The following is a 121,896-nucleotide window of genomic DNA, read 5'->3' as shown; positions in this document are numbered from 1 at the left end:
TTGTTGCTCGGCATCGCCTCTATACACCTCGTGCAGCAACCACGACGACGCGTCGCTGCTGACGTCGGCGTCGGCGTCGACGCATTGTTGGGGTTCCTCACACCGGCAATTGCCTTCGGTTTTTCACTTGTCGTTTCGTTTTTGTACGGCTACGATTCCGGGTCGTGCTCCTTTAACCATGCCCAATTTGTACACTGACAGAAAAAATGCTGTGCAACTTTAATATTTCCACCTTGATTTAAACATTTAGCTTTAAATACACTTTAAATCAAAAACAAATATGAATATCTTCAATTAAAATAGATTTTATATTTTATTCAAGTATTATAATATTAAAAAAAAAAAACATGACTTTATTTAACTCATTTTGCATTTGAATATATTCAAATAAAATATATTTTATATTTTATTCAAATATTATAATATTAAAAAAAAAAAACATGACTTTATTAAACTCATTTTGCATTTGTCTTAAAGTGTAAGAAAAAATTGTAAATATAATTTGCTTTATTTATTTTGCTTATTTTATTTTTATCATGTTTTTTTTCTTACTTTTTACTTGTTTTTTAATTTACTTTTTATTTTAACTTTGTTTGTTACTGTTTTTTATTTTGTTATTTACTTTTTTTATTTGTCAATTGATTTTTAATTTATTTTTTAATTGCTTTTTAAATTTTGTTTTTTTGTTTTAATGAATTAAAAAACTTTTTTTTCAATTTAATTTTATTCATGACTCTTCTTCTTAAAGAATTAAAAAAACTTTTGACACAATTTAATTTTTTCACGACTCTTCTCCTTAGCATGGTACAGAGTGGGGTTCGAACCCAGGCCTTCGAGCTTCGAGTCCTATCTGTGCAGCAGGTCGGACACTCTAACCATTAAGCCACCGTACTAAAACTAAATATTTTCCTATTTTTGTCTAATAAAAATGTAACAACCCGCTTCAATTCTAATTGGTTTTCAGTTAAATTAAAGTTGATTATATTTAATATTAATACGTTTTTATTCAAATGGAATACGAGTTTTTTAACTTTTTCGCATATTTAAAATAAGTAAGAATTAAATTTAAAAAAAATATGTTTTTTTTTAATTTGAACTATTTTCTTTTTGGTAAACTTTGACATTTAAGTAGGCTTTTAGTTAATTTAAAGTTGATTATATTTAATTTTAATACGTTTTTATTCAATCGGAATACGAGTTTTTTAACTTTTTCGCATATTTAAAATAAGTATATAAAAATAAGTAAATTTAAAAGAAATATGGTATTTTTAATTTGAACTGTTTTCTTTGGTTGTACTATATTTATATAAACTTTGACATTTAAATAGGTTTTTAATTGAATTGAAGTTTATTATATTTAATTTTAATACGTTTTCCAGTGAAATCTAACATAATAAAATCAAATACGGTTATAGTTGTTTTTACTCTCTGTTTTTTCTATCAGTGTACTTACACACACCTCCTCTCCTCCCCTTTCTACAGTGCTCTTCGCCAAAAAAGGCAACGAAGCGTCGGCAGCGTCGAGTGCATGCCACAGTAACAACAGCAACAACAGCAACAGCAACAGCAACAACAACAGCAGCAACAACAACAACAGCAACAACAACAACAGCAACCCGGAGTCTCGCTGTCAGTCAAAGCAACGCGTCGTCGCTTGTCGTTTGCCTCGGCCCCCACTCCCCACACCCCACCTCCCACTACCCCCTACATGCTGCCCATCCCGCTGCTTACACTGAGCGAAATTTTCAAGTAATTCATACTTGAAACGACAAGTTTGAATTGAAATGGTACCTCATATTTTCAAATATTTTTTAAGAACTTACAAAAAGAGCGAAAAACAAGTGGAAAAGGCTATAGTCGAGATCCGAACCATAGCATACCCGTTACTTATTTCAATACACATAAAAGTACTTGAATTAAAACTACTGCATACTTTTAGGTGCTTGTATGGAAATAATTACTTTATTTATTATTTGGTTAGCTATTACTGCCGTTCTACTTGTCCGATCTTGCTGGGATTAAGTTATATTATAGATAATATTAATAAATAAATAAATTTTAATCTTATATTATATCCTTTTTTCTCTCAGTGCATATGCATGATACCCGCAGTTCCGTTGCGTCACCGACGCTGTTGTTGCTGCTGTTTTTGTTGTTGCTGTTGTTGTTGCTGTTGTTGTTGTTGTTGCTGCCCACCTCACTTGAAGTGGAGCAGCAGCAGCTGTAGGTTGAAGGAAAATTTACAGGCGGTGCAGACTGGGCAATTCATCCAATTTAGCTGAAGAAAATTCCATGTTTGAATTAGGTACTCAATAAATATTTTCATAAAGTTAAAAAATATCTAAGAAATCAGAAATAAAAAATATTTGGCAGATAAGAGTTAGGAATGAGGAAAATTAGGAATTATTAGAAATTATTACAAATTAGGAAAAACAAATTTTGAAGACAAAAATTATGAAAAGTAAAAGTCTAAATTATTTTATAATTGAAGAACAAAAAATGGGAAATCAAAATTAGGAAACTTTTTTGCTAAAAAATAAGAAATTTCGAATAATAAAAAAGTGGGAAAATTAGGAATGACCAAGATAAGGAATATTGTTATAAGAAAATACAAATTATGGAAAAAATAATTATGAAGTGAAAAATAAGGAAAAGACAAAATCAAAAATATATTTTATTATTTTTGAAGCTATGCATTTTCTGGCACCAGATGAGCAAAATTGCCCACTGTGCGGGTGGGTGAAGGGCTGCAGTGTTGAGGTAGTTGCTGTTGTTGTTGTTGTTGTTGCTGTTGCTGTTGTTGTTGCTGCTACTCTTGATGTTGCCACTTCTGCTGCTGCTGCTATGTAATGATAAATTTATGGCTCCGTGTTTTTTTTGTTTTATGGGAGTTGAGGGGGGTCATGTGGGCAGGTCGGGGGTGGTCGGGGGAGAAGGTCGGGGGGATCGTGCTCTCCTGGCGCTAACGGCGGTGGTTGTTGATTGTTGATTGTTGTTTTTTGGAATTTTCGCATTTCACATTCACATTCACATTGTTTTGTATGCGTTTTTTTTTGTTTTGTGTTTTTTTTTTTTTTTGGTTACCGCTCCAAACTGGCACGAGTCAACTTTTATTGCACAACAACAACTACAGCACACAGACACACACACACAGACATAAATATATGTATGTGTATATACACATGTGTGTACTTACATTGATTTCGCTTTGTTTAATTTTATTTTTTTGTGCAGCTTTGTAGCCTGTCTTTTAGCATTATGACAATGATGATTATTATTATTATTATTATTGGTATTGCAATATGAACAGAGAGCAAAAAAAAAACAAAGCAAAACTAGTATAATTTTTATATTTATGCGAATTTAGGCTCGGGTTTTGCCTTGAGCTTAACTCTAAGTCAGCTACACACACACACACACTCAATCACACACATACACACACACATTTATACATACTCGAATAGTTGAAGCAACTTTTCATATGCTTGTTTAAGAAGTTTTTGTAGAGTTTTGAAGAATCTGTGGCTTATTGATTAACTTAGGAATGATGGAAGCATAAAGAAGGAGCAGGACAAAAAGTAGCAGCAGATGTAGTAGTAATAGTAGTAGATGAAGTAGTAGTAGTAGTAGTAGTAGTAGTAGTAGTAGTAGTAGATGTCGTAGTGTTAATACTAGTAGTAGCATTTTTTATAGCTATTTAATATAGAATAAAAAATTGCACCAATGTTGTACGTAGTACAAACAATAATATTATCGAATTATAGTACACTGAAAAAAAAATCAAGTTCTAAAATCAAAAGCATTCATTTTAAAAATTGTTCTCTTTAAATAGGAACATTTTAAGACCATAGTACTAATACTAAGAATATTCAGGGGTGTCACAGAAAACGAAGCCAACCAAAAATCTCTCAAATCTCCATACATTATTGGGAGATTTTCGGTTGGTTTACTATTTTCTTAAAATAAGAACTTGGTCTTATTAAGATGTGTTCTTGTAAATGTGTGTTTTTTTAATTTAAGAATTTTATGCTCTCGACGCATTTTTTAGACCAAACATTTTAGTTCTGAGACCAAAATCTTGATTTAAGAACATTTTTTTTTATCAGTGTAGTAGTAGCTCAATTAAATAGAAACAGGTAAAGTATTTGTAGTAGTAAAAGTTTAAGATTGTAGCATTAGATTAAAGCAGGAAATCAAACTGAAACAAATTAAGGTTCCGGTTTCGGTTCCGATACGTACCAAAACAACTATTTCCTGAAAAAGTTATATTTTAGCTGTGTCCTTTCATAGCATAGAACCCAAGAATTAGAATGAAATAATTTTTTTTCCAAAATAAAATAAATTTAAATGCAGAATGAATTTGGAGGCCAAATCATAAACAAAATGACATTCCGTTTCAAAATCGGATGAGTTTTGGCAAAGTTATGACAGTTGAAAGTTGGTCCGACCTTTGACCTAGCCACTTTACAAGTCCAAATTTTTCTAGAATTTGGCATGATTTTTAACCAGAAAATGAAAGGTCTCAGAATCAAGTTTAAAGTGTTGTTTTATACTAAATATGATATAAATAGTTCATTAAAAGTGAAATTATGAGATTTAAAATTTTCAATTTTCAAAATTTCAAAGGGGGGACCCTTAGCATCGAACCCAAGATTTAGAGGGAAATCAAATTTTTTCCAAAATTTAATAAATTTAAATGTAGAATGAATTTAGAGGCCAAATCATGCTCAAAATGACATTCTGTTTCAAAATCGGATGAGTTTTAACAAAGTTGTGACAGTGTGAAGTTGGTCCGGCTTTGGATCTAACAAGTGTGATGTTTTACAAGAAAATAAAATGTCTAATGCTAATTACGATTTCAGGAGTTGATGAATAGTGAAAATTTGAGATTTAAAATTTTAAAATTTCAAAATATCAAAGGGGGGCCTTAGCATTGAAATCGAAACCGAAATTCAGATGGGAAAATATTTTTTGAGCGACGCCAAAAAGTATGCTATGAAATATCATATTTTTTTAAATTTTTTATTCTTTAACAGGCTTTTAGCTTCATTTAGTGACAACTAAATGTGATATTACATTTAATATAATAATAAATATCATTTTGCAGAAATGAGGATGTTAACTAAAACGATAAAACCCATTTTAAATGGTACTCAAAGAAATCTAGCACCAATCTAAATTCGATACACTAAAAGAAGAACACTTGTTTGCTAATACTCTGTCTCTTTCTCTCTCTCTCTTTCTCTCTCTGTCTCTCTCTCTCTCTCTCACTCTTTAATGAGCTTAAGTTTAAAGGGAAGATATAAAAAACAGGGAACTTAACTAAAGCTGTACAATGTTAATGTTAGTTTGAAGAGTTTTAACAGTTTCTTAAATGTTTCCATATTTCAGGTCGCAACCTTTTGCATTCTCTGCTTTTGACTTTCCTTCTCTTCTCAGTTCTCCAGCTAAGTTCCACTAAACATTTAATCAAAATACTTGAAGCAATGCAAAGAAGTCAAACTGAATAAAAGTCAACGCAAGTTGATAAACTTGTTTCAATTTCGATGATGAGGGGTTAAAGTTAGGGAAACATTCAATCAATAGTTCAAGTTGAATAACATAGTTGAATAATGCGTGTATATATAGTAGTTGGCTTATTAGCTAAACAGTTCCAAATGCCTGTATTTAGAGTTGGTTAAGGGACATAACTATTTGATAAGAAAGGGAGAAAAGGAGACAGCGAGACGCAGAAAGAAGCAGACAAAAGGCACAAGGATTAATGACTAACACATAAAGGAAGTCAAACCAAGGCGTACCGGGTTACGTATATTCCAAATTTGGAGCACATTAATCAATCCAATTAATATGAAAAAGGTCAGCAATCGAGCGAAAAAGAGAGAGAGAGAGAAAGGACTCAGGACTTAGAACACTTCAGACATCAGTTCCGAACTATGTAATTTTGAAAACGCTATAACTATGAGCCTGAAGTCTCCCCATATGATTTACGAGTTGATTTTAACCCCGCAGACATCAGATAATAATTTATTGATACCAAACATTCCATATTGTGTCTGTTTGTCCAGAGCTTTTGCTGACAAATTCTATAGATTTAAATGGTTAATTTCTAAACTCACTGCATTCCCATACTTCTTCTATAACTAGCGATGTGTGCGTGCCGTGACACGATAAAGCTGATTTTAAAAGCTTGCTAAAAGCTCAACTTAAGTCAAAGCTTAAGTATTGACATTTTCTAAAATTTTATTGGTATGGTCCGGTGGCTCATCTGAGGTTCGAACCCTGCCATATAAAAAAAAAAAAATATTGAATTTTCCTGCACTACACAATTATTTAATATTAAATATTTCAACAAGCATTAAAGCCCTTCGAAATATTTTTTTGAATTTTTTCTCAACTTTTTCTGAAATCAATTGAAATTTTAGTTGATTTTTAATATTAAAGCTTAGTAAAAGTTAAGGATTCAGCAACTAATTTTAGTACCACTAAATAGTTATCTTTATTTTTTCCTAACACTATAATTTCACTTGCATATTTCCTATATATATATTTACTATATTTAAACCACTACAAAAATAACAATAAAAGCTTATCTTTTATTTTTATAAGTTAAGATTTTTCATAGTATTTTTTTGATTTTATATATAAAGAAAAAACGTAGCGAATAACTTAGAAAATTTAATAATTATATGGTTTCAGAATCTCAAAATATTTATATTAACTTTTTGCTAACACCTAAATTTAGATTGCATACTTTCTACCCATTTATTTTTAATTTTCAAGAAAATATTTTCACACCTTCTTATATTTCACTTTCCATAAATTCAATTTAGCTTGATTTGAAATCACTACAAACTTATTTTAATATTTAAAATTTTTTAAAATGGAAAAACGAAACGAAATAATTGACAAAATTAAATAAATAGAAAACCAAAATTCAAGCTGGATCTTCAACAAAATCTTTAAACCAAAAATGCTACTAAATTTTAGAGCTTTTCAGCTTGGAATAGGGCTTATAATTCGCAACCAGTTTAAGCAAGAATTTCAACATAATTCACATACTTGAAATAAACACATCTCTAGCAGGCACATGTAGAGAAAGAAAGAGACAGCAAAGGGGAGCATGAGACAAAGAGAAAGAGATAGAATCGGTGACCTACAAAACTCTGTTAATCGTTTCCCAAAGGGCTGGGGAACAAAAAGGAAAATTAATTTCTAGCTGGATTCGGGTTGATTGACAGTTTGAGTTTTTGTTTTGCTTTCCCGGTAAAGTTCGGTGCCGTTATTCTTCCATCGTAGCTACCTTATATGTTATGTATATATATATATATATATATATAGAAAGGACTATACTTAATTGAAGGCTTCAACACGCAAACCCAAAAACAAAATAGACACATACATAGAGTTTTAGAATGGATTTTTTTGTTGTATTTCTTTCATTTTGTTTGTATTACTTTACAGTTGATTTTAATTGAACAATATTCAAGAATTTGATTTGTACATTCATAATTAATACACAACATTTAATTAGTTTAAAAATTCACTAAAAGTATAAACTTTGCATAGAATATCTAATAAACAAAAACAGATGAAAAAAAAAAATATATATATATCTATATAGATTACAGGACTCACAGACGTACATATACATATATATATATATGTTTGTGTCTTAATATATATATATGTATAAAGGATCAAATACGATAAATGCTATAAAAGAGCCTGCTCCGCATTTTAAGGATATTTTGAGGAAATTTGTTAAATTTTTGGAAATGAACCAGGCACGAATTATGCTTGGTTTTCATATAGTTCTGTTTGAGGAAGAGGAAGAGGAGCAGGAGGCGTAGGATATGGAGGAGGAAGAGGAAGAGGAAGAGGAGTAGGAGCATACAAATACCAATTCCCACATGTTGTCTTCACACGGAATGGTTATAAAATTCGAATATTCATAGGTTCTTTTGCTTTGCTATACTTTTCTTGTCGTTTTCTTTGTTTTTTTTTCATTTGTTCTTAAGTAGTTGTTGTTGTAGTTCCTTTTGTCATAGTTGTTGCTTTTGCCTGGTTGGCACGCACTTAAATAATTACATACATACTTATGTACTTATGCATACGATTACATACATAATTGGTAGGTACAACAATTTGAAATGTCAACGAATCGAGAAAAAAATTTAGTTTTTTAGTCAATACATGCTTGTATGTATGCATCTATGTATGTGAGGAAATGTATCTGAGTATCTGTTGTTGTTGTTTTTTTTTTTTAGACATCAACAACCATTTTCTTATGTATATCCGTATTGCCCACAACGGAACAGAACTCATCAAATGAGATTTTGCCATCCTCATCCTTATCGGCAAAACAGATGGTCTTATCGACAATCTGTTGCAATTGTGTATCCTTCAGATTGTTGCCGACCATCATTTTGAGCACCTGAAATAGTTCTCCATTCGATATATAGCCATCATTATCCATGTCATAGATGCGAAAGGCGAAACGCAGTTTCGATAACTTATCGCCACGCACACTGAACTGTGAGACACCCTGTATGAATTCCTTGAAATCGACTTCGCCATTGCCATCCGCATCGAATATATCGATAACACGCTGCACCAACGGATTCTGCTGCAATTCCGGCAGCGACATAAACTCATCTATGCTCAATGCTCCGGAATTGTCCAGATCCAGTTTGCGGAAACGTTTGCCCAATCGACGGATCTCATCGGCATCGAAATTGGAGCACATGTCCATCGGCAGCGATGTTTCATTTCCCATTTTGAGTCCTTCAAATTAATTCCTTGTCCTTTTTGGAAATACTCTAGATGTGTTGTTTCTAAAATAAAAAACATTTTAATTGTAATTTACTTGTAAGTTATTCTGCTAGATGAACAAATTGCAATTACTTACTCAATTAAAGTTGCTCTTCAATTGTTTTCAGTGTATTGGTTGTTCTTAGGCGCACATTCTGCAAGCAAACACATTTTTCTTTATATTAACAGCTTACAATTTTGAATTTTATTTTTAAAATAATATGTCGTTTCTTAATTATTAAATTATTTTTGAAATTTTTATTTTGGTAACAATTTTTTTAATATATTTTTTTAATACTTTTGTCAGCAAATTAGAAAATTCGCATATTTTAAATGAAATTATGTAGTTAATGCTTGTAGTGTTGGGAAACCAATTAAACAAATAAATAAATAAGTAAAATCTACTAATATATTTTTTATCACAATAGTTACTTTTATTTTTGTGTGTTTTATCGATTGAGTTTCGAATTAGTTTAAGATTATAGCTAATTTTTTTTTAGACAAAATATATATATTTTTTAAATTTTATATTTTTTTTGCTTATCTTATTACAATAAGTTGATTTTTTGAACAAAATCAAAAATAAAATAGCTTTTCTTTGGCCTAACTATTTTTAAAAATAAATAAAATATATACAGCTATATTTGCTGTCACCACAGTTACTTGACTAACTGTTATACCTAAAACGAAGCAACACTTTATTTTTGTATGCTCTATCGATTCTTTATAATCCTATTTTAAATTATAATTAATTTCTTTGAAAGAGAAATACCTATTTTTAATTCCTGTTGTTTCATTTTTTATAACAAATTAAAGCTAAACAAATAAAATAGCTCCACTTGTGCTTAAACATTTTGAAAATTAAATAAAATAAACGATTTTTTTATCACAACATTTACTTGAATAACTGTATACCTAAAAAGAAGCAACACTTTATTTTGATATGTCTTATCGATTCTTTAAAGTTTTGTTTTCGAATTTTATTTCAAAGCATAATTAATTTGCTTGTCGACGGACTGCAGACGACCTTTAATAAATATAACAAAATCAACACTTTATTTTGTATGCGTCTTATCGATTTTTCAATATCCTATGTCTGTGCACAACATAGCATTTAAATGTTGTGTGTGCTTATTTAAATCATTCATGTTTAACTTAATTTGCATTTTTGTTTCGAGTGTGTGTATGTGTGTGTGTGTTTGTGAGTATTATTAATTTAATCCGTACCTTTAACGTACAATATATAAACAAAACTATAATACGTATACGCAGTGTGAATTTGACGCGCTCTCTGCACGTTCAAGTCTCTGTTGGCTCTCAAACAAACACGCTGAGCTGGCGACCAGCTCACAAATACCAACAAATACCAACTCCAGCGAATTCAATGGAGACGCTCTTCAAGTGTGCCAAATATGCCAAGTATGCAGCCCAAGCAACCCCGTTGGTTTGATTGTATGCGTTGTTTATGATATTATTGGGAGCATAATCACACAGTGCTAAACACAAACACACGCACACACAAATACAGCGAAAAAAGAAATAGTACTCGATAGTCGATACTCACCAAAGTGAAGCAAACGATGTGGCAGCCTTGGCTGCCAAAAAACGTATGGCAGCCTTGGCTCCCCTATTCCGCTCAAATTGCAAAATGTTTTTTTTCGGCCATTTCTCTAAGTTTTAAAGCTTGAAATGTTAGTTTCAATTCTTGTTTGAACTTTGTCTTATTTCGGATTTTTGTCAAAACACTTTCTTGACTTACTGAATGTGTACTACATTTTTTTTAATGGATAAACCAATTAATAAATTACCATTTAAAATAATGTGTTTCTTTAGACAAATTCACAGACATTGTGCGGCTCTCTTTTAGATGATAGCCGTTTAAAAATATTTAGAAAATAAGCAGATAAGTAAGTAACAATAGGCGATGATGCTGGCTTAAAATGTACCCTGATTATGTTGTTTATTTTAGAATCAGAGTCGTATCGAATCGTTCGGATAAAGTTCAAATGAACGAATCACTGAAATAAACGAACGAAATAAATCCCGCACTTTCACTTGATTTGAATCCCAATTATTAGGGGTATTCCTGAAACAGATTCAGAGTAGATTTGTATGTTAGTTTAATTAAGCAAATCTTAAACGACATCTTGTGCACTGATTGGATTTTGATTTAATTAATTAAAAAAAAGGTGCGAAAACACAAAATCACATATTGCTTAAGCGTTGAATTTTACACTAGGAACCACAAGAAAACAACAAACGTTATTGATTTTGTTTTGTTTTTTTATTGAATTTAATAGAATTATTAACTGGTATATATGTAGATAGCAACAAGTAACACGAATTGCACTTTCTTTGATCAACGCTATACCAAAAACAATTTTCTAACGATTCACAACAATATATGTTCAAAATTTTTACAATTCTCTTTAACAATATCGTTATCTGTACACATCAATGCAAGAGAAAAATGCATGTGTATTGAAGATCGATAGACGCACACAATATACTTTCTCTCTTTTTTTTCTTTTACACTGGGTCATGGTGAAATTATTAAGAAAGTGACTTATTCAACTCTACCTCGCTTTTTTATTTATTTAACCCCACTCTTTGCAGCCTCATTGAAAAAATAAGCAATCAAAAAAGAGGCTGTCATTAATGAGTATTTCAACTTGTTAATAATTTCACGATGACTAGTCTCTCTCTTTCCCTCTCTTCAAGACACATACTCTCTCGTCTGCATATGATTGGCCTGATTGCGGTTATGTCTCTCTGTCTCTGTCTTATTTTTCCGATAGGGCTGCAAAATAATCTCCAATGTATAACGCGAACAATTGGAGAAGAATTTTGCTGGCCATACTATTACAAATTGTGTGTGTAGACTTTGTTAACCGCTTTTTGTATATTTTATAATAATATAATATGTATATATATAATATATATAATTGTATATGTTGTTATAGATAATTGTTGTTTTAAGATATTACAAATACTTTACATTATTTAATTAGTGCGAGTAACATTACAATAAAATCGAAAAACAAGCACAATATGCTCAAAATATGAAATATTTTCTTATTTTTTTGCTTTTTTGTTTTTTTTTTTTGGTATTGTTTAGGTATTTTGGGTATGCTTAAATATGTATATGTAAATATGTATGTAGGTATGTATGTTGTTTATGTATATATACTATATCGTTGAAGACATTTGATTTAGGGATGGCAACAATTTAACAAATTAAATCAATATATCGGCGATAACGATAACGATAACAATAATAAGAACTCTTCGGATCAAACCAAAGCTGACCGCATTCCATATTGTGGCACATAAATGTTAATATATTGACCATATTTTTGTATTTGTTGTTGTTGTAGTTGTTATGCTTTCAATCATTACGTTCTTTGGTTGAGAAATTGGGGACAATTCTTTTCACTCATCGTAGTCGGCGATCATGAGGCCCCGTTTAGTGAAATTAATCGATGAGACCGTTGAAAGATTTGGTGCCGTATCGATGTTATCGAAGAGGTCACTAGTAGCTGAGCTGTTCAGGGAATTGAGCGTTACATTGAATGATCCGCCAGCGGTATTAAAACGCTCCTGCAGCTCCTGTTGTTGCTTCAGATTATCCAGCTCATCACGCAATGCCTGATTGCTCAAACGCAGACTCTCCGCCTCCCGCAGACAGTCACGCAGGCTGGAATATCCAACATAACAAAAACGTTTCAAATTAAAAATAAAGATTTTTTAGAAAACTCAATATTTACAACTCGATCTATTGTTTTCCGATATATCGACAGCTCGATCCTTTTTTTTTTTTGGTGATTTTTAATTTTGATATTAAACTTTGGATTTACATCACTAAATGAGATCAATATCTAAATTTAAAATCAAAATTAGTTTGAAAACCGTTGATTACACTTTAAAATTATAATATACTAATAAAAAACAATATATAATTGTTTGATTCCCATTACAAAAATCTAAATAATTTTTAAATTTTAAAAATCGAAAATATAAATTATTTTTCCAAGTTTAATTTAATTATTTTAAAGCTATTTTTAGTTTAAAAAAAACTTTCGATTCTTAAATGAAGAGTATGCAAGACAAAAACATGGAATTTTGCACAAATTAGAAAAGGACCTAACGCTTATCTCTTTATGAATAACTCAAAAATTGTGTTTGACGTCTTAAAGTTGATAAATTATATATATTTGGCTTCTTAATAAAATTGAGTATCTAAATTTGGAATCCCTATACGAATTTCGAAAAATCTTACTCAGAATACGAAAAATTAAAAAAAAAAGCATTTAATTAGGAAACCAAAATTAGAAATACTGATTGGAAGACAAAAATTGGGAAAACAAAAAATGGTTAGACAATAATAAGGAAAAGCCAAAATCAAAAATATTTTGTTAAGTATGTCAAACAAATATTACTCAGCATAAGAAAATTCGGAAAAAAAGGAAACATTTTATAAGGAAATCTGTTATTAGAAGTTTAAAATTAGGAAGATAAAAAATCTGAAAACAAAAATTTGGAAGACAAAAATTGAAAAAAAATTCGGAAAACAGATATTGGGGAAAAAATTAGGAAAAACTAAAATTTTATTAAAAATCGAGCGGTTTTTATTATTTTCTTTTTGTTGCTTGCCTACAAAAGTTTGGGAATTCGTATGAGGTACCCTGTAATTTCGTAAAGAGAGAGATGCCAAGTCTGGATTGTTGACATGCTTGACTTACTTGTCGATCTCATTCTGCATGCTCTTGATGTAGTCACAGGCCTTGATCAGTATTTGGGATTTGGAGTCGTTGGGAGGAGTGCGTCCATTCTGTTGATTGCTCTTCATGTTTGTTGCAGTCGTTGTAGTCGATGTTGTTGTTGTCTTGTTGCTGCTGCTGCTGCTGTCTACAGGATCGGGATCGGGATTGGGATTGGGATTGGGATCGGAATTGGTCGTAGGCTTGTAGCGATTACCTTCAGTGGGCAGCATTTCCTTGAGCTTGAAGATCCAACAGTTGATCTTGTCGCGACGACGTCGTTCCACTTCGTTGTGTGTCGCACGTCGTTTATCATCGCGCTTTTTGTAAGCATCCAATTTGATATTGTAGTGTGAAACAGGAGCAGAAATAGGAGCAGAAATAGGAGCAGAAATGGGAGCAGAAACGGGAGCAACTGGAAGGGTGTTGCTGTTGCTGCTGCTCACCGAATCCTTGCCAGCAATTATAAGATTATGTGTGCTTGCATTAGTATTTAAATACAATACATTTCTGGATGGACAAATGGAATCCGGCTCCAATTTAATGGCAGCCACTGATTGTGTTGTTGTTGTTGTTGTTGTGTGAGGCTGCAGCAATTGTTCACTAATTGTCGTTGTTGTTGTTGGGTTGTCCTTAACTAAATAGATTTCACAACCGGTTGGCAGCTGCAGATTTGTGGGCAACAGCGCCTGATGCAGTGCATCCAAGTCTGGCTCCTGTTTAATGCTCTCAATGGCATAAAACTCTTGAGATTCATTCGAGTTGTCATCATCCGCACAGATGGTTAAATAGATTTGAGCACCGCTATTTATGTCCAGGCTGCTGGTTAAAAACAAACCGTTTGTGGTGCTGCCAATGCTGCCAATGCTACCAAGGCTTCCATTACCGTTTCCGTTTCCATTACCGTTGCCGTTGCCGTTGACATACCCGTTTCCGTTTCCATATGCACCGCTGTCTCTGTCTCTGTCTGTCGCTATCGCTGCCGCCGCTGCCGCAGTCGCTGTCGCCAGCTCCAGACGTGGCCGTTTCTTCACATTCATTGCAGCTGCCTTGTTTTTGTTTTTGCATTTGCTGTCATATCAACACACACGACGATATATACAAAATTTTTTAATGGGTGTCTCCTTACCAAAAAAAAATACGTTGTTGTTCACGTAACTTTGTTACGCTTTTTTTGGAGAGGCGGCGCTGCTGCCGCTATTAACTACCGCTATGGCTTAACGTTTCTAAACAGCTCGTTGGCAATTTCAATTGCATTTGCTTGCCATTTGCCATTTAAAGGCTGCAAAGATTTTAACACATTTGTTGTTCAACCCACAATAAAAACAACAACAACAATAATAATTGGTGTATTTGCAGTGATATGTGACTGTTCGCTTTTTGGCGTCTGGCATCCTTATCTACAGAACTCAGCTGGCAACCCCGCCCGCAAGCTAGTGACTCAAGGAATTATCGCATTTAGAAGATAACGTCTCAATGCCGTACTGCGCAGCTACGTCATAATAATTCATATTCGCCGACATCACTACTTAAATTTAACAACTCATTTATAGAGCAATGACTTCAACTAAATGTAGTATTAATGCAAAAATTAGTTATTATCTTTTCTTATTGCCGTCTTGCACAAAGCATAAACAATTAATTTTAACGTCACGAACAACAGTCGAAATTCAAAAATTGATCAAAAGCTGTGCGACCTACCACCACAGTTGCTCCATTTGTACCAAAACAGGTACATTACTTATTTGTTGGTACATTGCCATCGATTATTTTTTCTGAATATGGTACGTTTTATGTAGGCAAAACGAATTCATTTTGTTTATTTTTTTAATAAAGATTATTTATTGAAATTGTAACTATGCTTTTTACATATAGAGAGTATTGCAGGGCAATATTAATATAAATTAGATAGATAAGTTACCGATTGCTTTGTTTTAAAGCACTAACTAGATATTTTTAATATCATAAGCTTTTATAGTTGGTACCATTTCTTAGCGTAAAATTTTACCTAAAATCTGGTACAAAATAATTTCATCAAGTGGCAACCATGTCTATACACTATCACTCATCGATATATATCGATAAGCGCTGATTTTGCAATTGCAATGCAACGCTACAGTAAAGCATAAACAAAAACACCGCAAAGTGTTTTGCGGCAATTTCTTAACGTTTAGAATAATAATATAAGTGATTATTATGTCAATGGCCATTTCATCGGCTCGTGAATCACTTTCACTTGCCTTAAGCAATCGCTTTCTGCCCAATTTGGAGTATTTGCTGCAAGGCTCCATTTTGGATTCAGCTGTGGAGCATTTGATGCACAGGTGAGTGTGAGTGCGAGTGAGAGAGAGAATGTAAACAGACTAGAGTTTGAAATGAATTTAAAAATTACAGATTAAAAGGTTTATGTGATAATGTGGATACCTCACCGGAGCCATTTCATGACCTGGAGGTATGCATGAGTTTGCGTCAAGCGAATTCCAATCAGCCGCTGCTGCTGCGCGTCCGCCGTGCACTTGGCCGGGATGCTCCGTTCCAGATGCGGTATCTGGGACAGCCGGAGGTGGATATACGGCGACCCACACTGGTGCGCAGTTGCATGGACTGTGCCTGCACCAATGGCATACTTGATTTTCTCTCCGAAATGGGTTTCCGCTTGGAATTCGAGTACATAGCCAAGGGTAAGGTTTACACTCAAGAATTATGACCATTAAACTCACTTAAATACCTTCCTTTACAGGCTACATGTTTCGCAAGGGCCGCATGAAGATAACTGTCTCGAAGCTCATCAAAATTGTGCCCGGCAAGCAACAGGATATGGCCAATGAGCCCATCTCCCAGAGCTACATTGTGGAGCTCTCTGTGGTGGCGCCAACGGGACAGGAGAATGTCGGCGAGGAGATGCGTGTGTTTGCCGAGCAACTCAAACCTCTGGTTCAGCTCGAGAAGATCGACTACAAACGTCTCGGCAACTTGCCATAATCCTGTCAAACTCTACTAGCAATTTAAATATAGCACTTTAATTAGATAAAAACCATGAAATTCATATTTGTTTTCTTCCTTAAAATCATAAAAATATGTTTGTAACGTACTTATTTTTTCCCTTACTTTCATGTCGTAATTACATTATTCTTTACTTGGGTTTACTAATTTTTATTTCCATATTAAATGCTTCCTAGTCGTGTATTTAAAATCTTGTATCTTCAAATTTTTGTATTCTTAGTATTATCTTTCGACTTTCGTTCAAAATTATGAACATTTTTTTGATATTGACCTTTCCTCATTTTTGTCTTTCCAATTGTGTTTTTTTAATTTGTATATCCTTATAACGTCATTCCTAATTTTTGGCTCTCCTAATTTATGTCTTCTACATCATTTTTTTTTTTATTTTTATTTTATAATTACAATATTCCTAGCTTGGATTCTCTAATTTTTATTTCCATATTAAATGCTTCCTAGTCATGATTTTAAAATCTTTTATCTTCAAATTTTTATATTCTTAGTATTATTTTTCGACATTCGTTCAAAAAGTTCAAAATTATTAAAATATTTTTGATTTTGACTTTTTCTCATTTTTGTCTTTTCAACTGTGTTTTTCTTATTTTTATCTTATAACGTCATTCCTAATTTTGGGGTTTCCTAATTTTTGTCTTCTACAATATTTTATTATTATTTTACAATATTCCTAACTTGGATTCTCTAATTTTTATTTCCACTTTAAATGCTTCCTAGTTCGATTCTCAAATATTTTGTTTTAAATAACTCTTCATCATCATAATTTTTAAATAATATTATTCATATTTCTGGTTTGATAATTTTTTAAATTAGATATTGATTGCTTTTCCTAATGCTAAATTTTGGTATAATTTTTTCGATATTCGTATAGAGAATCATTTAAAAAAGGACTTTAATATATCGGATACATATTATTTTTAGCTAGTAAGGTAGGTCGTTGATACACTTATAGTCCAATTCAAGAGGAATCTCTAATTTCTAATTTCCAACCTAATTTATATTGAGAAAAAGATTAAATTTAAAATATCGGACTTTCCGGTTATTCTTACATATTGTGGGTGGAATATATTCATTTTGTATACATCTATTAATTAAATTCAAGGCATAATTTTGGTAGAATATTAACAGTTTAATTTGAGTTCTTAAGCGCCTAGAGAATGACAAATACAAATATAACGAAATTTAACAATTGACAAATTTGACGGAAATGCAAACGAAGTTATTTACAGAATTTAGTTGAAGAGCAAACAAAGCTGTAGCTGAATCCCAATGCCAATTCTAATCCTTGAAAGCCTCGTTGAGTGCCTGCAGATTGCGATCGCTGACATGTCCCTGTAAATCGCTGCGACCCATTAGAGAGATGACCATCTTCAGGGTGCTCCAAATGGACTCGGACATCTGGTTCTGACCCATCGCTTGGGCACTGGGCAACTCTCGAGCGGCATTCGTGTGAGCCTGCATGGTGAGAGCGGTGAGCAGATGCTCCGCTCCCTCCTTGTACGCCTTCAAGTTCATGCAGCAGACTCCAACATTATAGCGCACCCGTATGAATCCCGGCTGGAGCTGCAGAGCCTGTTGATAGGCCTCCACAGCCTCCACGGAGCGCGAGCCGTTGGCCAAACTGGCGCCCAGACGATTCCAGAGCTTGGCATTCTGTGGATCCACCTGGACAGCGCTGCGATAGCAATCCACAGCCTTGTCATACTCGCCGGATAGATTATAGAGCACGCCGAGTGCCTCCTGAAGATCAGAATCCACCTGAGCCGGTTGCAGGCGCACTGCCTCCAGATAAACCTGCTGCAATTCACGCAGCTTATTGGCACCTATTAGGGAGGAGGCCATGGAGGAGGAGGAGGTGGCTCCCTCGGATTGCAGCTGCGGATAGGCGGACAACAGATGCTTGTACTGTGGATGCACCTCCAGCCAGTTGGACAACATCTTTACCGCATTGCTCTGCAGACTCTCGTTGGTATAACAAACGGCCAAAGCCATCAACACCTGACGATTCTCCGGCTGCAGATCCAGCGCACGCTTGAGTGCGGCAATTCCCTGTGGATCCATTTCATTCTCCGCCTGGGAGATGCCCAGCAATTGCCAGATCTCTGCACGTTCCGGCTCCTTTTTGGCAGCCACCTCAAAGCAGAGCACCGCACTGGGTATATCACCTTTGGATAGATATTCCTTGCCCTTCTCAAAGGCATTGTCCAGCTCCGACATGGGATTCTGTTCGGCAAACTCATACTCCTTGTAGGCATCCAGATTCTCATTGTATTCCGAGAGCCAGGGATGCTCATTCTCCTCGGCCAGCTTCTGCCATTCATCCTGCAAACGCTGCCAGAACTTTTCATTGAAATTCGTGGCGGTTTGTTCGCTGTGCTCCTTCTCCCGCTGATAGTCGCTGATCCAATCCTCCACCGATGTCCTGGCGTTGACTAACTGAGGCAGTTCATCGGTTCTAATCGTTTCCATTTGCTCGTCAAAGAAGTCATCCTGCTGCTGCTGCTGCTGTGCTGGAGCAGCTGTTATGGCCATATAGGGACTCCTCATCATCATGGGTGGCATAAAATTCTGACTGCTAATCAAAGGTTCATCAAAGAACTCCTGTGCATGTTGCATTTGTTGTTGTTGCGGCTGCAGATGCAACATTTTGTTGGGCAACTGTTGCTGCACAAAGTCCCTGCTCCACTGACCCGCCAGCTGCTCCTGTTGTCCCCGTTGTGGTGCTGTTCCATTGATGTTGATGTCCCGCATCTCTTGGAGCAGCGTGTTCATTTGAAAGGATTGCGGTGGCGCTGCCACATGACCCAGATAATCGGCAACCAGCTGCTCATCTGGCCTCAGACTTCGCTCGAATTGCGCCTGTGCAAATCCCTCGTCCTTGTGGGCCACATCTCGGCTGAACTGGCCGCCAAGTTGCATCAGAGGATTCACGGCGCCGCAGTCGCCTTCGACCAGTGGACGCAACGACATCTTGCTACGTAACTGTTACGTTAGTTGCTCACTTGGTTACTTGGTTACTCTTATTGAAGCAGGCAGCAGATTGTGTACGAAGGTCTGAGATAAAGATACGAAATACAAAAGTCCAAATGTCCACAATAGAGTTGTATCCGAATCGTTTGGCAGCACTGTTTTGCACCAAAGGCTGCCACCCTGTTAAATTCACCGAACTGGCAATATGGACCACATTAGGTGAAATGACAATATTGGTTACTTTTTCTTTTTTTTGGCAATTTCTTAATTTTGTAAATTTTTGATGCGGTTTTTGTTGAAATTTTCTGCATTCTTAAATATTGTTTTTTAGAATTAAATTTGTAACTTCTATCCCCTTGTCGCATGCTCAGCGCACATGTTTGTCGTGTGTGGGCGGCTTTTATCGAGTCGCGGCGTCGATAGCTCCGATGACAGCCGTTCGATTTGTTTGTAAATTTGATATCGTTTTTGTTTTGTTTTGGTCTACAACGGACGACATTCGGCATTGAGTCGGATTCGGCATTTTATTGATTACATATGGCAAAGTGGCGCTTGGCACGCGACGCCGGCCCCCAAACCAAGGACAAAAACGACCCCCATATGGAGAAGCTACATTAGACGTGTTCGTTTTCATTGTAATTGTTTATTTTTGTTGTTGTGTATAGAGCAGCAATTCAAGAGCAAAATTGTGTTTGTTTTAAGCAATATTCCGGCCATTCACTTAGTGTCGTGCATTTGTGGAAGGCGTTTCATGTTTCGCGAGTGACTGCAACTGAATGAACCAAAAAAGCATTAGGACCTAAACAGTATCAATAATTGTAATAATTAGAATAAGCAGCAATATGACAACCACAACAACAGCCACAACAACAACAAATGGCGGCCGCTGTGAAACCGATCACATTTCTGCCCTTGAACTGCAATCGAATCGACGCATGCTGTATTTCAGTGATGGCTGCATGGAGGAGCTCTCATCCGATAGCGACAGCGATGCTGAGACGGACGTGCCCGATAAGGGCTATGATGAACAATTGCAGGTATGTCAAATTCCGTATGCCGTATTCCTCATGCCCGTATGCCAAGCATAATTACAATTCAACGCAGTGTTGCCAATTTAGCTACTTTATAGCTATTGCTATTTGTCGAAAATCTAGCTATTAAAAATATATTTATCTAGCTGTGTTTTGCTATTCATTCTTTTTTAGCTATTGCTTTTAGTAGAAAATTTGGCTTTTTAAAATATATATTTAGCTGTGTTTGCTTTTTATATTTTTTTTATAGCTATTAGTTGTAATTCTGGCTATTAATAATTAATATTAATATTTATATATAAACACAAAAACATATTATTTATGATTCGAGTGTTTTTCTTTACATAAAAAAACTTTTAAACACCTCAAAAAAATCTTTATTTTGGTACAATGGATGCATATAATACCTTTATTAATCACGAAAAATTCATAATATTCAAAATTTTATAAACATAAAATTTGTTGTGCACAAAAAGTTGGTTATTTTGAATTGCAAATTCAGATATTTATTTTCAATAATGCTTATCCGCCAGAAATAGCTATTGTTTGTTTTCACCCTTAAGTAATTGGCAACACTGAATTGAAATAAACATTGATAATATATCGAGCAACGATTTGTGACTCATTTGGCAGCGCGAAATGGCGTTGGGGCCACGCCTACGCTACAAGGCCAGCAAGGTGGGCAACAATATATTGGCTGGCATTGACTATGTGGGTGGCGGACTCGCCTCATTCCTTGGCATTACCAACTCCAAATATGCCAGCGAACTAAAGTATCATAAGCGAGCCAAAGAACAGGCCGAAGCTGAAGCCGAGGCAGCAACCGACGAGGACCTTGACAATTGGCAACCCCACAACAATAATCGCAACGATACGATTGTCGATTGTGCGCCCAGTCGACAATAATTCGAAATTCGATATTGAATTCCAAATGGAAGCCACGAGAAGAAAAACGTATGACAAATTGCCAGTTAAAAATGCTCATCAGGTGAAAATGTAACGCATTTTTGGAAACTTTTACACACATTGTACATAAAACGAAATGTATTTTCAAATCTGAATTTTTCGACACTTTATTCGCTAGAAAATAAGTTACAAAATACAAATGACATATAAACAAACTGTAATACATTGTTTAATTACATTAAAAAAATATATATATATTTGACAAAAAAAAAGGGGGAAGAACAGCACTACGAATAGTTTGTATATAAGAGTGGAGTGAATTTGAATTTTTTTGTTTCATTTGCGAAAACGTATCGGCGATCCACTTTGTGATTTTAGCCCAAAAGATAAGAGTTTAAAAAATTTTGTTATTATTTTTCATAGTAAGTCCTTAATTTGCAATGTTCAAAACGATATTAACTGTTAAGATCGGTTAAAAACATCAAGTTTGCATATTTTTTAAGAATACCACAATTGGTAAAAATCCGTTAAATATAAATGTGTGCAAAAAAAATAAGGCACGTGATTAATTTTGTGAAACGAAAATGAAAATACAAAAAAATTTCAAATTCACTCCACTCTATTGTATATAGAACTCAATAAATTTCTTATATTCTCTTAACTACAAAAATATATAAGATATTTTATATATATATAGTATATTAAGTACTTGGAAGTTCTGATAGGTTCTTAAGCTAATGGCACATTGAATACAATTACAATTGCGTTCCAAGTTAAGTACACTTTGCGGTTTACATTTACATATTTAGTATATTCAATTTTTGATTGTTTATCGTAAAAAAAAAAAAAAGAAACACATGAATCATAGTATCACAGTATTTGTTGCTGCGTAAACAAAGCAAAATACAAAAATTATTACATTTATGCTACGATAAAATACAAATTGTATGCGGGGCAAGAATTGTTTAGTGGACTGTACTTTGGTTACAACGGCAGCAGAGCTAAAAATTAATATTTATATTTGATAAAAATACACACACACACACACAAATGCAATGAAATAATTGAACATAAAATATATAAAAGATATTTAACGTTTTTTTTTGTTAACTTATTTCATGGCAATACAATACAATACAACATTAAGTACACACACACACGCACACACACACACGCACACACACACATATATATATATATATATAAGTTTAAACTTGAAACTAATACAGTTAAGGAAATACATGAAGGGGATTCCTAAAAGTCAGCGCTAGTTTATCGTTTGCCTTGTGCTTTTTAGCATTATCTACAGCAAAGTAAGTGAATCAAATCATTTTATAGTAAATTCCATATATACACAGTATATATAGCAATGATTTGTACAGCTTAACAACTGCAATTCTACAACTCGGTTAGTTATACACAATAAGTTGGTTCACTTTAAGGATAGTCTGTTATTTATATTTGTAAATGTCTGTTATATGAACTTTATATTTATAATTTTCAAAAAAAACCTTGTCTCTTCAAAGTTCTGTGACATTTTTAACAGTTTAGCGATTGATCTTTAGTAGTGTTAAACAGTTCTCTACAGTTTTTAAATACTTATAGTTGAAGCAGCAATAGTCGAAAAAATATTGCTTACTTCAGCTTTAACTAATGCCAATGAAAAATTCTCTCAGGACGAGGACAATTAATCGAATCGAATAATTTGCCTTTATAAGAACCTGTGTACAAATAAAATTTTAGCTTTTTTCCTCACTTTTTGCCCGACAAACTTCCTAAAAGTGCCCAAACATTTGTGTATAACTATAGAACTGTATAGAAAGCTTTAGTTAGGCTGATCTGTGCGCTGATCGAGGCAGGAACATTTGTGTTAAATAACCGCAGCTTGACAATATTGTGCGGCTTCAGACTTGAAGAGCTGTGTGGATCAGATCAGGTCGGATCAGATCAGAACAGACCACATCAATTCGCAACCAACGAAAAAAGTAACTAGAAAGAGAAAATAATTTTTAAAACCATGGAACACACAAAATGGACATGGACGATGGGCTAAAAAGTTCGTATCGTTTCTAATACAGGGTGTCACTAACATTTCTTTTTTTCTATTTTAAGATATATTTTTTAAATTCCGTATAGGTTATATGAGCTCAGTAGTTACCCAAAAGATGTTGAAACCGACGTAAACAAAAAAAAAGAGCAATAAACAATTTGAATGACCATAAAAATAAATGTGCAAGAGGTAGTTGATACTTTAAAGATTAAAAAAAACACTTTTTGAATACATCTGAGTATTTGAAGAAGATATTACCGAAAAAGTGGCATTTTTTGAGGTTTCAAATACATCTATATATATTTAAAACTCTTTGTTCTGACACACTGACTAACTGCTCAATGTGGAGAGCAAACCGTAAGACCTAGAGAGCTGAAATTTGGACACAACGTAGCTGAGATGATTTAATCGTGCCATAAGGAGGCGTTTTTGGAAATTCAACCTGCATTTGCACTAAAAAAGGGGTGTTTCTGCAAAACGATAGGAACTTTTTAGTGCAGCTGTTGAAGTTGAATATATAGTGTACCTGTAGAGCTCAGAGAAGCGTCTCATTGCCATAGCGCTGCAGTTGCGGATAATGGGAGTAGTTGGCATGATGGGCATGATGCTTCTGCGGTGCATAGTAGACGCGATGCGAGGAGTGACCAAGTGGATGTGGATGCTGTTGTGGATGTGCAAGTTGTGGAAGCTGTGAATGTTGTTGTCCATTGCGTCCCAGCGTATAGTTGGACATTTGATTGAGGGATATGGATCCAGCGCCTGGGGGCGACTTATACTTGTAGGGACTGCCAATTAGCGGCGGTGCACTGATCATGGACTGATGTGAGGGACGCACCGAGTGATAGGACACCACAGTGCTGCTGCAGGCAATGTGTGAGCCACGTGAACTGCTCTGGGCATCGAGTGGATGCTGATGTGGATGCTGGTGCAGCTGATTACGCTCCACATTCGCTGTCTGCTTGAGCGGACGCGTTGACAACTGCCGCTTGTACATGCTGGATATGCTCGGTCCCAGCACCCAAGCGAAACAACAAATGCCCAACATCAACTCCATGAAATCGCGCATTAAATACGGCCAAAGCGGCGTATTCGCATCCCGTGCACTCAACCACACATCAATGTTGGCAAACTCATAGATCACAGCCAACAACAGCAAAGCACAAGAGGAGCCATATAGAAATAGGAATATTCCAATTCCCGAACTGCTGTGTCCACTCAGCTGCAGCTGCTGTTGCAGACTCAAAGCATTGCTGTTCCTCAGGATCTCCTTGTTGCGACAGTGCACCAAGTAGCCGGATATCAGATTCATCGACCCAAAGATCCAATAGCAAAAGATGGGCGTGGCAACCAGCACCTGGAGCGCCTTATCCGATTGATTGCCCACAAAGCAAGCACCTGCAAAAAGCACACAATAATTATAATTATCAAATCGGTTTAGTTTTGATCAAGTTATGAGATTTTGAAGTTGGTCTGACTTTGGATCTAGCATCTTTACAATTCAAATTTAATTTGAATGCAGAATCAATTTAAAGGTCAAATCAAGTTCAAAATGACATTCCGTTTCCAAATCGGTTTAATTTTGATCAAGTTATGAGACTTTAAAGTTGGTCAGACTTTGGATATAGCAACTTTACAAGTTCAAATTTTTGTACAATTTCACATGATTTTTTACAAAAAAATGAAAGCTTACAAAATTAAATTTAAAGTGTTGTTTTATACTAATAATGGTATAAGGAGTTGATATAAAGTGAAAACTTGAGATTTAAAATTTTCAATTTTCAAAATTTCAAAGGGGGGACCCTTAGCATCGAACCCAAGATTTAGAGGGATATAATTTTTTTTTCAAAATTAAATAAATTTAAATGCAGAATGAATTTAGAGGCCAAATTATGATCAAAATGACATTCCGTTTGAAAATTGGTTTAGTTTTGATCAAGTTATGACACTTTGAAGTTGGTCCGACCTTTGACCTAGCAACTTTACAAGTCCCAATTTTTGTACAATTTCACATGATTTTTTACAAAAATATGAAGTGTCTCAGAATCAGTTTTAAAGTGTGGTTTTATACTAATTACAATATAAGGAGTTGATTAAAAGTGAAAATATGAGATTTAAAATTTTCAATTTTCAAAATTTCAAAGGGGGGACCCTTTGCATCGAATCCAAGATCTAGAGCAAAATTATTTTTTTTACAAAATCAATTAAATTTAAATGCAGAATGAATTAAGAGGCCGAATCATGATCAAAATGACATTCCGTTTCCAAATCGGTGCAGTTTTGACAAAGTTATAGAAGTTTAAAGTTTAGATTTACAAATAAGGATACTCTGAGTATTACAATTCAAGATTCAAACAGGGAATAATCCCATTTTGCAACATACCCAACAACTCATCCGCATCGACCAGACGCATTGCAATTACCGCTGCCGTTTGGAAAGCCGGTAATCCCCAGGCCACAAAGCAAACAAAATTATTTCGCGCCAGATCCTGCTGGGCGGTATTCCCATTGACTGCTCCTTCTCTGGTTCCTCCTCCTGCTCCATGTCGCTTGGCGGGCAGTACAATGTGTCCTTTGGTGTCCGGACTATTGCGACGTATATCCCGATGCCAGCCCAGGCATAAAATGGCCCACCTGGATAAACACACAAATTTAAGTCTAATAAAGGCAGCTATATGTATAAAACCAAGTTAAATGCATATTCTATCAGTTTGGTTAAAATATCTCAAAAAACAAAAACTTGTTCATACTAAAATTTAATTTTCGACTGAGCGTCTCTATGGCAGCCTTATGATATATTGGTCCGATCCAAAAATAAAAACAAACTTGACCTGCGTACGGTATTCAGGAACCTACATCCCAACTTTGAAGTCTCTAGCTCTTATAGTCTCTGAGATCGACGCGTTCAAGCAGATAGGCGGACGGACAGACGGACGGACAGACGTACATAGCTCAATCGACTCGGCTGTTGAAGCTGATCAAGAATTTAAATACTTTGGGGGGTGTGCCACGCCCCCTACTGCCTGTTACATACATTCTGCCAAGCACATTATACCCTTTTTTGCCCATTTCTAATGGGTACAGGGTATGAAAATCGATTAATCCTAATAAATCGACCTCTTTTTGCGAATTGATCGTAAGCGATAAGAATACATTTTTTTTAGGTGTTTATTAGTTAAGGATTTTAGAACGAAATTTCCCAATTTCCCAAAAAGTGATCCTTACAATCCTTTCGCAAAAAGGGGTCGATATATAGTTTAGGAGAGTTCTACTGCCTGTCACATACATGCCAAACAAACCAATATACCCTTTTTTAGAATTTCTGAAATTTTTAATGATAACAGGGTATAGACAGGGTATATAGACTCGATCATTTTGCAAAAAGGCCTCGATATATACTTAAGGTGTCTTCTTCTGCCTGCCACATACATGCCAAGCGAACCAATACACACTTTTTTAAGATTTTTGCCCAACACAGGGTATAGACAGGATATATAGACTCGATCATTTGGCATAAAAATGTTTAGGAGTTTCCTTTTGCCAGTTTTATGCATACCAACCAAAGCAGTATACCCTTTTTTTTGGAATTTCAGACATTTTTAAAGGTTACAGGGTATATGCAGGGTATATAGACTCGATCATTTCGTAAAAAAAGGTTGTTATATACTTTAGGAGTCTTCTTCTGCCTGCCACATATATGACAATATACCTTTTCTACAATTTCAGACATTTTAAATGGTTACAGGGTATAGACAGGGTATATAGACTCAATCATTTCGCAAAAAAATGTTTAGTAGTTTCCTTTTGCCAGTTTTATGCATGCCAACCAAATCAGTATACCCTTTTTTCTAATTCCAGACATTTTAAATGGTTACAGGGTATAGACAGGGTATATTGACTCACCAGGCGCAGGCGGCCATGCCGAAATAGTAACGCAGAAGGAAGACACTCGCACAGGCGGCATTGGAGAGTCCGTCGACGGCGAGGAGGGATTCATTGGGTGCCTGGGGATCGGTGCCACAAGCGGTGCCAGATCGTCCGACTATGAAGCGCACTGTCCAACCCAAGGTGACCATGTTGTGGCACCACAACAAAGGTGATAGGAGACGCGACCACTTGGCGCCCGCATTGCCACGCCCACCACGACGCCCACGGCCAGGGTTGTCGCCGCCAAGCAGCAGGAGACACAGCGTTGCCACACAGGCCAAGCCCAAAGCAGCATAGGCCCAGGTGGAGACCCAAATCTCCGACAAATGCTTCTCGCCGGGCGTAAACAAAATATCCGCCTCACATAACGGAGCACAACGTCCGGAACGTTGGAGTTTCACATACAAATGGGATTTGGCCAGACCGGAGCAGTCGAGTGGCAACACTGGTGAGCCGGGCAGCAGCTTGGGACCATACACTTCCTGCTCCTGTACGGGCAAATGCAATTCTCCGGGTCCCTCCATGCACATGGTCTCCTGATTATTTTCACGGGGAAAACGCTCACAGTCCAGTGCTGGCGGCCACGGAAACCCAAAGCCCTGCAACACCGGATGACAGCGTATGCGTACGGACTCACACAGACTACGGCACGGTCCAATGGTGTGAATGGGCGCCTTGGGTGTGCACATTGGCACATAGGCGGCGCACAGGAATAACTTCAGCTGTGAACTGCAATTGTATTCGATGAGTGGCACAAATGTTTGCAGTGTATATTCCACATCCGTTTGCAGCTCATGACCCACCAGATTGGGCATTGAAGTCTCATTATAGCCAATTCCACGGCACATATCAATTCTTATCAGCTCGCATTGATTGTTGCTGACGCCACGCGCCGTGGGAGGGCGCCACATTAGCAACATTAACAATGTTGCCAGCAACATCCTTTTTGTGTGTTTGTGTATTTCTTTTTAAATTGTTATTGTTACCGCTGCAGTTGCAGTGTTGCCACTGCTTTGCATAGTGCGTGTGTGTGTTTGCTCCACTGTTGCCCACTTAGCTTTTTTATAGCTACTTCAGGCTATTTTTCGAATTCGTTTGCTAGAAAAATTTCAAAATTGGTATTAGCTGATAATCCGGTTATTTTAAATATATTACCAGCTATTAATATTTTCAGAGAACACAAATTATGATTAATTTCGTTTCTCTTAATTAAAAAAATCAATTTGCGATGATTAAAAAATAGATAATAATTAAAATCAAAGATAATGATGATAACAACTATTTTTTTTTTTAAATAAAACATAATAGTTACGTTCTCTGAATTATCTTGGTAAAATTGTGCAAAAGTGCGCACAAAAACAAATTTAGAAGCTTTCCAGCCAGAAATCTTGACAACACTGTTGTGCTCCCAACTCCCCTCTTCCTGAACGGAACGGGTTTCGCTCGCTCGCTTGCACTCGCACTCACAGTTGTTGCGCTATTGTGCGCATCTCTTTCTTACACGCCCGCCTGTCTGTCTCTGCTCTGTCAACTCGTTAACTACCTTTGGCGTCGTTCTTGTTATCGTGCTGCCGCTGCCGCCGTCGCCGTCACTGTTGCCCTCTGCTGCTGCTGCTTCTTCTGCTTCTGCTTGTTGCTTCTATTGCTGCAAACTAGTTTTGTGTTCTTGTTCTTGCACAATTGCTATGCAGATTATCTTAGTTCAATTTCAATTTTATATGCCCATTTAACACTTTATGTTTAATTTGTTTACAGCTGCACTGGTTTTGTTTATCGTTTTGCTAGCACTTTTTTAATACATTTTCCGTCAATCTGCTCAGTTCTTATTATTTATTGGCTTGTGTTGTGTTTGTTTATTCAACCTTTGCCTCTGTGCTGCCAACTTGTTTTAATACCATGTTGCAACAAAAAACGAGTTGGCAGGCTTGATGCACGCATTAGAGACCATTTTCATATTGTGATCAATATATGATAAAAGTATGAAACTTCTTTTCTTCCTTTATTTTAAATTTTTTGACAAATTGATAGGAACTTTCCTGAAACACATTAAGATTTGGTTTTGATTTAATTCAAGCAAATCTAAATCAGTTTCTGGAACGACCCTTTTTGCACACTGATTTGATTTTGATTTCGAGATTTTGTAAAAAGGCGCGAAAATTCAAATTGACAAAAGCTGGAAAACTGTTCTTTTTATTTTTTTTAGACATTTTAATAATAGTTGACTTGCTGAAAAGTATAACTAATTATTTAACTATCAATTCAATCAAATTTTTTTTTGTCAAATTACTTTCTTGACCCTATTATGAATCACATCTTTTAAATGGATCAACCTAGTTATAAATGATAAATACTTTATTTGTAATACATATTTATTAATAATATTGATGGCAAATGTGATAAGCAAAAGACAAAATAAAAAAGTTTAGGATTTTTGTAATCTTAAAATTAAGAGATATCCAATAATATTACTTATGTATGCATGTATTTAAAATACTACATCAATTATATTCGTGTCAGCCTCATCCGAATTAAGTAGCGTCAATTTATTGACTTTGGTGCCAAACATAAATAGTTGAATAGGAAGCGGTCGATGATCTTGATTGTCTTGTAGATTCAAAACAATATCGTGAAGAAGCTGTTCGGTGAGTGTCCAGCAGTATTCAAGATTTAACACTCTTAGTTTGGGACAGGCAAGGATCAGTTGGAGTACACCATTGTCCGTAATTTTCCGATTATCTTTGATATTGATTTCTGTCAAATATTGCAAGTTATGTAGCGACTCTAAGCCGTGATCGGTGATCACATTACCGGCTGGCAAACTCAGTGTACGCAATGCGCTCAGCTTTCCAATCTCTGGAAGGATATCGTCATTTATACCACATCCAGTATATGAAAGTATATCTAAATGTTCCAACTGCTGGGACCTAAACTTCACCAGCCATGTCATTAGGATTGGAGGTATTACTTTCATTATTAGTTTCTTCAGGTTTGGTATCCTTGCAATGTGATGATAATCACCAACCTCGTTATTGTCGCAGCCAATGGAGAGAGTCTCCAAAGATTCACAGCAATTGTCGATAATAAGCTGTTCGAACAATGGGGATTTGAGAATAAAGTCTGGTATGTGTAAGTTTTTAAGTTGCGGTAGCTTGCGAAATATTGAATTCAACATTTCCGGGTCCGACATTGATTCATAGTTTCTCAGAGTCAATGACTCAATAGAACTTGGTAAATAAATCAAACCCTTTGCAGTTAACATACCATTAAAGGAAAGATCCAGTTCCTTAAGCTCATTTAAATGTTCGATCGCTTGCAGATCGTCATTTCTGAGGTAGCATCTAATTAATTTCAGATTTTGAATACTATTTAGATTAGCAAATATTTTCAACATGTTGTACGAGGTAAATCTGGTGTCCCAGATTGTCATTGACTCTAAATTAATTAAATACTTTTTAATTAAGTTGCACACAATGTCACAGTGCTGCTCTGGTATTCTTCCTTCGATTTGCTTTACATTACGTCCGGAAAGTTTAAAAAAATCACGCAATTCCCTTGCATTCATTTCATAAAACATTTCAAATTCGATAGATTTGTCCAGCGTGGGCGACATTTCCTCATAAATTTGTCGATGACGAAAACTGGTGCGGGCAAATCGAACGCGATTAGATATCGATAATTGTTCGAATTGATGAGCAAGGCCTTCATCATTCGGTTCCGTAGTGGCAGCATCTTCAGTGGGATCCACATTTTCCGAATTATCCGGTATTTTCTCGAAATCTGGTTGATACCAACTATAACTTGGCTGAACTGTTATACGGCATCTCTTTATATGATGGAACTTCTTCTTCAATGCATTGGCAGCATGAAGAGGATTCTCAAAGACAACGTAGCCAGTTCGTGCTCCATTCGCAAAGTCATCATCGTTAGTTCTTATAATTTTATTTTCACTCGAAAACAGATGCAATTGCTTAACACATCCATATTTCTCGAAATACTTTTGAAGCTCCTGCTGCTCCAGCTCCTCTCCGGAAATCACTAGAAACAGATTCTTCACCAACACATGATCCTCCGTGTAGAACACTTTCTCTTGATTATGATAATATTTTACTTCAAACGCCATTGCACGATTCTCCTAAGGTTGAAAAGCTTTTTAATTTGAAAAACTTTAAACTGCGATTATAGCAATTTAAATAACAAATAAATAAGTAATGGACAAAAGGTGATGGTGCTAGTTCAAAGCTTACGCTTATTATGTGGTTAATTTCAGAATATTGTGCGTTTTATGCGTTATATAAACACGACCAATAATCAAAGAAAGTAATGTTTCACTTATGATTCTTTTGTTCGTCATAGTTTGAAGTATTAATAAATACGATCGTCACAAAGATATTATTCATATAGTTTAAGTGAAAGGCACGTTATGCTTATCGAACTGTTATCGATTGCTCACACTGTCATGAGCCAACGCATTTGAATGAGACCGGCAGTTTTGGCTATTTTGGTTTTTAATAGCTATTTCTGGCCGTTTCCCACTTAAAAGTTGGCAACACTCGCTAATTTTATTTTCTAGGATTCAAGGCTGCCACACATCTAAGAAAAAGAATCACAATCTGTAACGGCGAGCAATTCCATTTATTTTTAGTTATTCAGTTATAATTTGGCAAAAAATTAAAAATTTAATGATTATTTTTAATTTGAAATAAGATGAAATAAAGGTGAATTCCTTTTACGAAAGGCACAGGGGAAAAAGCTCTATTATTTAATTTTATTTCAACCAGTTAAAAAAACTCGACAAAATTCTAATAAAATTCTGCCAAAGCAAAATCTAGCTTTAAAGCTCTAGCAGTTTCATAGTTTGATAAATTTCGATAGTTGATCACAATATGGACAACCAGTTTTTGTGGCGGCAGGACAATTAAAACAAGTTGGCAGCACTGAAACTACATTTGTAAATCAGCGGTGTCGTCTCGGTCTCCGTCTCGGCCGGTAGTTTCTGCATTTAAAGTTGTTTTTATAACAGAAAGTGCAGTCGGCAAGATGAGCGGACTTTTAAATGAAATACAACGCATTATTTGCGATCTGGCTTCCGATAAGCCAACCGTTCGCAATAAGGCAGTGGAGCTGCTGGACCAAAAGCTGAACACTTCCCGCGATGCCTTGCATGCAATATTGGGCGGGAATCAGGAACTTAACTGGACTCAACTATTTCACGCCATTAATGGAGCAATTCTCAAGGTCAGTCAACTGATTGTAATAGAATAAAAATATAGTACTTAAATGTTATTTAACAGCATACAAATAACTTGCAAGAAGCGCGCGAGAAAAGCTACAAAACTCTGTCTGATAAATGTTATTTATACGGCAATGTTTTACATAAAATAATTGAACATAATTTGGAGGGTATGTATGATTTACATTTAATAGTTGTGTATATGTTTAATGATTAATAATTCGTTTGCTTGCAGTCGGCAAGGGCAGAGGTGGACACATTCTGGCCAAGTCAACGATCTTCGATGTCTTTGAAAATGGAGTTAAACAACGAACTCTTGTCAAACACTTTGGCGATCATTTCCTCAATCTGCTGGACAGAGGCATCTACCTATCACCCATCTATGTCTGTGATCTTAAAGTCAGCGAATATAGTCGTAAGTTACTGCTGTAATAAGCCTAACAAGATTAAAGGGTTATTTGATACCCTGTATTCAATATTCGACTGATTGTTCCTACGACGGCTATATGATATAGTAGTCTGATTTGAACCCAGTTTAGTTAGGATGTTCAAGACAGTGCCAAATGCACAATCTGCGAGTTTTGTTGAAATATCTCAAGAGACTACAAAGTTTTTCATACAAAAGGATCATTTTTATTGATCATTCCTATGGCAGCTATATGATATAGTAAACCAATTTGAAGCAAACTTGGTCAGAATGTATAAGACAATAACAGACACAAAATCTGTAAAATTCGTTGAAATATCTCAAGAGACTACAAAGTTTCTTATACATAAGGATCATTTTTACCGATCATTCCTATGGCAGTTATATGATATAGTAAACCGTTTTGAAGCAAACTTGGTCAAAATTTATAAGACAATAATAAACACAAAATTTGTAAGTTTTGTTAAGATATCTCAAAAAACAGCAAAGTTTTTCATACAAAAGGTATATATTCTACCGATCATTTCTATGACAGCTATAAAAAATAATGATCCGATCCTGTCGATTTTGACATAGGTGCTGTCTGCTGCCAAAAGACGCAGCTGTACCAAGTTTCATCAAGATCGCTTCAAAACTGAACGACTGATCGACATGGCTATATTGAGTTAATTTCTCGTCTTGATCAAGAGTTTATATTTTAAAAGGGCTCAACCACGCCTCTTTTAAGACATTATCTTTTTCTGACTAATGTATAATAACTATGTATTTATTGCCTGTTTATTTTTCAGGTATTTTATCCTATCTGTTTGAGTTGAACATTGAAAACGATGAATTCCTGCGCTCCAAGATATTCAAATGCATCACAAAAACTGTGCAACTGGCACAACAGCGAGTGCAACTCCATGCGGATCTGGCGGATTATTTACCCACTCTGAGCAGCTACACTCAGGATGAAAGAAATTCGGAGAGGCGCATTGAAATTGTGCGACTTTATCATTTATTTTTAGTCGAGGCGAGTTTGTACTTTCCATCAATTTGTATAAACTATTAAGGTTATTTATTATATATTCACAGCTGTCGGTCAACTATCATCATAAGCTTTGCATTCACATGCAGGAGATTTTACCCAAACTCTGTGATTTCCACAATGATGACACATTCCGCGACGACACCAAGAACATATTGTTTGAGTGTGTTATATTATCGCTGCATGCCTTGTATCCCAAACTGAATAGCCAAGACTTTAACACATTCCAAGTGCCCATCCACCAGAGTTGGCCCCAAACAATGCAGAAATTGAAAACCATTATTGACATGGAGATCAGAAAGAATTCCGTTGGACGCAGCAAGTTGACACAACTTATAGGTGATAAATTCTCCGAGAAATTTCTCAAAATGTCTGCGTTAATAATGTACATTGTAAGAGAACTAAACACCGAAGTTTAACTATATGATTCCTTATACGAATGTCGAAAAATATTACACAGAATACCAAAATTCGCAAGGAAAAATTAAAAATCCCAAACAAGGAAACCAAAATTATTAATACTTTAAAGAAACTAAAAACGAGGAAAACAAAAATTAGGAAAAAAAAAAAACGGAAAACAAAAATTTGAAGAAAGAAAATTGAATGAGAGCTAATAATGAAATATTTTATTAAAAATCGCGAGAAACAAAAACTGCAAAATCAAAGCTACTTTTCTTAGTTGAATTTCATAATTTAGTTTTCCAATTTTTTTCAAAATTTTTACTCTGAATATTTGTTGAGATGAAATTTCCAATTTTTATTTCTATTTTTTTTTTACCTTTTTTGGGTTCCAAAAATTTTATCTCTGTTTTTTCTTCTATTTTGTAATTTTTTCAAAAAAAATTCGGAATTCGTATGAGGTATCTTACTATATGATTTTGATAATAATAAACATGTTTTTTGCAGGTTTTCTGGCACATGGATACGGTAAATCCCTCAGACGCTGAGAATGCGCCAAACAAACGTCTTCGACTTGACCAAATGGACAGCATAATCCAATTGATTGATAAGAAGGAAACTAGCTTTAATGATATCTGGTTTGCGATATTCGCCGAGCTGCTGCAGTTGAGTAATTCCATTATAGATACGTCCAACTATCAGCAGACATTGCAAACTACGCTGGATGTACTGCTGATCTATGGCAATGGCAAGAACTTGAGAAATGTGCGTTTGTGCCTCATGAGTATACTTGACAAGGAACAGGAGCTGCTGCAAAAGCAAGCTATACCAATTGATTTTTTATATGGCCACTGGTCACAAATTGCCACACATTTGATATCAGATACACGTCCAAATGCTGATGTTGTGCTGGAAAAACAAATCATATTGCAATCGCTGATCAGACACAACAAATTAACACCTAACAATTGTGCCACATTATTGCAGAGCATTCAAACCAATGAAATGTTGAGGCGTAATGAATGTATTACAACAATACGTGATATATTCATATACGCCGAACGTTGTGGCTTGAATAAAGCCTCGGCTGAACTGGAGCCCATTATAAACTGGGCTTATGGCAGTGAGAGGAGCAGTGCCACTCAAATTATATATAATATCGCTGCCATTGATGTCAAACTGATGGCAGATACTTTTGCCATTGGCATTATTAATTTCCTTGATGAACAGCAATTGCAGCAGCTGTTTAACAACTCGTCAGAATGTCAAAAGACCTGTCAGTCTAATCTTCAACTGCTCAACTACAAGTACAACAAACAATTGGTCTGTTTGGCTGCGGAATTTCAAGGGAAACTGCTGCGAATTAATCGTATCAATGCTGAAACGGAGCTGGAGACCAAAAACTGTTTATTTCAAAATAACTATGAGCTTCTAATGCGTCTGCTGAATCTGCCGACCAGCAATGAGCATACGACAACAGCCATAATCCGTAATCTCAAGTGTCTATACAAGTTTATCTGCACTATGGAGCGATTACTGTACTACAAAGTCTTCAATGCCGAGAATCTGGTGCAGTGTCCACTTATAAAGCGCATTGGTTTATTTCTCAGTCACATTGAAGTGAGTTTTGTAATGCATTTTGATAAATTCTTTATCTCAATACTTCTACAACAGTTTCAGTATAAAGCAAATCAGCCGGAGAGCATGAATGATAATGATTTACGTGATATTCTGGAGCAACAGATTGCCGTGATCGATGTGTTCAATTCAAATGAGATACTGCTACAATATTTGGAAAAACAGCCCATCGAAATGCTGCTGGAATTTATTGGCGCGCTGCTAAAGCACAATTGTAGTAAGAATACGTTAAACAAATGGGCGACTACAGTCGAGCACGCTCTATTAATTTGGTCAAGATATCTCAAAAAACAGAAAACTTTTTCATACTAAAACTTGATTGTCGACTGATCATCTCTATGGCAGCTATATGATATAGTGGTCCGATTTGAACCAATTCTGGTCAGGATGCATAACACCAACTTACATGCATATTCTATTAATTTGGTTAAGATGTCTCAAAAAACAAAAAACTTTTTCATACTAAAACTTGATTGTCGACTGATCATCTCTATGGCAGCTATATGACATAGTGGTCTGATTTAAACCAAATCTGGTCAGGATATATAACACCAACTTAAATGCATATTCTATTAATTTGTTTAAGATATCTCAAAAAATAGAAAACTTTTTCATACTAACATTTGATTTTCTACTGATCATCTCTATGGCAGCTATATGATATAGTGGCCCGATTTGAACCAGATTTGGTCGGGATGTATATTAGCAGCCCAGATATATATTTTGTCAGATTGGTTGAGATATCTCAACAAACCAAAAATTTCTTCCTACTAAAGCTTCATTTTCGATGTATCGTTCCTATGGCAGCTATATGTTATGGAGGTCCGATCCAAAAATAAAAAATAACTTGATATGCGTACGGTATCCAGGAACCTACATACCAAATTTGAATTCTATAGCTCTTATAGTCTCTGAGATTGACGTGTTGAAACAGACGGACAGACAGATAGGTCTAGATCGACTCGGCTGTTGATCTTGAGCAAGAATATATGTACTTAATGAATATGTATATATATATATATATATTACATATACATATACATACATTCTGCCAAACACATAATACACTTCTTTGCCCATTTTTATAAAAACCGGAATGACACTGGCTTAAATTAATGTAATACTTAAACTAAATTTGTCAATACTCCATTTCAGTTGCTTTAAGGTTTTAAACATATTTTTAAGCACAAGTTTAGTTAGTTTTCAATAAGTTCTGTTTGCATTTAAGGACTAACATTTACTTGTAAGAATTTATAATAATTTAATCAACTTTTTCCACTTACAGGCGCTCGAACTGATCCTATAGAAAGTGCAGATCGTGCTGTTATGATTAAATACTCGCTGCATATACTCGGCAGACTGTGTGCCAATAGTTCCTATAGCACCGATGCCTTTCGTCATATATCCTCGAATGTGAAGCAAGCTCGTCATCAATCCGCTGAAGTTCTAATGGTCACAAAGGTGATTTTATACACACATAATAATAATCAAATAGCAAGCAAAAACTAATGCAGTTTTTCTCAATATTTGTTTCATAGATGCTGTGCAGCTGCAAAAGCTTAACATCTGAGTCTATAGAATGGCTGGTGGATAAACTGAAGAGTCTTTTTCAGCATTTTTATACCAATGTGGATGTCATTAGTGAATTGGTTGAGCATCTTCCTAGTAAGCAGTGTTATGCCCTTGCAGAGGGTACTAAGAATGTAGACTTTGTTGTTTCTGGTGATATGTAAAGCAATCGCATAGATTATGTACATTCTGCAAGGGTATTAAATAACCTGAATATCTTGTTTAGTTGTAAATTCTGTTGTAAAATGTCTTCTTCTACTTTTAGCTATTTTTTATTTTGTTTACCATATGGAAGATCTGCTGGATGATATGATGATGGCCATGATCTCGCTGCTAAAACTAGCCCTAAAAAAGTCGTATCCAACGCAACTGGCGATCAAGATTGTCAACTGTGTGGCTGACATAGCGCAACGTTGTCCCAATATTTTTGAATTGGAAAACTTTGCCATCATTTGCATGTCGGTTGCCAAATTTCTGAGCATGCCAACATTGGAGGTGCGTTTGGCAACAATCTCTACACTCAGTTTGCTGCTAAATACGAGTTATTGTATGCCGGATCAGGAGGAGAATGCAGTTAACAAGTCGGAGCGACATTTGGAGTTTTGCAGGCAGCTTTACGACAGCATCGAATGGAATAAGTTCCTGGCAAGTCGATGCTTTTGTTGTATAGCAAACTTCTTCTCATTTATTTAACACTTGCAGTTCATTGTTGGAGATCTGGAACAGAATAGCAATGCGGTGGCCATTCAGACATTGGTTGCTTTCTTTGCTTTCAGCTCGTTTCATCAGGAAATCGTGCTGGAGCATCTGTTGATCTATATAGCCAAGCATAAACTAACTGAGAGTGGGTTAAAACAATTAAAACATATACACGTACAAAATTGTTCAAGACTTTTTCCTTGCAGCTGATTTTTGTGCCTTTTCAACCATTGTGCCTAATTATAAGCTGACAATGCGACAGCTAATGAAACCCTATGCGGATACACTGTTAAACAAATTCAAGTCACTTCAGGGCTCCATAATTAAGTAAGTTGCACTGCAATTAAATTTTGATAAAAATATTAAACCGGGAATGGTAAATATGGATTATTTTGTCTTTATAATTGAAAAAATCAGGGACCGTAATCATTATAAGTTTTATTTTAAAAATTTCTCTTTAATGATTAATGATTATATAATGATTTTTACGATTTTCTTCAACAATAATAAACTATTGTTGAGTTTTATTTTGAGCGAAAAAAAATAAGAATCATTTTAAATCATAATTTTTTGAGTTCTATTTTTTTGATCAAAAATAATCATTATTGTTGAAGAAAATCGTAAAAATCAGAATTTTAAAAGTCATACGATAAATGCAGAGATTGTACAAAACTACAGGTTTTGGTGTAATTAGTTTTTTTCTACGTCAATTAGAAGTGAGTAATTTTTTTTATATAAAAAAAATAAAATAATCATTATTTACGGTCCCTGAAAAAAATCATTCACTTCTAGTAACTTTAAAAAAGCGTAAAATATGCCAAAATTTTTCTTAGAGGATAATTTAATTTCTCCATCTTAAAATATACGATATTTATTATTTTACTCAATATATAATGATTATTTTTGAGCAAAATAAAAATCAAACTCAAGAAATAATCATTATTTTTGGGGAATAAAATAAAACTCCAGAAATAATAAAAAAAATTGTTATTTTGACTAGGAATATATATCCATTTTGTCCATATTCCTTATAAAAAGTCAAAATAACTTGAGTTTAACGTTTGATCAAAAGAAATAAAACTCAAGAAATAATCATTATTTTTGAAAAAAATATAACTCACAAAATAATAAAAAAAAAAAATAATACTCAAGAAATAATAAAAAAAAAATTATTTTGACTAGGAATATATATACATTTTGTCGATATTCCTTATAAAAAGTCAAAATAACTTGAGTTTAACTTTTGAACAAAAAAAATAAAACTTAAGTAATAATTATTAATTATTTATTTAATTATTTCAACTAGAATGATTATTTCTTGAGATTTAAGTAATTCTTATAATGATAACAGCACCTGGAATAAAAAATAATAAACACTTTAATCTTTTGTTTTTTAGTTTTCCCTTTTACTTGTGCTACAATTCGAAGGATGCGTTTCTCAAGGATCATGCCAAGAGCATTATGGCCTATACTTACATATACAACAAACCAGAGGATATTAGACGCTATAGCAAATATATACAAAATGAGGTAAAAAAACAGTTTTCCTTGCTTCTGCCAAACTTTAAGATTTTGCGACTTTGCTTTTCAAGGAATACGTCAACATTATTAAGGCCTATTTAATGATATCATTAAGTCATTGCGATGAATCTCAAAGTGCCGAGTTCCAGCAACATCATGAGAATCTCCAACAGAATCTATCCGAATTTCAAGTGAAGCCCTTGGATGTGCCACTCAATGCCATGACACTTTATTATACAATCCGACTGCTGCTGGATGAGAATGAATTGGCCAGGTTATTTGGCTCCACAGTGCATTGTAATAGAACCGCAGCTTGGTTTAATGTTGGCAAGGAATCGCTCTTCTCTGCGATGTCTCTACATTTGGTGAGCATTCTAAAGCCTGAGTAACTTCAATCATCCATAACTTTATTAAAACTAAACCGATTTTTAAACGGAATGTCATTTTGATCATGATTCGGCCTCTTTATATATTCTGCATTTAAATTTGATTAATTTTGTAAAAAAAATTATTTTCCTCTAAATCTTGGTTTCGATGCCAAGGGTCCCCCCTTTGAATTTCCAAAAATTGAAAATTTTAAATCTCAAGTTTTCACTTTTAATCAACTTCTTATACCATTATTAGTATAAAACAACACTTTAAATTTAATTCTGAGACCTTTCATTTTCTTGTCAAAAATCATGTGAAATTGTACAAAAATTTGGACTTGTTAAGTGGCTAGATCCAAAGTCGGACCAACTTCAAGTTTGCATAACTTTGTCAAAAATGAACCGATTTGGAAACGGAATGTCATTTTGATCATGATTCGGCCTCTTAATTAATTCTGCATTCAAATTTAATTGATTTTGTAAAAAAAATAATTTCCCTCTAAATCTTGGTTTCGATGCTAAGGGTCCCCCCTTTGAAATTTAAAAAATTTTAAATTTTAAATCTCAAGTTTTCACTTTTAATCAACTCCTTATATCATTATTAGTATAAAACAACACTTCAAATTTATTTCTGAGACCTTTCATTTTTTGGTAAAAAATCATGTGAAATTGTACACAAATTTTGACTTGTTAAGTGGCTAGATCCAAAGTCGGACCAACTTCAAATTTGCATAACTTTGTCAAAATTGAACCGATTTGCAAACGGAATGTCATTTTGATCATGATTTGGCCTCTTAATTTATTCTGCATTCAAATTTAATTGATTTTGTAAAAAAAAATAATTTCCCTCTAGATCTTGGATTTGATGCTAAGAGTCCCCCCTTTGAAATTTTAAAAATTGAAAATTGAAAATTTTAAATCTCAAGTTTTTACTTTTAATCAACTCCTTATATCATAATTAGTATTGGTTCCTATATCTTATACGGAATCATGTAATCATCAGTTTATAATGTTAATTCCATTTATAGAGCGGCAGTCGTTGGTCGCGGGATAAGCGTATTCAGAGCATGTCGGTGCTGATGTTCGAGCAGCCACAGATCCTGATTGATCTGCTGACCACGCTGAAGACTGATTGCTATGAGGCGGTGCTTTCCAGTCATTTGTTGCACTGCTTTTTCCTTTACTGCACTGTGGCGGATGCGATGCTCGATGCTGTCAAGGAATTGGAGTCGACAGGCAGCCATAATAAGAATGCCACTTTACTGGAAGTTAGTTGTCCTTACTTTGTGCGGGATATTTGGTTCTTTGTCTGTCGTTTTCTGCTGCACAGTGAGTTATTATATATATTTATATATAGCTTATATTAATTCAATTTTTAATTGCTTTCAGCTAAATGTGCACAATTGCAGCGAGCAGGATTGAAATTTCTTGGAATTATGCATTCTAAAGAAAGTTTTGCATTGCACGATAGTTCAACACGTTTGGATGAGATAGCCAAGCTATTAATGTCCTTAACCCAGCACATGGAGACCAAGCAATTGAGACAACTGGCTTCAACAGCATTGAAAACATTTATTGAAGTCCACAGGCAACAACTCAATATGCAAATCCTGCTGGAGGAGAACTGCGAGTGCGAATATCTACAGTCGCTGCAACAGTTAATTGACGCCGATCTGCCAAGAGTTGGTGGCCTAGGAGTCGTTGACTACATAAGGGCATTCCTGAAACCCAATCGACTAGACGGTCGTCTACACGGACTGCAGGAATATGTGAGTATTTCCCAGAAATAAGAGATCTATTATTTTATTTATTGTAATTATACACGACTAAAAACAATCGTCACCAAGTCAAGTTAAAAAAAAAAATATATATATATAGAATATACAATATAAAATAATAATATAAAATATACTTCAACTTTATTAATTAAAAAACATTTAAATTAATATTTAATAAAAAATAACTAAGACTGAGTATACAAAACTAATCAGGGACCATAACTGTATTACGTTTTAATATACAAACTGCAATTTTACAATTAATTAAAAAATTGTATTTAAAAGATACGAAATTAAAAAAATCTACTTAAAAGTTACGAAATTATACTTAATTTTTATTCTAAAATAAATAAGTCATTTTCTATTTTTATTTTGAAATAGTTATTACATTAGATTTAGATTTCATTTATTTTTTATCCTAGTCAAATTAATAATTTAAATAAAAAAAAGTTTATAAATAAATAACAAAAAATTTTAAATAAAAAAAATTAAATTTTATTTTTAATGTTGTATTTTGCCATTAGATAAATTGTTAATAGAAAAATTCTACAAATTCAGCTAAGAAATGGTCCTCATTTATTTTCCATTTTTTTTTAGATCGCTGATACAAAAAATAATATTCCTTTTAAATAAATAAAAAACATTATGATTTAATTTGTATTTTGCCTTTTTGTACATAAAAATAAAATATAAGAACTGGAGATGATTTATACTATATATAACTCTTAAATGAAGAATCTTAGAATTTAATCAATAAAATATTTCTCATTTATTTCCCATTTCTTAAGATTGCCGAGCACAAAATGGAGCTGCAACAAGAGGATCAGCTGCTCTTTCAGCTCATCAATCGGCTGATTCGCATGGTGCGGGATTCACCGAAGCAGGAGAGCAGCATGGATGCCCTCAAGTGTCTAGCCGAGATTGGACCACTGAAAATGCAAAACAATTCGTATTACTTTCAGACCGATTTTGATGCCTTTGATCAGGTGACAAGACAGAAAATAAAATCATTAAACTTATTAAAATATTTAATTAAATTTATTCCGTTTCCTACAGTCCAATGATGAGCCAATGGATCAATTTATTCGCGTCATTATGGAAACACTGGACAAGCAATTGTTCCACTTCAATACCAGCACTCAGAAGGCGCTCATCCAGGTGGCTGGACACGTGGTTAACAGCAACAGTGGCGCCAGATTACACGGTTTGTATTTAATCCTTTCCTATTTCTCACAGATTCCATGGAAAAATGTCTAAAAATAATACTAAGAATAGCAGGATTTGCAAATAAAATTTAGGAAAACAAAACTAATAACCATTGAATATGAAAATAATAATTTGGAAACCAAAATTAAGCATAAATATAGGGAATAGGGAATTTTAGAAATTAGGACTACAAAATTGAAGGACAATAATTATGAAAAGCTTAAATCCTTTATATGTCTTTAAAAACGCGCGATTCTTAACAAAATATTTTGAATTTTGGTTTTTAAATTATTTTTTAACATCTATCTTTTATTAAACTCTTTGTCCTGACTGACTGACTCACAAAACTCAAAACCATAAGGCGTGGAAAGTTGAAATTTCTACACAACATAGCTGAGACAAATTCAACGTAAGATAAAATAGCGTGATGAGAAATTCAAATGGGAAGTGTGTCAAACTTGGGCTCAAATTCGAATGCGTTATTTAAATGGGAAGTGTGTCAAACTTGGGGTCCGAATTTCTATTGAATCTATTTCAGAATTAATCTAATTGCTACTAAAGTTTAATAAATTTGTTAAGATTCAGAAATACTTTTGAAAAGGAACCAGCAAAAAAAAAATACAGCTATAATTAAGGAGGAAATCGTATGAAATATTTGATTTTACAAATTTTTTAAACAAGCAGGTTTATGAATTCAATAAAATCAAATTGCTACTGAATTTTAATAATTTGTTTAAGTTTACAATTTGAGTAGAGTTGTAAGATTTCTGAGGCGTGTACATGAATCTATTTGAAATCTTGGTTCTTTCAAATATATTTATCTTTATTAAATTTACCAATTTTTGTACTCAGAATATTTTTTATAATTAAAATTCCTTAATTAAATTTCATTTATTGATTGATTATTATTATTGATCAATTGATTTGAATTTGGCGTACTGTTTCTCACAAATTTCCGTTTTCTCTTGCAGTTATGTATCCGAATTTGCGCATTTTTTACCAGAAGCGCAACAAATCGAGTTTTCTAAACTCCTTTCAAGGCATTCCTGCCCTGGATTGGGTGACCATGCTGAAGTCTTGCGAGCATTTGGACTACGAGCAATGGATGTGTGCCTTTATGTGTCGAGTGTTCCAGGCCTGTGGCTGGCAAGGATTCGATGCATTTGCCGCGAATTCATTTGAATTTGCCTTTGCCTGCCTGCAGCCATTTATAAAACTGCTGCTGGCCAACAAGGAATTGCATTTGGAAAGTTTGTGCTCCATGCTCGATCATTTCTTTGCCAGATTCTGTGAGTTACATCTGGGAATTTATCAGGAGAAGCGTGCCATTAAACGATTTCTGTATATGTGTGAATGCATTCGTCTCACTAACAACTGGTATGTCTCTCTCTCTCTCTCTGTCTTTCTAATTAATGATTGCTTTCTCTGTTAAACCAACATTCCCTATTATATTCTTGTCACAGGATTATTCCCATTAATCTCAGCAATGCAATCATGGCCAGCAATCATTGTCAGGCATATTTTCTCAGCATTATGTATTTGGAACTGTGGGCCTGCGAGATGAGGAATACCCCAAATGCTGACATTCTCGACGACGACAATTTTCAAAAGTCGGCGAAAAAGGTAAGAAAAATCTGCATTGAAATTAATATATTATTTTGAAGCATTGCAAATTAGAATTCTAATCAAGAACTGTGAATGAAAATTATCTTGTTTATTTTGAGTCTGTAAAATAACAGAGTTGCTAGAAAACAAAAAAGTGCATATATTTAAAATAGCCGGATCTTTAACGAAACAATTTTCAAATTTATCCAGCAGTTGAGCTTTGAAAATAGACAGAAGTAGCTTTTATATAGCTAAGTTGGCAACACTGTGTGAGCAATCGCCTGTGTGAGCAATCGATAACAATTCGATAAGCTTGCCCAACACTGCTTCAAACTGTGACTAACAAAACAAAATATCGCTGCAATAATTCATTCTTCAATTTTATGTCGTGTTTAAAATTAGTTGAATTTAATGAAAGCTATTTTTTTTTAAACTTGTTCTAAGAAGAAGAGAGCAGAATAGAAGATAAAATAAAATAAATGTGTTTGTTTACATATTTTTGTGAATTTAATTTCATTTAAGGATAACATTTAAAGTTTCTTGCATTTTTAGTTTTAATGATTAATTACTATGTATTGTTTATAAACAGTGAATTTTGCAAGCAAAATATTATTAAAAAGTCGATTAAAAAGTATTTTCTACGCTGTCTTTTGTCATTTTGTATTTTCGCGCTTTAATTTTAAGTTCACGAAATTAGAATCTAATCTAAATATGTTTCGAATCAACCTGAACCAAATGAACTACAATCAGGAATTTAGTTCGACTATTTTGACTTTTTATTTATATAAAATAAAATTTAATAAAATATGTAGTTATCTTTATTTTTGAAGACTAAATAAAACTCAAGGAATAATAATCATTATCTTATGATTTTTTTTCATTTGCTCAATAATAATGATTATTTATCGAGTTCAAGTTGGGTTAACTCAAAAATACTGATAATATCGTAAGAAAATCAATAAATATTAAAAATAATCATTAAAAAGTATTATTTATATTAAAACTTATAATGATGACAGTCGCTAATTATTATTGCAAAACTTAAAATTAATTCTTACTTTTCACATAAATATAAAAAAAAAACTATATAATCGATTTTATGTAAATGGAAATGTTAAAATAATAAATTGATTTTTTTTATTTTTGAAGAAAAGAGAAATCTTACTCACATATTATTATTATCTACAACTGTATTATTTGATTGTATTATAGTGTCTCTGATTATAGTTTTTATTTGACCTGCTTTTATTTTACATAAAAAAGTTTGTTAGTTGTTATTTGAAAAATGATAATAATGCAGTAATTCATTTGCTTCTCTTTAGGCCTATGAGTCCATTGGCTGTCTGGATGCCATGTCCGGCTTTTTGAATCCCCTACGTTCCCGCGTCGATTATCTAAGTTTGAATAACAATCTATTTGGCTGTTGGCTGGAATCGGATAATCTGGATGTGCCCAACAGTGAGCTGTGTATTAGCATTATGAAGAGCAATGGAATGTTGTCGTTGGCCAATCTCCAGCAGCGTCGCCGACCACAGGATGAGGTCGACTACGAGATACTCTGGCGTCTGGGACAATGGGATGAGCTGGGAGCGGAGACTCAACACAAGCCGAATACATCCAAGAATATGGAACAGGAGTTTAATAAGCAACACTATTTGGCACTGAAGAGCATTACGAATCGGGAGGAAGAGAACACAGTGTCGGCTATTAAAAATGCCTATCATTGTGTAATGGCTGTCCTGAGGGACATCAGTGTCGAGTGTCTACAGTCTGTCTACAAATATATGACCTGGTTGTGCACTCTACAGCAGGCTGAAGACTTTTCTCAGGTCTGTGCTGCAATCAGAAAATGATATTGCACTTATTTTATGATTTCAAAAGATATTACTCAGCTTACGAATATTTTTGAATGAAAATTGGGGAAAAAAAAACCTAGAAAGCATTTAATTTGGAAATAAATATATGGAAACCATATTTAGGATTTCTGTTATTAGAAAATTAAAAGTAGAAAAAAAATATAAGAAAAATAAAAATTAAAATAAAATTAAAAAAGAATGTTAGTAGGAAATTAAAATAACATTCAGCAATAATATAACATTTATTTTATGATGTCAAAAAATATTACTCAGATTATGAATATTTGCAAATGAAAATTGGGCAAAAAAATAAACCTAGAAAGCATTTTATTTGGAATTAAATATAAGGAAAGCATTTTTAGGAATTATGTTATTAGAAAATTAAAAGTTGGAAAAAAATATAAAAAAAAATTAGAAAATCTAAAAAAATTGTTATTAGGAAATAAAAACAAGGAAACCCAAAATTAGGAAAAATGAAAATCAATCACTTAATAACATTATTCCTAATTTTAAATTTTTCTACAAACATTAATGATAATTTTGGACCTTTAAATATTTGAAAAGACAAAAAACTGTTATCCGGAAATAAAAATAGGAACAACCAATATTAGAAAAAATTAAAATCAATCCCCAAATAACATAATTCCTAATTTTCCGTTTATTTGAATTTCCCTATTATGTTTTCCCAGTTTTTATTTCCTACAAACATTAATCCTCATTTTGTCGCTTTCTTTTATGAGTCTTCCCAATTTTGTTTTCCAAATTTTTGTATTCTAAACATTTGCCTTATTAAAGATTTAATTTTTTCTTCCTTTTCTTGATTTCCTAAAATTTTTTGATTCCTTGAAATTGGTTTAAGTTGCCATATTTTATAATATTCACTCTAATCCATTGCAGATTCAATTCAGCGCACAGTTGTCAACGACACAATTGAATGAGATATGCAACAAGTGGCAAACGGAATTGAATCTCACCTATGGCAATTTCAACTGCAAGGAGCACATACTCTCCCATCAGATAGCACTCTTTAAAATGGCCGGAACTCGGGCCAATCGCCGTATTCAGCAGTATTACAAGCAGAGTCCCGTGGACATGTATCTGCTCAAGTGCATCGGCGTCTGCAAGGATGCCGGCAAGTTGAATATGGCCACCAAATATGTGGCAACGCTGCGTGCTCTGCCCAACATCAAGGAGTCCACAAAGGTAACTCTTTTAATATCCCACCACACTTAAAAGCAGGCACCCCAAAAAAGTGTTATGAGTTTAAAAAAAAAAAACCGAATCTTTAAAAATAAACTTAATTAAAAGGTTATATTCTGATATAAGTACATACATTTCGGAATGCAAACAGGATAAACTTTTTCGCTCAATTTTTACTATACAAATTATTTTACACACTTATTTTTTAATTTAAAAATAATTTATAAATAAGCAATCATTTTAAATTTTTATTATATTTAGATTATATTGAATTAAAAAAACATTTTTATTTATTTTTTTTTAACGATATAAACCGACTGAAATAATTAACCCTTAACTGAAACCTTTACCGAAATCAAATTATATTTAAACAGCAACCGAAAAATCTAAGTCATTCAAACCGAAATAATCGTTTAGTAACCGATTCATTTGAAACGGTTAGTTTTGGTGCAACAAAGATTAAATGCAACTAAGATTTTAAGGATTTTAAATTTTAGCATTGATTTTTTTCAATAGAACTGTTTTGTAAGCCATATTTGATGTGTATATATTAACGTTTTTTAAAATTTTCTCAACTATTTTTTTTTACGATTATGATTTTTGAATTAAAACTTTTTTTTATTTAAATCAAAAATAATAATTATTAAAAAAAAGTTTTTAATAAAAATAAACATCAACAGCCGAGTCGATTGAGCCATGTCCGTCTGTCTGTCCGTCTGTCCGTCCGTCCATTTGTTTGAACGCGTCGATCTCAAAAACGATATGAGCTAGAGACTTCAAACTTGGTATGTAGGTTTCTGGATACCATAGGCAGATCAAGTTTGTTTTTATTTTTAATCGGACCACTATATCATATAGCTGTCATAGAAAGGATACATCGAAAATGAAGTTTTAGTATGAAAAAGTTTTTTGTTTGTTGAGATATCAGAACCAGGGACCGTAATCATTATAAGTTATATAATAAAAATTACTTAGTAATGATTATATTTTAATTTTTAACAATTTTGTTTAGTGATAATAATTATTTTTGAGTAATTTTATAAAACTTAATCCGTAATCATTATTTTTGATAAGAAAAAAAATAAAACTCAAAAATAATGATTAATTATGATTTTTACTTTTTTCTTCACTGATAATAATTATTTTTGAGTAATTTTATAAAACTTAGACCGTAATTATTATTTTTGATCAAAAAAAAATAAAACTCAAGAATAATGATTATTTATGATTTTTATTCTTTTCGCTCAAAATAAAACTCAAAATTTAATTAAAGCATTTACTATTGTACATGTATATATTTAAAGTAATTGAAAATACGTCATTACAAATAACAGCACCCTATCGACAACAGCAATTGCAATTGCAATACCTGTTATGTGTTAATAACAAGTAAAAGATAAGGAGAGCTACTCATAGTCGCAACGAATTACGAAGAGATCCGTAGTTCGACTGCTTGACTACGCTCATGCGTTTGTTTAATCTATTTTAAGAAGTGCTTATTGTATGCTGCAATCGTTTATGCATTGACACATATTTTTTGGTGATCATTCTTAATCGCTTATCAGGATGGGTCGCAAGCGTAATTGTGTTCTGCGCAATTATTTTACATTCCAAGTGGAAAGTAATGTTTCGGAGTGTAAAATATGCAAAGTGACATTCACTGGCAACTATTTGAATGAAGAATAAGAATATAAGAATAAAAATCATTTGAAATATATAATAAATAAATTATTTAATTTTTTTTAAAAAAATTTTAGAAAAAAAAAAATTATGCTAGGAGGTAGCTTTATATTCCATTTATAATAATAAAAAATAATATTGGCAAAATATTTAACCCAGAGGCCGTAAGTTTCTGTTGAGTTTTATTTTGAGCGAAAAAAATAAAAATCATAAATAATCATTATTTTTTAGTTTTATTTTTTTTTGATCAAAAATAATGATTACGGTTTAAGTTTTATAAAATTACTCAAAAATAATTATTATCAGTGAAGAAAAAAGTAAAAATCATAAATAATCATTATTTTTGAGTTTTATTTTTTTTTTGATCAAAAATAATGATTACGGTTTAAGTTTTATAAAATTACTCAAAAATAATAATTATCATTGAAGAAAAACGTAAAAATCATAAATTTAAAAATCATGACGGAAACGCAGAGATTAAGAAAAAATAAAGATTTTGGTGTAAACCATTTTTTTCTAGGTTCACTAGAAGTGTGTGATTTTTTTAGTTAAAAAAATAAAAATAATCATTATTTGCGGTCCCTGATCAGAACCAAACTGATAGAATATGCTTCTGGGCTAGTATTATACATCCTGATCAAATTTTGTTAAAATCGGTGTACTATATCATATAGCTGCCATAGGAACAATCGGTTGAAAATCAACTTTCATTACAGAGTACCTGGTTTTCTTTTATAGATATCAGCTTTGCTGGAGGATGCGGATGTGCATGTGAAGACTGGGAATTACCAGATAGCGAAGGCGACACTGCAGCACGTGGTGAGCAACAGTGAGTTCCAATATTGTCTACAGCGAGTGCCGGCACTGCGGATGCAGGGTGAATTCCTGCTCAATTCCAATGCCCAGAGTTTGCCCTACATCCTGAGTCACAATTTCAACAAGTCCATCAAGCTCTTGGATCAATTTGAGCTGCATAAATCGACGTTAATGGCAAAATATCCCGATATTTTCAACTGGTCGCAATTCGGCACATTCGTGAATGATAATCGAAAGGCAGCACATGCGGCTATGGCCAAATATGCGGATCGGGAGTATCAGCAGTTGCACAACTATCGCAATTCGCAGGAATACAAAATGATATCGGATATAATACAACAGAATCGAGAGCTAGCCGATACGGTTTCCCAACGCGAACGAACCGATCGTGATCGTCGTGTGGGCGCCATTCATTTGAATCGTTTTGCGAAGCACGACGAAGCCGAACTCCTCAAGATCGAGGATAATCTCACGGAGCATTTGTGCACAGCCGTCGAGCATTATATTGCCTACTGTCAACTGGATGCTGGCTGCTCCAGTGCCGAGATCTATCGCATTATAGCGCTCTGGTTCACCAACGATCAGAACGCCAAAATGCTGCTTAAAATCAATGATTTAATTAAGAATGTGCCGAGTTACAAGTTCATTTGTGCGCTCAATCAAATGGTTGGTCGTTTGAACTCCAAGAATGCCGATTTCCATCGCGTGCTCGTCGAGGTCCTGGTGCGCTGTGGCCAGGATCATCCGCAGCAGACCTTCTATAAGCTATATCCCTTGGTCTATGCCTTCATGGATGGCAGCAACAGCAATACACAACGTGCCGATATTGCCAAAAGGATTATTGCCCAGATTTGTGAGGCGAATCCAGCGATTGTCGATTGCAATCGACAGTTTAACGCCATGTTTCCAGGTAAACTAACTCATTATAAGTTTTCTTTGCTAAACTCGAGAAATAATCATTATTTTCGATTTTTGTTATTTTGCTTATGTATACTTTTGAGCAAAATAATAAAACCCAAGAAATAATCATTATTAAATATAAAACGCAAAAAATAATGAATATTTCTTGAGCTTCTATGAGCAAAATAATAAAACTCAAGAAATAATCATTATAAAATATAAAACGCAAAAAATAATGAATATTTCTTGAGCTTCATTTTTTTTTTTTTTTTGATCAAAGATAAAATTTAAGTTGTAATTTTGAAAAACATTCATATATATTTCTAGCTTAATTTTTTACTCAAAAAATAAAACTCACGCAATAATCAAAAAAAATTTATAAAACTAAAGATATAATTATTATTTTCGATTTTTATTATTTTGATTATGAATACTTTTGAGCAAAATAATAAAACTCAAGAAATAATCCTTATAAAATATAAAACGCAAAAAATAATGAATATTTCTTGAGCTTCATTTTTTTTTTTTGATCAAAAATAAAACTTAAGTAATTTTGTAATTTTGTAATTTTGAAAAACATTCATATATATTTCTAGTCTAAATAATTTTGTTTTCAAAAATAAAACTCACGCAAAAATCAAAAAAAAAAAAAGCTAAAGATATAATCATTATTTTTAAACAAAAATATAAAACTCACAATATAATGATTATTTTTTAAGCTCCATTTTATTGATAAAAAAATAAAACTCAAGTTGTTATTTCAATTTTTTTTTTAGGTAATATGGACAAAATTTATATATATTCCTAGTCAAAATAACAACTTGAGTTTTATTTTTGATCAAAAATAATAGAGCTCCCGAAATAATCAAGAAAATAAAAATTCAGAAATAATCATTATTTGATGAGTTTTATTTTTTTTTTTTGCTCAAAATTATTGATTATTTTATAAGTAAAATAATAAAAATCATATATTTGGAGATCATAGAGAAATTGAATTTTTGGTATATTTCGCGCTATTTTAAAGTTACTAAAAGTGAATGATTTTTTCAATTTAAAAAAAAACATAATCATGATTTACCGTCCCTGATTATAATTGCCATTTTTTATTAAATATAAATCTTATATGTATTTCTTACTACTTTTTCTTATAGCGCTCATTGATTTCGCCAATACGTATCTCGTAATTGAACCAAATGGCCGACCAACCGCCAAAGAAGTTCCCGAAAAACTTAGGAAATTAAACAGCCTCAAACTGGACACTATACACTGTCCCACATTGTCGCTGTCGGTGCAGCCCAGCAAGCAATATAATATAATAAGTATGTTCCGAATTTTCAACTCAATTTTTAAAATTCAAAAACTCAATTACTTTCTATTTTTTTTTATAATATACTTTCTTCTTGACATACTTTCGCATTTTTTAAAACTTCGAACTTTAGTCCATTTCTTTTGTCCATACTTTTGGTCTCTGTCTATTTCTTTCCACTTTTTTTCAAAAACTTCAAACTATCCTAACTTTGTCAAAACTCAATTGATTTCCTTCTGTAATTTCAATTTCATCATTATTTGGCCTCTATTTATATTCAATATTTTTTCCATTACCGCTATTCTTAATACTTTCGGTGACTCTCCATTATTCTCTTACTTACACATTTTCACAAACTTCAAACTGTCATACCTCTGTCAAAACTCAACCGATTTCCTTCCGTAATATTAATTTCATCATTATTTGGCCTCTATTTTGATTCTCCATTAAAATTGAAAAAAAAATTAATTTTTTGCCTCTTCCATATTTTCCATATTTTTGATCACTGTCCATTTTTAACTTACGTGTTACGTGTAACTTCAAACTGTCATAACTTTGTCAAAACTCAACCAATTCCCCTGCGAAATGTCAATTTTATTATCTTTTGGCCTCTATTGTCAATCTGCTTTAAAATTTGAAATTATCATTTTTTTCATAACTGTCAATTTTTTAAAAATTTTCGATCAGTGTAAATTTTTTCCATATTTTCGTTTGGCACATTTTAAAACTGTCATAACTTTGTCAAAACTGTATCAAATTTGGAAAATTAAAATTTTTTTTATCACTCCCTTTTTCTATACTTTCGATCTCAGTTCATTTTTACCATACCTCCCATTAACAAGTTTTCACAAACTTCAAACTGCCATAACTTTATCAGATCTCAAGCGATTTCCTTGCGAAATGTCAATTCTTTTATTTTTTGGCTTCTATTTTGATTCTGCATTAAAATATGAACTCTTTACCTTCCTTTTGAAACATTTCAAAACTTCAAACGGTCATAACTTTATCACACCTCAAGCGATTTCCTTGCGTAATATCAATTTCGTCATTAATTGACTTGTACTTTGATTCTGCATTCAAATTTCAATATGTTTTTTCACACTTTTTAAAAAAGTGTTTTAGGAAAAATCGATATATGCAACTCGATGTATTGTTTGCTGATTGATCGACAGGTCGATTCTTTTTTTTTTCGATTTCTACTATTTCTCTCGCTCATTCGTATTCCCTAACTTCTCACAGGCATGGTGAAATGGAAGAATGAGTTCACTTTGTGCGGTGGCCTCAATGCACCCATCAAGATGTCCTGTCTCTGCTCGGACGGCGTGGTGCGTGCCCAGCTCATCAAGGGCAAGGACGATCTGCGTCAGGATGCGGTGATGCAGCAGGTGTTTGGCATTGTCAACGAGCTGCTCAAAAGCGACTCGGAGTTTATCGAGCGGAAGCTGCACCTGCGCACCTACCAGGTGACACCGCTTTCCATGCGGAGTGGCATTCTGGAATGGTGCAGCAACACTATACCGGTCGGTGTCTATCTGGTGGGTGACAACTCTAGCGGTGCGCACATGAAATATCAGCCCAACGGTTGGACCAACAAGAAATGCCGCGATATGTCAATGGTAATTCAGAGATTTCATAGCAAAATGGGCTTTTATTTTAAAAAAAACTTGTCCACAAAATGTGGATATATAATATATAGTGTACATAATCCATACGGGACTCTGCTAGGGTTTCAAACAGCGACTGTAATCATTATAAGTTTTCTAACAAAATTCTAAAAATAATCACTAGTTTTGATTTTTATTATTTTACAAAAAAATAAAACTCATAAAATAATAGTTATTTTCTGATTTTTAAATTTTTAAATTTTTTTAACCAAAAATACTCAAAAGTCAAGTTGTTATTTTGACATTTATAAGGCAGATGGACAAAATTAATATATATTTTCCTAGTCAAAATAAGAACTTGAACTCAAGGAATAATTAAAAAAAGGAAAACTCAAGAAATAATCATTATTTTATGACTTTTTTTTGCTTAAAAATACTGATTTGATCTTGAGTTTTATTTTTTTTTTTTGCTCAAAAATAATCATTATTTTATGAGTAAAAAAAAAAGTCCTAATTAAAAAAAAAAATAAAGTTCAAATCTAAACAAAAATGCTTTGATATCAAAAAAATCTATTTTTTAACAAGATAAATATTAAAACTTAAAATCAAAATTAGTTTTTTAAATACTATAAATACAAATTAAAATCTTAATTGAATTCAATGCTTTATTGAACCAAAACTCAACATTATACATAAATCGGTTACCAAGCGAGCGGTTATATCATTTCAATGGTTTCGGTTTATTTATTATGGTTAATAATTTCAATCGGTTAATATAGTTTAAGGGTTAAAGTTTTCATTACGTTTTAAATCCGTAAATTTGATTGTTTAATTTCAGGCCGCTTTGCGTAAAAGCGACTCGGTTCGCAAGGCAGTCTATGATAAGATTTGTGAGAATGTGAAGCCGGTATTCCATTATTTCCTGCTGGAAAAGTTTCCCATACCGGGTGTCTGGTTCGAGCGTCGTTTGGCGTACATCAACAGCGTGGCGACCACGTCAATGGTCGGATATGTTCTGGGACTGGGAGATCGGCACACCCAGAACATTTTAATTGATCAGCAGACAGCGGAAGTGATTCACATTGACTTTGGTAACTAGTTTAAATAGTTCATAATTAATACTCTTTGTCCTGATACACTGACTGTACATTGTCGGAACCGAACCGTCAGACCTAGAAGGCTGAAATTTGCACACAACATAACTGAGACGATTTGATGGTGTAATTAGTATATACAATTAATATTTATTTATATTTTCTTTTTGTGCAGGAATTGCCTTTGAGCAGGGCAAGATTCAGGCCACAAAGGAGACGGTGCCTTTTCGCTTATCACGCGATTTTGTTGCACCCATGGGATTCTGTGGCACCAACGGTGTTTTCACCAAATCCTGCGAGGCTATCATGCATATTTTGAGACGTTATAAGCCGGTCTTCACCACCATACTGGAGGTCTTGCTCTACGATCCTCTCTTTATTTGGGGCGTACTCGCAAAGGACCAATCTCAGGAGTCGTCCAGTAAGCTGATGACACTAAACATATAAGTATCTTTAAATATCTAAATATATATGTTTTAGAGGAATCAAAGAATCTACTGGCACAACGAGCCCTTCTGCTGGTGCAGCACAAACTGGAGGGCAGGGAACCTGGTGTCTTGGACAATACCAGTGTGGAGACGCAGGTGCAACGTTTAATCAACGAAGCAACGTTGCCGAGCAACTTGGCCTTGTTATATCCCGGCTGGGATCCATATCTATGATGCAGTTACTTGTCAGACAAACAAAACATCACTGTTATACCCAGTTGTTTTCTATACAAATAATAATAAAATGTTTTACAGTGTACTTCAACTTGATTTGCAAAATGTAACATATCTTTTTTTAATTGTAAATTTATTTTTATTTAATTAAGTAGCTAGAAAGAAAAATTCATAGCAATGCAAAAATGTATTTAGCAGTTGAACTTTGAAAATTGACAGAAGTAGCTATTAAATAGCTAAATTGGCAACACGGCAAGCTTGCCCAACACTGCTTCAAACTGTGACTCACAAAACAAAATATCGGTGCAATAATTCTTTTTTCAATTTTATGTCGTGTATAATTAGACGCATAAAACAGACAGGATTTGGCAATAAGCAGCATAATAAGGGTATGTTTTGGGCCCGAATTTACGCCTGATCTTAACTTATTTACTTAATAATAAAATTGCTTTAATCTTGCAATGGGACGTAATTAGTTTATCAACGAAAGATAACTGTACAATGTCGTCTGAAGAAATATATTACTTTAAAGAGGATTTGGCCTACACGGAGGATCATGTATTGATGAAGAAGCTGTTTCTATCGGATATTTTTAAATTTGGCTATCTTTAACGGTCAAATATTGGCCAGTGCTCTGCTGATGCTAAAAAAAAATTGGCTACTTTTCTTTAGCTATTTTGCATCGCAATTGCAGCTATTTTTCAGATATTTTCCAGCCAAACACAATAATAATAATAATTGAAAATGTAATTGTATGGCAGCACTGGTGGTAATTGAAAATTCAATTGGATGGCAACACTGGCGAGACAAGCACAAATAAATAATATTAACATTGGAAGTGAAAGTTAATATTTAAGCAGTTATCCCATGCAGCGTTAAAGCAACAACAATAACAACTGTGGAGATTTACAAAACATGAATATGGACACGAAACTGCGGGAGCAGCCATCTGCAGATGGAGCAACAACAACAAATGCGAAAGCGGACGAGGCAATGAAAATCAACACAACAACATCAACAACAACGACAACGATGTCAACAATGTCAACAATGTCAACAACAACAAAAGGAAGCGATTCGAATGAATCGCCAGATGAATGGATTCGTTTGTCACAATGGGTGCATTGTTTATGTGTTGTAACGTTCGACTTGAATCTGGGCCAGGCACTGGAGTATGTTTATCCGCCGGAATTGATGCCCAGCGAACAGGAGGTGAGCAACATTTGCTATATGGCATTTCCGGACTCCAATTCCGGTTGCATGGGCGACACCAAGTTCCATATGCGTTTGCGTGCCATCCCAGCAACAAACACAACAACAACAACGAATCCTGCCTCCTTGGATTACTATAATGGACTGTGTGCACCTGCAATGCGTTCGGATAGCAGTCACTATTGGGGATTTGTTTATTTCCGACAGAAACGTGATGCGAATTTGCCGCGCGGTTATTTTCAAAAGAGTTTAATCATCATCACACGTCTGCCGTTCTTCAACCTGTACTACGATGTGCTGGGCCAGCTGGCACCCAAGTATTTCGAGCTGGGTGATCAGGTGTTGCGTCAGGCCTGCGAGCAGATCAATACCAGGTGGCCCAATCTGATGGTGGGACAGACGCTGCAGTTGCCGCTGCTCGACTGCAACTATCAGATCTGCATACCCAAAGCCACAAGCAGCAGTCGCAAGCTGCACGGCGTCACAGCCGGACAGCAGCTGGCGGAGATTACGGGGGCTAGTTGTGGCGGGGATTCACCCACAGCCGTCAAGGTGCTGGCCTCGGTGCATGAGGTGGAGCTGTTTCGCAGTCTCAGCTTTGTCATGGATCATCTGTATACGCTGTGGGAGCTGGTCATCACGGCGGAACCGATTGTTGTCGTTGGCACCTCTCCGGCCGATTGCTCCCACATGGTGCAGGCTCTGGTCGCTGTCATCGCTCCACTGGAATACTGCGCCGAGTCGCGTCCCTATTTCACCATACACGACAGCGAGTTCAAGGAGTTCACCCAGGAGAATCCCAATCGCAGTATTCCCGCCGTCATCCTGGGCGTCACGAATCCCTTCTTCGTCAAGCTGCTCAAGGATTGGCCGCACATGCTGCGTCTGGTGGATAATCAGGTGAGATCCCTTTACCAACTATTGCCAGAAATTTAACATTAAATAAAAATTTTTTTAATAATAACAAATAAATAAATAATAATAATAATAATTGAAATTGTTAACCATAAATTAAACCCATAAACCGATGTAACCGGTTGGTAACATTCATTGTATTCATTTTTAACGGTTAGTTTCGGTTTAATCAAGCATCAAATTCAATTAAGATTTATGACTTCGGCAGCGTCTTGTACACTGTGTGAAAAAGTAAAGTTGGTTTTGATGCGTTTTGATTTTTACCACATAATAAGCGTTCAACTTGCAAATAAAATTAATAAGAACTTCTTTTAGTGTATAATTGTTTTGGTTTGTCAAAACCAACAACAACCACACAGATTTTTTGTCACGACGCACAGAGTCATAAATGTGTTCATTTCGCTTTAATTTATGACTTCAGAAGTTGTGTTTGTTGTAGATGTTGTTGTAGTGCTCACGATTGCAAATTCCTTGCCCACCGCTGATTTAAATGTATAATCACATTTTTCAAGCTAGTTTTGATTTTACATTTGAATATTGTTTTTTTTTTTAAATAACTCTAAACTTTTCGATCTCAAAGATTTTTTTCTTTCTAAATTTCTACATTTTTTTGATTTTAAAATATAAGTTAAAGTAAAATTTTGTCATATAATAAAGTTTATCCTGTTTTCGGTATAATAGGATATATCAAACATTATCTTACAGTTTCAATACTTATAAACCTAAACCACCCGAAAGAAAGCAAATTTAAATTAAAAAAATAAAAAAGCATAAAAATATATTGAATAATTCAAACCTATAAAATGTTTAAAATCGAAACACAAATAGAACTTTTAAAATTATCCTCTAAACTCTTCGAAAAATGTAGTATATTTAATAAACAAGATTATAATTATATATTAAATATAGTAAATATTTATGAAAATATATTTAATATTTACGTGAGCTTTACCCTCGAATTTAACGCACATGCAGGTCAAATTTTCCAAAACGCCGTCTTATCTCACGATACAATTGTCATTAAATTAAATTTAAAAGAAAGCATAAAAATATATTGAATATTTCAAACCAATAAAATGTTTAAAGTCCAAACACAAAATAAACTTTTGAAATTATCCTTTAAACTCTTCGAAAAATGTAGTATATTTAATAAATAAGATTATATTTATATATTTAATATAGTAAATATTTTTAAAAACATATTTAATATTTATGTGAGATTTACCCTTGAATTTAACGCACTTGCAGGTCGAATTTACCAAAACGCCGTCTTATTTCACGATGCATTTGTCATATCTGTGTTGTGCTAAAATTTCAAACTTGTAGCTTAAGCGGCTTGGCCTGTACAATGTATTTATAGTTAATTAATATGAAATATAATGATGACTGAGTGTTATAATTATTAATTAATTTGTGTATATCTTACACTTGCAGAAAAACATGCAGCAACAGCAGCAGGAATTGCTGCAGCTGCAGAAGAGTTCGCGGAATGGCAACGTGGTGAAGTTGCAACAACCGATTTCCAACAATCACAACATTCTGAATGGCAGTCTGACGGCAGCGGGCGACAGTTCGACGGCGGGACTGCACACCAAGTACAAGCCGTATCTGAAGAAGGACAAGACGCTAATTAAAAAGGTGCTGCTGGGCATGAAAACGAAACGACCGGAACATGTGCAGACCGCTCTAATCCGGCGCTATTTGCTGGAATTGACGCAGAGTTTTATGATACCGCTGGAGCGTTATATGGCATCGTTAATGCCGCTCCAAAAGGATATAAGTCCATTCAAATCGGCGCCCAATGCCAGCTCGTTCAAGCTGGATGATTTTTTGGCCACACTGGAGACGGCGGGACCACAGCTAACATCACCGCTCAAGGGTGACTGGAAGGGTCTCTACAGACGCTTCATTAAATCCCCGAATTTCCGGGGCTGGTACGAATCCCGGCATCGCGAACTGCAATTAACACTGCAGGATTTGCAATTGCAGGCGCTATCGCAGGCGAATCTGGAGCATTGGGCCCACGATAAGCAGGAGGTGGAAATAATTGATATGATACTCAAGTTGAAACAAAAACTGAATCTCTACAGTGATAAGACAGAGCTGGAGGGGATTACGAGCAGCACACAGCGTCAGATACGGGCACAGATTGAGTGCATGAAGGGATTGCTGCCATCCGATCTCAAGAATGTTGTGAATCTTTGATCGTTTGTGCACTTTATTAGCTAAATTTACCTCCCTACCCCTTAACCCCCTTAACAATCCCATTCCCCCCACCCCCCTCCATGTTCAGTTATATATTTTATAGTTCAAAAAATTGTATATGATATTTAATGTTTGATTGCCAGGCAGTTAACCAAGTCACAAATAGAAGAGAAACTTATAAGGAATAGAAACTCCGCAAATTCTAATTAGATGTTTATCCAAAATACATGTTGTTTCTTTTTCCTTATTACTTATTACATATTTTAGCATGTAAGCCTTAATAGATTTGTGTACAAAATAAACCATATCCACAATGTTTTCCAAAATTCAACAAAAATGTATATACATTAAGTACAATTTTAGTCACATTATCATGTTCAAAAATTGTCCGGTCTTTGTGTGTCCATTTCACAAGGCTATACAAATTTATATATTCCTATTGTAATATACAAAACATATAAAAAAAAAACAAGATAATTGATGTTAATGTCGAATGTTTTATGTGAATTTCTCAAGTAAACGTAAATTAAATTAATTACATTTGTTTTATTTACACGCACTGTCAAGGAAAAAAATTGGAGTTAAAATTGTACCCTTTTTTTTAATTCAAATAGTTCAGTCATGAGTTTACCCAATTATTACGATGAAAGCTTGAGATTTAAAATTTTGAATTTTCGAAAATTCAAGATCTAGAGAGAAATAATTTTTTTAACAAAGTTCATTATATTTAAATGCAGAATGAATTTAGAGACCAAATCATGATCAAAATGACATTTCGCTTGAAAATCGGTTAATTTTTAATAAAGTTATGAGAGATCAAAGCTTTAGAAAAAATGTCAAAGAGTAAGTATGGAAAATTTAATCATCTTTCATTCAATCATTCATGCTTAGGGTCGAAAAAATTTAAAATTTTTTTTGATAAAAAAAATTTAAATGCAGAATCAATTTAGAAGCCAAATTATGAGAAAAATGACATTCCTCTTGAAAATCGGTTCAGTTTTCATAAAGTTATGGATGATTGAAGTTAGTCCGACTTTGGATCTAACAACTTTACAAGTCAAAATTTTTGTACAATTTCATATGATTTTTGACAAGAAAGTGAAAGGTCTCAGAATTAAATTTAACGTGTTGTTTTATACTTATTATGATATAAGGAGTTGATTAAAAGTGAAAACTTGGGATTTAAAATTATTGATTTTTAAAATTCCAAAGGGGGGACCCTTAGCATCAAATCCATGATCCAGAGGGAAATAATTTTTGTAAAAAAATTAAATAATTTTAAATGCAGAATAAATTAAGAGGCCAAATCATAATTAAAATGACATTCCGCTTGAAAATCGGTTTAGTTTTAATCAAGTTATGACAGTTGGAAGTTGGTCAACTTTTTGAGCTGGCAAATTTCATAATTGTAGCGGTGAAAACGTTTCGGTATTCGGTTCTTGACTAAGAATTCATTTCAATTACGGTTTCAGTTTTGACATTAAAAAATTAAACGGTTAGTTTCGGTTAACGGTTCCGTTGTTATTCCCCGGCTTTAGTTATGCTTATAGAGAAAAAAGAACCCATTAAACTGTGCATAATCAATTAATTTAGAGATTAGAGACAGCAGTGGAGTTGCAAATTATTTTTATTATTTATTATAAATATGAAGTAAACAAAAAAATGAAATGGAACTTAATGCATAAACATGGTAATAGTTTTGTACGTAAGTTGCGATGGGCAATAATAATACGAGTATGATGGAAATGTGGAAATGTTGAGATAAGATGCGAATGCGATTACAGTTAGGATTAGATAAGAAAGACAATGTCATCGGCGAGCATTATCTGATTGTCCTCGGTCATGCGATGCATGGCGGCATCAATTTCTCCGGCGGCAAATGGCTCCGGATTGTTCGCATTGATTTCCGCCGTGATGCGATGCAGGGGCAGACTTTGTTCCCGTGCCTCGCGGAACAGACGTTGCAGGCCATTCTTAAAGACGCCCAGACGATCCTCTGTGATGGTGGCAGCTGTTGTTGTGATGGCTTCCGAGCTGGTTTGACTCTCGGAGGCAGTTATGGCGCTGGCCGGCAAGGAACGACGCGTCTCACGGCGTGTCAGATCGCCCGCATCCGGTTGTGGTGTCTCAATCTCCTCATCACTGTCCAGGCCAGCATTGGTAGACGGTTCGATGCGTGTACGCTTGCTGCGACGTGATGGTGAAGCCGGAGTCTCAGCATTTTGATGATCCTCCTCCTCCTCATCCGAGGAGGCGCCCTGGCGACGCCGCTTGCTGCCGCGCTCCTTTTCCAGCACCTTCTTGAAGTAGGCAAACTGCACCAGCTCAATGGCCGCATGGGCATCCTCCATGGCCACCGTCTTGGACATGCGAGCACGTGCGTGTGCGGTCGACAGACGTATAAGTGTCTCCAGCGTACGGGCCGTAATCGGTTGAGTCCTTGCCACATCCGATTCGACAGCCTCCTGGGAACGCAGACGGGAATACTCATTGGCAATGGCCTCGCAAGCCTGCTCCGTCAGCTTGGGCTTCATGCACTTGGCAATGTGTATGTATTTACGCATAAATTCCACGGACAGAATCTTCTCATGACGCTTGCGGGATTTGCCATGCAACAGCGCATCATATTTCTCATACAATTCGGTGTCCTTTTTCTGCATTTAAGAGTAAAATATTAATTGTCTGATTTGGATTTTATTGGTGGATTCATTTACCTGCTCCGTGTTGGACACAAAGGCCAGTGAATCCGCATAGGAGCTGCCCATGGTGAGTGGTTCACCGTCGGCCTCCTTGGGATTGCGATAGCGATGCATTCGGACCACATGATCCGATATCATCTGATCCACATCGCTGTCAATCACATCCAACATCACGAACAGCAAATCGAAACGCGACAAAAGCGAATCCTGCAGTCCAATATTCTCCATGGGTGTCTTGTATTGATCATACTGAAAGGATTAAGCAAGAAAATAAAGTTTATTACAGGCAGGATTAAGATTCGATTAAAACTTGATTGGATTAAGCAAGAAAATAAAGTTTATTATAAGCAGGATTAAGATTTGATTAAAGCTTGATTGGATTAAGCATGAAAATAAAGTTTATTATAGGCAGGATTAAGATTTAATTAAAATATACTTGGATTAAGCAAGAAAATAAAATTTATTACAGGCAGGATAAAGATTCGATTAAAAATTGATTGGATTAAGCAAGAAAATAAAGTTTATTACAGGCAGGATTAAGATTTAATTAAAATTTAATTGGATTACGAAAGAAAATAAAGTTTATTATAGGCAGGATTAAGATTAAATTAAAATTGTATTGGATTAAGCATGAAAATAAAGTTTATTAGAGGCAGAATTAAGATTTGATGCTCTTGTAAAGTGTATTCAATATTTAACTGATTGTTCCTATGACAACTTTATGAAATAGCAAACCGATTTAAGTCAAATTTTATTGAAATATTTAAGACGAGTCCAAATGCCAAATTTTGTGAGTTTTGTTAAGATCTCTCAGGAAACAAGAAAGTTTTTCATAGAAAATATTGATTTTTGAAAAATCTTTTATATGAAAGCTATATGATATAGGGATCCGATTTGAACCAAATTTGGTGAGAATGTAAAAGACAGTAACAAACTTAAAATATGTGAGTTTTTTTTGAAATATTGTAAAAAATAAAAAAGTTGTTCTTACTAAACGACCATTTTCAAAAAATCGTTTATATGGCAGCTATATGATATAGTGATCCAAATTAAATTAAACTTGGTGAGAATGTATAAAACAATACCAAATAGACAATCTTTGGTTTTTGTTGAGATATTGTAAAAACAAGAGACAGATTTTTATACTAATGGATATATGATATGATATAGTGATCCGATTTAAGCAAAATTTGGTAAGAATGTATAGGACACTACTAAACACAAAATCTGTGAGTTTTGTAGAAATATCTGAAAAACTACAATCTTTTTTAAAGTAAATATGTATTTTCAAAAGATCGTTTATATGGCAGCTATATGATTTAGTGGACTGATTTAAACTAAACTTGGTCAGAATGTATAAGACAGTGCCAAACACAAAATCTGTGAGTTTTGTTGAGATATCTCAAAAGACAACAAAGTTTTTCATGCTAAAGGATCATTTTGTTTCGATCGCTCCTATGGAAGCTATAAGAAATAATGCTCCGATCTTATTGATTTCGATATATGTGCTGCCTGCAGCCAAAAGACGAAGCTGTGTCAAATTTCATCAGGATTGCTTCAAAACTGAGAGATTAATTGCAATAGGAAAAGACGGACTTTTTAACACTTTTCCCGATCTGGCGGATATATACATAATGGATTGCTGGTTGAACTTACACGTCCGTAGACGGGATTGGCGGCTGCCAGTACGGAGCAGCGGGCATTGAGGGAGGCATGGATGCCCGCCTTGGAGATGGTGACTCGTCCCTGTTCCATGACCTCGTGGATCGCTGTGCGATCAATGTCGCTCATCTTGTCGAACTCATCGATGCAGACGACGCCACGATCCGCCAAGACCATGGCACCCGCCTCCAACCGCCTCTCACCCGTATCCTGATCCGTCGTAACCGCAGCCGTAAGACCCACTCCGCTGGAACCCCTTCCCGTAGTGGGTATGGCTCTGGGCGCCGTATTGAGCACATAGCGCAGCAGCTGGGACTTGGCCACCGAGGGATCACCGATGAGCAGGACATTGATATCGCCACGGAGTCGAGTGCCATTCGGCAGAAGCTTCTCCACGCCTCCCAGGAGCAGACAGAGAATCGCCTGCTTCACATAGGTATGACCATGTATAGATGGAGCCAGACTCTTGCTTAGCAGCTCAAAGATGTCATTGTTCTTGGCGAGCTTCTTGCACAACATAATGTCCTCCCTGGAGATATCCAGATTGCTCTCCTTGCTCAGCAGCGAGATGTTGTTGGCCAGCAAGACGGTGCGAAAGGTGCCGGATGTGTAGCCACCATGTCGATTGGGCAGACAGCGATAGTTGCCCACAATCTGGACACGATCTCCCGGCTTGCAGCGATCCACCAGATCATCATCGCATATGATGTCCACGGCACGTGGCAATTGTCCGGCTGGCGCCTTTTCCGGCATCTCCTGTATGGTTAAACGCTGATGATCCTTGTAAACAGACAGCCCGAATTCCGTTTCCAGCAGATTGCCATCATCATCCTTGGTGGGGTACACAGCACTCGATGGCACCGCCTCAAACGAGGTGAGATCGGTGTATTTACGCTCCAGCACCTTCTTAGTAGCCGGACAATAATGCACACTCCGCACCACCTTGGGATGTATGAGTGATACCTTGGTCACAATGCCCTCCACACACACCAGATTGCCCAGATAGATGGAGGTGAGGGAGCGCGGCGTCACATGACGATTGCCAAAGCAACCCTCGAATCCCACAAAGAAATCCTCATGCTGTTTGGCATAGCTGGGCTCCACTGTGGACACGTACTCCTTGAGGGCACGTCCAAATGCCAGCTGCTCATCGGAGGCATTACTTAAGAGTCCCAAGGCGCGTTGTTGATTCTTTCGCTTCAGATCGTTGATGTTGACAATTAAACGCTTGCTCTGCTCCGCTATCATGTCCTTCACATGACCCGCATAGATGCCCTGGTCCTCCTCGTCGTCCAGAAAGTCCACATACTCGCGTTGTATATCCTTTATGTACTGCTCTGCGTCGTGTGCCATTTTCAAACAATAATTCAACAATGAAACAGAAAACAACAAGCTAACAATTTGCACGCCGCTAGCAATTGCAATTTTTGGCGGGAAATGACAATCGACAGGGCTGCAACGATAATAAACAAAACAAAATCGGTTTATCAATGCTGCCATACAGTGCTGCCATACACTTATGCCACATTTGGCGTTTTTAGTTGGCGCCAATGGCACTTTTTATTAGAATTGGCTCTTTTTTGGTTAAAACAAACGTTTCTTGAAAAGTATTAAAAATTTAATTTAGATCTAAATATTTTCGCTACCAACAATAAAAATAAATTGTAACATTATTCTGAAATTCCAACACATGTACATTCTTAAAATCGCAGGAAAAAATATGTAAGCTTTGGACAAGATAATATGTTTTTATGTTAATTTAAAAGATGTGCTTTTTAATATTACTTTAATTTAAAAATTTTGTATTTAACAAATTTATTTTAAATTTTTTGTAATTTTTTCGAGATCCGTGTATTCTGTTTTTCTTAATGACTTATGGCAGCACTGTCATCGATAACAATTCGATACACGTGCCCACCGCTGGTTTAGAACATACCTGATTCTAAAATAAACAATAAAAGGAGGTGATGATTCTCTTATTGCTTAAAGTACACATACTAACTTACTAATTATTTAAATTCATTTAATCGCAGCTTAGATTACGACCAAAGAGAACCGTACAATGACTGCGCCGGCGTCTGGAGTAAAATATTACTTCAAAGAGCAATTGGCCTACACGGAGGATCATGTGTTGGTGAAGAATCTCTTTCTAACCAATATCAAAGAGAGCCTGAATAAGCAACAGCTCCAAGATCATTTCGAGATGTTTGGATGCATTGAAAAATTACATCTGTTTTCCATCAATAATAGGACTCGAAATGGCTACGTTATTTTTAAGAATCCTCGTCATGCTGCCGAAGCATTGGAGAGAAAGTTTCAATATGTCAAGAGATGCCGTATAACAGTTCAACCATGTTATACTTGGCATCAACCAGATGCCGAGAAATTGCCGGATAAACCGGATAATGTGAATTCCAATGAGAAAAATTCTGACATTATGAAACTGAACGATTATTGCCTAGAGCATATATTCCGAGAATTATCTGATCAATCTGATCGCATTCAATTTGCTCGTACCTGTTATCGTTTCCGATACATTTATGAGGAAATGTCGCCGATGTTGGACAAATCTATCGATTTTGAAATATTTGAAGAAATGACTGCATGGAAAGTGCGTGATTTTTTTAAACTTTCCGGACGTAATGTAATGCAAATCGAAGGAAATATACCAGAACAGCACTGCGACATTGTGTGCAAATATCTTGGAAAGCATTGCACTAATTTACAGTCACTGATGATCATTGGTAACATTATATCAAGTTTGAAAATGTTTGCCAATCTAAATAGTCTTCAAAATCTGAGATTATTTCGCTGCAATCTAAGAAATGACGATCTGCAAGCGATCGAACATTTAAATCAGCTTAAGAAACTGGATCTTTCAGGAAATCGAATGATGACTGTAAAGAGTTTGAATTATTTACCACAGTCTATTGAGTCGCTGACTCTAGATGAATGCGAAATGAGACGACACCCGGAATTGTTGCTTAAAATATTTGGAAAGCTACCGCAGCTTAAGGAATTGTACATAGAAAGCTTTGTTCTCGAATCTCCGTGCTTTGAGCGGCTTATCAACGAAAAGTACTGTGAATCTTTGGAGACTCTCTCCATTACCTGCACCGACTACGAGATTGATGATTATTATCACATTGCAAGGCTACCAAGCCTGAGGAAACTTAAGTTGTTTATGCCTGATTTTGAAAATGAAATTCCTCCAATGCTTATGAAATGGCTGGTGAAGCATAAGTCCAAGCAGTTGGAACATTTTCAAATAGACGCATTGTATGGAAACAATATTAATGCCGAGATCCTTTTTGAGATTGGAAAGCTGAGCGCACTGCGAACTTTGATTTTGCCACTCAACAATACGATCACCGATAGTGGATTGGAGGCATTATTTAACTTGCAAGATTTAACAGAAATCGATATCAACCAATATTCAAAAATCACGGATAATGGTGTACTTCGACTGATCCTTGCCTGTCCCAAACTGCAGGTGTTAAATTTGAAGAATTGTTTGCAACTCACCAATAAGTTTATTCATGATATTATTTTTCATCTACAAGATAATCAAAATAATCGTCCGCTTCCTATTAAACTGTCTATGGTCGGCACCAAAGTCAATAAATTAATACTATTAAATGCGGATGTGGCTGACAGGAATATAATTAATGTAGTGTACTAATATTATCGGGAAACTCTAAATTTTGAGATTAAAACAATCATAATCCATTTTGAATTTATTTGCCAAATTTGCAAACCACATGTTTAATATATATATATATATATATATATATATATATATATATGAATGAATATATGAATTATATACTTTTACGATAAGTTATTACTTTCTTTATTCAGTATTAAAAAATAATAGCCGTACAGTAAGTCCAGAAAGTGTCTTGACAAAATAAGAATTCAGTTACTGTTTTTTTTATTTAATTCTTAAAATATTTTTTTTTAATGAAAATTGTTTTTCTTTTCTTTAAGTTGTTTAAAGAACAAGAATAAGAAATAAAATAAAAATCCATTTAAAAAAATACAAATATTTTTGCAAGATTATGTGTGACCGGTCTCTTCGATAACATATTAATAAGTTAAAGGGTTATTTAGACTGGTAACGTAACAAAACGACCGCGGAATCAGAAACTCTATTTTTTAAAAAACAGCGAAGGTCTTACGATAACATGGCAATGTTACTGCAACTCTTCGCGATGACGTATTGGACGAATGTAAATAATATTTATTTATATTTAATAACTTTATGATAAACAGTTCAAAAGTGTCGCTGTCACACTGAAATATTCAGATATTTTGTTACTTGTGTCAAGTAACAGTGACGTAAATATCGCACAGAACGAGTGCATAATATCGATATATTTTATAGTTTCTATCGCTACTGCACAGATACGCAAAGTTCATCTTTAGTTGTCATTTGCGTTTATTTTCATTAAAATATAACAATTCAACTTGTATTTTTTGTTGTAAAATATTCAATTAAATTTGTTTTTGAAGTATGGACAGTGGAGCTGATGTAAGTGAGCATAGAAATTGTTTGCCCAACGATACACAATTTTGATGAATTCTTTGCAGAAAAATGCTCCAGCTGGTGATGGACAACAAGACGACAACATCGTGAACGAGCAACCAATCGAAATAAGCTCAGATTCCAGCAATGGCGCCAGGAGTGTGGGGGAGGATGAGGAGGAGGTGTTTGAGAGCGGCAGTGAACGAGATTTGGATTCGGACAGTGATATTAGTATTATTAATTCAGTGAGCGATAGCAGTGAATCACATAATGATGAAAGGCTGGAGGATGAATTTCAAACCATATTGTCGATGCCATTCAAGGAATACAAATTGTACATGCAACTCTGCCACACAGCATTGTAAGTTGTTAAGAATTCTTTATAAATAATAGAGGCACTCCTGCAACAGATTCAGATTTGATTTTAGCAATTCTAAGATGTTTACACTCAGAAACTATAGTTCTAAAGTCTAAATGTATTTTGTTATTATTAGCAAAATTACTCTGTACTAAAAGTTGATTTTCGACTGAGCGTTTCTATGGCAGCTATATGATATAGTGGACCGATTTGAACTTAATTTGGTCAGATGCATATTTAGCCGGATTGGTTGAGATAACTCAAAAACACCAAGAAGTTTTTCGTACTAAAACTTAGTTTTCGACCGATCGTTTCTATGACAGCTATATGATATAGTGGTCCGATCCAAAAATAAAAAAAAACTTGATCTGCGCACGGTATTCAGGAATCTACATACCAAGTTTAAAGTCGCTAGCTCTTATAGTCTCTGAGATTAACGTCCGTCTGGACATGGCTATATCAACTTGACCGTTGTTGCTGATCAAGAATATATATATTTTGGCTATTTTGAATGGGCACAGGGTATAAAATGCGGGAAATTGGTTTTAAAAATATGGTTTCTTTTGTGAAAACGTCTTTATATTGACTGAAGATAACAAATTTGGGCTACCATTTTCTGTATGTATAATCGATGCACTCTAATGAACATATATCTAAAATATGCAATTGCAGCAAATTAAATGTGTTTGAGAAAATCGATGTGGCGATCAGTGAATTTGAAAAGTATGCCACAATACCATCGCATATTTGGCTGCGCTACCTGAAGACGCTCCAAGTGGTGACACAGACGCCTCAGGAGCACGAAGTGTTCCAAAGCAAATGCCGCTTGGCGCTGAGCAGCTACTATGGTAAGTATTAAAGTAGGTGAATCAGAGCAAATATTCAATCTTTACTCTCATTACCCACCCTATCAGATGATCAACTTGCTGAGTTCATTGTCAAGAGCTTGGAGCAGCAACCACTTGTGGATCATGGCGAGATGTGGGCCAAGTTGTTGGCTGATTATGGCTTGGAACGTGTCGATTTCATTGAAAAATCAAGGGCTCTACTCCGTGGAATTACGGATAAAGCTCAGGCGGAGCAGATGGAGCAAATGTTGAGTTCCCAGTGCGTCAATTGGAATTGCAATGAGGAGCAATTGCAGGAAATGCAACAATTAATCAATGAATTCAAGCAGAAACTAAAGAACAGCACAGAGAATACATCATATCTGCAGGAAATGTTTATTCTAAGAATCGATACCTTAACACTGGACAGGAATATAAAGATCACACTGGCCAAAATCATCTATGAACGTTGCCTGACCAAATATCCCTCAGACAGTGGCCTCTGGCTGGATTATCTAGCCTATATGCAAAAGCCACTGCAGTCCCCAAATACTGATGGTGATAATGCATCCAAGAATGGCCAATACATGCAAGTCCATGATGGCTATCTGAAGAGCCGGCCATTGGAGCTCATCAAACGGGCATTGCAGTCCAAGCCAAGTGTTCAACTGAACCACAAGTATCTGCAGTTGATGGAACTGCAGCAGCTCAGCCTGGAGCAGATCGATGACGAGCTGAGGAGTCACTTTAATCGCATTGAACGATACATGGAAATGACTGTGGAGCTGCAACTGGATTATCTGGCTTATCGGGTGCGTCACACCAACGTCGAGGATGAACAGCAGGTGAGTTGGCTGGTTTATTAAGTAGGTTCGATTTATATACACCTATTTATATACACCTCTATGGCATCCGCTCTGGTAACTCATACAAATTCCGCGAATTTTTTGTAGGAATTACATAAACAAAGAAGAAGAAACCATATAATTTGCCAAGTCCACAGTCTGACCAACTTCAAGCTTGCATAACTTTGTCAAAACTGGACCGATTTTTAAAAGAAATATCATTTTGATCATGATTCGTCCTCTAAATCCATTCTGCATTTAAATTTATTTCATTTTATAAAAAAAATAATTTTGCTCTAGATCTTGAATTCGATGCTAAGGGTCCCCCCTTTGGAATTTTAAAAACACAAAATTTAAAATGACAAGTTTTCACTTTTAATCAACTCCTTATACCATTATTAGTATAAAACAACACTTCAAAACTGATTTTGAGACACTTGATTTTTTTGTAAAAAATCATGTCAAATTTTATAAAAATTTTGACTTGTAAAGTTGCTAGATCCAAAGTCGGACCAACTTCAATTAACCATAACTTTATCAAAAAAGAACCGATTTTCAAGCGGAATGCCATTTTGATCATGATTTGGCCTCTAAATTGATTCTGCATTTAAATTTATTTAATTTTGGAAAAATAATTATTTCCCACTAAATCTTGGGTTGGATGCTAAGGGTCCCCCCTTTGGAATTTTTAAAATCAAAAACTTTAAATCTCAAGTTTTCACTTTTAATCAACTCTTCATATCATAATTAGTATAAAACAACACTTTGAATTTAATTCTTAAACTTTTCATTAAAATGTTTGTCTTGCAAATCTTTTTGCCAAGTTTTTATTACCTAATAACATTATTTCCAGTTTTGGATTTCTAATTTTTATTTCCAAATTGTGGTATTAGTGTAAGGTTTTCACATTTGTTTAAAGAATCATTAAATTTAACACTTAAAACACATAATATTTGTAATAAATTAACACATATATACCTTGAAACTTTACTGAATTTTCCTCTTTTAAAGGTTGATGCACTACGCGCTGCATTCCGACGTGTGTGGGATCGATTGTCCGAGCAGTACGGCGATTTGGCGGACACGGGATACGAAGTGCTGCAGCTGTGGGCGCTGGTCGAGTATGCCCAACTGAAGAGTCCCAGTAATGGCGCCGACATCTGGTCCGAAATATTCAGTATGTGCAAGAGAGAGAGTTGAAATTTGAGAATATTTAAATAATGCTTGATCATTTAGGTTATCCGGGCAGCAGCGATAAGAGTCATCTGTGGCTGGCCTATGCCCAGATGGAGGGTGAATACAATGCTGGACTTAAAATACGCACTGTTCTGCAGCAGGCATTAATGTCGCTGCCGGCAAATGCTGAGGGAATAAGCCATCTATATCGTCGCTATGAACGCTGTTTTGGCAACTGCGATACAATTGCCGATTGCCAGGCATATTGCCAGCAAATCCAGGAGAGCAACTTAATGCCAGGAGGACGTCCGCAACGTGGAACAACGTATGCGCAAGGCAGGCGACAACAGACGCAGTTCCAGGATAAACCAGGTCGCAAGCATTTACCAACTGGCCCCGCAAAGAATCCATTTCGACCGGTGAAAAAGGAATTACCAGCTGCCAAAAAGCCAATACCGCCAGCCAAGAAAAATGTACAAAAAAAGAAACCAGCTGCCGATGAATCCAAAGCACCCAATTTCAAATACGCCCGTGAGTTGTTCAAAAAAAAAAAAAAACAATCGAATATTAATTGTCAGCTAACCTTGTATTCAATTCATTTAATTTTCAGCACATTTGGAAGCTAATAAAATATTTATTAAGAATCTGTATGCTCAGTGCAGCAAGGAGGATTTAACGCAGGCATTCCAAGCATTTGGCACCATCAAGGATATCCGTTTGGTCTACAGACAGTGAGTAAACATGTCCATTGAATCCACAAATTTATTTAACATCATTCACTGAATTTTTAATAGTTCGACTTAGCTCAAATTATCAATTTATTATTTATTGTCCCTTATTATTTTACATTCATTAAAGCTATATATAATATAAAATTATACAGAGTTTAAAAATTTCTTTACAACTTAAATATATTGTACGTATTTATTTTCTTTTTATAATGTTGCCCAAGTTTATTTACAAAATTTTGTTTTTCAATAAAAAATGTGGGAAGAAAAAAAAGTCCTTGATTTAATTAAGAAAAAGTTTTATAATATTATAAAAATTGCAATATAATGATCATTTTTAATTTTCATTGATTTATTTTAATTTAAATTCATTTTTACATTATTATTGAGCAAAAACATAAGGCTCATAAAATAATTATTATTCTTAAGTTTTATTTGTTCTTCATAATAATATCTATATTAATAATGATAAAAAACAATTAAAAATTGTTTTGATCTTTTTATGCATTTTAATGATACAAAAATTGACAATATAATTTTTGACCATGAAAAGTAAAAATTACAATTAAAGTTAAAGTTTTAAGCAATAATATTCATTATATTTGAGCAAAAAATGAAACTCAAGGCATAAACAATATTTAATGAGTTTTTTTTTTGTTTAAATATAATGATTTTTGTTAAAGTTTTAAAGTAGAACTCATAATTATCTGATATTTCAAAAATGAATTAATGAAAATAGTAAATTTGTAAAGCATGGTAATAAGTATAAAGATTAATTTTAACTCTCTTTAATTGCAGTAATCAAAAATTCAAAGGCATTGCATACATTGAATTTGAGCAGCCGGATCAGGCATTAAAGGCGGTCGCTGGTGGCGATGGACTGGACATAGGTGGACAGGCGGTGAGGTTCAAGCTCTTCTTCTTTCTTTGGTCTCTCATAACTTCATGAAAAATTAACCGATTTTCAAGCGGAATGTCATTTTGATCATGTTTTTTCCTCTAAATTGATTCTGCATTTAAATTTTTATCACCTAAAAAATTTAATATTTTGTCGACCCAAAGCCATCTATCATCCAATTTTGCATACTTACCCCTTGACATTTTTTCAAAAACTTTGATCTCTCATAACTTCATTAAAAATTAACCGATTTTCAAGCAGAATGTCATTTTGATCTTGATTTGGCCTCTAAATTGATTCTGCATTTAAATTTTTATCATCTAAAAAATTTGATATTTTTTCGACCCTAAGCATAACATAACATCCAATATTGATTACTTACCCCTTGACATTTTTCGAAAATTTCGATCTCTCATAACTTTATCAAAAATTAACCAATTTTCAAGCGGAATGTCATTTTGATCATGATTTGACCTCTAAATTGATTCTACACTTAAATTTTTTTTGATATTTTTTGCGATCCTAAGCCATCTACCATCCAATTTTCCTCACAGCAAATATTAAACCTTTTTATTTTGCAGATTGTGGTTGCCATTTCGAATCCGCCGGTTAAAGGCGCCGCTGGCTCAGCATCCACAGCAGCCGCGGGAACGGGAGCAGGAGCCGGATCAGGATCAGGATCCGGATCAGGATTAATGGCTAGAAAAGCGGAAAAGCGTCGCTTTCCCACATCGCTGATACCCACAAAGCTGGTCATGCTGGATATGAAGAGACGCAGGAAGCTTGAATTGGATGAGGATGCGACGGATGCCAATGGCAAATCCACTGATGCCAATGGCAATGCTAATGCTAATGAGACAGCCAATGAAGCCGCAGCAACAACTGCACCCAAATCAAATGATGACTTTCGCAAGCTCTTTAATATCTAAGTTAAACATAGGAAATTAACGTTGTTGAATGCATGAAATTTGCTACTTAATCTAACTAAATGATAGGCTAGACTTAAAGTTAATACACACACACACCTTCATATATAATATACACTTACACAACTTAGAGCAGGACAACAACACATGCTTATAAACCAATTTTAAAACCCACAAATGTTAAATGAAAAACCCCCTGTTTATATGTAGATATACTTACATATATACGTGTATGCATGTATTTATATATTATTATATATATTGTCTACATACTGTATTCATTTTAAGACAGATTGCGAATTTTAATCATGTGTTGTTTGGCAACTTTGTGACCTATCTGAATAAAGTGTAGTTCTTTTTTTTTATGTAAACAACAGCAGTTATTATTATATCAACTACAGTTGCTCAAATAATTGTTTTGACCAACAAAAAAACAGTTCACACATTTTATTTTGTAGAAAAAAAAACACACTTTTTAAAATAGTTGGTTCTACAAACAGTTTAAAAAAAAATTAGACTATTTTTATTCCCTGTGGTCATAAAAAATGACAAAAAAAAAAGGGTATAATGTGTTAGGCAGAATGTACCATTTGTAACAGGCAGAAGAAGGCGTGACAGACCACATAAAGTATATATATTCTTGAACAGGATCAACAGCAGAGTGAATATAGCCATGTCCGTCTGTTTAAACACGTCAATCTCAGAGACTATAAGAGCTAGAGACTTGAAATTTGGTATGTAGGTTCCTGAATACCGTACGCAGATCAAGTTTGTTTTTATTTTTGGATCGGAACAATATATCATATATCTGCCATAGAAACGATAAGTCGAATATGAAGTTTTTGTGTGAAAACCTTCTTTGTATTTTGAGATATCCTAACCAATTTGACACAATGTGCTTCTGGGTTGGTCTTATACATCCTTATTAAGTTTGGATAAAATCGGTTAACTATATCACATAGCTACCATAGGAACGTTGGGTCGAAAATTAAGTTGTAGTATGAAAAATGTTATTGTTTTTTGAGATAACTAATCCATTCTCACAGAATATGCTTTTAAATTGGTTTTATACGTCCTGATCGGACCACTATATTATATAGCTGCCATAGGAACGATCGGGCGAAAATGAACTTTTAGTATGAAAAACTTCTTCTTATACATCTGGGCTGGTAATATACATTCTGACCAAATTTGGCTTAAATCTGATCACTACATTATAAAGTTGCCATAGAGACGAAATTCAAATTGTACTATATAGTACCTGAATACAGCGTGCTCGAATGTACCTGAAATTTTCTAAGCTATGTTGTGCTCAAATATCATCCTCCTCGGCCGTTATTGTTGGGTTGTTGCCCTTAACGTTTGGGCTCCACGAATACCAGTCAGTCAGTCAGTCAGTCAGGACAAACAGTTTTATATATATAGATATCAAAAATAAAATTAAAAGGAAATTTGAATTGTAGTATTAATCCAAAGAATAAACGACTTTGATTTAAAATTTGTGGATTCTAGAGAATAGATTCCACTGTAAATACCCAACAATTCCCCCAGAGAAATATGTATACATTTAGCATGTTTACAGATCAATAGTGGATTTATATGCAGTGTAAAGTGTATATAGACATATAGTTGATAGAGATAGAGACTACGTTTTGAATTTGACACTCTTGGTGACTGTGGCCTTAATGCCGGACACTTCGCCGCCGTAACGCTTGACCTCCTTCCGGACGGATCTGACAGCACCTTTGCGTCGGATTAACGCCTTGCGATATTTGCCACGATGCTTGACACGCGGATTACGCAGCTCCTTTTTGCGATGCGGCGTTAATCCCTTGTTCTTGGCCATTTGGTAGGTGATGCCGCGTCTGGCGAGCTCCTCAGCGTCCTCCTCTCCCTCCTCCTGCTGCTCCGGTTCCTCTTGCAGCTGCTCCTCATCTGTCTGGTCATCTTCGTCTTGATTCAGCTCCGTCACATTCTCCTGCTCTTTGTATTGGTTTAATATCTGCAGCTTGGCCTTCCTTTGTGCCACATCTAGTACAGTGAATGCATCGCCATCCTGTATGCGCTCCAATAGCGCCTCCAGTTGCGGTCGTATGAACTCCACATAACGTTGAGCCAGCTGATCCCTGAGCTGCTTCAACTGCACTAAACGCTTCACCACCGGATGATATTTGACTTGCTGGCGTTTAACCTTCAGCAGCAGATAGAAGGACACATTGGCGCAGTAGGTGAGCAGCACATTCTGATAGACCGCGGCAAATTGCAGTGCCGGCACCAATGGAACCTCATGATTCCGCACATAGTTTAAAACTGGACCCGTTAATTGTTGCACTTCGCTCAAATGCCGCTGGAATTCCTGTGTAAGACCCATAAACTCTGGAGAGTCCTTCTGCAGCAGCTGCAGCCGCTCACGCTTGCCCAGACCCGCCAAATCCGTCGTGACCTTAATGCTTTCCGTCTTTAACTTTGCAACTTTGCCGGAATACGCTGGCAGCTGTTGTTCCATGTCATCTAGCAGAAAGTCCGCCTCATTGAGCTGCTTGGCCAAGCGTAATTGTATCTTTTTGGCCTCCTCCTCCTCCGCCTTGGCCATATCCTCCTCCTGGGCATTATAGCTGCTGTAATCGGGATCCACAAAGTCCGTATTGTAATAGGTTTTCTTGTTGCTGCCCCAGTTCATGGTATCCGGCAGATCGCCGTCATCATCCTCGGCACCTTCGATGTCGCTGTCGCGCATCAATTCCGCCACTTCATCCTCCTGATCCTCATCATCATCGCTGTCGCTAAATAACAAAACTTCTTGCTTGCCTTTTTGTTGCTTTTCCGCGCGCTGTTTACGTTGCTTACGTAAGTCCTCCAAAATTTCGCGCTCCTCCTCATCGTACTCCTGCTCGGAGTCGGTGGGCTCATATTCATCCACTTCGCTATCCATTTTATTTTGATTTAACTATTTTAACTATTTATTAATTGCCACAGAAGCGCAACACGTGCAGTAAACAAATCTGCGCCTTAGAGATGGACAATATAAACGTAGCGGTCACTGATTCATTGCAAACTGTGTCTAAGCGATATTTCGATATCGATAATGTTGATAATAAATATTGTTTTATTTAAAAAGTGTAATTATATTAGTTTTTTCTTAAATAATACAGCATTTTAATTTAAATTCTAAACAAGTGAACAAGTGAACAAGTGTTTAGAGATGGCCAATATAAACGTAGCGGTCACTGAGTCATTGCAAACTGTGACTGAGCGATATTCCCATAATATTTATTGCTATTTTATGCTACTTTACTCACAAAGTCTAGTCATATTCATTTCTTGTTATACAATACAGCATTTATTTGTTTAATAAATCCGTACGTAAAACTAAATCAAACTGAAATAGGCTGTAAGCCTTTTGTTCCAGCTTCTGGCAGCGCCATGCATTTACAGTTATTTTTCAACTGGTTGAGTTTACGCGCGCACACATTTTTTGAATAATATACTTTCGCAAATTCAATCATAGAGCACACATATAGAATATGATCATATAAGTATAAACAAATATACAACTTGATTTCCTTTCGACTTTCAATTTATTTTACAAATCAATATATATTGTATTTCATAACAAATGTATTGCAAATGGATAATTTATAGCCCATTATCAAATATATATATATATAGATATTGTCCACATATACCTAATTATATATATTTTTTTACTAAGGGACACATTTGACAGTACGACGATGCATTTGATGCATTTGGTCGTTGATTAATCGTGCATCCAATTCAGGACAAAGACGTGAAAATAGGAAACCTTAGAATCATCTTCATATTCAGTTGAAGTCAAACATAATTGTTTCGATCTCACCCAAAATATAGAAAACAAAGGAATGGATATTCATACAAAAAAACTAGTTTTATTGCCCATTTTACCGAATGCCCGACATCATATTGTAATCAGATCCATCCTATACCGAATTTTTTTTATTTCCCTGTGGAAAAAAAGGATAACTTTTGAAATAATAATAAATAAAAAAAATAAATATTATAGTTTAATTTTTATATAAAAATTAAACCATAGCAAAAAATAATTGAATCATAAAATTTATAATTTTTAGATCGCCTTAAAATGTATTTGAATTAAATTTGAATTATCTACTTTTATTAGAAAACTTGACAAGTAATTCTTATTTTCAATTTTTAAAATAAATATTGAAAATAAAAGCTATGGTTAAATTTGTATATATTATATAAATTAAAATATAATATATAATAATTTTTTTATTTATATTTAAATTAATTTACATAATTATTAATATTTTTTAAAAACTACAAGAATAATTTTTATTTATTTTATTTTGTGCCTAAAATGATGGTCGATAGGGTGCACTTACTCTATCCATTTAGCAAGTTCCTGGCACTTTTTTCTTTTTGGGACAGTGGACAGTCAGCGAGGAATAATATACAGCAGGTGGTGAGGGGTGTGAGGGGAAATCGCCAGTCACCTGTCGCCTAATTGCCAAACGTACGACGCACAGGAGGCTCAACCTGAAGCGGAACCGGAACCGTAGCCTGACTATCGCTCAATTCCATGATCTGCATGAGATCCTCCTGCAGCAATGATGCACCCCTGAAGCTATGATAATTATCGGAAGTACCGCTAGTCGCCGTTGTAGTTGTTGTTGTTGTTGCATTGCTGCTATCTGGCAACTCTTCGGCAATGGAGATGCTAATGCTCTGGGGCAGCTGTGACGATGGCATATCATGGGGTCCCACAGGAGCTAGTACCTTGAACCAGGGCAGTGTTAACGAGATGCGATGCCAGCGTTCCGAAGCCCTTTCCGATGGAGTGTGCGAATCTCTCAGTACGAGACTTGGCCGCGGTGATTGAAAGCCACTTATGGTTGCCACATCGGTGGTTATCTTGGGATTAATCTTGTGACTGGTGGTGGGCATGTTATCGTCGTCACTCAACTGGGACGGCTCTGTTGGCGGCAACATTGCCGTTTGCATCTCCGATTCCGATTCAAAATTTAACGCATTTCGATTGTTGTTATCGCTGTTATCGATTGTAGGCAACTGCTGGTATGCCATCTCCAGGGGCACATCACGATTAATATTATTGCTTCGCATGCGATTGTCATTGATACTAGGCGAATGCTGGTATTCCATCTCCAATTGTCTGGCCCTAGGAATATTTTAATATTTAAAACAATGTATTTATTTTAATTAGTGTTGATTAAAATTAAAGTGCAATTATAAAAATGAACTTTAAATTAAACATTAATATTGTGGTCAGAAATAATTATTGATATATCGATTTATGAGTATTATAACCACGGTTGCCACCTTATAAAACAAAAATGAGCCAAAAAAAATTAAAAAAAAAAAACAATTGAAATAAAAAGGAACCAACGCACATATTTATATAAATAAACCAAATTATTACCTTCTATTTATCTATTTATAGCGATATTTAAAATGTACATGTATTGGAAAATCAGTATAATTGAACAATAAATTTTTACTGTTGGTAGCAAAAATATATAGATCTAAATTACATTGTTAAAAGTTCTCAAAAACTAAAAATGACAGCCGTGATTATAACAACCAGCTTACCTGCACCGATTCTCAAGCTCTGCAGGCAGCGCTGCCTGCTGCGACTGCGACGGCGGCAGCGAGATGCAGTTGATCACACGCTGCGCGGCAGCAATTTGACTGCGCATCATGTTGTTGGTGGAGCGAGAGTTGCCATATTGCAGTCGCTGCTGCAGCATCGAGCGTTTGATTAAATCCGGATGCAGTTGCTGCTCTGCCTGCGATGGCGACTGCGATAGTTCCGCCACTAGCTGTGTCGATCGATTATTATCGTTGGCATACAGCAATGAATCGATGACTTCTTGGCGCTGTCGACGCTGCGCAATGCGTTTGATATTTGAGCGGGATTGTGCATTGCCGTAACTGATACGCCGTGCGGCACGTTGGCGTCGCTCCTGCGCCTCCCGCCGTGCCGCATCCGCTGCACGCGATTTGGCCGTAGAGCGCAATTCGCTGCGCAAATAGAAACCGTTGCCATTTTCCGCCAGCTCCGCATTACGGCGTGACATCTCCTGGCCCAACTCACGGGCACGCTCCAGCGACTCCAGACGCAAGCGACGCTGCTGCTCCAGTTGCGCCTCCGGCGTAAGGGGCAGCGGGGTTAATCCGTGATGTTGTTGTTGTTGATTTGAGCTGCTTGGCGACTCATTGATATCCTCGATTTCACGGAACAAACGCTTGAGACGCACCTGACGCATCTTCAGCTCGATGGTGCGATCATTGAACTCCTGAATGCGCTCGTATTCCTCCCGTAAACGCTGCAGCTGTCCGTTACGGCGGCTATTATTGAAAATGCGCCGATAATATGGCGTGCGCTTGATTTGATATGACATATCGCTAAACAGAGAAGAATATCGGATAAAAAACATCGTGTTTTGATTACCCAAAATAGGCATGTTGCAATAAAAAGGTAGCGACAACTGCGATAGCCAAGTTGTGTGCGTGCGAGCGAATTTAACAACCCAAAATAGCACACGATGCAACAAAAAGGTAGCGACAACTGTGTGCGTGTGAGCGAGCTAGCAGCATTGCTCTTATCGAGCACGCTCTCGCTATCTTATCGCGCTACCTTCTTATTGCACCTTGCCAAGCTTTTGCTCACCACAATGAATGGAGCGAGAGAGAAACTGACTGAGAGAGAGCGAGAACTTGGAATTTTTCGCGACGCTTTTTGTTTTTTGTATTGCACTTGAAAATTTTGTACGCTTCCTAAATGTAAAAAAAAAACAAAATTAGTTTGTTGAAAATGTTGCCTGTAACGAAACTGATTTTTTGTAGTACACTGAAATATTACATAAAGCTGCCAAGCCTGCTTAGTAAGAAAAAAAAATGAAAATATATAGTCCAAACTTATACATTAATTTATTAAAGGTCAGTTCGTTATTAAAGTTAATACAATACAATTTTGCAGACAAATACAAATCGTTTTTACGTTACCACATACATATTAAAATAAATAAATAAAAATTAAATACGACGCCTGCGCCAAAGCTAGGTTGCGAAATTTGTTTGCCAGTGTAGTTGTTTCGTTCATTTAGCGAGTTTTGCCATCAAGTGAACCAGTTTGTGTTCATCGGCACCAACAATGCTGCCCACTCGTCGATTGCCCTTGAGGAATACGAATGTCGGCATGCTGCGAACTTTGTACTTTTGAACCAGTTCCTCGTATTTGTCCACATTGATCTTCATGAAGAGCGCCTTGTCTGCATATTGGCGTGATAGTGATTTTACCGTCTTTTCAATATCTTTGCATGGTCCACACCAAGTGGCATAGAAATCGAGCACAACGATTTTATTATCGGCAGCTTCGATGCGCTTCTGGAAATCGTTGAGGCTGCGAATTGTGCTCAGTGTACTCATGTTGCTCAGAGTTGTTTTTGAACGTTGCACTTGACAAAACTTTTTTCTTAAACGATTTTACTTGAACACTAGACTAACGTCGAACTGTATTTTCTTTTATTCTTTTTTTTGTGATTTAATTTTTACTTAAATGTTTCTATCGTGATGTTGATTTTAAGCTCTAATGCTCGCAGTGCATAGCAACACTGCTATTTATAGGAATTTCCTTGCACATGTTTCGCGCGCTTTTTCGTACTCACCACAAAATGGTGGCTTCTCACACACACACATACGCACACTACCAAAGCGGCGAAAAAACGGTAAAGTTCCAGTGTTGGCGCTGCCACCTAGTGCGCATATGCATATTATCGATAAGCGATAGCGCAATTATTTGAAAACAGTGTTTAATTAGTATTTTTTAACACGGCTGCCACACTTAGCGTTTTTGCGCTAAAACTAGCTTTTATTTTTCCTGTTGGCGCAATGATACTATTATTTTTATTGGAATTGGCTCATTTTTAGATTTAGAAATCTATTAAGAATGTAATTTGGATCTAGCTATTTTCGATAAAAACCGTAAAGATTTATTGTACTGATTTTCCAACACATGTACATTTTTAATATCGTAAAATAGAGTACATAAGCTTCTTTGAATAAATAATATAATAAAAACAGTTTTGATAAAATGAGTAAGAAAACATTTTTGAAAAAATCGATTTTTGTTATATTTTTTTCATTTAAAGACGCACAAATGTCTGGAAATAACCATATTTCGATCTGAACTGAAACTGAATACAACTTTTTTTCTGTCAATTATATTGTCTGTGATTTGTCAATCACTTCTATTTCGTTTCAGCCGTCTGGTAAAACGGAACACAACAAATTTCCAGAAATTTTGTACGTACATATAATAACAAGCAATATTCGAAATTTTCAGTTATAATAATAATCATAATAATAATAAGATTAAAATTTTGTAGCGAAATTTGCAGCAGCGAAAATGGTTCATGTGGTACAGAGCAAAGAGGATTTTGAGCAGCAATTGTCGAACGCTGGCGACAAACTAATCGTTATCGATTTCTGTGCCAACTGGTGTGGACCATGTAAAATAATCGCACCCAAATTGGAAGAATTGGCTGCCCAATATACGGAACGTGCCGTTGTGCTCAAGGTCAATGTGGATGAGAATGAGGAGATCACTTTGGAGTATAATATAACCAGTATGCCGACATTTGTGTTTATTAAAAATGGTGAAGTACTCGATATATTTGTCGGTGGCAATTCCGATAAATTGGCCAAATCGATGGAGAAATATGTGGGCGATGCCGATGAACCCGATGAATTGCAACAACAACAACAACAAGTGGATTCGGCATCGGCATCGGATAGTGCCGTTAGTGGTAGTACAATGGGTGAAATCGATGAGGAGCCTGGAAATGGAAATGTTGACGATATGACACGGGAAATATCGATACCAAATGCCATCAACGATGAGCGCGTTCTGGAGAACTAAATTCAATCAACGCAAATCTAATTACATTTACAACTCTACACATCAAAAGCCAGTACCTTTTAAAGAACCCAAAACATAAGACTTTTCATCAATAAAATGTTCAATATTTAGTGCCAAAAATTGCCATTAAACTTGACTTGTTGCCAACTTACAATTAAAAACGGTTTTTTTTTTTAAATTTGAAAAGTAAACGCTGAAATCATAGGGGTGTTCCCGAAACATTTGAAGATTCGATTAAAGTTTTCGCTAAAAACAAAATAAAACATAAATAAAATAAATATTTGATTAAATTATGATTTTTAATAATATACCAGATAATAAATATATTATTTAATTACATGTGTGACCGTTTATCTCGATAGCATCAATAGCTTTAAGATATAGCAATTAGCAACACTGCTATCTATAACGATTCGATAAGAGTGCCCATCACTGGACTATATGGATAACATCTCATTTACCATCGAGATTTTTTATCCATAATTCAAACAGTGATTGAAAATAGAAAATATTTGTGATATATTTGTCTTTGATTTTATGTCCTGTATAATTAAAGCCTATTAAACAGACATGTCATTTTGTATATGGTGATGTTTTAGACCAGCATCTTTGCCTATTGTTCTTAACTTATTTACTTATTATTTTAATCTCTTTATCGCAGTTATGATTACGACGTAATTTACTTACCACCCGTATATAATCCAACAAGGTCGTATATAGAGCAATTTTACATTAAAGAGGAATTGGCCTACACAGAAGATCATGTATTGGTGAAGAATCTGTTTATATCGGATATTGGAGAAAAGCTGGAGGAGCAGCATATTCAGCAGTATTTCGAGACATTTGGATGCGTTGAAGAGTTGCATATTTTTCCAAGAGAAAATAGAAGTATAAATGGAACACGAACTGGCTACGTTGTCTTTGGGAATCCCCGTCATGCTGCCGAAGCATTGAGGAGAGAATTTCATGATGTCTACGGATGCCGTATAACAGTTCAGCCAAGTTATACTTGGCTTCAACCAGATGCCGAGAAATTGCCGGAGAAACCGGATAATGTGGATACCAATGAGAAAAGTGCTGCCATTATGAAATTGAACGATGATTGCCTAGAGCATATATTCAGAGAATTATCGATAGCTGATCGCATTCGATTTGCACGCACCTGTTATCGTTTTCGATGCATTTATGAGGAAATGTCGCCGATACTAGACAAATCTATCGATTTTGAATTATTTGGTGAATTGACTCCGTGGGAATTGCGTGATTTTTATAAACTTTCCGGACGTGATGTGAAGGAAATTGAAGGATATATACCAAATTCTCACTGCGATCAAGTGTTCGGATTTATTAGCAAGCACTGCCTTAATTTACAGTCATTGGTAATTTTGGGCAACAGATTATCAACTGAAAAAAATCTACAAGAACTCCAGCATTTAAGTCAGCTTAAGAAACTGGATGTTACCTTAAATGACTTTTTAACTATAGAGCATTTAAATTGTTTGCCAAAGTCTATTGAGACGCTGACACTGAAAAACTATGATTTAAGGCCGAACCCGAAATTGTTGAATAAAATATTTGGCAGGCTACCGCAGCTTAAAGAATGTCATATGCCAGAGCATTTTCTTGAATCCCCAAGTTTCGAACAGCTCATCAACGAAAAATGTTGTGAATCTTTGGAGACTCTCTCCATTGGCTTAGACAATTATGAGATTGCTGATTATCATCATATTGCAAGGATACCAAACCTGAAGGCACTAAAATTGAACATTATCGATGGTACGGATCAGATGCCTCCAATGCTAATGACATGGCTGGTGGAACATAAGTCCAAGCAATTGGAACATTTCGAAATAGGTTCCGATAATAGAACCTCTATCAATGTCGAGATCCTTCCAGAGATTGGAAATCTTAGTGCATTGCGTAAGCTGATTTTGCCAATTCTTCATCCGATCAGCGATCGTAGATTGGAGGCACTATTCAACTTGCAAAATTTGACAGAAATCAATATTAAGTATGGGAAAATTACGGACAATGGTATAGTCCGACTGATCCTTGGTTGCCCCAAACTGCAAGTGTTAAATCTACACCAATGCGAGCAACTCACCGATAAACTTATTAATGATATTATTTTGAACCTACAAAACGATCAACATTATCGTCCGCTTTCTATTAAACTGTTTAGGTCTGGCAGCAAAGTCATTGAATATACATATAAGAAGAATAATCTATCCAGAGTTGTATTAAATCACATCAATTATAAAATGACATAAAAGATTTCGAACTTTAAGGATATCTAATTTTTCAGACATACACATAAATCGGTTGCGTTAAATGTATTTTAAATATTCACAAAATTATCAAATTATTTATCGAGTTTTTTGTTTTTCTCTTTATTTTTTTTATGGATCTGATTGGGTTTTTTCTGGGGGTTTTCCCAATCTTTGCAGCAAATGTTGGATCAATTATAATTTTTGTATACCCCAGAAGTAATTACAACTATTTTCGTTATAGTTTCTAATTTAAGTTCAATATTAATTTTAATTGTTATTTCTTAGTGACATTTTTTTTCTCTTTATTTTGAATGTCAAAATTTTTGCCAGCTGCTTTAAGTCGAGTATTAATAAATAACAATAAAAAATGTTTAATTCTTCATATATATATTATTCAGCTGCTTTAAGTCGAGTATTAATAAATAACAATAAAAAATGTTTAATTATTCATATATATTTGTTTCAATATATTCAAAGATATAAATAAACTTAAGGGTCTTTTAAAGTACGTTAGGAATTTTACACGAAATATAAAAAACTACGATTTTTGAAAGGTTAATTTTAAAAGCAGATTTCTTAAAAATCTTTAGATATTTGTGGTAAAAATTCCCTTAAGTTTTAGAAAGTTCACCATTCGTCGATTCGTATCTGTGTGAGAAATCGATCACGATTTGATAATGAATAACTTCCCAGAAACGATCGATAACTCTTATCAATATAATAAACTGTGAATCACAGTCTGGGACTGATATAAGAAAATATCAGTGAAATATTTAGGTCTTTGGTTTTATGTCCTGTATAATTAAAGCGCATAAAACACGCAGGATTCTAAAATAAACAAAATAATAAGGGTATGCTTTGTCTATTATTTTTTACTTATTTATTTATTACTTGACTTTCTTTACTGCAGCTTGATATCAATATAATAAACTGTGAAGCACAGTCTGGGACTGAAATAAGAAAATATCAGTGAAATATTTAAGTCTTTGGTTTTATGTCCTGTATAATTATAGCGCATAAAACACGCAGGATTCTAAAATAAACAAAATAATAAAGGTATGCTTTGTCTATTATTTTTTACTTATTTATTTATTACTTGACTTTCTTTACTGCAGCTTGATATAAAACGTTAATAGCTTATCAGCAAAAGATTAGCCCACAATGTCTGTGCACGCGTCTAAAGAAAAGTATTACTTATTGGCTTACACGGAGGATCATGTGTTGGTGAAAAAACTGTTTCTATCGGATATCGGAGAAGTGATTGACGAGCAGCATATTCAGCAGTATTTCGAGAAATTTGGATGCGTTGAAGAGGTGCATATTTTTTCAAAAGAAAATAGAAGTAGAAATGGAACAAGAACTGGCTACGTTGTCTTTGGGAATCCCCGTCATGCTTCCGAAGCATTGAGGAGAGAATTTCATGATGTCTGTGGATGGCGTATAACAGTTCAGCCAAGTTATACTTGGCTTCAACCAGATGCCGAGAAATTGCCGGAGAAACCGGATAATGTGGATACCAATGAGAAAAGTGCTGCCATTATGAAATTGAACGATGATTGCCTGAAGCATATATTCAGAGAATTATCTATAGCTGATCGCATTCGATTTGCACGCACCTGTTATCGTTTTCGAAGCATTTATGAGGAAATGTCGCCGATACTAGACAAATGTATCGAATATAAATTTTTAGGTAAAATGACTGCATGGGAAGTCCGTGATTTTTTTCAACTTTCCGGACGTAATGTTAAGGAAATTGTAGGATATATACCAAATTCTCACTGCGATCATGTGTTCAGATTTATTAGCAAGCACTGCCTTAATTTACAGTCACTGGTAATTTCCGGCAGAGGATTAACAATTGATGAGAATCTACAAGAACTCCAGCATTTGAGTCAGCTTAAGAAACTGGATCTTTCTTTTAATGACATGATAACTGCAGAGTATTTACATTACTTACCAAAGTCTATTGAGTCGCTGGCTGTACGAATCTTCGACCGGCGTCCAGAAATCTTGAATATAATATTTAATAGGCTACCGATGCTTAAGGAATTGCACATACCAAGCTTTACTCTGAATTCCCCATGTTTCGAGCAGCTCATCAACGACAATCTCTGTGGATCTTTGGAGACTCTCTCTATTATGTACGATAATTCCGAAATTGCTGATTATCATCACATTGCAAGGATACCAAACCTTAAGAAACTAGAATTACTTATTTATGATTATGCGGGTGATTTGCCTCCAATGTTAATGACGTGGCTGGCGAAGTATAAGTCTAAGCAGCTGGAACATTTCCAAATAGGTTTTCCTTATAGAAAGTGGAATAGTGCCGAAATCCTTTCAGAGATTGGGAAGCTGAGTGCATTGCGAACACTGACTGTGATTTTTGGCGATGGGATCACCGATCGTGGATTAGAGGCACTATTCACCTTGCAAGATTTGAATAAAATCGATATCCGAGATAATAAGAAAATTACGGATAATGGTGTACTCCGACTGATCCTTGCCTGTCCTAAACTGCAGGTGTTAGATCTTCGTGGTTGCAAGCAAATCACAGACAAGCTTCTTCATGATATTGTTTTAAAACTAAAAGAAAATCAAAATCAACGTCCGCTTCCTATTAAACTATTTATGCCCAACACCAATGTCGATATATACAAATTACTATATGCGAATGTGTATGACAGAAATATAATCGATGTACATTTAGAAGAATTTTGAGTTAATGATGCTGAAATGTTCATTATGTAATTATCTATGTTGTGTCAAAATTGCAATAACCCTAGCTTAAATAAAGTTATATTATTGGAGTAATATTATTATTTAGCACTGTCCATCTGTTAAAAATCGTTGATCTCAGAGACTATAAAATCTAGAGACTTCAAACTTGGTATGTAGGTTCCTGAATACCATACGCAGATCAAGTTTGTTTTATATTCTGATCGAACCACTACCACCGCTGTCATAGGAACGATCGATCAAAAATCAAGTTTTAGTATGAAAAACTTTGTTTTTGAGACATTCAATCAGATAGAATATGCATTTAAGTTGCTTACCACGAGCAAAATGAGCAGTGTGCGGAGCCCCCGTGTTAAAATTTCTGTCGCTGGATTGTGTTAAATGTTTAAGAAATTGTAAACAATGTAAATTAAGCAAAATATGCTATAAATAAAGATATGCCACAGTCAGATTGTACATCAGTTTTATTTATTCTAATTAAGTGTAAATTAGTATTTGTTTAAAAAAAAGAGTGTCTGCTGTGCATTCAATTGGGGAATTACTGAAACAGATTCAGATTTGGTTTAAGCAAATCTAAATCTGTTTCAGCAATACAAAAATCTTGATACGCACAGACAGCGTGACATTTATATATATATATATATATAAAGCATATATATTTTAATGAATTAAATGTGTTGTTGCTTTACTTTTTGGCAAAAGTAATTTTCATCGCATGCGTTGGGGTTATTTTGAATCCTTGGAGCGCTTCTTTGGCGGCATTGCTCTGCAGTTCGGTGGTGAACTCCACAAAGGCGATATCATGACGATTTGGCACCAGACGCACCTCTTTAAATCCGGGGAATTGATTGAACAACATGGATAGCATCATTTCATTGGTCTCCTCCGGTAAATTGGTAAGGAAGAGAATTTGATTTGGTGGCTGCTCAGTTTGTGTATTTGGATTCGAGTTCTCTGCGCTCGTTGGCTTCTTCTTCTTGTCCCTGCTTTAGATTGAAATAAATTAATTTATATTTTATTTACTATATATGCTTAAAAGCTATTTAGACTGAAAGCGAAACAACCGCAGAATGAAAAACTCCATACAAAAACAAAGGGGTTCCATATTCTTTGGGATTCGTTTAGATTTTTCAGAAAAACAAAAAGATTTTCATACTAAAACTTGATTTTTAACCGATTGTTTCTATGATAGCTATATGATATAGTGGTCCGATTTAAGCTAAAGTTTTTCAGGATGTATAGCACCAACTTAAATGCATATTCTATCAGTTTGGTTGAGATATTTTGAAATACAAAGGAGTTTTTTATACTAAAACTTGATTTTTGACAGATCGTTTCTATGACAGCTATATGATATACTAGACCAATTTCAACAAAATTTGGACATAATGTGTAATATTAGTTCAGATGCATACTCTTAAAGTTTGGTTAAAATATCTTAATAAACCAAGAAGTTTTTCATACAAAAACTTAATTTTCGACCCAAGGTTCCTATGGCGGCTATATGATATAGTGCTCAGATCCAAAAATAAAAACAAAATTGATCTGCGTACGGTATTCAGGAACCTACATACCAAGTTTAAAGTCTCTAGCTCTTATGGTCTCTGAGATTGACGTGTTGAAACAAACGGACAGGACTAAATCGACTCGGCTATTGTAACTGATCAAAAATATATATGCTATACATTATTCGCTGTTTTTTTTTTTTTTTTAATATATATGTAGTTTTTTTATTTCGCGCTCGCTTCGCTGTCAGTGTAAACAGGCCTTTTTTATTTAATACATACTTTTTGTCATCGACTCCCGGTGCCGGTTTTGGCGGTTTCACCTTCTTGGGTCGCTCCTTGTAGGTGCCCTTCAATTTGGCCACAATATCGGAATCGGTTTTGGAGTAACCAATGCGCATGGGTTTATCATAGAATGGGAATCCCTGCATTGTGCGCAATGCATTCGATGCACTGCCAATTTCCTTAAATATAACAAATGCCTGTCCACGCATTTTCAATGTTGTCAATGCCACAATATCAAGAATTTGACCAAATTGTGAGAAAATCGCATAGAGCGATTTCTTTAGCTCCTCCTTCTTAATCTTCTCGTTCAGATTGTTTATGTAAATTGTTTGATTTGGCCGTACATCCATTTTTGCTTATTTAATTCAATTCTATTTATTTTCGACAGAAGAAAAATGCTGGTTTTTATTTTTTTTTTGTCGCTAACGTTTAGAGATGTGCAAAGCAAACGTTTTATTTGACAGTCGCCATGTTTGCCATGCAATATTATATCGATAGGCGAGAGTATATCGATATATTCGCTGTTATTTTGGCTGTGTTTAGCTATTTTATAGCTAGTTCCGGCTAATTTCAGAGTTAATTTTCAAAATAAATTTTAAAATTGCTATGGCCAGTTCCATTGCAGTTTAAGCTATAAAAACAAGTAGTTTTATTCTTATGTTATTCTTGTGTTTTCGCGACTAAATTGTTCATTCTTGAAATCAAAATCAAATCTGAAACTGATTCCATGCTACTCTGACTGATCCTTGCCTGTCGCAAACTGCAGGTGTTACATCTGAATGATTGTGAGCAACTCACCGATAAGCTTCTCTATGATATTATTTTGAATTTACAAGATAATCAAATTAATCGTCCACTTCCCATTAAACTATTTATATACGGCACCAAAGTCAATGAATGTACACTACGAAGGGCAGATGTGGCTGCCAAGAATATAATCGATGTACTATAACAATATAATTAAGTACGTAAATAAAGAATATCTTTTGAGATAAAAACGATTATTAATCATTTTGATTTTGTTTTTTTTTTTTTTTATTATAAAATTGGGAAGCAAGTTTTTTTTTTTTTAATTAAAATATATATATTATATAATATACAGTAAGTGAATAAAGTGTTGTGAAAAAAGGATTCACTTATTGATTTTTCTTTTCTTTTTAAAATTAGCTAAATTTAATGAAAATTAAATTGAGCTGAATTAAATAAAGCCCTAGAGCTGAGTGCCCCTGCTGCCATAGTCATGTAAAAAGCTATCCTACAATTTTATTATTATTAAGTTAGCTATTAAATTAATAAATAAATAAATTTAAAATTTTTTGTACGAAATCGAGAAATCCATGCTTAATTTAAATACGCGCTAGTGCTCTATGCGCAGCGTTGCCACTATGTGTATGAGTACAAGTAATCTTTTGTCAGCCCTGTAAATACTCACACACACATATAGAGTAATAGCTGCGCGTTAGAAAAAAAAACAAACAAAACAGAGCAGAGCAGCTGAGTTTAGTTAAATTTAATAAACAAAAGAGAAACAGCAAGTTATTTATACTGTGCCACAAATTCAACTGCGAATTAACAACCCCCAAAGCAATTGGTCATAGTTGGGCGTGGAGATTTTAAAGGAAAAAAAGAAAAAGACAGGACGATAAGTGAATTTGCGCATTAAACGTGATAATAACAAAAGAAAACAGTTAATTGTTAAACAAATCGCAAAGACAATGGTTGAGCCAATCTTTGATTATCAATTTCGTTTAATATTAATCGGCGACAGCACAGTGGGCAAAAGTTCACTGCTCAAATTCTTCACAGATGGAAAATTTGCCGAGGTATGCGCTATAAATGCACCACTGTACATATATACATATAAATATATATTGCTTTAAATACGTATGTATGTCAAGTGCGATTTATAATAATAATAATTACATAATTAAGTAGCGCACAGCGTTTTATAAAGAGACAAAGGCGAGCATCAATCTTTAAGTTCCACTGTCTCAGCCTCTGTCCATGTATGTACATATATATGTGTGTGTGTGTGATACTGATAATGCAATTCCTAGCGCAAAAACAACAATGACAAACGGCTAGCAGGTCTGGCAACGTCTGGCACATATCAGCGCGCCCTTTAAATTTCAAATGTTATTTGATAGTAAAGAAATTTAATTAAAAACTGTTTTTATGTATTCGATTGAAATGTATTAAATAAGCAGAAGCAGCAATATAAAGTATATATATTAGGGTTCATCGATAACGATTTTGGATCAACATTTTTGGTGAAAAGCTCGTTGCAAACTAATATATATACTTAATCAGCCATTTACGTCTGTCGAAGCAATCTTTTTGCTGCTTTACACTATCTCTTTTATATTATCCATAATCTGACTTAAATTCTTCAAGTTTGTATCAATTAAACGATATTTTTGGCTGTTTTAAGTTAGCCAAGCGGCTTTGTTGTGATAAGGTTGAAAAATGAATAGATACAATTAATATATAATACTTATGAATATATTTAATTTCATTTAAATCAATATTTGAATTTTCTGTCATTTTTTTTAGCTGTCAGATCCCACAGTGGGCGTTGATTTTTTCGCCCGCCTGATTGAGATGAAAGATGGCACACAGATCAAACTGCAGCTGTGGGATACGGCCGGACAGGAGCGTTTCCGTTCAATTACAAAATCCTATTATCGCAATTCCGTTGGCGTTCTACTCGTCTATGATATATCGAATTATGCCAGCTTTGAGCATATACCACTTTGGATGATGGAGGCGCGTCGCCATATTGAGCCGCATGTTCCGGTTTTTGCATTGGTCGGCTGCAAATTGGATCTGGTCAATGCCGGCGGACATCGTGAGGTGTCGACGGAGGATGGACAGGTGTTTGCCAAATTGCATGGTTTGCATTTTGTTGAAACTTCCGCGCGCACCGGCGCCAATGTGGAGGAAGCTTTCCGGATGGTCACACAGGAGGTGTACGCCCGTATACGGTCCGGTGAATACAAGGCCGAGGATGGCTGGGATGGCATCAAGTCCGGTTTTGCGAGGCCCAACAGTCAGGACTTTAATCTCGTTGTCGCTGAGCCAGAGAAATCGTCCTGCTGTTGATTTGATGCGGATTTCAAAAGGGGAATCCTCTTTTTACATTTAGTTTAATATATTTTTTATTTTTTTTTTTTTTTACTAATTTGCTGCTTCCTTACCATTTGACGACAAGTCTCTTTATATATATCTCCATAAACAGTTAGTCAAGTAATTGTTTTGTCAAAATTAAACAGACAAAATTGATTTATTTTTTATTAAAATTGCTTCTGGTTCTAAGAACTATTTTAAAAAAAGAAATAACTATTTTTAAAAAGAAAAACACCTATGTAAACTATTTATTTTTGGCAAAACAATTACTTGACCAAGTGTATATTAAATTCTCTTTCTATTTTTTATTGATACCATTTTATTTTTGATGTTTATAATTTTGCTGTCTTTATTTGTTGACTCGTTTTTAATAGCGCACCAAAAAATCAAAAACACATAAAGTGCAAGTTAATTTGTACATAAATACATATAAATGTATGTGTATTGCAGCTACTTATAGTTTCGTTTTTAAGTTTAAACAAATTGCGAGTAATTAAACATTTGTACATTTACATCGTTTAACGTTGATGACTTGATGGATGATTCGATGATTTGGCCAATTAGATGACTCATAGTTTAGTCCAATATATACATATATATTTTTGCAATTTCCTCCGCAAACCGAAACAGCCAAAAAAAAAACTCTTTTGATTAAATCGTTTATTTTCTCAGCATTATAAGTGGCAGAGTTTTGTGCTCCTCTTATTGACTTATACATGAAATAACTCTATATATATGTGCATGTATAAACAAAAAATTATACATATACTTGAACTTGAAATATAAACGTTTTTATTGATTAAACTTTGCTGTGGTAGTGTTATTTACATAAATTTCAAAGGTACGCGCTAAAATGTAAACAGTCTGGCAAGGCAGGCATTGCTGACATAGTGGAAAGTATCGAGTGATTGTTTGTCAGCAGCTGCATATAAATTCCAAAAATTGAACTATCGCAAAATATTATTTGTTTTTTCTGTTTGCTATGTTATTAATTAAACTTTGCTGTTGTAGTGTTGCTTACAAAAATTTCAGTGGTTCGCGCTTTAAAGTAAACAGTCCGGCAAGGCGGGCACTACTGACAGCTGCACTGTAGTGGCAGCTCAGCTGTTAATGTGAAAAGTATCGAGTAATTGTTTGGCAGCAGCTGCACAATATATCAAAAAATCCAGCTATCGATCTATCGCAAGACCTCATTTGCACCAACATCGATATATTGTAGTTTGTTTTGCATTTGTTTTGCGCTTGCTATTTGCAAGTATCGATCCCAGCATGCTATCGATATAAAACATATGAGATATCGACTTTGCTGTCAAAAGCAGTCTTTTTTTTTGTAGTGTGTCTAACACACACGATACCTCAAAATACAGCGCGTGCCACTTAAAAATTTCGACGGTCACACATAGAAAAACAATAAGAAAAACTATTTGAAAAAATTACACACAATTGAAATTTGTTTGGGCTAATTGGAATAAACCAGTATGGGTAACGTGCTAGCGGCTTCATCCGGCATCGAGTCAACAACGGCGCGCAGCAACAGTGTTGCAGCCAGTTTGGGATTGCCGGAACCAACATCATCATCATCACCAACATCATCATTATCATCGCAATTGCATACAGAGGCAGCCGCATTAATTGCGGCCGATGTGAGCGATGTGGGCAAGGATAAAACACTGGAGAATCCCGGCACTGTCGAGGAATTGCACAAGAAATGCAAAGGTATTAAATCTCCATTCATCAAATGCAATACAAAAATACAAAAATGTAACCAATTGTGATGACATAACCTACAAGCATGTGAGGGGGGAGTCGCTCTCTCTCTCTCTCTCACTCTCTCTGTGTGTGTGTGTGTGTGCGTGTGTAAGTGAGTGCGTATGCGGCTGTGTGTCAGTGTTGGCAGTTTAGCACTTTTTTTGTATGCTTAATCTAGCGTACTTTGCAGTCTTTTATAGCTAAGCACAATCTTCCTTATTTATTTGATGTCAACTAATATCAGTTGAGCAAACGTAATTTATAATACAAAAAAAATTAATTTAAATTAATTAATTAAATAATGATTAAATTTAAATTAATTTTATAAAAAAAAATTTAATATTAGAACTGAAAAGATAAACAAACATTAAATATTTAAAAGTATACAAGTCTGGGCTATTTAAACACAATCATAATATGATAGATATTATCTTAAACTATTAGTATTGATATTAGTAATAGTATTAATAAGATCATGGATACATAGGAATTCAAGGTAGGAAGACTAGAAACAGCACTTAAAACTTGATTCTGAGACCTTTCATTTTTTTTTGTAAAAAATCATGTAAAATTGAACAAAAATTTGGACTTGTAAAGTGGCAAAATCCGCAGTCTGACCAACTTCAAACTGTCATAACCTGATCAAAACTTAACCGATTTTTAAGCAGAATGTCGTTTTAATCATTATTTGGCATTTTAATTCATTCTGCATTTAAATTTTTTTAAATTCTTAAAAAAAAATAGTTTGCTCTAGATTCTACTAGATTGTGATTTCGATGCTAAGGGTCCCCCCTTTGAAATTTCAAAAATTCAAAATTTTAAATCTTAAGTTTTCACTTTTAATCAACTCCTTATATCGTAATTAGTAAAAAACAACCCTTTAAACTTGATTCTGAGACCTTTTATTTTTTTGTAAAAAATCATGGCAAATTGAACAAAAACTTTTACTTGTAAAGTAGCTTGGACAAAGGTCTGACCAACTTCTATCTGTCATAACTTGATCAAAACTAAACCGATTTTCAAGCGGAATGTCATTTTGATCATGATTTGGCCTCTTAATACACTCTGCATTCAAATATTTTTAAAATCGTTAAAAAAATTTTTTTTTCCTCTACGTCTGTTTATTTCGATGTCAAAATTTATTTGCTGTACCGTAACGTACCGGTACTGATACCGGAACCGACAGAAAAAACTGAAATAAAACCTTTTAGTTAAGCTATAGTAATAATATTAGTGTTAGAATTAGAGATAGTATTATTAAGATCAGGGAAAGTATGGATTTCAATAATAATTTATTATTATTTTTGATTTATTTATAATATTTATATTTATTTTTTATTAAATTTTTGCAATTTTAGCTTTTTTTTTAAAAAAGTCAAATGTCTGGCAACACTGATGTGTTTGCGTGTGTGTTTATCTGCGTGTGTATGCGTGCGTTGTTCTTTGATTATGTATTATCAGTTGCAAATATTATATGGATATATCTCCCTCACTCTCTCTCTCTCTCTCTTTCTCACAATCTCTTTCACTCTCTCTGTTACAGATGTACAGGCCATCACCTTTGAGGGCGCCAAGATCATGCTGAACAAAGGTCTGAGCAATCATTTTCAGGTATCGCACACGATCAACATGAGCACCACGGTGCCGAGTGGTTATCGCTTTGGCGCCACCTATGTGGGCACTAAGCAGTACAGCCCCACCGAGGCATTCCCGGTGCTACTGGGCGATATTGATCCATCCGGAAATCTGAATGCCAATGTTATACATCAGTTTTCGTCGCGTTTGCGTTGCAAGTTTGCATCGCAGGTAAGTTTGTCATATATACTGGGAACGGTTTGTCATATATACTGAAAACAGTTTGTCATATATACTGGGAGCAGTTTTCATGCGTAGAAATCTGTTGGGAATAGTTGTCTTGTGCTCTACACTGAAACATCTCATTTGCAAGTTATCAGCTATACTGGGAACACATTTTACATACTGGGAACAGTGGTTTTGCTTTAAAAAAAGTGCCGTCACGCATCTGTGACACTTTAATACATACTGGGAACAGCTTTTTTGATATAATGGGAACAGTTTATTAAAATATATATTTCTCTTTCTACACTCACTACAGATTCAGGAATCAAAAGTGATGGCCACACAGCTGAGCACAGATTATCGAGGCAATGATTTTACCGCATCCCTCACATTGGGCAATCCCAGTATATTTACCAATTCCGGCGTTATTGTTGGCCAATATCTGCAATCGGTAACACAACGCACCGCCCTCGGTGCCGAGGTGGCCTATCAATACGGTCCAAATGTGCCCGGACGTCAGATAGCCATTGTTTCGGCGCTGGGACGCTATTCGAATGGCGATTCCGTTTGGTCCGGCACATTAGGGCCAAGTGGACTCCATTTGTGCTATTACCAAAAGGCCAGCGAGCAACTACAAATCGGCGTCGAAGTGGAAACAAGTTTGCGTATGCAGGAATCCGTTGCCACAATTGCCTATCAAATTGATTTACCCAAAGCGGATTTGGTTTTCAGAGGTGAATATAACTCATGTGTGGAATGTAACTGTATATTAGAGTGTAGCGATTTAATTTCACTAAAAATAGTAACCCAAATTCGTAATCTACGTTTAATTCTAAGATGTTTTCACCACAAAACCATAGTTCTAAAATCAATTCCTAGTTCTTGTTTTTTTGAATTGAAAAATTTAGTGTTTTTAGTCCTTGCATAGACGAAAATTATGTTTTAAGAGCAATAGATCCTTTTATTTCTAAGACATTGAAAGTTCTGATCCTAACAAGAGTTTTGATACCAATCTTGTCAGGATCAAGAGTTTTGATACCAATCTTGTCAGGATCGGACTAAAAACACTTAAAATCTTCTAATAACGTGCTAAATATTAAAAAAAATAAATTTTTGAACTCAAAAATCGGGGACTAGGAATGAGGGACGCTAAATAATGATTATTTTGCTTTTTTTTTTTATATAGCTTTAAAAGAGCGTGAAATATACCAAAATTTTTCTTTAAGGGTAATCTATGCAATTTCACCATGATCTTTTAATTTGTAATTTTTTATTTTTATCATAAAACAATGATTATTTTTGAGGAAAAAAATTGAGCTAAAAAATAATCATTATATTTAATGAGTTTTATTCTTTCCCTCAAATTTATTGAGTTTTGTTATTATGCTTAAAAATAATCATAAGTAATATATATCAAAAATACTGATTTTTTCTTGAGTTTTATAATAAAACTTATAATGAATAGATTTGATTTTAGAACTATGGTTTTATCTTGGAATTTGGTTTACCATTTTTTCAATTTTTTTGTGGACTCTGACAAATTAATGCACTTTACTGTATATAACTATCTAACTATCTCTTTCTTATGCGTTTGTAGGCTCCATTGATTCAAATTGGCATATTTCGGGTGTGCTGGAAAAGCGTTTACAACCGTTGCCATTTTCCTTTACGTTGAGTGGACGCATGAATCATGTGAAGAATAACTTTAAGCTCGGCTGTGGACTAATGATTGGTTAGGTTCCACAAAGCACACATAATACACACACACACACACACATGCAATCCACAGCAGCAAGAAGCAACAACATCAACTGTAACATCATTATCATCATGATCCACATAGGATCCACATGGCATCCACATGGAATCCACATGGCATCCACATGGAATCCACACATACACACACACACACACCAACACACACACAACTGCAGCAAGCCAAGCATAATTAAGAATTGTTCAATTGTTTTAATTCTGACCTGAAAATTTCCCACTTTTTTCTGAACACTTTTTAACTTGCCGAAATTGCGAAATTGTAAATGTATAAATTCTAAAGCCAGCCCTCTACCACCACCCACCCCCCCAAAACTACCCCTCTCAGAGGAAACAGAAGAAGATAAGGCAGAAGAAGAAGATAAACAACAACCAGAAGACAAGAAACAGCGACATAAGGCAATGGGAGCAAATAACAAAATACAAAACCAACTAAAACCAGAAAGAAATTCTATAGAAAATGCTGCAAAATTGTGGAAAGAATTTTGTGTATCAAATTTGTCAAAGAAGAAGCAGCAGAAAGCGAAGGCAGATAAATTTAAAGCAAACAATAGAAAGAGCAATTAAATTATGTTATGTAAAAGAAAGCAAACCAAACAACAAAAATACACACTGTGCTGTATACAATATACAAAAAACACTAATAAACTAAAAGTCATGTCAACACTTTTGTTTAAAAAAAAAAGATTAGAACTGCCACGCCCCGTGCCCTTCTCCGCCCCCATTTCATATGCAATTCCAATTTAATTTACAACACAAAAGAAGAGAAAACAAAAATTTAAATTCAACATTTAAGGTTGCTTCCTAAAGAACAAGAATTTGTGCGCATTTAACGTTAAACAAAAGATTGTTCCTCCCTAAAAACCAAGAAAAATGAGTAAGAAGAAACCTAAACTAAAAGAAGAACAAGAAGAAAAATGCGTATTAAGTTTAACGCTAAACAAAAACAAACTGCTTTAAGTTTATAATTCATAAATTATAAATTAGTTTCTAGTTACATTGACACATGCATAAATTTGTTAAACAATTTAATCAATTTGTTTTCGTGTGGGGAAAACTAAACTAAATAAAATAAAAAATATTATTTAAAAAAAAAAAACAGCAAAATATGTTAAATATGCAAATCTACAACTTGAATTGTAATTTACCAGCAGCAAGGCGAGAAAACAAACAACGAAACATAAAAACAAATTGTTTTATTTTATTAAATATAATATTAAATTTACATATTATTTTTTGTTTCTTTTTTATATAGCTATCTCGCTCTCTTTGAAATTTTAGTGTGTTAATATTTTAGTTAATTTATTTGTTGCAGTTGCAAAAGTAAGAAAATTAAAAAAAGTGCCATTAGCTAGAAATTTGGCTATTTTAAAAACTAAATTTTCCAAAAACTTCAATTTTCTAAAGAATATAAATATATATTCACTGTTGCGTATTTTTTACGGGCGTACAAAAAATTCTAATAAAAGTATTCGAAAATTCTGAGAAAGTAAAGATTTTGTTACGCTTGAGTCAAAAAATGGGAGAAATCTGACGGACATAGCAAAATTTTAAAAAGAGGTTATAAAAACAAAAATGCCAAATAATTTAAAACAATTTTAAATCATGCTGATCATGATTTAAACATTATAAAACGTTTTGACCACAGACTAGCGAAAATCTTCGAGGAAATAATGTATATTTTTTTTTAATTCGATATGTTTCGAGCTCTAACCCAACAATAAGAGGTTAAACGAACATATTGCATTTCATTTAATATAATTTAATATGTTCTTAGCTATTTCTCAGGATTTTCTTTAAAACTTTTAATTTCTGGCAAATTTTATTTTTATTGAATTAACTACTTTAGCTTTGGATATTCTGGCAACACTTCAATGCTGTTAGAGGTGTTGCTCGAGGTGAACTGCTTGCACTGCTTGTGAACTGTTGCAAAGCAGGCAACTGCTGCTCAAACGGTAAAGCAGTGCATTTCAAATACGCTTCTACCGTTTTATTTAAAATTTTTTTTTGTCAGCCAATATTTCAAAACATAAACATGCACAAAAATTGGTAACCGCTAGGAAATCGATAGACAAAATTTTTACAAATATTTGGTTATATTTGCCCTTAGCTGAAATTAATATGACAGTTTAACTATGAATTAATTGAGCCTTTGATAGCCCCAAAATTTAGTCATGCTGATAATGAAATAATTAAAAAAATAAATGTATAGAAAAAATAGACAGTGATGCAAAAAAAATTATACTTAGAATAAAAAGCTAGGTCAAGTAATGATAAAATTTATATAACGCAAGGGAATTGGTGGAGATTTGACAAAGTTAAGACAGTTTGAAAATATGTGTCGCGGGAAAAGTATGTAAAGTATGAAATATGTGAATTTTTTTAGCTTGTTAAACAGTTATTATTTTTCGACATAATATGAACACTTTTCGGGATATTTATGGCAACAGCAACCAAAAAAAAAAAAAATAAATAAAAATAATATTATAATAATAAAAGCTGTTTTTATATTTATTTTCCTTCTTCTTTATTCAATTTGCTGGCCGAGCTGAGCTTTTATCAGCAACAATTTTTACACTACTCAAATAGTAAACAATAACAAAAAAACTACAACAACAACAAAAGCAGCTTTGTTCAATCAGCTAGAGAAAAACGCCGTCGTCGTTCGTTCCGCCAAAAATTGTTTAGATAAGAAAATGTTGCTGGCACACACACACACACACACACACACACACACTCGGCTGCATGTGAGTGCTGATATGCAACAGTGTTGCGCGAACAGCTTTCTTCCCGTCAAATCTGGCGTTTTATATAGACCATTTGCAGAAAATAGTCAAAAACAGCGGGAAATCTAGCTTTTTTTATGTGTTTCGTTTTTCTATTTTTTCTTTGTTATTATTATTTATGCAAATAAAAACATTATTTGCTAAGCTTTAAATATTTGTTTATTCTTTTTAAAATAGTGAAAAAAAGAAATAATAAGATCCTTTGGATTTCATTATTTTTGAAAATTTTATTTTTTTTCAAAATAATTTGAATTTTTTATTCTAAATACATATTAGTTTTTATACATTTTATGTCGCAATATTTTTCAGTGACTTAACTGATGGTATGATTTGAGGCATGAATATACTTTTGTCAGCGGACTTTAACCTGATGTACACTTTTATTTTAATTTGATTGAATACCTATGCATAACATATAAAAAAATACATTTTTTGATAGATTTTTGTGCTGAAAAATTTAAATTTTTTTTTGGGTTTCTTCTTAGAATAGTTGGCAACACTGGCGTTGCACATTCGCGTTGCCGTTTGTGCAGTGCTGTTTACTTTGACCTCCTCTGGAGCCACCTCCCCATTTGTGTGTCTATTTTTTTCTATCTCTCTCTCTCTCTTTCTCTCTCTGCCTCTCCGTCTGTCTGTCTGTCAATGGGCTTTTCCATTTTCTTCTTTTACATGTTATGTTTTTGCTTTTCTTTTTTTTTTAGCCAAATGCAATTTGAAGTTTGTCAGAAAAAAAAAGAAATTCATATAATGCAATATGAAGCAGTTTGGAGTGTTGAATAACCAGGGCTGCATTTGCTGAAGATTCTTTTTCTGACATGAGAGGTATTCCGGAAACAGATAAAGATTTCGTGTTAATACAAACAAAAATACAAAATTATGGCGATTTTTGGTGACACTAAAAGCTGAATTTTTTGATTTGCCTAAAATAAATCTGTTTGCGGAATACCCTTACTGCTGTCAAATTCAATTGCACGCACTCATGTCCAGTTGAGAGAGTGAGAGAGAGGAAGAGAGAGAGAGAGAGAGAGGGGAAGTGGTAGTAAAAGAGATAAGACAAAGGCAAGAAAACTCATTAACATATAAAGTAGCCGCAAAAATCTCAGTGAGTGCTGCTTGTAATGCGGCTAATTACAAAATGGCGGCTCTGCCAACAGCGCTGCCAACGTCAGCAGCAGCAGCTTAAGTGCCTGTTAAACTGTGCACAGATATTGTAGCTTTAAAATCGTTTCCCAACACGCACAATGGCAAACTTCGCAAAATTTACTTATATAAATTGAAATTTTCTTGGACAGTGATCATTATAAGTTTTATTATAAAACTCAAGAAATAATCATTATTCTACAAGTTTTAATATTTGACTTATGATTACTTTTGAGCAAAAAAATAAAACTCGGAAATAATCATTATTTTTAAGCCCAAAAAAATAAACTTTTAGAATAATGATTATTTCTTGAGTTTGAATAAAATTTATTTTTAATTAAAAAAAATAAAACTCAAGAAATAAACATTATTTGATGAGTTTTATTTTTCAGAGTTTTATTTTTTTGCTCAAATATAATGATTATTTCATGAGTAAAATATAAATTTTTAGCTTGTTTTTTAATTGGAGACATAAAAATCAACCAAGCGAATATATCGTTTTTTCCCACTGTAAAGTGCTGTCAGTTAAGTAATTAGCACGCGTACTACTTTTATGCCACGCCCACTTTATAAGCTCTTGCTAAGCCTTTAAAAACACAACTCCCAATGCCTTTTAACTAATTAATGAAAGTCTTTTGCATCGATAAATATCAGCAAACACACACACACACACATACTCGCTGAAATCACAATCGATAACAATGATTTTTGATATTTGTGTAATACATGTTACATACATTGACCAACTTCAATCATCCATAACTTTATCAAAATTGAACCGATTTTCAAACGGAATGTCATTTTGATCTTGATTCGGCCTCCTAATCCATTCTGCATTCAAATTTATTCAATTTTGGAAAAAAAATTATTTCCCTCTAAATCTTGGTTTCGATGCTAAGGGTCCCCCCTTTGAAATTTCGAAAATTGAAAATTTTAAATCTCAAGTTTTCACTTTTAATCAACTCCCTATATCGTAATTAGTATAAAACAACACTTTAAACTTGATTCTGAAACCTTTAATTTTTTTGTCAAAAATCATGTGAAATTGTTGAAAAATTTTGACTTATAAAGTGGCTAGGTCAAAGGATTGACCAACTTCCAACTTTCGTAGCTTTGCCAAAACTCATCCGATTTTGAAACGGAATGTCATTTTGATTTTGGTTCGGCCTCTTAATCCATTCTGCATTCAAATTTATTAAATTTTGGAAAAAATATAATTTCCCTCTAAATCTTGGGTTCGATGCTAAGGGTCCCCCCTTTGAAATTTGGAAAATTGAAAATTTTAAATATCAAGTTTTCACTTTTAATCAACTCCTTACATCATAATTAGTATAAAACAACACTTTAAATTTAAATTTGTCACCTTTCACTTTTTTGTAAAAAATCATGTGAAATTTTGCAAAAATATTGGCTTGTAAAGTTGCTAGACCCAAAGTACCAACTTTAAACTTCCATAACTTTATCAAAACTGAACCGATTCAAACGGAATGTCAATTTGATCATGAATTGGCCTCTAAATTCATTCTGCATTCAAATTTGCTTAACTTTATAAAAATAATAATAATAATAATAATCTTGGTTTCGATGCTAAGTGTCCCCCCTTTGAAATTTCGAAAATTAAAAATTTAAAAATCAAGTTTTCACGTATAGTCAACTGCTTATATCATCATTAGCATAAAACAACTTATAACATTTAGTTATTTTTATCTATTTTTCACTTAAAGATAAATCCATTCAAATTGTATAGAATACTTATAAGCGCAGTGGGTCAAATAAGCTGTTAGCCAATGTATGTTGTGTGTTGCTTGCAAATCAGTGAAATCCGTTTCTTGAACATTTATTGTCTAAGCAGCTAATAGAAATGTATACGTATGGAATGTATGTTTATATGTTTGTATATATATTTATCACTTGTTCCCATTTACAGTGCTTTATGCCCTGTTGCTGATTGGCCAATTAAAACGAGCGCTTAATACAAATTACAAAATTAACACGCTTAAAGCTTCAATTGCACTAAGCTCTTGGCCACTGACAACCGCCAAACCGACAAATAACAACAACAACAACAACAACAACAGTACATAGCGAGTATAAATGCTAAAGTGCAGAGCTGCTCGACTGTTAGATGCCCAGCATCTGTGACTTTACAGTCGTTCGATTCAATCAAACTATGATTAAAGCACAAATTATTAAAAGAAATGGTTTAAAATAATTAAAAGAAAGAATAATATACAAATTATAGATAAAAATTGAGCATAAATAGTATTAAAAGAAATATTAAAGTAAAAAAAAAACACCAGGAACAACATATGTACAGATAAAAAAACATATTTTTTTTGTATTGAAAACTTTCTAGATTCGAGCCTGATGGATAGATAAATAAAAATATGAAAAATAGCGAAATTTAAAATATAAATAAAATGAAGAAAAAAGTTTAAAGCTAAATGCAGCCAAAACACAAAGAAAAAATTATGATTTAAGTGCTTTAAAAAACTTAAAAAAAAAAATAGAGGTCATTTATCATAAATTTTGGATAAAAGCTTTAAATTTTCTCTCAAAATTAACGTTTTTTACTGTTGCTTGTGCAACTAGTCACTATGGCCCGTTTACCTACACTACTTTTAGTTAACATGTTTATTTCATGGCCTGTTTCCAAGTACATTAAAAAAAAAAACTCAATCTAAAAGAATTAATGATGAAAACAGATCATATATTGGAGTTGTACTATATGCATGATATTTTAGATAGTTTGTAATTTTTACAAATTTTTGCCACCTACTTTTCGCATTGTCGCCATCTTAGATGCCTTTGTATCCATTTTGGTTACTGGGTACAGAAAATACATGCAATTGTGTTTTGCAGTAAGGGCGTTATTCTGTCTCTGTGTGTGTGTCTGTATGCGTTTGTCTCTATGTATGTATGTGTGTGTGTGTTTGTATGAGTTCGCGCTGTATGCTTGGCATATTTACGCCAACTTTAGTTATTTGAATTACGTGACTTCAGCAACAGTTCTATGACTGAGTTAAACACACACACACACACACACACACACCTAGAGCTGACTTAAACTTTGTGCAATTTTTTAAGCACACACAGCTACACCTACACACACACACACATACACAAAGCTGTATGCGTGTATTACTTACGTACATACTTATAAATACTTACTTACTATCTGTCTGTTGATTACACATGCACGTAAAAAAAATATTGAAGCAGCAGCAAAGGCAAAGGCGAATTTGGCGAGCAGAAGGAGGGAGGAAAAGTAGAAGTAGAAGGAGCGAGAAAGAAGCAACAGCAAATGCAGCCACGGCACGAATGTAAATACTCTATTTTGCCAGCAACAACAACAAGCAACTGAGCTTTAAAAGTGGTATGCTCACTCTTTCTCTCATTTTTGCACTCGTTCTCAGTTATAATAGCGCTGCTCCTCAGTTGAACTGCTCCTCAGCTGCATTGCTCCTCACCAGCACTGCTCCTCATCTGCATTGCTCCTCACCTGCGATCAGTGTGGAGCAGTGGCATAGTTAGATATGGCAACGCCAATGGCTTGCGCTGCATGAATGCCATAGCAGTGAGCTTTAGCTAGTGTATTAAAGCAATTGGCGACTTTAACTGCTTAGCTGCTTTTGTTGTTATTATTAATTTTATTGTTGTTGTTGTTTCTGTTGTTTTTGTTGCTATATATTTTTGGCTTTGAGTTTTGTAGCCTTAAGCCAAATAAGTGTTTTAGCAGACAGGGCAGAGATAGAAGAAGAAGAAGAGGAAGCAGCGTCGACGCTGCAACAACCGGAAGTTGCTACGACAGCTGCAGGAAACTCTAACTCACTTACACACAAACACACACACACACACACACACACACACACACACACACACACACACACTCACCTTACTATCTATATGTGTGTGCGTGTCTGTCTGTTCACGTCTCTCTCCCTGTCTCCCACTTTCTCTCTTTCTTTTTCTTTCTCCGCTGGAATTGTTGAAAGTTAGCAATAGATTTTAAACGGAAGTTGCACATGTGCGCACGTGTTTCTACCAATGCCACACCCCCCTTACCCTCACCTCAACTACCACACCACTGTCTTTTACACTGTGCAAAATAATTAAGTATTAACTGCTCAAAACGCAACATTTCAAGCATTTTTATTTTTTCTCTCAGCTTAAAATATTGATATTAAGTGGAAACTCTATTAAATATTCAATTAAATATTTTTATTTACTAATTTTTTATAAATTTACTATAATAAAATATACTTTTTTTATTATTAATTTCTATATTCAAGATAAAATAAAAGTTTTTTTTTACTCTATTTATGGTATTACAAATTATAATTATATACGTATTTGAGTATATTAAGTAAAATATAATCTTTTTTCTCTCTGTGTAGACACTTCAAATTTTGGAGAATCTTTATTAAATATGTTACATATTATTTCTTATTGGCTTAATCGACTTAAAATACAAGTTTTCTGTAGTTATTGAAATAAAAATTTAAATTTAATAAAAACATTTGAGTTAAATTTTGATTTATTTAGTTTTTTATTGTTTTTCTCTCAGTGCAGGCACTCAACATTTTTGGGGAAACTCAATTCACGCCACACATGCTGTAATTAAGGGCTGTGCGTGGGCGTGGCACATCATCATTCAAGCGCAGCAGATTAGGCCAACCGATTGCCTTATCCTGACTTATCCCCACTCGACTCCAAACTACCTTTCACATCCTACATCCTACATCCTGCTTCTCCACTGCCACGCCTTGGTAAGGGGTAGGGGTAGGGTCTGGGGGGGGGGGAAGAGAGGGTGCTGCGTGTGCGCGTCTACTTAACGAGAATTTATCGTCTTACTGCCGCTGACATATTTACCACTTTAGCACTTTGGTGTTGGCTGCATACCCACCCTACCAAAAGATCCTCCAGGCAAGTCGCTCTCTCGACGCTCCTTCCTCCTTATCCCACACACTCCCCTCTCCTCTCCACCTCTCTTTTCACACCCTTAGCATGCAATTATGGCAACTGAAAACGTCTTGTCCAAAAATATCCATTTCTTGTCTTGACTGCGTGTAATTTAATGGAAAAAATTGCCAAAAGCAAAAGGATCTCTGCACTTGAGGCAGCTTCTTCTTCTTGCGCTGCTTGCCCTGCGTCTTACCCTTCTACTCACTCTTCTCCTCATATTTCTCCACTCTCTGCTTTCTCTTCTTCTGCTGCATGCGATTAAACCAGGCCAAAAATTAATGCATTATGAATGTAAGCTGAGATTGCTCTACACTAACTGCCTATTTATCAAATTGAACAGAGGGACAAAGAGTGAGTGAGACAGAGAGAGGGTGAAAGGAAGAGAGGAGGAGGCTACCATAAGCCGTCTGCTGTTTGTGTCACGCATCGTTGTCGAGGCGTAAAATGCGACAAGGCAGACAATGATGACAACGGAGTAAGGACAATCCAACCAACAACAACAACAACAACAACAACAAGCGAAACAAGGCTATAGTCGAGAGCCCGACTGTGTGACACCCGTCACACAATTCAGATATACATTAATTATAATATCAATTTTAAGCAGCGAGAAAAAAATTACTGCATACCTTTAGGCGCTAATTAGCTAACATCTTAAAACAGCCATAAATAGTGTAATATTTATCATATCTTGATGCGATTAAGTACTATAAAAGATAATAATAATCGATAGTAAATATCGACTCCGTTTTCGGTTTGGCGAAATTTATGATGCTACAACAAAGTGAAAACGTTGCACTCAAATAATTAAAAATTAGTGAAAACACAAATAAATTAGAGTACAATTCAGACATTTTTAAAATCGTGCACATATATTATCAATTTTTAAAAATGGTAACATTTTCCTAGTTCCGAAACAACTATTTCGATAAAAGGTTCTCCTCCGGTTTTTTCTTTTCGGTTCTGGTATCAGATAAACCAAGCTAAAATATAAAGTTTTTTTTTTTTAATATAAAGAAAGTACAAAATTATTTTTGGAATATAGTGGTGTACTAAAAATGAAATGGTTCGCAAATTTCTTCTTCTGTATTCAATATACCCTTTTCCTATTTTTTTTGGCACCGCGTATAACAACAACAAGATGAAAAGCTGGAGACTCTTGGCTTTAAGCATTTCTGGCTCTCAATTATAGGACTATCAAAGCTGAAAGAACATTCGATTCCCTCTCTCTCTCTCACTCTCTTTCACTCGCTCTCTCTGTCTATAGTGGCGCCACCTGGCGGCTATTGTTAGCCAGCTTCGAAATTTATGATTATTTTGCGTGTTTCTGGCCATGATGAAGAGGCTGTCAGGCCAACAGGACCAACAAGGACCAAAACCTAAGAGCCTACCAACGATTAAGCTCCAAAAGACAATGCAAAAGTCCAAAAAACACGAAAACACAAAACTGCAATATGATGGAGTATTTTATGGACAACAACAATGATAATAATAATAATAACTACAACAGTTGTCGACATTTTAAGTTTATATAAATCAAAGACAATCACAGAAGCAACTCGAAAACATAAGCAATTAATGTTGTAAACAAGTAAAACATTTATAAAACAAGCTGAGAATAATGGAAGAAATTAAAAAATAAACAGATAGAACAGAGAAAAAAAGACATATGAGAAAAATTATCCATAAAATTAAAAAAAAAAATAGATAAAATAAGCAAAAACCAGTGTTTTTTTTTATTACAGTCTTTTAAAGATAACTTAAAAATAAATGAGCTTAAGATATTTGATTGATATTTAAAATATGATTTCTGTCTTCAAATTACAATATTTGTTTTTTTGATAAATATTCATAAGTTCTTAAATAATCGAAAAAATAAACGAAAAAATCAGATAGCAAAACTCTTCAAACATAAAAAAAACAAATTTTGAAAATATGATTTTAGTCAAAAAATTTAAAAAAAAATTCTCACAGCTTTAATCAGAGCATAAAAGTCGATCATAAGCGTAAAAGCATGAAAAAACCAATTAAAAATGCGACAATTAATTGAATAAAGCACTAACAAATACCCTGTAAAGAGTTATAAGTTAGAATAGATCAGATTTGAAAAAAAATAGCTGAATAAATGAAAAAGTCTAAGAATTCTAGCGTATTCAGGAAATAGAATTAGCATTAATTTTTTTTCATTTTATTTTTTTTTATATATTAATAAAATTTTATTTTGTCTCTTATTTATTATTTATAATTTAAAAAATTTGTGAAATTTCATTATTTAAATTTCATTTATAAAAACAATTGAATGCTTTTAAAAATTGATTTTATATAAAAATTAATTTGATTATTAAAGCTTAAAATAAATGTTATTCCGTGAAAAAAAATAAAAATAGGTTTAAGTCTTATTATTTTAATCTAAATAAAAATAATTATAATATTATACTTAATTTAAAAATTTTAGATATATATATTTTATATTAATAAATGTAAAATCAAAGTTACTATTCAATTTTTCTATTAAACATTTAAATTGTAAATTGCTGACAACAAATATTTTAAAATACATAGTTTTAGCAGAAATATACCCTGTAATGAAGATTGAAATGTACAGGGTATTCAGGCGTATAACATAATGAAGCAGTTCATAAATAAATGTTTATTGTCTTTTGTGATTGATTCATGGACTTGCTGAATGGTCATTTATCTAGCTAGCTATCTCGCTCGCTCACTACTTATCTCAATCTGTAAGTCTCTCTCTCTCTCTCTTTTTCTTTCTCCCTCTCGTTCTGTCTGCTATTTGCTGTCTTTCTCTTGGACTTGCTGGCTAAATTAAGATTCAATTGTCTGCATTTCAGAGTTGTCAATGTTCATTATCAAATGCAACACAAAATGTATTCAATGTGTGTGTGTGTGTGTGTGTGTGTTGATGAAGATAATGTTGGTAGTCAGTGTAGCCATTGAACTCAGTCGTCTAAGGATGTAACATTGAGACGGCTCCAAAATGCTCATCAGGCGGGATTAGAGGCGTTTTTGGCCACGCCCACAGCAATTGAAATTGTTGCTGCGGTTGCAGTTGTTGTTGTAGATGTTGTTGTTGTTGTCGCAGTTGTTGTTGTTGTATCTGTGCTCGCTTAATGGACTTCGTATGTCATTTTCAAATTGCAATAGACTTTGAGCGCAGTCAACGAAGGGCAAAGAAAAAAATGTCACCCACAGACAGCAGAGTACAACACACACACACACACACACACACACACACACACACACATACAACTGTCAACAGCATGTGTGCGTGTGTGTGTGTGTGTGTGTGTGTGTCCCTCAAATAGCGCTAAATGACCGCAAAGTGTTTTCATTATTTGTGGCTGCCAACAATTTATATCGTTCATTTAGGAATTTCGCTTTTCACTCCCCGTCTCTCTCTTTCCCCTTCTGCTATCTCTTTCTCAAGTCTCGGCTCGACTTAGTTATACCCTCTAACTTAATGTTAATTTAACATAACTCAGTTTTCTTATTTCCCTATTTCTTTACACTCTAAAAATAATCGACATATATACAATTCTTTGACATTATATATTCTTTTATTCATTCATTCACTGAGCATTGTACAGGCCAAACGGTTTGACAGACAACCTTGAAATTTGCATACAATATACCTAAGATAATTTCAACGTGAGGTATGCAGTCGTTTTGAAAAATTCGACCTGCAAGTGCGTTAAATTTGAGTTTAAAGGTCGCATTTATTTTGATTTCAACTTTATAAATATTTTAAATGTAAAAAATATATTATTTGAAAAAAATTTCTTGCTTAAAGTTCTTATTTAACTATATACAATTTTTAAGAGAGTTACATACTAAAAAGTTTTATTTTTTTGAATAATTTTTTTCGTCTTTTAGCTAAAATCATATTGCTATAAATTTAAATTTAAGTAGTTAAAGAAAAAGTATTTTAAAACTTAGAAAAACCTAACTAACTTGTTATATGTGTTAGACTAACCATTTTTGTGGCTTTTCCTCTGGTTACAGGGTATAAAAAAGGCGAAAAAAGCTAAAGGAGTAGCTCGAGAAAAAAAGTGCGCACTGTGTGAACAGTGTGAACTCTGGATTCTGGACTCTGGACTCAGGACTCAGGACTCTGTAGCCTGAAGTCCATTCACTGGACATGGGACAACTCGGGACTCGGGACATTTGGTCGTGTGCTGTGGCCATCATTGTGGCCATGCCAATGTCTCCAGCTTTTTCTCCGTCTCTCCCTCCCTCACTCCCTCACTCTATCTCTCTCTTTTTCTCATGGATGGCTTCATTATCGTCTGACCGAGTTCATGATGTGTTCGTTGTACCAACAAAATTGTCGTGAAAACTTTTGCTTAAGGAATGGATTCTAAAATAAACCTTTAAAATTATCTAGCCCATCAAAAAAGATTCTAAATCGCACAAATTTCATTAAAAACAAACAAAACAAAACAACAAAAATATTGTAGTGCTGGGAAACTCAATAAACAACTAAAAAAAAAAAAAAAAAAAAAAAAAAATAATAATAATACTCGTAATTCCGACTGTACTGATTAAAAAGAACATCAGGAAACCCCTTTTTTGACCAGTATACATCCATTAATATGAAAAAATGTAAAGCTTAAATTAAAGTTAAAGGTTAAGGTAAATGTATGTTAAATATAAAATAAAGGCAAAATTAAGAGGTATAGATAAAATGAGAATAAAGTCAGAGATAAGGCTTAGGTTGAAGTTCCAATTAAAGATAAAACAAAATTGAGATTCTAGTAAAATATAAACAAAAATTAAGGTTAAAATTAAACGTAAAGGTGAAATTAAGGGTAAAAATAGAGGTAAAGAAAAAGGTAAATATTATATTAAAGATATAAAGCCAAACTAAAAGATAAAGCTAGAAAAAAAAGGTATCAAGTTAAAGATAAAGTTAAAAATACGGTTTAACTTAAAGACAAATTTAATGTTATTAAGAGATTTTAAATTTTAATGTTAATATTAAAGTAAAAATTAAATTAAAAAGAAAGTTAATAAAAGTTAAAGTGCGAGGAAGTTTAATTAAATGAAAGTTTTAAAGAGAGAGGTATTAAAAGGTATAGCTATAGTTCAAAATAAAGTCAGAGATAAAGCATATGTTAAATTAATGATAATGATAAAGTGACCATTAAAGTAAAAGCTTAAGTTAATGTTTAATCCAAGGCTGAAAACCACAAAAAGGTGTTAAAGGTTCGGTTCAATGGCTCAAACCATAGAGCGAGATTTAGGTTTGTGTTGCGAAACGGTTTATGTACCACCTGAATCCAAGGTTTGGGTTCGAACTTTGGTTCAATTTAATGCAAAAAAATATTTTTATTGCTTGAACTTTTTTTTGACTTGACTAAACCAGTTAAGTTTTAAAATAAAAAAAGTTGTAATTTTGATAACAATCTAAATTATTTAAAGATTTTAGAAAAGTATAAAATTATTGTAATTACTTTTTTTTTTTTGACTTGACTAAACCGGTTAAATTTTGAATTAAAAAAAGTTATAATTTTGATAACAATCTCAATTTATTTAAAGATTTTAGAAAAGTATAAAATTATTGTAATTACTTTTTTTTTTTTCGAACCTAACTTTTTATTAAGGAAAGTGGTTTGGTTCAGGTTCGGGTTCACTGGATATATAATTTCACTAATAAAAAGTCTGTAACTTTTTTTTTCAAACCGAACCTTTTATTTAGAAAATTGGTTCGGTTCAGGTTCGGGTTCACAGAGTATATAATTTTAAAGTTTCGGTTCATGATCCGGTTCGGATTGCTTAAATACCCGAACCGAAACGGTTCAGAGCGGTTCGGTTCAGATCCGGTTAGCAGCCTTGATTAAAACTAATGTTAAGTTCAAGTCACAGTAAAAGCTAATGTACAATAATAATAAAATAATAACAACTTAAAGTTAAAAAAAAATAAAAAATGAAGCTTGAGTAAAAGAGAAGGTTATATTTAAAATGAAAGTTAAATGAATTTACGTTAGGTTTAGTGTACGTTTCATTTGATCTGTCAATGAATTGACATTTTTTGCTGCCTGTACCAAGAAAGAAGAAAGGAGGGAAGGCAGGGGAGTAGGAGGGAGGGTTAAGGGATGGGGTGGAGTGAAAGTAGGAGCTGGTTGTGGCAAGTGGACAGTGTTTTGTGTGCAGTTTATAAATGTCGATGACGATGACGATGACGATGGCCGATGACGATGGAGTTGATGTTGGAGCTGGAATTGTCCAAGCGCAGTTGGAGCACTGACGATAATGGTTCGCCAAAAGGGGGAAGAGGAGAAAGGGGGACAAGTGGAGGAGCATGTGAAGAAGAGCTGGGAGTATGAGGAGAATGGAACTAGAGCTGGATGAAGGCTCTGTTCTGTCTGCATTAACGCTTCGAGTGTGCGACAGTGTTGGCAATTTAGCTATTTTCCCGCCAGAACTAGAGGTTTACAAATGTCAAACGCGGAGTATATTTTAAAATAACGCTAAAATTATAGCTATTTAAAAATGTCTTGTTCAGCTTTACAAAAAACTGCCAACAACATTAAATTGTTTGAAACATGACAAATATCTTTAAAATATAGTTCCTAAAATTACTGCAAACAAAATCTATAGATGCCTAAAAAAATAAGTAAGAATTTATCTATCCCTTAACCCAGGAGATACCAAAAATTTGTATTGCCAATTTCGCATAAATGTAAAACACAAATGTTCTTTCAAAATTTAATTTTCATGCCGAATTTGGTGACTCTAGCTCTTACACAGTATTAAGTAGTCAGGTATTTTGGAGTAAAATCCAATTCATGTGCTAAAATTTTATACAAATTGTAGTCCTCTTATGGTAATATATTTTTTTTCTGGTTTTGATTTTGCTTTCATTTTTATTGTCACTTTTTCACCGTCGGTGATTTTGCCATTTACATCCTATAGATTGATTTCCTTCACACAGAATCTGGTCACACTCTAAAAGATCATAGAAAGCCGATGTAAATAGGACGTATTTTATTTTCAACGGTAAGCATCCGTGAAAAGTTGACGTTTTTTTAATTTATGGTTTTCAGGCGATACCGATGGATTTTTGAACAAAAAGTATCGGTGAAAAAACGCTTGTCTGAAGTGAACTTAAATGTTTTTAGGTTTTTTCGGGTTTTTTTTCCACACACTGAAGAGTTGGCAACACTGGTGTGCAATATCGATGATTCTGGGTGTGTGTGGCAAGTGTTTGTGTGTGTGTGTGTGTGTGTGTGGCAAGTGCGTCGATGCACGGAATTTTAGTTGATAACGATAGTTGTTGTTGTTGTAGTTGCTGTTGTTGTTGTTGTTGCTGTTGCAAATGATGATGGTGTCGCTGTCGTTGTCGAGTTGCACTTGCAACTGCAATGTGGCAACGTTGCAACTCTGTGTGGCAATTGAGTGTTTGGTTTTGAATCGCAAGTGTCAATTTAGTAAATGTTTATTTTATGCGACACTCGGGCGTTGTTTGCCACGCCCACGCTGATAACACACACACACACACACACACACACACTTTCCATACAGACTGTTAATAATACCCTGTAGACAGCAAGTGCGCTAAGTGCGAGGCCATTAAATTGATGATATACCCTACAATACAATGGAATATGAATATGTCATTAACAACGTCTAAAAAGCATAAAGATTAGCTACTACAGGGTATCTACACATTGAGTCCAACAATTCACTTATAATACATGCAGAATTTAAACTCTTAACTTGAGCGTCTTAATAAGTCATATAAAGTTTTTATAGCAATCACAAAAACTTATCGATTTTACAGGGTATCTGTTAGTCAATCACTAACTTTGGTATATTTTTAGTGCATCTTCTAGCCACTCAGTTAAATACTTTCAATATAATGTAGGTCGCTTGACAAAAAAGAAAGTTAGCTGTCTGTACAGGGTATCTGAAAGTCTTTTATCGTTTTAAATGTTTAATGTCAACAAGTATTAGCTTGTCAATACTGTACTTTTAATATTTCACGCTAATAAAATGACAAAAACAAAAGTTAACTACTCTTATAGGGTATCTGATAGTCACGCACTCTCTGTAATGTTTTACTTTTTTATATTTCTGATTGACAATTAAGAATTTTGAATATTTCACATTGAAGACATGCCAAAATCGAAAGTTAGCCAACTTTACAGAGTATCTGCAAGTCGAGCACTCCCTATCACATGTATTCTCTACATATATTTTATATTTTTCATTCGAGATTTGAACTATTTTGCTATGTTTGCAAGAAAAAGCAAGATTTCGTAGTTTCTACAGGGTATCTGCCAGTGGAGCATTCCTTTTTACTGAAGTTTTTATGTTAATTTTAGCATTTCAATGTAAGTGGTTTAATATTTTATAGTGATCAGCTGACAAATATGAAGTTTATACAAATTTACAGGGTATCTACAAGTAGAGCACACTTTAAGTATACTGTTGGTTTTAATGCCGCAAAGCAATTGAGCTGCGATTGCAATTGTCAGCAATTCAATTGCCATTTTATTAAGTCGATTTTTCTAGGTAAAGCCGAGTCTTTTCTTTTTCTCACTCTTTCTCCATTTCTTTCCTCTATTCCCTTCCCGTTCTTCTTTTCCTTAGCTCAAATATCTAGTCATAAATTAAAGCGTTACTGCAAATGCCATTGAAAATCAGTTAGAATAGAGCAACTTGCAACATTCAACTTGCCACATTCAACTCGTAACTCGTTGCAAGTTTATTCCACTCAATTGAATTGCAATTTTTGGGTGGTTTTTTTTTGTTTCTCATACTTTGCCGGTTGATAAATGGCGCCAGACAAACAAATTTCGACAGCCAGTCGCCAGCGTTGCCAGACAGTCGTCTAGCTATTTAGATAGAGACTGTACTTTAAGATAGTTTTTGGCATTTCCATATCGATCAAGTTGTGAAATAGTTACAACTGTGTTTAAATATAATAATAAATAAATAAGAAAAGCTGTCAGTGTTGCCAGACACTCGTCTAGCTATTTTAAGATAGACTGTGAAGATGATGAAAAATAAACAATACTTTTAATAAAAATAAAGTTGTAGAGAACTTCAATTCTGTTTCAATGTGTACAAGATATAATTATGGAATCTGCCAGCGTTGCCAGACTGTCAGTTCTTAAACTGTATTATCAAAGCAAATAAAATGATAAATTCAATTCAAATAATTCTTGAATTCAGTATAGTTTTAGCTTCAAATTATAGTCAATTTATTTAGAGTGCTATAATAGAATTTTATGTGAATACTACCTAATTAAAGGGATCGTCAGTGTGGGCACACAGTCTTTTACTAACTTTTTGCAGACTGTACTTTAAACACAATATATATACAGAATTTGAGCAAAATAATTCTGATTTGGATTGAGAATTCAATAAGCTGTACTCAACTTATTTGATATATTAAAAATATATATTGGTGACAGTACTTTGAAAACAAAAAAAATTCAGTAGCTGAGAAGTAAAGTTCATTTTCAATTTTGATTTTAATAATAAATTGTAGTTAATTTTAGTTAAGTATCATAATTGTCTATCGACTTAAAAAGTTAATTTGCAGATTTAAAAATAGCCAGCGTTGCCAGACAGACGTTTAGTATATCTTAAGTGACTGTACTCAAAACACAAATTTAAACCTAGTCAACTTAACTTTACGTAAATTAAATTCAACTTCAACAATCTAATGAGTATATATTTCAAGATTATCTCTGCTTTGATGTCGTTTGCTTTCTGCGAACATGTGAACTAGTTCCATGCTCCCATTTGCATTTATGAGCGAACATTGTGAAGTGCTAAAAAGTATGCTATGGAAAATGGAAAATGTTGCTAGGCTCATTAAGCAACTTGCTTAACAGCTTAACAGCCATTCTCAGTATCATCTAGAGTCGCAGCTCTCATATTCTTATTTCGCATCCTCCTCATTCCAATAAATGGACAAATCTGAGCTCGAGTGTAGAAAAAATAGTCGAGAGAACGGAGAAAAAAGAAAAAAAAAAATAGGAACATAAAACGTTTATGTGTACGCCCATTTTAAGGATTTAACTCACACTTCTTGACACCCTACTGGCCCCCCCCTCCCCCTTGAATGCCCCCACTGATGAGATCAGATATTTAGGAACAGCAAGAGACAATTTATGATGCCATGAAGCAAGAAGAAGAGCTGGGAATTGCGATGCAGTCTCACAATAATTGCCAACAGCAAGTAAATCCGACGCTTCATTAGTATCGATTATGCGTTTAATGACCTGCCCATGGCAGCTGCAAGGGGGGGTGAAGAGGAAAGAAGAGAGGAGGGGGGAGGGGGGGTGGTATGTGAAGTAGGGTTGCCATAATGATTGTCGCCATAAATGTCGGAAAGTGTCGACGAGTGGAGCAGACATTTATTGAATAAGTTTATTGATTTATACGAAAATTTCCAGTGCATTGCATAAGAATGAATTGAAAGCAACATAAATGCTTGACTAGCAGTTACCCTGTAAATAATTTAAAAAAAAAACTGAATGCTTTTTTGTGACACAAGTTCTTCAAAATAATTTGTTAATCATTTGAAATATACTCAAAATAACTAAACTTGTTGAAGGTGTATAAAAATTTGTGTCAATCGATATTTGTGACTCTGAAAATATGTTTGAAAATATATAATCTTTGACATTTAAGAAACACCGACATTTTTCTCAAAATTATTTGTCTTCAATATCTCTAGAGGTTTGTAAAATACACCCGACAGACCCCTTTCAATTTTTCTTAATTTTTTTTTCTATACATATATATTATATTTTTTTTTTTCTGACTTGTCAAATCATAATACACTGATAAAAAAAATTTTCTAAAATCAAGATTTTGGTCTCAGAAGTAAGATATTTGGTCTAAAAATTGCGTCGAGAACATAAAATTCTTAAATTAAGAGAACACATCTTGATTTTAAGAACATTTTAAATAAGACGAAGTTCTTATTTTAAGAATAAATGTTCTTAAGATTAAAATCAAAAAATGAATTAAATTAAATTTTTTTTTATATATTAATAATTTTTTTTAATTTTAAATTTTAATTTATTTATATTTTATTCAGTTTTGAATGTTATTTTAATTTGTTACGAGTGGGATTTGAACCGCCGCCTACTGCTTCACAACTGAAGCGGCCTCTCTAACCAGAGCGCCACGGAGCATCACCAATTATTTTTGGTCCTTTGGTGTTTTTTTCCCGTCTTAAAGTTGTCTTATTATAAAAAATTATTTTAGTAAAATATGCTTGATTTTAGAAAACGTAATTTTTTTAACAGTGCAGTCGTTCTAAAAATATTTAGAATAGTACTATACTCAAAATTAATGTTCCTAAAAATATTCAGAGAAAAAATGATATTGTATATATAAAAAATTATACACTAGATGTGTACCCTTTCATTCGGAAAGTTTTAACAAGTTGAATTTGGAGTTTTGACTACCCCATTGTGTTTCTTTATGATGTAATGGGTATGCCTGGACTGCTCTACTTATATCTGATGATGTCTCCATGTGTCCCCAACTCTACACTTTCTCCATGCATGGGTATATGTGTGTGTGTGTGTGTGTATTTCTAGTTGTGCATGTGCATGCAATTTGCAAAGTTTTTTGGCCATGGCGGCAATAAAACAAATGATATTCTATAAAAGAAACTTTTAACTGTTCAGGTTTTTTACTTGGAGGCTCCATAATCAAACTTTCGACATTTACACCAACTGCCAATGTGACCAGACTGCATGCAGAACCGAAATTCAAACGAATCCCAGCCCAATTCAATGTCCAACCCTCTTCCAACTCAATTCCATTTGAAATCCCGGAGAGTGAGATTGTAAAATCAACTTTTGTGACGGGGAAAAAGAAAACAGTTGAAGGTTCTGGCATTTCTGATTGTTCAATCAACCCAAACGAGAAGTTATCGCTTATCGGATTTATTTTGTAATACTTAAAAGTTTTAAAAGAATGTGCTTAAAATCTGGAAGATTTTCTTTTAAGATAATTATTATTTTATTAAAATAGTAGATCAGAGATTTTGAGAAGTAAAAATGGTATCAAGATAGAGGATTAATATTGAGATAATTATTAAGAATAGTTTCCTTAGATTTCCCTTTAGAGTCATCGACTTGTCAAATATCGAGAATATTAATTTAAGAAATTAGTGAGTTTCGATTTCCTTCCTAAACATTCAAATATCATAAACAACACGTAATGTTTGCTTTAAATTTAAATTTTAAAAAAGGGGTCTTCGCACTCTGCTCGCTTCACTCGGTGAACCTCACTCGCGGTGAGGTAAGGCTACAGTCGAACACGCTCGACAGTAGGATACCCTATGCCCAGGTACTCTGTACTGAAAGTTAATTTTCGACCGATTGTTCCTATACAAGCTATATGATATATGGAACCAAATTATACCAAATTTGGTTAGAATGTACAAAATCAACTTAAGGACATATTAGTTTGGTTAAGATATCTCAAAAAACAAAAAACTTTTCCACACTAAGACTTAATTTTCGATTGAGCGTCTCTATTGCAGCTATACGATATAGTTAACCGATTTTAACCAAATTTGGTCAGGATGTATAATACCAGCCTAGATGCACATTCTATCAGTTTGGTTCTGATATCTCAACAAACAAAAAATTTTTCATACTACTATTGATCCTGATCAAGAATATATATACTTTGGGGGGTCTGCCACGCCCCCTTCTGCCTGTTACATACATTCTGCCAAACACATTATACCCTTTTTTGCCCATTTTAAATGGGCTCAGGGAAAAAGAAATTTAATTCACAGAGTATTGGAACTTGTTCAAATGAGGCCTAAGCTAAAAGAATATATCAATTGTCTTTATTGAAAGCTTTCGAAAAAATCCTCTCGGCAGCTGTTTTTCCTAAAGAATTTAAATATTGAACTAGTTTACTGAACTGAATCGATCGCAACAAATTTTAATAATTTATTTATGAAATTATACAAAAGAAATTTTATAAATTTTATAAGTCTAATGAACCAGTTTAAAGAAAGCATATCAGAGCTTTTTTTTAAATAAAAATTAAATAGAATTTATAACTTGAATTGTACATTTTTATTTTTGACAAACGCACTAGTTCATATGCATAAGTTTTGAGAAAGAACTAGTTCAAAAGAACAAGTTCACTATGCAATATATTTTTTTAATTGCTACGTGTACTTATGATTGTTTTTGAAACTAAAATAAAAGTTTTTCAAGCATAAGTCAATGTGAACTAATTTGCAGTGAACATTGCTTGCGGTTTGGAACCACTGTGCATTCGCATTGCGAGCAACAATTACACACTGTTGCATTTTGTATGTAGCTCGTTTCGGTTTTTTGCTGGTCAAATGGTTTTTCATAAATTTTTGAAGCGCATTTTCATTTGAGTGGAACTTGTTGGTCTAAAGCCAGAGCCAGGCTAAAAGCCAGGTTGATGTTCTTCCCAACCACAGACAGACAATCTCATGCTCTTTGTGTATGTGTGTGTGTGTGTGTGTGTATGTGTGTGTGTGTAAACTTTTGGCTGTTAAACTTTGCGTAGTATCAGTGGCAGTGGCAACTTGCAATTTTGAAGTGGCTCAAAGCGAAAGCTCGAGTGGCGTTTAGAAATTTGCTCACAAGTCGTCGTCTTCATCTCGTCTCCTTCTCGTCATGCTCATCCTTGTTCCTCATTCTACACTGAAAAAAATATATTCTATACTTTTGCATAAAATCAATTTAGTAGCGGGTATGAAATACTTGATTCAAGTACTTTTTTCATTTCTATC

The 121,896-nt window shown here is 34.3% G+C and overlaps 21 protein-coding genes across 26 annotated transcripts; 11 read left to right on the top strand and 10 right to left on the bottom strand.

Moving 5' to 3' along the window:
* Window positions 1-8,037: 8,037 nt before the first annotated feature.
* Window positions 8,038-10,323, bottom strand: LOC117789922 (calcineurin subunit B type 1). The gene is made up of 3 exons (XM_034629128.1): window positions 10,039-10,323; window positions 8,909-8,966; window positions 8,038-8,834 (listed from the first exon to the last, which is right to left on the bottom strand). The coding sequence occupies exon 3, from the start codon at window positions 8,774-8,776 to the stop codon at window positions 8,264-8,266; it is 513 nt and encodes a 170-aa protein (XP_034485019.1). The 5' UTR covers window positions 8,777-8,834; window positions 8,909-8,966; window positions 10,039-10,323; the 3' UTR covers window positions 8,038-8,263.
* Window positions 10,324-11,079: 756 nt separating this feature from the next.
* Window positions 11,080-15,086, bottom strand: LOC117789916. Of its 2 annotated transcripts, none has more exons than XM_034629103.1 (2): window positions 13,554-15,071; window positions 11,080-12,508 (listed from the first exon to the last, which is right to left on the bottom strand). In XM_034629103.1, exons 1-2 carry the CDS (start codon window positions 14,609-14,611, stop codon window positions 12,244-12,246), a joined length of 1,323 nt encoding a protein of 440 aa, XP_034484994.1. In that variant the 5' UTR covers window positions 14,612-15,071; the 3' UTR covers window positions 11,080-12,243. The 2 variants fall into 2 exon arrangements, with proteins under 2 accessions (XP_034484994.1, XP_034485003.1); XM_034629112.1 differs by lacking the exon at window positions 11,080-12,508 and having other exon boundaries at window positions 13,613-14,006; window positions 14,134-15,086.
* A 631-nt stretch (window positions 15,087-15,717) lies between these two features.
* Window positions 15,718-16,613, top strand: LOC117788419 (mediator of RNA polymerase II transcription subunit 18). The gene is made up of 3 exons (XM_034627186.1): window positions 15,718-15,895; window positions 15,966-16,252; window positions 16,312-16,613. The coding sequence occupies exons 1-3, from the start codon at window positions 15,768-15,770 to the stop codon at window positions 16,551-16,553; spliced, it is 657 nt and encodes a 218-aa protein (XP_034483077.1). The 5' UTR covers window positions 15,718-15,767; the 3' UTR covers window positions 16,554-16,613.
* A 1,081-nt stretch (window positions 16,614-17,694) lies between these two features.
* Window positions 17,695-19,662, bottom strand: LOC117793500 (peroxisomal targeting signal 1 receptor). The gene has a single exon (XM_034633819.1). It carries the CDS (start codon window positions 19,554-19,556, stop codon window positions 17,865-17,867), a length of 1,692 nt encoding a protein of 563 aa, XP_034489710.1. The 5' UTR covers window positions 19,557-19,662; the 3' UTR covers window positions 17,695-17,864.
* A 377-nt stretch (window positions 19,663-20,039) lies between these two features.
* LOC117791453 lies at window positions 20,040-21,714 on the top strand. The gene is made up of 2 exons (XM_034631218.1): window positions 20,040-20,593; window positions 21,221-21,714. Exons 1-2 carry the CDS (start codon window positions 20,399-20,401, stop codon window positions 21,491-21,493), a joined length of 468 nt encoding a protein of 155 aa, XP_034487109.1. The 5' UTR covers window positions 20,040-20,398; the 3' UTR covers window positions 21,494-21,714.
* Window positions 21,715-22,621: 907 nt separating this feature from the next.
* LOC117791441 (frizzled-4) lies at window positions 22,622-29,332 on the bottom strand. Of its 2 annotated transcripts, none has more exons than XM_034631208.1 (5): window positions 29,011-29,332; window positions 27,444-28,565; window positions 25,924-26,174; window positions 24,033-24,938; window positions 22,622-23,495 (listed from the first exon to the last, which is right to left on the bottom strand). In XM_034631208.1, the coding sequence occupies exons 2-4, from the start codon at window positions 28,406-28,408 to the stop codon at window positions 24,079-24,081; spliced, it is 2,076 nt and encodes a 691-aa protein (XP_034487099.1). In that variant the 5' UTR covers window positions 28,409-28,565; window positions 29,011-29,332; the 3' UTR covers window positions 22,622-23,495; window positions 24,033-24,078. The 2 variants fall into 2 exon arrangements, with proteins under 2 accessions (XP_034487099.1, XP_034487090.1); XM_034631199.1 differs by having other exon boundaries at window positions 22,622-23,482; window positions 24,070-24,938.
* A 525-nt stretch (window positions 29,333-29,857) lies between these two features.
* On the bottom strand, window positions 29,858-31,616 carry LOC117791566. The gene has a single exon (XM_034631356.1). It carries the CDS (start codon window positions 31,585-31,587, stop codon window positions 29,953-29,955), a length of 1,635 nt encoding a protein of 544 aa, XP_034487247.1. The 5' UTR covers window positions 31,588-31,616; the 3' UTR covers window positions 29,858-29,952.
* Window positions 31,617-32,422: 806 nt separating this feature from the next.
* On the top strand, window positions 32,423-34,570 carry LOC117784610 (serine/threonine-protein kinase ATM-like). Its single transcript, XM_034622403.1, has 5 exons — window positions 32,423-32,702; window positions 32,759-32,867; window positions 32,933-33,112; window positions 33,913-34,136; window positions 34,199-34,570. Exons 1-5 carry the CDS (start codon window positions 32,505-32,507, stop codon window positions 34,568-34,570), a joined length of 1,083 nt encoding a protein of 360 aa, XP_034478294.1. The 5' UTR covers window positions 32,423-32,504.
* A 499-nt stretch (window positions 34,571-35,069) lies between these two features.
* On the top strand, window positions 35,070-38,488 carry LOC117784600 (serine/threonine-protein kinase ATM-like). The gene is made up of 6 exons (XM_034622392.1): window positions 35,070-36,170; window positions 36,225-36,405; window positions 37,474-37,649; window positions 37,727-37,853; window positions 38,023-38,406; window positions 38,460-38,488. The coding sequence occupies exons 1-6, from the start codon at window positions 35,070-35,072 to the stop codon at window positions 38,486-38,488; spliced, it is 1,998 nt and encodes a 665-aa protein (XP_034478283.1).
* A 168-nt stretch (window positions 38,489-38,656) lies between these two features.
* LOC117793355 (serine/threonine-protein kinase ATM) lies at window positions 38,657-56,162 on the top strand. The gene is made up of 17 exons (XM_034633660.1): window positions 38,657-38,783; window positions 39,854-39,986; window positions 40,049-40,342; window positions 41,374-41,674; window positions 41,735-42,114; window positions 42,912-43,109; window positions 43,180-43,327; window positions 44,301-44,706; window positions 44,793-44,952; window positions 46,257-46,763; window positions 47,688-47,993; window positions 50,409-51,396; window positions 52,538-52,705; window positions 53,932-54,308; window positions 55,135-55,387; window positions 55,566-55,811; window positions 55,871-56,162. The coding sequence occupies exons 1-17, from the start codon at window positions 38,710-38,712 to the stop codon at window positions 56,050-56,052; spliced, it is 5,121 nt and encodes a 1,706-aa protein (XP_034489551.1). The 5' UTR covers window positions 38,657-38,709; the 3' UTR covers window positions 56,053-56,162.
* Window positions 56,163-56,808: 646 nt separating this feature from the next.
* Window positions 56,809-60,869, top strand: LOC117793849 (protein DENND6B). 2 transcript variants are annotated; one of them, XM_034634274.1, is made up of 3 exons: window positions 56,809-58,164; window positions 59,614-60,426; window positions 60,465-60,869. In XM_034634274.1, the coding sequence occupies exons 1-2, from the start codon at window positions 56,968-56,970 to the stop codon at window positions 60,382-60,384; spliced, it is 1,968 nt and encodes a 655-aa protein (XP_034490165.1). In that variant the 5' UTR covers window positions 56,809-56,967; the 3' UTR covers window positions 60,385-60,426; window positions 60,465-60,869. The 2 variants fall into 2 exon arrangements, with proteins under 2 accessions (XP_034490165.1, XP_034490164.1); XM_034634273.1 differs by having other exon boundaries at window positions 59,614-60,869.
* Window positions 60,870-61,993: 1,124 nt separating this feature from the next.
* On the bottom strand, window positions 61,994-66,148 carry LOC117793889 (DNA replication licensing factor Mcm3). The gene is made up of 3 exons (XM_034634327.1): window positions 64,740-66,148; window positions 63,099-63,332; window positions 61,994-63,038 (listed from the first exon to the last, which is right to left on the bottom strand). Exons 1-3 carry the CDS (start codon window positions 66,096-66,098, stop codon window positions 62,175-62,177), a joined length of 2,457 nt encoding a protein of 818 aa, XP_034490218.1. The 5' UTR covers window positions 66,099-66,148; the 3' UTR covers window positions 61,994-62,174.
* A 543-nt stretch (window positions 66,149-66,691) lies between these two features.
* LOC117791298 lies at window positions 66,692-68,481 on the top strand. Its single transcript, XM_034631010.1, has 2 exons — window positions 66,692-66,709; window positions 66,779-68,481. Exon 2 carries the CDS (start codon window positions 66,808-66,810, stop codon window positions 68,425-68,427), a length of 1,620 nt encoding a protein of 539 aa, XP_034486901.1. The 5' UTR covers window positions 66,692-66,709; window positions 66,779-66,807; the 3' UTR covers window positions 68,428-68,481.
* Window positions 68,482-69,149: 668 nt separating this feature from the next.
* LOC117793501 (RNA-binding protein 4F) lies at window positions 69,150-75,402 on the top strand. Its single transcript, XM_034633820.1, has 9 exons — window positions 69,150-69,279; window positions 69,339-69,634; window positions 70,304-70,479; window positions 70,546-71,303; window positions 72,315-72,480; window positions 72,540-73,010; window positions 73,090-73,210; window positions 74,006-74,108; window positions 74,687-75,402. Exons 1-9 carry the CDS (start codon window positions 69,262-69,264, stop codon window positions 75,032-75,034), a joined length of 2,457 nt encoding a protein of 818 aa, XP_034489711.1. The 5' UTR covers window positions 69,150-69,261; the 3' UTR covers window positions 75,035-75,402.
* Window positions 75,403-76,597: 1,195 nt separating this feature from the next.
* LOC117793453 (something about silencing protein 10) lies at window positions 76,598-78,067 on the bottom strand. The gene has a single exon (XM_034633766.1). The coding sequence runs from the start codon at window positions 77,961-77,963 to the stop codon at window positions 76,677-76,679; it is 1,287 nt and encodes a 428-aa protein (XP_034489657.1). The 5' UTR covers window positions 77,964-78,067; the 3' UTR covers window positions 76,598-76,676.
* Window positions 78,068-78,917: 850 nt separating this feature from the next.
* Window positions 78,918-82,034, bottom strand: LOC117793402. 2 transcript variants are annotated; one of them, XR_004618264.1, is made up of 4 exons: window positions 81,723-82,034; window positions 80,642-81,457; window positions 79,417-80,210; window positions 78,918-79,014 (listed from the first exon to the last, which is right to left on the bottom strand). XR_004618264.1 is itself a non-coding variant. In XM_034633712.1 (3 exons), exons 2-3 carry the CDS (start codon window positions 81,451-81,453, stop codon window positions 79,535-79,537), a joined length of 1,488 nt encoding a protein of 495 aa, XP_034489603.1. In that variant the 5' UTR covers window positions 81,454-81,457; window positions 81,723-82,034; the 3' UTR covers window positions 79,413-79,534. The 2 variants fall into 2 exon arrangements, 1 of the variants encoding a protein (XP_034489603.1); XM_034633712.1 differs by lacking the exon at window positions 78,918-79,014 and having other exon boundaries at window positions 79,413-80,210.
* Window positions 82,035-82,128: 94 nt separating this feature from the next.
* Window positions 82,129-82,605, bottom strand: LOC117793403 (thioredoxin-1). Its single transcript, XM_034633713.1, has one exon. It carries the CDS (start codon window positions 82,478-82,480, stop codon window positions 82,151-82,153), a length of 330 nt encoding a protein of 109 aa, XP_034489604.1. The 5' UTR covers window positions 82,481-82,605; the 3' UTR covers window positions 82,129-82,150.
* Window positions 82,606-83,277: 672 nt separating this feature from the next.
* LOC117789179 (thioredoxin-T) lies at window positions 83,278-84,128 on the top strand. The gene is made up of 2 exons (XM_034628263.1): window positions 83,278-83,356; window positions 83,440-84,128. The coding sequence occupies exon 2, from the start codon at window positions 83,460-83,462 to the stop codon at window positions 83,970-83,972; it is 513 nt and encodes a 170-aa protein (XP_034484154.1). The 5' UTR covers window positions 83,278-83,356; window positions 83,440-83,459; the 3' UTR covers window positions 83,973-84,128.
* A 5,299-nt stretch (window positions 84,129-89,427) lies between these two features.
* LOC117793600 (U1 small nuclear ribonucleoprotein A) lies at window positions 89,428-91,246 on the bottom strand. Of its 2 annotated transcripts, none has more exons than XM_034633963.1 (2): window positions 90,769-91,246; window positions 89,428-89,964 (listed from the first exon to the last, which is right to left on the bottom strand). In XM_034633963.1, the coding sequence occupies exons 1-2, from the start codon at window positions 91,119-91,121 to the stop codon at window positions 89,667-89,669; spliced, it is 651 nt and encodes a 216-aa protein (XP_034489854.1). In that variant the 5' UTR covers window positions 91,122-91,246; the 3' UTR covers window positions 89,428-89,666. The 2 variants fall into 2 exon arrangements, with proteins under 2 accessions (XP_034489854.1, XP_034489853.1); XM_034633962.1 differs by having other exon boundaries at window positions 89,428-89,967; window positions 90,769-91,241.
* A 965-nt stretch (window positions 91,247-92,211) lies between these two features.
* On the top strand, window positions 92,212-94,033 carry LOC117783695 (ras-related protein Rab-39B). Its single transcript, XM_034621227.1, has 2 exons — window positions 92,212-92,594; window positions 93,325-94,033. The coding sequence occupies exons 1-2, from the start codon at window positions 92,487-92,489 to the stop codon at window positions 93,871-93,873; spliced, it is 657 nt and encodes a 218-aa protein (XP_034477118.1). The 5' UTR covers window positions 92,212-92,486; the 3' UTR covers window positions 93,874-94,033.
* Window positions 94,034-95,177: 1,144 nt separating this feature from the next.
* Window positions 95,178-99,308, top strand: LOC117790420 (mitochondrial import receptor subunit TOM40 homolog 1). The gene is made up of 4 exons (XM_034629872.1): window positions 95,178-95,613; window positions 97,190-97,452; window positions 97,763-98,180; window positions 99,044-99,308. The coding sequence occupies exons 1-4, from the start codon at window positions 95,376-95,378 to the stop codon at window positions 99,181-99,183; spliced, it is 1,059 nt and encodes a 352-aa protein (XP_034485763.1). The 5' UTR covers window positions 95,178-95,375; the 3' UTR covers window positions 99,184-99,308.
* Window positions 99,309-121,896: the final 22,588 nt, after the last annotated feature.

This window comes from Drosophila innubila, chromosome X (assembly GCF_004354385.1).
Source record: "Drosophila innubila isolate TH190305 chromosome X, UK_Dinn_1.0, whole genome shotgun sequence".
Classification (NCBI taxonomy): Eukaryota; Metazoa; Arthropoda; class Insecta; order Diptera; family Drosophilidae; genus Drosophila; species Drosophila innubila.
Note: the sequence above shows the minus strand (reverse complement) of the source record. Positions and strands in the feature narration are given on the sequence as shown.

Bases quoted from the DNA above. Each gene is read 5' to 3' on its own strand.
- LOC117789922 (XM_034629128.1), bottom strand. From the start codon at position 8,776: ATGGGAAATGAAACATCGCTGCCGATGGACATGTGCTCCAATTTCGAT.
- LOC117789916 (XM_034629103.1), bottom strand. From the start codon at position 14,611: ATGAATGTGAAGAAACGGCCACGTCTGGAGCTGGCGACAGCGACTGCG. The intron at 12,509-13,553 runs GTAAGTCAAGCA...TGGATATTCCAG, and splicing joins ATGCAGAATGAGATCGACAA to CCTGCGTGACTGTCTGCGGG.
- LOC117788419 (XM_034627186.1), top strand. From the start codon at position 15,768: ATGTCAATGGCCATTTCATCGGCTCGTGAATCACTTTCACTTGCCTTA. The intron at 15,896-15,965 runs GTGAGTGTGAGT...TAAAAATTACAG, and splicing joins GTGGAGCATTTGATGCACAG to ATTAAAAGGTTTATGTGATA. The intron at 16,253-16,311 runs GTAAGGTTTACA...CTTCCTTTACAG, and splicing joins ATTCGAGTACATAGCCAAGG to GCTACATGTTTCGCAAGGGC.
- LOC117793500 (XM_034633819.1), bottom strand. From the start codon at position 19,556: ATGTCGTTGCGTCCACTGGTCGAAGGCGACTGCGGCGCCGTGAATCCT.
- LOC117791453 (XM_034631218.1), top strand. From the start codon at position 20,399: ATGACAACCACAACAACAGCCACAACAACAACAAATGGCGGCCGCTGT. The intron at 20,594-21,220 runs GTATGTCAAATT...CTCATTTGGCAG, and splicing joins GCTATGATGAACAATTGCAG to CGCGAAATGGCGTTGGGGCC.
- LOC117791441 (XM_034631208.1), bottom strand. From the start codon at position 28,408: ATGTTGCTGGCAACATTGTTAATGTTGCTAATGTGGCGCCCTCCCACG. The intron at 26,175-27,443 runs GTGAGTCAATAT...GTGTTTATCCAG, and splicing joins GGCATGGCCGCCTGCGCCTG to GTGGGCCATTTTATGCCTGG. The intron at 24,939-25,923 runs GTATGTTGCAAA...TGCTTTTTGCAG, and splicing joins CGATGCGGATGAGTTGTTGG to GTGCTTGCTTTGTGGGCAAT.
- LOC117791566 (XM_034631356.1), bottom strand. From the start codon at position 31,587: ATGGCGTTTGAAGTAAAATATTATCATAATCAAGAGAAAGTGTTCTAC.
- LOC117784610 (XM_034622403.1), top strand. From the start codon at position 32,505: ATGAGCGGACTTTTAAATGAAATACAACGCATTATTTGCGATCTGGCT. The intron at 32,703-32,758 runs GTCAGTCAACTG...GTTATTTAACAG, and splicing joins TTAATGGAGCAATTCTCAAG to CATACAAATAACTTGCAAGA. The intron at 34,137-34,198 runs GCGAGTTTGTAC...ATATATTCACAG, and splicing joins ATCATTTATTTTTAGTCGAG to CTGTCGGTCAACTATCATCA.
- LOC117784600 (XM_034622392.1), top strand. From the start codon at position 35,070: ATGGATACGGTAAATCCCTCAGACGCTGAGAATGCGCCAAACAAACGT. The intron at 36,171-36,224 runs GTGAGTTTTGTA...CTTCTACAACAG, and splicing joins TATTTCTCAGTCACATTGAA to TTTCAGTATAAAGCAAATCA. The intron at 36,406-37,473 runs GTAAGAATACGT...TTCCACTTACAG, and splicing joins GCTGCTAAAGCACAATTGTA to GCGCTCGAACTGATCCTATA.
- LOC117793355 (XM_034633660.1), top strand. From the start codon at position 38,710: ATGCGACAGCTAATGAAACCCTATGCGGATACACTGTTAAACAAATTC. The intron at 43,110-43,179 runs GTGACAAGACAG...CGTTTCCTACAG, and splicing joins ATTTTGATGCCTTTGATCAG to TCCAATGATGAGCCAATGGA. The intron at 54,309-55,134 runs GTAATTCAGAGA...GTTTAATTTCAG, and splicing joins AATGCCGCGATATGTCAATG to GCCGCTTTGCGTAAAAGCGA.
- LOC117793849 (XM_034634274.1), top strand. From the start codon at position 56,968: ATGAATATGGACACGAAACTGCGGGAGCAGCCATCTGCAGATGGAGCA. The intron at 58,165-59,613 runs GTGAGATCCCTT...TTACACTTGCAG, and splicing joins TGCGTCTGGTGGATAATCAG to AAAAACATGCAGCAACAGCA.
- LOC117793889 (XM_034634327.1), bottom strand. From the start codon at position 66,098: ATGGCACACGACGCAGAGCAGTACATAAAGGATATACAACGCGAGTAT. The intron at 63,333-64,739 runs GTAAGTTCAACC...TAATCCTTTCAG, and splicing joins CCAATCCCGTCTACGGACGT to TATGATCAATACAAGACACC. The intron at 63,039-63,098 runs GTAAATGAATCC...TCTTAAATGCAG, and splicing joins TTGTGTCCAACACGGAGCAG to AAAAAGGACACCGAATTGTA.
- LOC117791298 (XM_034631010.1), top strand. From the start codon at position 66,808: ATGACTGCGCCGGCGTCTGGAGTAAAATATTACTTCAAAGAGCAATTG.
- LOC117793501 (XM_034633820.1), top strand. The intron at 70,480-70,545 runs GTAAGTATTAAA...CCACCCTATCAG, and splicing joins GGCGCTGAGCAGCTACTATG to ATGATCAACTTGCTGAGTTC. The intron at 73,011-73,089 runs GTGAGTTGTTCA...TTTAATTTTCAG, and splicing joins ACCCAATTTCAAATACGCCC to CACATTTGGAAGCTAATAAA.
- LOC117793453 (XM_034633766.1), bottom strand. From the start codon at position 77,963: ATGGATAGCGAAGTGGATGAATATGAGCCCACCGACTCCGAGCAGGAG.
- LOC117793402 (XM_034633712.1), bottom strand. From the start codon at position 81,453: ATGTCATATCAAATCAAGCGCACGCCATATTATCGGCGCATTTTCAAT. The intron at 80,211-80,641 runs GTAAGCTGGTTG...AAATATTCCTAG, and splicing joins GAGCTTGAGAATCGGTGCAG to GGCCAGACAATTGGAGATGG.
- LOC117793403 (XM_034633713.1), bottom strand. From the start codon at position 82,480: ATGAGTACACTGAGCACAATTCGCAGCCTCAACGATTTCCAGAAGCGC.
- LOC117789179 (XM_034628263.1), top strand. From the start codon at position 83,460: ATGGTTCATGTGGTACAGAGCAAAGAGGATTTTGAGCAGCAATTGTCG.
- LOC117793600 (XM_034633962.1), bottom strand. From the start codon at position 91,121: ATGGATGTACGGCCAAATCAAACAATTTACATAAACAATCTGAACGAG. The intron at 89,968-90,768 runs GTATGTATTAAA...TTCAATCTAAAG, and splicing joins CCGGGAGTCGATGACAAAAA to CAGGGACAAGAAGAAGAAGC.
- LOC117783695 (XM_034621227.1), top strand. From the start codon at position 92,487: ATGGTTGAGCCAATCTTTGATTATCAATTTCGTTTAATATTAATCGGC. The intron at 92,595-93,324 runs GTATGCGCTATA...CATTTTTTTTAG, and splicing joins CAGATGGAAAATTTGCCGAG to CTGTCAGATCCCACAGTGGG.
- LOC117790420 (XM_034629872.1), top strand. From the start codon at position 95,376: ATGGGTAACGTGCTAGCGGCTTCATCCGGCATCGAGTCAACAACGGCG. The intron at 97,453-97,762 runs GTAAGTTTGTCA...CACTCACTACAG, and splicing joins GTTGCAAGTTTGCATCGCAG to ATTCAGGAATCAAAAGTGAT. The intron at 98,181-99,043 runs GTGAATATAACT...ATGCGTTTGTAG, and splicing joins AGCGGATTTGGTTTTCAGAG to GCTCCATTGATTCAAATTGG.